Below are 121,784 nucleotides of genomic sequence, written 5' to 3' on the forward strand. Positions count from 1 at the left end.
GAGAGTCTTGGCCCCAAATCTTCATTATTTTAAAAGCAGCAGGGTCTTCATATCTTCTATCTTCATAACTGATAGAAATAGACAGAAATGCAGATAGATGATGCACTAACAACATACACCCGTTAAGAGAATAAACGGTTTGTCCACAAATAGAAACCAATCCCATTTCAGCAACGTCTCCGTGAAAGATCCCATGGAGTTGTGGATTCACTGAACAGTCCCAGAAACCATCACAGAACCACAATTCCCTTGGTTGTCCTGTGTTCCCTTGGGGAAAGTGTCTCAGACAAGACTGTTTTAGAATCCTGTGCTCAAAGGGCACATCAATTGTATCGACTGGGTTTTTTTTTAAAGCTCCTTTTCCGTTAGGAAAAATCAGACAAGTTTCCAAAGGAGGTAGATGAGAAGTTAGATGCCAGCTGCTTTGAGGCTTAATGAGGGCAGTCGGTCAGGCAGAGAGCACCACTGTGACTTCTTATTGGCTGTCTACTGGCAGCCTGACACAGTAAAGCACACTCAGTTGCTGGATAAAAAAGAGTAAATGGGAGACAGGTGACATGGGCTAGCTACAAAGGACAGGTGATTGGACAGCAGCAATTTGCAGGGAGGGTGTTGTTCACACAACAGCTTTTGAGCTGAGTCATCACAATCAGCAAGGGCAGTTTATACAAGCAATGAGTACTTGGTATTTCATCAGCAGGGCCACAACCATTCTTCATCCCAGATTTCACCACACAACTACTCGGATCAGTCCAGGGATATCTCATGCTTTCCTGTGCATTCTTATGCATGCTTGCTTACAGGTGAGCCCCACTGGAGGGGTGCGAAGGGGGCAGACCGCACTGAGTGACACACTCAGTGGTGACACCACTACTAGTCAAAATTGTGAAAATCTTGGTATTTTTGAATAATAGCATTATGATATATCATTCAATGGGTAATTTAATGCAGAACACAATGAAACAAGCCACATTGAAAGATCTGTATTCTATCAAAAGTTATAGTCAAATAACCAGAAAAGGAAAACACAACTGCCTTATGTCACAAAAAGTGGATTCCTTTAACTCAAAACTGACCAATGAGACTGATTGTTCCAAGAGTCAATGGGGTGTTATGATTATAATGTGTTATTATCAGGGAACCAATAAGATGTGGATCAATTATGGCACAGCAGGGAGCTCTCATATCAGAGCTAATCCTAGAACTCTGATTCAGTTGTGTGAGTGTCATCACACATTTTGTTGGTTACTGATTTGTTTGGGTGACCTGAGGTGCTTCAAACGTAGGTCAGGGAGAGAGAATCAGTGCAAGCTGAGCTGGTAAGGTGACTCAGCACCATTTCTGCTGGGGATGGAACAAGCTTCCATCCAGGAAATAGATTTCTATCACTGCAGAGTTAACTGACTTGGCCTTGCCAGGAGTCTGTTATCCCAGAATGTGAATTGTCATTGGATTTCACTTAGGTGCCCCGAAGCATCTAACCTGACCAGCTCTTCTGCAATTGACTTCACTGGTTTTGAGACACACTGGTTTTGTCTCTCCTTCTTTATATCCCGCTACCCACCCCCCGTGTGTGTGTGGGGGGGTACACCTTCCTACTGAGGTTTTCATTTCATGCATCTGATGAATTCAACTGCGGAAATAAATTGGTTAGTCTTTAAGATGCCATGGAAGTTGTTGTTTCGGATGCCAATTAAATCCTGGTTTCCTGCTCTCGCCCCTTCTAACCACTTCCCCGGTTACTGATGAATCCCCAAAGACTTTGGATCCACTTTTGAAATGGGCTGCCATTTTCCCAAATGTGCCCCCGGGATCCAGTGTGCTCTACGCCAAAAGAAACAGGGATGAAAATTAAAGGCTTGCATTAGTGAATTATTTAATGTGTGGTTGAGGTCTGGCACAAGCACCCAGGCCTAATGAGTGTCGCTGCGTTCGGAAGGCACTTAGAAACACCGGCCATAAAAACATCAATAAGTAATACCTTTGCCACCCACATTCTCCTCCCAGCAGAGGGGCTCACCAGCTCTGGTTGGGAAAAATTGGAGCAGAAGCAATCTCCAGGCACCCGGGAGAAAGAGACCAGAGGTGGGCGAGACCCCAGGGAGAGTTGGAAGGTGTGCTGTGGACACTAAAGCATTTGCTCCACTTGCTCCTATTTACGGAGGATAGTCCCAAATAAATCATATCCTCTGTCTCCATTTTGCACTTGTCGAGGACACCTTGTTCAAAGGCTGTCAATGTGAGTGGCTCATTATTGTTCTTCAGGGTTCTGCTCTCCCACCAGGCCTTGAAAAGTTAAAACTCTGGGGTGGGGGGGAATGTGCAAACACAGAGGCAGAACGCATGCACAACCAGCCATTTCACACATGGCTGTGGATCTGTTTTGACCCTTGACAGCAGGCTGTCAGACAGCGATAGCCCCGTGCAGGTGAGCGAACACAGGAGGGGGCAGTGGGATTAGACCTGACACACCATTCCAAGTCAAGCACACAAAAGTTCACCTCTGCCTTGCGCGGGCAAACACTGGCTGAGCAGTCCCCTGGCATGGACAGTGTGGGAGCAATTCCTGTCCCATATTTCATGAACATTGGGACAGGCTTGTTTGACTAGGGCTACTATTTTTGTAATATATGTTCATCCAACTGAACAAACAGCATCTGGGCTTTTCAGGAAGCAGAGGAGGGTGGGCTATTGAATCCTGAACATAGAAGGCAGAGCAACACCGTCAGTCCTGTGCAATGTTGTGGAGGGTGCTAGCATTATTTATTTATTTATTTATTGAAATCGTTTAAATAAATAAAGCTCTGCTCTGCCGTACACTGAACCCCGTGTTGCGCCTTCTGGCCCAACATGGGGACTCTAAACTCTGTGTCAGCAAAATAGCCAACGCAGACTTGAGTCTATTGTGAGGCCTGTACCCTTAAGTGGGGGAAGGAGACAAATGCCCCCTGCGTCCCAAGGAGATGTCCGTGGCCGTTTTCCCGCCGCCGCTCCTCTGGGTGCCGAGCAGCTCAGAATTGGGCTGCCAGAGGCCCAATTCTGAACTGAGCTCATACTTGATTGACATGGTCCAAGAGGGAAATACAAGAACTGAATGGGAGTCAGTGATCCTAGGCGGGGGGGGGGGGGGGGCTGCGTGTTGGATACTGTGTTGAAGAAGTCGGTCTTCAGACATCGAGGTGGACATAAGTAAGGGCTGAGGTGGAGCAAGGCTGACACCCCTTTCTTGGCCATCTTCAGCCCTTCCAAGGTGCCCAACGCAGCCTGAGGCTCTTCAATCAGCTTCAGAGTGAATCCACCAAATTGGCAGGGCCCCACACAGTACCCCCTCCTGCCCTGGCACCCAGAATGGACCGCCCCCCCCACAACCTGCTTGCTACTCCACTGAATCAAGTTTCTTTAAGGTCAACAGACGGCTCAAGTCTTTGGCTGCATTTTCTCTGGAAGCCGGACACTTGATGCTGGTCACCTGGCTGTCGGGGTGCCTTGCTCAAGATAGATGCTCCGTAGCCAGAGGACAATCAGTGTCATGGACAACCATCCTTTGTGGATGTCCTGGCTGTGCAGGGCTTTTCTCCAGCCCTGGTCAGCATAAAGGGCTGGCCCTGTGATGAAGCACCACAGCTGCTACGTCTTCACCTCTCCTTTTCGGTGCCTCTTTTGAACTTGGAAATCTCCTCAAATCAATTCCATAGCCGAGAATGTTTTTTGTTGGTTTTTGTCTTTGATCCAGAGCCAAAGAGTCTAAATCAATATATGGTACCAACGTATCCATCAGCTCTGTCATGGGTTTCGGGAAGCCAGCCCGCGCTCTCGGCTCTCACCAGTGGCTGCTGCCACAGCCTTGTCTGGTTGGTCTTGGGAGCAATTCTCTTCCTCCTCCTCTCGATAAAACTTTAAAAAGGCTTTCCAAGGACTGAGCTAATAAGTACGGATAGTCCTGAGCGCTTGGTCCACAGTACTCCTGAGAATCCAGCGGCAGTTCTTGGCATGGGGCCGAGGACAGAAATTGAATCCACAGGGTTTCCTGTAACAAATGGCTGGGGAGGGACAACCTTTTTTACCCTGGAGGGGGAAGCGGGAGATCCATTTCCAAAAGAGGGAGGCGGCACCTGATCCTACATGCTCAATGATGCAATGCAAATACAGTAGGTTTTTGGTACCCACGGGGGATAAGAACATAAGAACATAAGAACAGCCCCACTGGATCAGGCCATAGGCCCATCTAGTCCAGCTTCCTGTATCCCAGGCCCACCAAATGCCCCAGGGAGCACACCAGATAACAAGAAGACCTGCAAGGCCTCCTGGGAATTGTAGTTAAGAACATAAGAACAGCCCCACTGGATCAGGCCAGAGGCCCATCTAGTCCAGCTTCCTGTATCTCACAGCGGCCCACCAAATGCCCCAGGGAGCACACCAGATAACAAGAAGACCTGCAAGGCCTCCTGGGAATTGTAGTTAAGAACATAAGAACAGCCCCTCTGGATCAGGCCAGAGGCCCATCTAGTCCAGCTTCCTGTATCTCACAGCGGCCCACCAAATGCCCCAGGGAGCACACCAGATAATAAGAAGACCTGCAAGGCCTCCTGGGAATTGTAGTTAAGAACATAAGAACAGCCCCACTGGATCAGGCCATAGGCCCATCTAGTCCAGCTTCCTGTATCTCACAGCAGCCCACCAAATGCCCCAGGGAGCACACCAGGTAACAAGAGACCTGCAAGGCTTCCTGGGAATTGTAGTTAAGAACATAAGAACAGCCCCACTGGATCAGGCCATAGGCCCATCTAGTCCAGCTTCCTGTATCTCACAGCGGCCCACCAAATGCCCCAGGGACCACACCAGATAATAAGAAGACCTGCAAGGCCTCCTGGGAATTGTAGTTTAAGAACATCAGAACAGCCCCACTGGATCAGACCATAGGCCCATCTAGTCCAGCTTCCTGTATCTCACAGCGGCCCACCAAATGCCCCAGGGAGCACACCAGATAATAAGAAGACCTGCAAGGCCTCCTGGGAATTGTAGTTTAAGAACATCAGAACAGCCCCACTGGATCAGACCATAGGCCCATCTAGTCCAGCTTCCTGTATCTCACAGCAGCCCACCAAATGCCCCAGGGAGCACACCAGATCGCAAGAGACCTCATCCTGGTGCCCTCCCTTGCATCTGGCAATCCATTCCCTGCCCTCACCCAATGGTTACCAAAATCCGTGGATAATGAAATTTGTGGTTGAACCTCTGAACTTGACCAGAAGTGCCTTCTGGTCACATCTGGGAGGACCTCCAAGGTCCTCCAATGTGGGCTTGTGACCTGCGTTGAGTCAAATCCACGGATCGCAAACCCATGGATGACGAGGACCCTCCTGTAGTAAACACGATCACAGGTGGTTTGTTAAGTCCAGGTTGGAGTCTTGGGTGACTGCACCTAAATCCAGTTCTGGAGAGAACACACTCCAGATCAGTGTTGCCAAGATCAGTCACTACAGGTCCTGACATGCAGCAGCCTGAATTTACTCCTCCAGCAAAGGCAGAGGGCCAGGCTCCTGGCACTTATATGACTTCTGACCAATCCAGGAAGGAATCCCCCCACCCCCGCTGATAAGGAAAACGTATTGAACCCTATGGAAAGCGAAATTGAGGCACATGTGCATGTTTACTCATGAGTAGGCAGCCGTGCCTCATCTCTTATCAAAGGCCAGATAAGGGGGAATGCAAGGCCACCAGAATGGTTCCGATCGAAGGAACATGGACCACCAGGAAGCAGGGCCCCCCCCCCCCCCCCATTATAGTAAAAAGGATGAAAACAGGCTTGAGAGGCTGGCAAAGTGAAACACTTTTTTGAAAGGTTTGTAAAACTTGGTGGGCCCTGATAGAGCGTTGTTTAAAAAGTAGGTTCCAGTGCTAAATAGTTTGGGGACCGCTGGACTAATAGAACAAAGAAGCGTCTTGGTTTGGTCTTCCTGACGAAGGCCTGGTTAGAAGGACTCTGTAAGCTGCCCTGAGCTTGCAAATGGAAGAGAGGGACGTACAGGCAAGAAGACACTTGAAAAGGGATCCCTAAGCTTTGAGATTAAGTGGGAAATACATTCCAAGTGCCAAGAAGAACCGGGGCCCTCTTAAGAGGAGATCTGGCTCCGGTGGCCAACTTTACACAAGGGGAAAGTGCTGGGATGCAGACATTATGCGGCTGAGACTCCTCCCACGTGGAACTTGCCCTCCCCATGTCTCCACTACTTAAGCAATGGCACAAATTATGCCAAGGAAACCAGGATCAATATTTTCATATTTGCATTCATTAAGCTCATATTCCGAAATGCAGGCTGAAAGCAAAAACATTACGTCTTAATGATCCGCTTTGGAATGATTAAGCGGTTTCAAACGGCATTGTTTTCAATCTGTTCTCTACGACAGTCGTTTGCAGCCCTTTCCGTCTCAAAGCAGAGGGACAAGGTCCTAAAACGGTCACAGGCGCACCGTCAGTTGTTTGACCAATGACAAGGAACACAGCGCTGCTGCTGGGGGGGGGGGGCTCAGACACTAATAAAGTACCCTCCCCCAAAACTCTTGTGGCACATCTGTGGACATTTCACCAACATGCTACAGCACACTGAACCTTGACTGCTAATTCAGGTGCCGCAGAGGTGTTGGTAACATAATGGATTTGTTCAGGAGCACCTCAAGACTGCTCAGAGCTTGCAACAGCCAGCCAAATACTGCCCCCTTACCCAGCACAACAGTCAGTGCCACCTCACCAGCCACTGCCTCTCTGCCCCCTCCCTGAATTTGTAAAGGAAGAGGGGGATAGAGCAGAAGAGGGAAGTGGCGGGCTAGAATGACTCTGATGCTCTAGCCACTATTTTTTTCTCCTCTGCACTTCTGATCCATTTCCTGCTGCCTTTTCAAAGACAGAGAGGAGGAGGAGGAAGAGCGATGAAGGCACCCCCTGCCAATCCACCACCTGAGTCTACTGTCTAAGCTGACTTCATCACTGGTTGGCCTGGATTTATTAAACAAAGGTTAACAAAAGAACATAAGAAGAGCCCCACAGGATCAGGCCAAAGGCCCATCTAGTCCAGCTTCTTGTATCTCACAGTGGTCCACCAGATCTCTCAGGGAGCACACAAGACAACCTACATCCTGTTGTCGCTCCCTTGCACATGACATTCAGAGACAGGCTACCTCTAAAACCAGGAGGTTGCATACAGCCATCATGGCTCGCAACCTGTGTATGGACATTTTCCTCCATCCATCTGTCCAATCCCCTTTGAAAGTCATCTAGGCCAGACACCACCATCACATCCTGTGGCAAGGAGTTCCATAATGACACACCGGGTAAAGAAATATTTTCTTTTGTGTGTTCTAACTCTCCCGACTCTCAATTTTAGGGACTGTCCCCTGATTCTGGGGTTGTGGGAGAGGGAAAAGAACATCCCTTTATCCACCCCCTGCATAATTTTGTACGCCTCAATCATGTCCCTCTTCAGACACCCTTTTTTGAGACCAAAGAGCCCCGAATGTTGAACCCTTTCCTCATACGGGAGGTGCCACAGCCCAGGAATTATTTTGGTCACTCTCTTCTGCACCGTTTCTAGCCCTGATCTAGCAGCTGCAGTGGGGTTGCACTGGAGTTCAGTCTATACTCCTTCTCCTGCTTCCCTCCTCACACCGTGTGACATTCCCTGAGCCTTGGACATAAGTTGGGTTACACGTCCGGAACAAAGAAATGAAGCATTCAGCTCTGGCATCCTTCTGTGCTCCTCCAAATCCTTCTCCAGGAGCTAGAGGTAGAGGTAGGCTGCCTCTGATTGCCAGATGCAGGGGAGGGCACCAGGACGCAGGTTGTGTCTGTTGTCTGGTGTGTTCCCTGAAGCATCTGGTGGGCCACTGTGAGATCCAGGAAGCTGGACTAGATGGGCCTTTGGCCTGATCCAGCAGGGCTCTGCTTATGTTCTTCCGCGGTCTACGCTAGAGGTGGCGCCACAGCAGCCAGGCAGTTCATGCTAACGCAGGGTATTCCTTGGCCTGCTGCGCTGGGAGCGGAACGTTAATGAAAGTTCTTGACTGCACAGTTTTCCCGGTTTTTAAATGCTGCGCAAGCGAGAGTTTAGAGTGCTGATCACCCGTTAAAGCTACAATCGCCTCTCAGGGGGGAAATCCTATCACTTAATCGTTTTGTTGCCTCCCTCCCTTTCCTGCCCTCCTTTCACTTGGCTCGGCACAAATCTTTTTTTTCTTTGTTTGTTTTGTTGTTGTTGCTTTTTTAACTTGGGATAAAAAAAAATAAACCTCACTTTTGTTCTCACAATTGCAGCTAAAGGAATTAGCAGCTAAGTCTCTGAAAAACTGTATTTGTTCATCCTGCGCTCAAAAAACAAGAGCAAACAAATGACCCCTGGATAGTTTGAACACGAGGGAAGCCATCAGAGTTTTACAAGGGCAGATAATGTATCAACAGCATTAGTATTTATTTAGCTGCTTTATTCTCTCACCCATCCTCCAAGGAGCTCAGGGTGGAACAAGGGTCTTCCCTGACACTTACTCTTCACAACAGGCCAGCAAGGTAGGCTAAACTAAGAGTTGATTATTTATTATAATACAGGCATTTATATACCTCCTTTCTTTGGTCATCAGGTTTCTCCTCAGACTTTAATCCAAGGCGGTTTACATAGGCAGGCTGTTCTAAACCCCCGTAGGGATTTTTACAATTGAATGTTGTTGGCAACCTTCAGTCTCGAAAGACTATGGTATCGTGCTCTGGATGGTGGTTCTGGCACAGCGTCTAGTGTGGCTGAAAAGGCCAATTCGGGAGTGACAATCCCTTCCACACCGGGAGCAAGTGCAGTCTGTCCCTGGTCTGTCTCCCTGGCTGTGGGCCTTCCTTCTTTGCCTCTTTGCCTCAGCCTGTTGGCCAAGTGTCTCTTCAAACTGGGAAAGGCCATGCTGCACAGCCTGCCTCCAAGCGGGCCGCTCAGAGGCCAGGGTTTCCCACTTGTTGAGGTCCACTCCTAAGGCCTTCAGATCCCTCCTAAGGCCTTCAGATCTAAGGCCTTCGGAGCCTGCATTGGCTCGGTCATGTCGTGAGAATGGATGATGGCCGGATCCCAAAGGATCTCCTCTATGGAGAACTCGTGCAAGGAAAGCGCCCTACAGGTAGACCACAGCTGCGATACAAGGACATCTACAATTGAATAGTTCTCGTCTTTCATAGAACTCCTCCTTCCAGCTTAATTCCTTCCCGGTCTGGTCTCTCTCTGGCCCTTCGCCTCCCACGCTCCACTTGACAGCAACTCCTCTCTGCCACCGAGGGTCAGCTCATCAGTATATCAGCGTGTCCTCAGTTCTCGGGTACTTCCGGTTGTTTCGAACTGGCAGCCTCAGATTTTCAGGCATACAAGGCGGCAGCTCTACCAACTGAGCCAGACCTCCTGATTATGGGCCCAAGATGATTCGCTGAACATCATGACTGCACAGGGCACAAAGGCAGGCCTTTTTCCGATGCTCTAACCTCTACACTAGTGTTCTTCAACCTTTGGGTCCAGTGGTGTAGTGAAGCCTTCTTCTGGAGGGGTCACAGCCTGTGCAAGAGGGGGCTTGGATCCAATCCAGTCATGGTCCTGCCTTATCAAAACAGAGTTCTTGATATAATTCTGCACAGCCTCTTCTCGCTGTCTTGTCCTGCAGCTGTTAAGGCCAGCCCTGCTCACATTGCTGCCTCACAGGGTTGTGGTGATTGCACAAGAGGTAGGGGGAAATGAGTCAGGCTGAAGTGGTGGATTGGGTCCTAGGAGGGGGGGCCTGATCAATTAGTTATGTGTCACTAATCTGGGGTACCCAGTCTATTTATTTATTTATTTATTTATTGGGGCATAAAAAAGGTTGAAGACCACTACTCTCCACCATGTCGACTGTCCAAAATGGAAGAGTTTGTGATCATATCTGAAACTTGACCACCAGGACAGCCCCACCTAGTCAGCAGTACAGGAGATATCCAGGGCTGCCAGAATTTCAGGATTGACCTGGAGTGTCCAGGAATCAACACTGATCTCCAGCTGGTCCCGGAAACCAGTCCTGCAGATCTGAACCAGGCCCAGCGGTGTAGTTAGAGGGGGTGCAAAGCACTCACTTTTTCAGGGAGCCTCAGCGTAGCATGCAAGCAACCCCCTCCCCTTTGGAGCCATTCTGGGCGGTGGGAGCAAAACAGAGGCATCACATGGTTGAATGACCTGATGTCATGTTGGGGGGGGGGGAGGGAAGTCTCCAGGAATAGCTACAGTCAGAGTTGGCAACCCTACTCGAGAGCACACACACGCCAGTAATTCCACAGGGCCAGTTGGACAATTGGAGCATTGTTGGAATAATTGACCCTTTGTTGTTTTAACTTTACCAAGGGATTCCGTTCAGACGCACTGGACCGGCTTAGAGAGATTTCATGCAGAACAGCATCCGCCCCAGCACTCCTTTCAATCTGTAAGAAAAATAACTGACATCAGCCTGCTTTTACGGCTCCCTTCCCCGTACCGGTGTACCGTGACGGAAGGGAGCTGGAATTGAGGAACTGGGATCCTTCCCTGGCTCTTGTTTTGGTGGCTTTTACTAACAGGCATTAAAGTTCAGCAAGTCACTTTTGCACTATGAAAATGTAATGATTCCGGGCAATGAAAACCTTCCCTGGGTAGCGGACCATGGGGAGCAGCTTTTGGCCCGGAAACCCAGAGGGAGCCGCAGGAAAACTGCAAAGCAATTCTGTTGTGGAGCCATTTCAATAGCTTCTCTCAGGCCCAGCCACGCAGCTGCAACAGAGCTCCTTTGCCTCGCTGCCCCTTCCTCCTGCGGCAGTCCCCCCAACCTTTTGCAAGGAGACCCTCTGCCCCCCCCCCAGCAGGGCTTTGTCCAATCCCCACCCAGCAAAAAGAGTTTGGTTTTGTGCAATGAATTTGTGTGATGTCTGGAAAAGAGTTTCATTGCAATGAATAAAGCAGTGGTGTAGCTAGAAGGGGTACGAAGCACTAGGTTTTGCAGGGAGCCTCACTATGTTGTGCAAGCAGCCCCTCCCCTTTGGAGCCATTCCGGGGGGGGGGGAGTGAAACAGAGGCGAACACTCAGAACGCATCCACAAGGCGTACACCTCCGTTTTGCTCCCCCACCTGGAATAGCTCCAAAGAGGAGGGGGGCCACTTGCAAGCTGCATTGAAGCTCCCTGCAAAACTTAATGCTTTGCACCCCCTTCGGCTACGCCACTGGAGTGAAGCTTCCCAAAAGTGGTTTTACATATTGCTAACATTGGTCATTTGTGAATGAGGTAGAAAGGGGGAAATGGAAGTGGGGTCTGAAAATTCTTGGGTCACTGTTACAGCAGATGCCTGGAGCTCAATATCTGCAGGATCCTCAAGGCGGTGAATGCATCAACACACAAGTGGAGATTCCTATCACCTCACTTCAGCTCAGACAGAAAATGTGTCAACGGAAACAAGTCATGCTTTATTTATCATATTTTTTTGTCCTGCGTTGCAAATACAAAGATCATCTTCCAGCTCACAGCAACTAAAATTCAATCCCCCCATGCTGGTGGCAGACATTGTAAACATGATGGAGATGCCCAGGCCGTGCCCTTTAGTGTCAATGAAGGGCTTTGGTGCCCTCAAACAGCCAGGACTCAGGGAAAGAGTCTTCCAGGGGAAGAGGAAAGAGCAGACTTTGGCAGGATGGCAAGAGCTTAAGTCCAGCATTTCTCAATTATTGTCCCCTGCTCCGTTCCACTTTGCACAGTCCACCTATTGGAAGTACCACTGGAATTAACTGGTGACGATGTCATCACCAGTTACTTCCAGATTGGAAGGCCAGGCTCAATGTGACCAACACCAATAAGAGGCTCAGGGAGGAGGGCTTTCCTGAGCATGCAAAAAGCACATGCCGGAGCTCTGTCTGCTGAGCTGAGCCCCCTACTGCGACTCGCCACATCGCATTGCTAGTCTTGCTACCAGGCAGCAAGGGTCTGGGGATCCCGCGTGTATCCCACCCTTCCTCAGAGGAGTCCAGGTTGGCAAACATGGATTTTCAACCACATCACCCTGGAGGGAAAGAAAAAAAAATGATGGTACTTTTTGCAAACTGTACTTTCTGCCTGCTCCCGTTTGCCTTCCGAAACTCGTTATCGACTGCCTCCCCCTCTCCCCTGACCTTGGAGGCACCGATGCTGGCATCATCGAGGAGACCAGACTAGCAGGGCTGCTACACTGTCAGCAAGGAACCGTGGGGTGGAAACTCAACCGCCAAGCCCGGAGTGTCTGTTTCCTGCTTGCGCTCTCCTTTCTGACACGGTTCTTTTCGCTGAGCTCATCCCTCCAGAGGCTGGGAGGGAGGCAGGCTGGGGAAAGACATGGAATTGATCCTCACTGGCTCCTCATTGAGGCTGGTCTCTCAAACAGGGCCTGACCGAGATAGGCAAGGCAGCCGACACAAAGCCAGAACACGACGACACACAGACACGAGCCAGCGACAAAACTGCACCATGTTATTCAATTGCAAAGAAAGACTGAACCAGGAGGCTCAGTTGCTCTGGAGAAAGGGGCATTTCCGATATGCATGGCATGGCATACTCTGAGTAGTGTTGGTTTGGACACTCGCGGCCTCTAGTATTCCACAGGTGTGGATGGGGGCACTCACTTACTTCCAGGTCCCCTATTGCCATGTCAAGAAGCCTTCACAAAACAACCTTCTTCACTTTGGACCAACCTGTCCCTGAAACCAACTGAGGTGGTTATCTTTGGTGGCAGACCAGTGGGTGAAGCCCACCACCCTCTGTCCACCTCCATCGCTCCTCTTCCTCTTGCTCCGAATTCAAACGCAAAGAGGAAGTGGAGAGGAGAAGAGGAGAAAGGGGTGGGCTAGAGTGTCACCCAGGTCTTTTCTTCCTTTTTGAACCCAGGAATCAGGCAGTGCCTCAGTAGAGGCAGCAGCTGGGTACGAGAAAGAGCAGCATTTGGTGGGCCATCTCAGGAGGTGCTGGTCCAGTCGTGGGGGGAACTGGGATTTAAACCCAGCGCTCAGGCCTCTCCAGCCACTGTTGGAAGCTCTTTTGCCAGCGCTCCCCTATTCCTCCACATCCCAACTTTGCTAGAAATTTGCCTGGCAACAAACGTGGCAGTGTACACTTTTGTGGGCAAAAGACAGCCAGGCCTCTGCACTCAAGGAGCCTGCAATCTAAAAAGGACAGTGGGGGGGGGGGAAGGGAGGGAAGTGAGCCAGAGCTCTTAGATTTCTTTTTTCACTTAGGACCAAGAACAAATGTGTCAGTCTCCTGCACAATTACTTGAGGTCAGCACCACTAAACTTGGTGGGCAGTGTTGGGACTAGATCCTACAATGTGTTTTATTCCATGGCTTGAAGACTCGAGCAACATTTTTAGTTAGGCTTCAGACTCATCCAGCCACAAAAGCTTTAGTGTGCTCAGTGGCCAGCTTCTGCAAGAGGTGTTGAAGAAGCTGCATCCTGAGCTGGGACTCTGGTCAGAGGCGTCTCTAGGGCTTGCATCACTGGTACAAGAGCATCACCCCTTGGTAGATCTCTTCCCATACAAGACCCAACAGAATAAATGACAAGTTCATATGCGCAGTCTCAATGTAGTGGCATCACTGGGGTTGCTTTCATCCCCATTCACTTGACATATGTATGTATTTAAATATAGAACAGCAGCACATGAGGGATGTGGGTAGTGGGTAGCACATGAGGATCTCTGCCAAAGATCTCCAGCTGCCAAGATTTTGGACTGACGATCAGCCTGAAGAAAACACAGGTCATGGTTCAGGATGTGGACTCACCTCCCTGCATTACAATCTCTGCATATGAACTGGAGGTTGTCTATGACTTTGTGTACCTTGGCTCAACGATCTCCGACACTCTTTCTCTCGATACCGAGCTAAACAAACGCATCGGAAAAGCAGCTACCACGTTTTCCAGACTCACAAAGAGAGTCTGGTCCAACAAGAAGCTGACGGAACATACTAAGATCCAGGTCTACAGAGCTTGCATCCTGAGTACACTTCTGTACTGCAGCGAGTCATGGACTCTTCGCTCAAAACGGGAGAGGAAACTGAACGCTTTCCACATGCACTGCCTCCGACGCATCCTCGGCATCACCTGGCAGGACAAAGTTCCAAACAACACAGTCCTGGAACGAACTGGAATCCCTAGCATGTATGCACTGCTGAAACAGAGACGCCTGCGTTGGCTCGGTCATGTCATGAGAATGGATGATGGCCGGATCCCGAAGGATCTCCTCTATGGATAACTCGTGCAGGGAAAGAGCCCTACAGGTAGACCACAGCTGCGATACAAGGACATCTGCAAGAGGGATCTGAAGGCCTTAGGAGTGGACCTCAACAGGTGGGAAACCCTGGCCTCTGAGCGGCCCGCTTGGAGGCAGGCTGTGCAGCATGGTCTTTCCCAGTTTGAAGAGACACTTGGCCAACAGTCTGAGACAAAGAGGCAAAGAAGGAAGGCCCATAGCCAGGGAGACAGACCAGGGACAGACTGCACTTGCTCCCGGTGTGGAAGGGATTGTCACTCCCGAATTGGCCTTTTCAGCCACACTAGATGCTGTTCCAGAACTACCATTCAGAGCGTGATACTAGAGTCTTTCGAGACTGAAGGTTGCCAACAAATATAGAACAGTACTGGTCACCCAACAAATCAGGACAAAACAAAAAACCAGTGAGCAAATTGATGACACACCTGAATCAGTGTTCTAGTATGAACCCTGAGACATGGAAGTGAGTGCTGACTCCTACCAAAACCTTATCAGTTCCCTGGTGTGTCATCATAACACCTCATTGGCTCTTGGAAAAAACAGTCTCATTGGTTGGTTTTGCATTAAGAACATCCACTTTTGGTGACATAAGGCAGTTGTGTTTTCTTTTTCTGGTTATTTGGTGTTCTGCCAGATTCCAAGGCCAAGCTCTGCCTAGAGAATTATGCCCACTTTCAACTAATTAGCTCCCCTTCTTTCCCGAAAAATGACCCTAGTTCTGCCCTGCGGTACTGCTGGACCCCACCACCAGGTAACTCACCTGTACAAACCGCAGAAGTCTTTCTTCCTCCAGTGGGAGGTTGCTAGGGGTGCTGGCACAAAGATCTGCCCTCAGCCCCCAGGCCCCTTGCCTGCCACCTGGAGGCACACTGGATGCCGCCTCTGTCGCCAGTCCTGAGGGTTACAGGGCTGGTCTGGTAGGCACACACCCTTGGGCCAGCTCCCAACCCCTGAAACCACCACTGATGGTCCCCCTCTCCAGAGCTGAACCAAATGACTGCAGGGGAAAGATGGGTCTCAAGAGGAAGAGAGAGGGGTGGTGCCGCACAAAGGTTCAAGGAGGAGGGACTGTTTGGGAGGGCACCAGGAGTGGGCAGGTGGAGCTATGGCTGAGAGCAAGAGGACTTTGGGTGGCTGAGGACGGCTGCATTGGAAGAGCTCGGTCACGTCCCATTTTCTTGTCCCTCAAGAGCTGACAGTCAATAGAGAGATTGACGGGAGCCAGTGAACGGCTCCCGTGCCCTGCGGCCCTTCCTCCCATGGTATCACAATCCCAAATTTTCTGCTGAGCGGAGGCACGGCTCCTCTTTTTTGCAGATGTTAAATGTCCTAACCTTGAGTGCACCAGAACATCCTCCTGCTTCTCTTCCGTTAGGGAAGACAGGTTGGGGGTGAAGCCTGCTGAAACAAACCTTCCCCCTTGGCCACTCCCTCTGCCAGGATTCCCTGCTACAGGCAGGGGGTTGGACTAGATGACCTTGTGGTCCCCTTCCAACTCAATTTTGCTATGATTCTATTATCTTAGCATTTAAAAAGTCCCATTGATGATCCTTTCCTTCCCTCCTCAGTCCGGATGTGGTTTCTTGCAGCTGATGAAGATGCTCCGGTCTTTTTCGCACCCTTATTTTTATTTCTTTGTTGCTACGGGCCCAGGGCGCCCACCTTCATCACAGTCTGGGCCTTTTCCCTTGGAGGTTGCTGCAGGTTCACAGCTCCTGGTGCCTATTTTTAGCAGCTTTTATTTCCTTGAAACTTACATGCAGGTCGTATCGCTTACCTCTGTGCTATTCCCAGATTCACCTTTTCCTCTCTCATGTGGAAAGGGAAAAAAACAAAACAAACATGAACAAGATGAGGGAGGGAGGGAGGAAAGCCCTTTATTGTCTCTAGTTGCCAACTGACCAGAAGAAGGATGCAGGTTGACCAGTTTGCTTTGGGGCCAGTTGCTGCAAGAGAGAAGGCCACATCATTTCCCCCCAACCCAGCTCTCATTCTTTCTTCAACGGTGGAACTCAACACCAGCCATTTTCAGCCACTGTACCGTGGCAGCTTGGTGTGGCCGCAAATGGTCAGCAGGTGTGCTGTGGAAAATTGGGAGAGGATCATTTCTTAGTAGGGCCATTGGGAGATGTCAATTGCCCCAAAACTGATGGTGTGCCTTGACCATTTTTGAGCCTTTTCTGTGTGCTGCGAGATGAAAACAGGTGGAAATCACTGCTCAACAAGGTGCTCACGGCGTTCCTAGGTCACCCAACTGGGCACTGACTGCACCAAGTCTACTTCCCCTTGTCACGTGCCTCCAGCTTTGCTCTAGGTCCACTTCTGCAGTGTGCTCTGGCCCTGGATTCACCCTCCCCCCTGAAAATCCTGCTGGGTTCTGCCATTCCCTGGGTGCAGTTGGACATGTTGCCACGACTCCAGGAATGGGACCCTCTGGTTCAAGAGACCAGGTGGAAGAGACCCATTGGGGGGAGGTGAACTCCCTGGGCACAGGCCCCAGACACACAGGTCCACCCCAAGGGGAACCCCAAGAGACAGACCCAACAACACTGCCCCAGCCAGAAGATGTTGTTCTGCCCCAACTCAAGAGCCCTTGATGACCCTACAACACCCCCCCCCCAGCACAGTCAGAGTCAAAGCCTACACAATCAGACAAGGGTACTTGAAGATAAGAACATTTCCCCATCAGGATGGTGCTCCAGTGATCCAGAGCAATACCTGAACCTGCTTGGCTATCAGTGTCTGGCTGGAACACTCTCCACTTGGAGCTGTCCAACATCTGGACCTGCTACTAGGCTTCTCATCTCTGCTTCAGCGTGACCACTGACTCAGCCCACAGCCCTCACTGCAACTGGCCACGTTCTCAGAGCTCTCCCCCTTGACCAAGAGGGCACAATGCTTATTTCCATAGCTGGTGTTATACAGTCCCTTGGCCTATGTTGACTCTTGAGTCTTAAAATGTGGGATGCTGAACCCTCAAAGAGCGGGCCTAAGTAATCTCAGAAATGCATCTTAAATCACACTGGGCCACCTGAAGCGGGCCTGGCAAATTACTGGCAAAGAACAGCCTCTATAGGACAGTTTTGACTACCCTCTACCCAAGTTGTTCATCTCTAATTAGAGAGGTGATGAGGAACAAAGTCTGCCTGGAAAAATCTGACCTCTAATCCCTTTGGGTTTGTTGCTGTTTCCCAGTTTAATTTACCTCGCAGGTAAATTACAACAAGGCTTTTGACAAATGTGCTGTGATATTGCAGGATGCTCACAAACATTCAAACTTCTCAGAGGGCAGCTGTCAACAATAGGATGTGGATCACCTGTGCAACGTCTGTGAGATAAAGAGAGCTCCGACAGGATCTACTGTACAGAGAGGCAAGGGGACACTGGAAGGGGAGGGCCAGGAAACCAATGCGGGTAATAAGAAGCAGGAGAACTGGAGGTGTTGCTTTTATTGGCCTATTGATTTTATTGCAGATCTTTAATACTCGTTTAATTAGCTAAAGGGCAAAGCTTTGAGTCTAGTCTAGAGCAGCGATTATAGAAGTTTTACTTCTCGTGGCACACCGACCTCTACGGCAGTCGTTCCCAAACTGTTCTCAAACAAGGTCCATGGTAGGGGAGCTGCAGAATCCTTGCAAAGAACCTGCCACCCTATACAGCGTAATGGCCCAGTAGGTCAAGGGAACCACCAGTTGAAAAAGTTTGGGAACCACTACTCTACAGTCTTCTTTATGGTTTTCTTCAATGATGTCAATTCCAGCATCCAGGAAACTTTTCTCTCTTCTCCTCTACACTTCCTGTTCAGCTTCATCCCACTGTTCCTCTCTAAATCCAAGGAGGAGTATGGATAGAGGTGGATGTCCTGCTACCTGAGGCTGCCACATGGACATATAGAGTGTCTGTTTGAAGGAAGACCCTTTTAAAGCAGTAAATCAAAGTTGGGTGTCTCTACATTGCTAACAATGTGATTTTAATTCTTCCCCTCTCCCCCCATAAACTCTGAGAACTGGGAACAGAGCAGATGGTCACATGTCTCTAAGCAAGGCTTCTCAGCACCCTGACCAAATGGCACTCTTTGGGGAAGCCACAATGGTTAAACTGGTGTAAAACCAATACAAGATTATGACCTAGATCTGAGATCTTTCTTCAGGGTTTCCAGCCAAGAGTGGTGGCCAACACCCAGTGCTACCAGCAAGGAACGCTGCTCTAGAAGGGTCAATTCCCCTCCTGTGTCATCCGAGTACAGATGAAGCTACATTTTTAAAGCTTGTTTCTGGCAAGCTTGTAATTGCATAAGCTAATGTGTTTGTGTGCACAACCGATCAAGATTGGGACAATACAATGCAGCGGAGTCCAGAGCAGGGAGAAATGGACAAGGGGCTTGTACCCTCTAGTGGCCATAAGTGAGATCATCTTTGGGAAGGTTTTCGCACTTTCTGGGTTAAGTGGTTACTACAGCTGCACAGTAGGAACTATTTTGCTGTTTTCCCAAACACACAGATCTTACAGTTTAGGAGCGTTTGAAAATAGGTGATGGGCTTTGCACCTCTGAAGGGGAGAGGCCAGGACCACACCATACTGGCTCATTGTGTAGAATTCCTGCCTGATATCCTGGAGAGCCACTGGTAGCCAATGTGGATAATCCCAAATCAGACCACTGAACCATCTAACTCAGTATCGTTGAAAAGTTCTGACATAAACCTTTTTTACATTTAAGTGCCGCTTAAACATAAAACTGATTCCCGAGAATCAGCACTGTGCATACCATTTTTGCAAGCACTCCATAAACAGCTCCTGGTTCCTGGTTGGCAACCTTCAGTCTCGAAAGACTATGGTATAAGCCTACAGCACCCGGTATTCCCAGGCGGTCTCCCATCCAAGTACTAACCAGGCCTGACCCTGCTTAGCTTCCAAGATCAGATAAGATCCGACATCTGCAGGGTAACAGTTGCTGCTCCATAAACAGCTGCTATGTGGCTTTCTTGGCAGTTGTCCCCACCAGGAAGGAGGGGCATCTCCTGTTGCCAGTGGCATCACTAGGGCTTTCGTCAACCGGTGGGGGAGGCCAACATGTCACCCCTATCATGGACCTCCTCCCATGCAGTGGGTGGGACAATGCCCTGAGCAGTGGGTGTGGTGATGCACCATCTTCCCACTCCTGATGGGTTTTTGGCTATTAAAAAAAAGCTATCTTATTCATATGCAAGTTTATGCAAATATAATTCATCAAGACTCATATGATTAACAGCCTATCCATATCGACTCAGAAGTAAATGTGATTGTAGTCAATGGGTCTTATTCCCCAGGTAAGTGTGGACAGGATTGCAGCCTGACTTGACCAAGATTTCATTAATAAAACTTTCATTCATTCATATAAAGATATGATTTTTTTTTTTTTTTTAGGGAAGCAAACAGATGCATGTTTGCAGGACATCAGGTCATAGAATTTGAATTTTTCTAGGGCAGCCACAAGCATTTTACACAGTAGCCCAGAGTTCAAACTGTGTAGGTCATGTGTATGATGAGCATCAATCATGTGGGAGAAGTTATGATGCTTTAAACCTGTAGTTCTCAAACTTTTTAGCACCGGGGCCCACTTATTAAAAATAACACTCTATTGGGACCCACCTAGGTTTACCCAACTTTATAAAGGTTTTCCAGACTCACAAAGAAAACTCATGTTTTCCAGACTCACAAAGAGAGTCTGGTCTAACAAGAAGGTCCAACAAGTTTTCCAGACTCACAAAGAAAACTCACATTTTCCAGACTCACAAGGAGAGTCTGGTCCAACAAGAAGCTGACGGAACATACCAAGATCCAGGTCTACAGAGCTTGCGTCCTGAGTACACTTCTGTACTGCAGCGAGTCATGGACTCTTCGCTCACAACAGGAGAGGAAACTGAACGCTTTCCACATGCGCTGCCTCTGACACATTCTCGGCATCACCTGGCAGGACAAAGTTCCAAACAACACAGTCCTGGAACGAGCTGGAATCCCCAGCATGTATGCACTGCTGAAACAGAGACGCCTGCGTTGGCTCGGTCATGTCGTGAGAATGGATGATGGCCGGATCCCAAAGGATCTCCTCTATGGAGAACTTGTGCAAGGAAAGCGCCCTACAGATAGACCACAGCTGCGATACAAGGACATCTGAAAGAGGGATCTGAAGGCCTTAGGGATGGACCTCAACAAGTGGGAAACCCTGGCCTCTGAGCGGCCCGCTTGGAGGCAGGCTGTGCAGCATGGCCTTTCCCAGTTTGAAGAGACACTTGGCCAACAGTCTGAGGCTAAGAGGCAAAGAAGGAAGGCCCACAGCCAGGGAGACAGACCAGGGACAGACTGCACTTGCTCCCGGTGTGGAAGGGATTGTCACTCCCGAATTGGCCTTTTTAGCCACACTAGACGCTGTTCCAGAACCACCTTTCAGAGCGCAATACCATAGTCTTTCGAGACTGAAGGTTGCCAACATGAACAAATGATAAAAAAGGAGATCCAGAAAGAAATATTTTATTTATTTATAAGTAATAAACAGAAAAAAAGACCCTCAAACATTTATCATCCTATATTTACACAAGCTTGCAAACTGTAGGAGCTGACCTCTTTGCAGGGTAATTAATGGTTACAGTACAGGTGTATGCCCCTTAATGACATTCTGACCAGTGACAGGTCTCATGCAACGGCTGCCACAGGTCAGGAGGTTGCACCCCTTAAGCCTCTGAAGCTGAGGAGAACACCACTCCCCTCACCTCTTGAGGCTTTTCTGATGCTCCTAGGGGCAGTGTATGTCACGTCAGAGATGCTATTTCTGGTTTCCGTCAAGAAAAGCTTCCCCTCACCTTTAGAGGCTTCTCATAGCGTTAAGCCCTGTTTGAAGACAGGGATGCCCATCTGGCATTATTGTCATTAAGTGGCACATGGTTTTTGAACAATCTCAGGGCTTGAGGCAATTAGTTATCTGATCTTTCCCTTTAGCGACCCGCCAAAAGTCAGGTCATGACCCACCAGTTTGTAAACACCAAAATTACTGGCTCCTGGAAGCCCCCAAAGCACCCACCTGTTGCTCATGAGTCAGGTTTCTGGTCTTGCCTTCTTCCCATCTAACAACAGGAGGATGTTAGCCACAAGGCACTGCTGTGGACTCCCTGCAATCCGGAGGCATGCCCAGAACAGTGACTTATACAGGCACAGAGGCAGGTAGGCCTTGCTGTTCACATACCTTAAAAAGAAATTTTTTCAGGTGCAAGAGTGGACTGGTTTCAATTTGAACTTTAAAAAAAAAATCTAGCTTAGGTCTGGGAAACCTTGGAATACAGGCCACACTCCTTGAGAGCGCAAATTTTCCTTTCCATGGGATTGGGAAGTGTAAACTTAAGAAGAAATTCATTCCCTAGGCAGCCTTCAAAGCTATTTGCGTGCAGCAACTGAGCATCAAGCATACATTTTTCTGTGAAGTGGCTCCCCCTCTGAACCTGGCAGCTGCCCACACGGAAGATGCCAGCTAATACTGGAAAGAGCCCCACTTGCTTCCTCTGCTTCTTTCATGGTAGACCAGGAGACCAGGAGAAGGAAACTACTCACTGGCCTCCCACTGTGATTTTTGGGACGGAGAAATGAGCAGCGGCTGAAAAGTAACAGACTTTGTTTTGTAAGGTGAGACTATTTCATAGGTAAAGTTCTGACATTTTGGGAAACTGGCATTTAAAAACTGATATTCTGAAAATGCAAAATTTGGGGGGAGGGGAAGTTTGGGCTTTTTGCTAAAAAGTGCAACAGTCAGTCTCGTGCATTCACCAAGATGTACTCCCTAGGAAAGGAGTTTAGGATGAAGCAGTCAGCATGTATATATGGTTGGCAAGCTTCAGTCTTTAAAGACTATGGTATAAGCCTACAGCACCCGGTATTAATACCATTTAGTTCAGTGGTTCTCACACATTTAGCACCAGAACCTGCTTTTAAGAATGTGAATTTGTCAGGACCCACTGGAAGTTATGTCATGACCAGAAGTGACATCATCAAGCAGAAAATTTTTTAACAATGCTAGGCTGCAATCCTACCCAGGATTAAGTCCCATTCACTATCACTGTTAAAAGAATACACATAGTAGCTTGTTCAAAGTACAGGTCTGTAACATTTCCCCAGATGCAGTCACATACTAGGGTAGCATCAAGTCTACTACGATATATTAAAAATTAAATATTGAAATGAATGGGGACCCACCTAAAATTAGCTCGCGACCCACCCAGTGGGTCCCGACCCACAGTTTGAGAAACACTGGTCTAGTTGGTATTGCTCCTCAGGAAACACGCCCAAGATCAGCAACTGCAGATGCAATCCTTTTCCAAATGGCACAGAGTGTGGAGTAGTCTCTCAATGAGAAGCCAACATAACCTCACCCACTGTGGAACTGCAGCTCTGACACTCTAAAGAAGTTATTTTCAACTGGTGTTCTGCAAAAGGTCCGCAGGTGTGCTGTGGGAGTTTGGGAGACAGCTTTGAAAACCACTGAAAAACTCTTCTGGTTCCGGAAGTTCTGTAGTAACTGCAGTAACTCTGCCCCTCTGCCAGCAGAGGAAGGACAGACAATTCATTACTACTAGGCAAGGCATTCAGAAGGGAAGATGTACGGAGGGCACTATGGTGGAGGAATGTAGCTAAGACGGCTCACTAGATGCTGCCCCTCAGGTCCAGGACTGCAGCCTCGGTGGTTCACTGTGGCCTGTGCAGGCATTTTAGAGAACACAATTCATTATGCATCGTCGACGTGGAAACACAGAAGGTGCAATGGACCGTAAAGCAAGAGAACAAGTTGAGAATGAAGGTAACAGGAATTTGAAGTGGCTCGTTAGTAGTAGAACACCACTCATGGAGTGCCTTGGACAGTCAGTCCAAATAGTGTATCGACTGTTGAGCTGGAAGCAGCAAAACCCGAGTTCAAATCCTCACTCAGCCAGATCTCTCAATATGATCTGGGCCAAGCACTGTTTGTTCATGCCAATTCTATGGAGTGTCTTTCACCCAGTTATCTGAACTTTTGCAGTAGTGAAAGCAGAGCAAGGGTGGCCCACCTGCAATGTGGGTGCCGCACAGGGCCAGGCCAGGCCAGGCAGTGTCTGCAAGGTGCGGTCGAGCACGATGGGCCAGAGCGGTATTCCTCTGCCCCACCTGTCTCACCACCTGCCCCACCTGTCTCACCACCAGCACTGCCATTTGCCTCAGCAGGCAGACGAGCACTTGGCCAAGGCACAGACGGGCTGCCTAGTCCTGATGGTGCTGCCCTGCTGAACCCCCTGGGCTCAGACCACTTGCCTACAGACGATCCAAAGACTGAGGGACACCAGCCTGCAGGCTAATCTGAGTGTCACTGATGGTAGCATTGGGGCATCCTCAAAAGGCAGGTAACTGTCAGTATTTACCACTAATTTACTAAGATGCCATTTACGTCTTGACCTCAGGGACTGAACAGGGCCTCCCTTGAGCCAGTGGGTGCCATCATCAGACTTGCAAGAACAAAGGAGTGGTGCTGCTGGACCAGACCATCAAGTTGAGTCTCTGAGAAGCCCAACCAGGCTTGAAAGCAAGCCTTCTTCTGCTGTTGAACCTTTCCCTCTGCTCCCCTCCCCAGTAACAGGGATTCAGGGGTATACTGTCTCAAACTGGCAGTTCCACGTGACAGAGGACAGAGCTTTCCTCTTCCTCTGTAAAACCACCCAAGCTTGTGACTACCCCAGACCCCAAAGCAGCAAACTACCTGATACTTTCCCTTGGCTGCCCCCTGCATCAGCTGATGAGATGAGCAAAAGAAACACAAGCATTGCTCTCTCTTTAAAAAAAAAAAAAGAGAGAAAAAGTTTATTGCATTCCATGCAGTTTTAAACACATGCAGCGACTTAGAACAGTTAACTAATAACTCTTGTTTAAGTGTCCACATTTTATTTAAGTGTTTTCAAAATAATTCAGGGCTAATTTTAATGCCTTTAAAAAAACAGTTTAACACAGGAATGGCTCAGGGGATTTGTCCTGGAAGCTGCAAATACCAATACTTAGGCTTAAGAGATAAAAAAATAAAAAATAAAAATAAGAGGACCACCCTCTCTCTCTCTCTCTCACACACACACACACACACGCACGCACGCCCTGACTGAATCACAAAGGTTGGCGGGGGGGGGGGGAATGGGGGCGTTCCTCTAACATTAGCCAGGGATGATCCAGCAAGAAAATGCTGGGAGCCTGTTTACTGGGTTGGGAAGGGACAAAGAAAACATGTTGGGCTCCTGAAGAAATGAGGACATTTCAGAACCATCACAATGCTTGACAAAGACCTATAAAAAGTAGTCAGTGTATAGAATGGAATTGCTGAGCAATGCTGAATTTGCGGTTTCTTTTTTTTAAAAAGGGAAGAAAAATATTGCATCATCAGTTTGCAGGGTACTCCTTCCTCCCATCAAACCGAAGCAGTTCATATAATACATTTCAGATCTCAGCCCATGACGGCTTTGTGTCAGATGAAGATCTATATACACGTGTACCAGGAAAGGGAGGGGCGCAGGAGAGAGCTGAAGAGGGCCTCCAGACCAGGGCGGTGATGAATCCCGCCGGTGTAATTTCTGTCCCATCAGGAGACCTTCTAGTAGAGACAGGTCAGTCTCCGGTGACCTGTGGGGCCTGTCCGTCCGTTGTCTGGTTTGTGGACTGGATGAACATGGGCTGGGTGATGTCCTGACCGGCAGGCATGGTCACTTGCTGAATCTGGTACAGTTGCTGAAAGAGAACAAGCCAGGAGATCACTGAAGTCCCTCCACTTCTGGATCAACTCAAAGTACTGAACTGAACTCTTCAAAGCTGTTGGGCTGGCAAAAGTGAAAGCTCAATGCCTCATATATCAGTGATCTTCCCTTCTAATTTGCACTAACCAGTTAAGAGTAACTTGCAGTAATCACCAAGAAGGATGGGAATTCATCCCATATTCATCCCATCTCATCCCATAAGGATGCCTTCAAAGTGCAAAAAGAAGGTAGTTTTATCAGTCTAATTCCAAGTAAGAGGATGGAGCAGAAGGGCATCTTTCATATCACAACTTTCAAGCACCCTGAGCTCTTAATTTTCTTGCTGAAAAACAGAATGGCAGGGAGATGGACACCGGGACTTACCTGTCCATCCGTAAACTGGCTGAATTGCTGCTGCCCCTGCTGAACTTCCGTCTGTGCAATCTAAAAGAGAAAGTATTGATTTGGGGATGCATGAAAGGGGGTCAGAGCATGTGCAACAACATACACCCCAGAAGAGAAGGTGGAAGCCACCTTAAGGCTTTAAGGCCTACTTGTCCCTTCAGCCTGGCCTGCCTCCAGCGATGCCCTTTGCAGATGTTGACAAAACCTTCGCAGTGGCCTCATTTATCCATCTGCCTGTGAAATGAGGCCAAGAGGAACACAGAAACACACACACAAGTCTGGCTGGAGAGTATGTGGGACAAGGCCTTCTCTGTAGACAGAACTAGACCCTGAATCCCTTTGCCTGGCTGGTTTCTGCTGCCCCTTCTCTTCTATCAGTTAGTGAGGCATCAGGCTTGCAGAAAGGGATAAAGAGGTGGGGAAGGAAGAATATTTTCTCTGAGCCTAGAGTTTCTAGCTACAAGATCTTAACTAGCCCCTTTGTGGTATGGAATTGTGCTCTTCTTATACAGTTAATTTTGCTACTATTGTTTTGCAAGTCACTTTGGGGCTCAGGGAAAAAGTGGGATAAAATCTGGTGCTTGCACATTACCCCAGAACAAGTGTTTGCTTTACCTCCTCAATGCAGGCCATTCATACAGTTGAGCTGTGGAACTCCTTGCCACAGGATGTGGTGATGGCGTCTAGCCTAGACGCCTTTAAAAAGGGATTGGACAAGTTTCTGGAGGAAAAATCTATTACGGGGTACAAGCCACGATGTGTATGCGCAACCTCCTGATTTTAGAAATGGGTTATGTCAGAATGCCAGATGCAAGGGAGGGCACCAGGATGAGGTCTCTTGTTATCTGGTGTGCTCCCTGGAGCATTTGGTGGGGCCGCTGTGAGATACAGGAAGCTGGACTAGATGGGCCTATGGCCTGATCCAGTGGGGCTGTTCTTATGTTCTTATGAGCATTAATCACAGACTCTTTCAGATAAGGTACAGGATGTGTCTTGTACCACAAAAGTCTGCAGTTGGTGGAGTTGGGCTCTTACCCATTATGTGTGCTGGAACGTAAGGTGGGTGGTATCTCTTCAAGAGCAGGAGAAAGTGGTGGGGGAGAGGGGAGAAAAGTGATTGTGACTGGTCAAAGGTTACAATTGGGTCCCATGTCTGAAAAAGCTGAGGACCACTTTCACCCAAGATATAAAGGTAAAAAAGGAAGCTTTTAAATGAATGTCTCAGGAATGACGAAAATAGTTCTTGCAAAGCCGTGGAAATTGGATATAGTGCCTGAGCAGAAAGAACGGGCTGGGGAAAGTCTGGCAGGAAGCCAACATGGAAAGGCTGACCTATAAAAGACAAGACCCAAGAAAGAAACCAAATTCCGCTGAATTGGTCAAATATTGGACAAAACACTTGACCCAACAATGGCCATACTGCACATTCTGGTATAGACAACAGGGGCTGTATCTTGAATACACTGTGATTTTCTGATGCAAGATATCTCCTGTAATTTAATTGTAAAAATAATGTTCTGCTTATTGCTATGCACTTGAATCCTTCTATTCCAAGACAGAGTGGTAAGTAACCCATCAATAACTATGTTATACAAGCAAATTACATTATACAAGCACAACATAAAAATTCAAACACATCAACACCAGGAGTGAGGGGCCCACTGAAATCAGAGGACAGCAGTTGGTTGACTTCTGCAATGGTAACTCAGAGGTCAAAACTTCAAAACCTTGCTGGGAGGCAGGGTCAATGCCATCTCTGGGAAGAACCATATAGGACAGGGGTGTCAAATGTAAAGCCTGCAGGCCAGATGTGCCCCCCAGAATGCGTTTATTCACCCCCGTGATAACTGAGCTGTCCAGAACTGCCCCTTCAGCAGTGCCAGTTCTGCTGAGGTTCTGGGAAGCAGACATGGAAGGAGGCCTCAGAAGGCAAGGAACTCTGTGGGGGAAGGGATCAGAGAGGGAAGACACTGCCAAGGCGCTGGGAGAGCCAGATTATCACATGGACACCTTGGCAGAAGCAGCACTCTGAAAGGTCAGCCCAAGTGATCACTGGGGGCTTCCAAGTCTTGAAAATATGATCAAGATTTGCACATTTTATCTTCTGCCGTTTGCTGCTAATGAGTTTCTATATGAGAATAAAATGCTTATTTCTGGCCATTGTCTGCTTAATGACATCACTTCCTGCTTAATATCACTTCCAGTCCCCAGTAGGCACCATGAATGCTATTCGGCCCACTATATGAAATGATTTTGACGCCCCTGATATAGCAGGAGCAGCTGCAAGGGAGGGAAGAATCTCTGCCCCACTGCCAGGGCCAAGGCAATTGCAATTTTAACTCTATGAATTCAGGGTCAGCCCATCCATAGGGGCAGACTGATGGGGGGGGCACCTCCCTCTCCTTCTAACACTCCTGGGATTCAGAAAGGAAAAGGGAGACAGAGTAGAAGAGAAAATGTGGAGGAGAGGTGAGTGGTGAGCTGGAACACTGGAGAGGCTTTCCTTTCCCCCAACCTTCCTCTTCCACTCTGTACCCCTCTTCCTTCACAAATTCAGGGAGTGGGCTGCTGCTCGAGGGGAGGTGGCATGTGGTACACAACCTCAGGTCAGCCTTGCATGTTTAGAAAGCATCTCTTGCTATACAAACCTTTTGTTGAAAAGTAATATGTAAATATATGTTGAAAAGTACCATGTAACTGAAGTAATATGTAAATGAATACTGTAAGAACACAGACTAGAAACAGAGGTATTTTCAAAATACTATGAAAATTTCACGGTGTGGGGAAAATTGGAGAAGGCAGACAACAGAAATTCAAAATCATATCCACCTGTGCCCGCACCAGGGAAAATTAGCTTTCAACTAACCAGGGAAATTTTGAATGGTTGAGGTTTGGTCTTTAAGATTTGGTACTTACCTGCTGCGTGTTGGCTGCGAGCGTCTGGATCTGGCCTTGAACCACCTGGGTGCCAGACACAGGCTGGGCCAAGCGGATGTACTGCAGCTGCCCAGCGTTTAACTGAACCTAGAAAGAGAGGAAAGCAAGAAAAAGAGGAAGTTGACACAGGGCTGGTAACTTGAAACACACAAGCTTGCCTACTGGATGCCAAACAAGTCAGAGAGATTCCTCAGGTAAGGCTGAATGTAAGAGTTAAAATGGGAGCACAGTGCCTCTTGGTTAGTGGAAGCTGCGAGCACCCCACTCTTCATCCCTGCATCTTGGGAAACAACAAAACAGGTTGGGGGGACCTCCTGTTCAACTGAAACACAGTGCTTGGTCCTCACTCCCTTACTAATTTTGCTCCTCCTGGAGCAAAATTTTGCTCCTCCATACACACACTACTCAGGATAAAGTTACCCTCATAGAAAGGAACTGAAGGGAGATGGTTTTCACGCTTGATGCTGGGTAGGACATGGCAACTCCTAAGGGCATCAAAACAGCAGGTTGTGGGACCACCCACTGGAAGTCTCTCACTGCACTGGAGGGAAGACCTTCTGTTGCACCCAACCTTGCAGTGCCTGTGCTCTTAGCTGGAGGCTCTGCTGGTTGTGGGAAGGGGGAGAAAGACTCATGACTGCTAGGTAACTGTTAGCCATCTGTTTTCTCCACCCCTGCTCCTGCAAGGAGGATAGGCACTGATGCACAACCACAGCAATGCGGTCATAGGAAAGAACCTGCAGCTCAGTGCAAGAGCAGAATGCCAGGTGGCTGGTACATCTCCCTCGAGACAGGAGATGGTCTTCAGCCTGCCTTCCTGCACTGTGTGAGGAGAACACCAACATCTCCCATTAAGGGGATCTCAGGCTGGGAAAAGAATTTTCGTAACAATTCCTCTGATGGCTCAGGGGTCATGCATAAGCACAGGGCAACCTCATATGTTCTCCCCATGCTCTAGAAGGCAGGCTGAAGATAAGTCTCTGGTCTGGAGACAGATGGAGTAGACTTCTCTTGGGTCACCCCAAAATAACAGTGTCCCCTTGAAGGGCTTTTTCACTGCCACCAATCCTCTCCCTTAAATCATAACACTCTCTGGGATTTGTATAGCGCAGTGGTTCTCACACATTTAGCATTGGGCCCCACTTTTTCGAATGATAATCTGTCAGGACCCACCAGAAGTGATGTCATGACCGGAAGTGATATCATCAAGCAGGAAAATTTTTCACAATCCTAGGCTGAAATCCTAACCACACTTACCCAGGAGTAAGTCCCATTGACTATCATTGTTAAAAGAATATACATAGTAGCTTGTTGAAAGTACAGGTCTGTCATGTTTCCCCAAAAGCAGTCACCTACCATGATAGCATCAAGTCAAATATATTAGAAATAAAATATGGAAATGAATGGGGACCCACCTGAAATTGGCTCATGATCCACCTAGTGGGTCCCGACCCACAGTCTGAGAAACACAGGTATGGCGCTTTGAGTGTGCATACAGTTTCCTGTGTACTCTCTTGATGTCCTTACAATGACTCTGTAGGGGGAGTAAGTCTTACCCCCACACTGCTGCTGGGAAGCTGCGGCTGAGAGGGAGGGGCGTGCCTAAGACTGCCTAGTGGAAGTTCGTGGCAGAGGCAAGACCTAAAACAGGTCGGTCCAGTTTTGAGGCTCATTCTTGGCTGCTATGCTGTAACAGCAGCAAAACCTTCTTTCACAGCATGACCATTTCCCACAGTGCTTCAAATCAATGCTAGACACCCAGGAAAGGCATGCTGCAGACATATGGAAAGACACAAAGCCAAGAACCACAAGAAGCCTGTTTCTACGCTCCATATTTAACACAGCCAAGACAACTGTATGTAAACACTGAAAAGGAGCAGCAAGAAATCAAGAAGGGGGAATGATTATTGGCATCCACAACACACAGCAATTCATTAGAGCTCAACATAATAAAAGGAAAAAGGGACTTTTCCTATTGCTGTAAAACCGCTCCTTAAATATTCTAAAACACCACTTGTCCCCTTTAAAAACCTAGATGCTGGTATATTACATGCATGAAAGCCTTTTTCAAAGGAGTGGGAGGTGGGCACAGGAAAGACTTTTCCAGTACTATCCTAAACATGTTTAATAATATTCAGCTGAGCAAGTCACTCCCAGGCAAGCACACATTAATATGGAGCCTTGGCTAGATCAAGGGCTTCCCAAACTTTATCAGCAATGCCCCTCAAGTCCTATAAGAGACGTTCTGGAGCTTGAAGTTTGCCCCCAGCAGACTTCTCTGGCATCTAATATTTTCCTTTCCTAGCAATCACCCCCTGCAGGCCAAGAGCGGCCCTCCTGGAGTGGCTATATATTTTATGCAAGCGCAAGCTCTTCTGGGGCCCTCTTTCAGCACTGAAAGTTGCCTTCAGGGAAAAAGCCCTAAGCCAGAGGAAAGATTTGCAATAAGAAGCACCCAGTTAAAATCTAACTAGAATAACCGACCACATGGACAGAGCCAACTTTCAGAGGCTCAACTTACTGCTTGCTGAAGGCAACCTTTTGTCTCAGAGACAAGCTGAATTCCCTCTGACCCACCTCTCACCCCCAAGGCAGTTATGGGTCAGTTTCAAGAGTCACCTGCAAACCATTTTCTTAAGCTGGGCAGGGCCTATTTTGCAAACACTTTCTACTTCTTGTGCAGACATTCTGCATCACGCACACATGATTTATTAAGTCGCTATTTTTTGTCATTTTCAATGTTCCAGAACCTTCTCGTTTTAGAGGGCCAATTACTGCACACAAACTGCTTCGTTGGCACATTTTACCAGGCGTAAGTCACATCTGATTTTTACTACCTGAATGGCACTAACAGGACATGGCCGTGCTGGAACTGTTGACTTGGGCATTCATCCAGCCCTGGCACTGCCCTGAACCTTCCAGTTGCTTTCCTTGAACCAGTCTGCCATGAAAAAAGGTGGTGAGAGGGGGGCCTGCTGGCTGGACACTCCCATTTGTTTTTATTTAAAGATTTTATCCTTCTAAAATCTAAAAAGACAGTCACGCTCATAGCACTATGAGCAAGGTTAAAGACTCTCTCCGATGTTCCTGCCACCATATCTACAGGGACATTTGGTAAGCCCTGCTAACTGAGTAAGAGGCACTTTTTCAAGTGGGTGCTCCTCTTCTATTTAGTAGGGGGAGAGTAACTCACCCCAGCAGTGTCTTTTTCTAGTGGCTGCCTGCTGGTGTTCTTTTGCATCTTTTTAGATTGTGAGCCCTTTTGGGACAGGGAGCCATTCGTTATTTGATTTTTCTTTGTAAACTGCTTTGTGAACTTTTTGTTGAAAAGCAATATAATAATTATTATTATACTGCTTTTCAACAAAAAGTTCACAAAGCGGTTTACAAAGAAAAATCAAATAACGAATGGCTCCCTGACCTAATAGGGCTCACAATAGGGCGTGCAAGGAAAGCGTCCCACAGGTAGACCACAGCTGCGATACAAGGACATCTGCAAGAGGGATCTGAAGGCCTTAGGAGTGGACCTCAACAGGTGGGAAACCCTGGACTCTGAGCGGCCCACTTGGAGGCAGGCTGTGCAGCATGGCCTTTCCCAGTTTGAAGAGACACTTGGCCAACAGTCTGAGGCAAAGAGGCAAAGAAGGAAGGCCCATAGCCAGGGAGACAGACCAGGCACAGACTGCACTTGCTCCCGGTGTGGAAGGGATTGTCACTCCCGGATTGGCCTTTTCAGCCACACTAGACGCTGTTCCAGAACCACAATCCAGAGCGCGACACCAGTCTTTCGAGACTGAAGGTTGCCAACATAACAACAACAACAACAATAATAATAATAATAATAAGCAGCAGCAGCAGCAGCAGCAGCAGCAGCAGCCTGGGAAAATAGTGTGTTCCCCCAAAGCATGTGCCAGGCAGCAGCCTGTCACTCAGAAATACAACTCTTCCTCAGGCCACATGGAACGGGCCACTTTGGTGGCAAGACCCGCTCTGGGGAATACAACACCACCACCTCTCTGGCTGCTGATCTCTGAGGAAGACCAGCCGCCCTCATATCCTCCCTGTCTTGCTATCATTTCCATGGCTGGCACAGCAACTTGAGTGGAACACAGGGGGTCAGCCTGGGGTCCTTCCCAGCACTATCTTGAAGTGTTCCCAGAAACAGACCCCAGGACCTTCTGCATGTAAAGCAGAGGCTCTTACGCTGGGGTGGGCGTATATGAGGCTGATAGCCTTGACCTGGAGATAAAATCCTGGAGGCGACACAGAAAGCAACAGGAACAATGTATGTGTTTGAGAGCCAGAGAACCGGTTCAAACGCTGTGCAAAGGCACCCCCAAATGCAACCGGGGTGCGTTGGCAGGAAGTTTGCATGTCTGAGCTCTCCTAGAGAAAGCTGCCACGGCAGGGGAAAGAGCCCGCACTGAACCTTTTCCCCACCTTACTTTGTACACATAGGGAATATTTTGCAGGGGGACACACATCAAAAATCAACTGGCTAAACCTTTATGAGACCGTTCAGTCTTTTTCTGAAAGTGCAAACCAGAGGAACAGGAGAGGGGGAAGAGAATGGTTGCAGCTGGCCTGCCTGTGAGAGGAGGACTCGTTCAGGGAATAGCAGAGCAGAAGATGGGGACAGGAGCAGGGCGCCAAGGGAGGGTGCCAGGGTGCTTAAGGCAGGAGTGCGCACTCAAGAGACATCAGTGAAAGGAGGGAAGGGTGGGAAGAGGAGAAAAGGATATGCAAGGTTCTGGGGCAGGAGCAAGGGATCCCTTAACCTGAAAGGAGCAGAATTTTTGAAGAGCAGTATGTAGAGAGACGTCCCAGACAAGGCCGAGAACAGGGAGGTCTAAAGGTCACAGGATCTCACCGGGATTTGCTGGATCTCTCCTGTGTTGGTGATGATCTGCTGCATGACCTGCATGGTCTGCCCAGTCCCACCCTGCGCCGGCTGTGTCTGCCCTTGTGGTTGCGCTTGGACGATCTGCACTTGCTGGCCTTCGCCCACTTGCATGGTGACAGGAGTGGTCTAGAATGAGAAACAGAAAACCCAGGTTGATAAGAGCAGAACGGCTGCACTGAGAGATCGTCACAAATAAACAAGTGCTAATATTTGCTGAGAGTCCATTTCTTTTAACAGACTTGTTTTGAGGACTTTCTGCGCCTCAACACATGTGAAAGCCACACATGTGTGTATTGTCCCAACAGCTAAGCATTGTAAGACAGAGGAAGGGAACAAGAAAAGACGCTAAAGGCCTTGCTAAGTGAACCACGCTCTCCCCCAGTTCTCACTGCAGGGATTCCTCTCTTCCCAGCTCCAAACGTTCCTAGTATTGCACTGATTCTGTGCAACTCCCTGTCGAAGGGACATGCCACTCAGGTTTTCTATACGGACGGCAGAGACTTTTTATTCCAGTCAACTTTCTGGACTCAGGCCCCTTTTTAGACAAGGTTTTTGCTCCTACTTTAAGAGTCGGCAGTTGGGCTTATATTTTTCTTATGTGTATACAGGTCCAGCCTATTTATACATGGATTTTTTTTATACATATATTTGACCCAACAAGAATGGCCACTGCAAATGAGAAGGAATGCGCTGATCCATGGAGAAGGGAAAAAATGCACCCCTTCAAAATCAGTTTAAAAAACTGAACAGTCCTTTAACAATAGCCTCCTTAATGAGAGAGAGAGAGAGAGAGAGGGTGGCTGGCTGACAATCCATCAATCCTTCTCTCTCCAGCAGACCCCTCCCTTCCCCCTGAGCAAATGAAAGAAAGGTGATCACTTTGCTTTGGTGAAGGGAGGGGCTGAGTGAAGTGCCTTTTTAAGCCCTTGGAGGAGGACTGATTGATGAAAGTCTTCTTAATGACTCTTATCTTACATCACAAAGGTCAGCAAGGCTATTTTTAAATCACCTGAGCAAGGGAATTTGCTATAGTGCATTTTTTGCCGACCCATTTGCAAATAATGAGGCTCAACCTGTATATTTGAACTGGCTCTACAGTGGGGATTCACTACCAAAAACCACGGTCAGTGGCGTAGCTAGAGGGGTGTAAAGCGCTAAGTTTTGCAGGTGCCTGAATGAGCTGTGCAAGTGGCCCCCTCCCCTTTGGAGCCATTCTGGGTGGTGGGAGCAAAATGGAGGCATACGCTCAGGAGGCCTCCCTGGAACGCTCCCAGAAGACGTATGCCCGGAAGGACTCTGAAGGGGAGGGGCCGCCTACATGCCATGGGGAGGCTCCCTGCAAAATTCTGTGCTTTGCACCCCCTCTAGCTATGCCACTGACCGTTGTAGATGCAAGGCTGCAGTTCTTCAGTTCAAGGCAGCCAAGCCTGGCCCATTTGCATAACAACATTCACAGAGACTTTGTCTGAAGGAAAAAAAGGGGGGGAACCTAAGGATTGTACTGGAGTGCAAGGGCCCAGCAGAGCTGAGACCCAACACCTGATTAGCCCATGTGCACCTGAGTGAGTATCAGCACCTGCATGCGCCTACCTGCAACACCACCATGCTGCTTCATGGATCCATTCAGGACGACTTTCCTGAATGGATTCCATGGATCCAACTTTCTGCAGCAGCCTCAACGCCTGCTTTAGCCAAGAAGGCCTGGCACTGTAGGAAGCCAAGGACTGCCCTGCTCTCTTTGAGGAAGGCAGCCAGACACCTGGACCTACTTCCTCCCTTCCACAACTTGTGCCAATCAGAGCCAGTACTCCATTCAAAGACTGTGTCTTTTTACCCTTGCAACTGATAAGCAGACCCAAGACCCAATGTGTGTATCATCATCATCATCATCAAAGAGGGTGTCAACTGGTTAAGCAGCAGCAATCCAAGCCACGCTGCCTCTGGTACAAGCCTGCTAGGACCCTGGCATACCCACCTGCCCCTGCTGAGGCTGCGCGATGATGATCTGCCCAGGCTGGAGGGTAGTGGTGGATGTAGTGGTCTGCTGCCCCTGCTGCTGCCCCTGCACCTGCACGGCGGCTGGCTGCTGTGCCAGAGTGAAGTAGTACTGGACAGGCTCTGCTGGGGTCACAGCCTGGCGCACTTCCTCCTGTGTCATGGAAGAAGGGGAGAAAGCAAGGAGGCGTCAAACTCACCCACTGAAATCCTTTCGCTGGTACCCAGTGCAGTGGCTTCTGCCATGCAACAGACAGTTTAAACCTGCAGTCTCCTTCAGCAAACAGGTGTGGAGCCAAAGGCCTCCCCCAGCGCTGATGCAGCCATGCCAATGGGAGTGTGCTGTGTCCTGGGATGTGTGGGGGGGGGCAGTCATGGAGACCTCCTCAAGGTAAGGAAAAAATCTGCTCCCTGTACCTTGGGGCTGCATTTGGCGCTGGCTAGTTGGATAGAATTGGGCATTTAACGAAAGCGTTGGAATATTTCATCCCGCAAAAACCCAACCCTGGTTTCCTGCCTTTCTTGCGCTGCACAAGAGGATCTGGGGATGGAGCACCAGCCACGCAGACATCCAGCCACAATCCCACCTCCCCCAAGGGAGAGGCAAATCTTAATATACCATCCAAGTTCCCAAGAAGGCCAGTCCATGGCAGGAGGCGTAAACACCCTTCTCCCAGCCACCCCAAAGTCACAGCTGAGAGTGTAGGATGTTTACACATGCTGTTGCATGGGAATTCCTGGACCTGTGGAGGACGTGAAGAAGGCTGCTTGCAGGCTGACTTCTGTTGCCTTCCCCCTGATCCATTAAGGTGGAGAAAGATAATTCTGCACTAAAAGCAGAAGAGCATGTCAAGGTGGAGAACCAGATGATAAGAGATGATGGTTTACCATTTTTCGGTTGCCAACTGTGATTCCTGACCTGCACAGCTGTGGCCAAACACAACCCTGACCCCAGATCAACAAACCAAACTGAGCATCTGCAATTGGGTACACTCATAAGGCGATGAGCCTTGCAAAATCTCAAAGAGCCCTTGCTGCATCTGAGGAAAAGAGGCCAGCCCTCCGCTCACTCAGTCAGGGCCCACTCCAGTTTCCCCCACCACAACCCCAGGAGCAGATTTATCTCCAAACAGAAAAGATGCTGTGCAAAGCTCAGGGCTGGTTCAAGACACCTCCCCCCCCCCCCGTAAACGCTGGTCATGTGCCAGCTGCCAACACTCTTCCTCTCACTTCCTGGATGCAGAAAGGAAGAAGGGAACAGAACAGAACAGAAGAGGAAGTGCAGAGAGATGGGGCCAAAGCATCTTCAGCTGCAATCCCTCATCCTTTTCAAGAGAGTGTGAATAAGTGTGGCAGGGCTGGGCAGGCAAGAGGTGGGTGTTGCCTGAGGCCTTCATGAACAGGTCAGACACCTAGTATTCCAAACTGTGGATCCTGGGGCTATTCAGACAGCATTTACATCTTTGTAAATAAAGTTCCTTCCTAAATCACACAAGTTACAATGCAATTCCTCCAGCACATGCTTTAAAGGGGGAGGCAAATGTCAAATTTTTAACTGTAGGCGAAGTACTTTTCCAATAAACAGGTACTGGGTTTCAATGAATTACAGCTCCAAAACCAACTCTCACAAACAGTCAGCCATCAAACCCTTCTGCCAGCAGCTCTGTAGGTCAGTGCAGGCAAAGAGACAACCTTTGCCAAGAATGACTGGAATGGATTCCATCATCTCACAAGGTTCTCTTGTGCAGAGTCACTGGCTGGTCTTGGATCTACAGGGCGGGTCGAGAATCTTTACAGAGAGCTGAAGTCTGCTTGCAAGTAGCTTGAAGGTCTGTATATTTTTCCCCACCCTTGTCTCAGGCCGGGTTTTATCAACTTTCCACTGAAAGATGAGAGGCAGACATTCCTGGGTGCTCAGTAAGATAGCCAGGGCAGAACCTGACACTGTTATGTTACTATGGGCTGAAAAACAAGCAGCAGCAACCACCCCCAGCAGGATGTGGCCTGGTTCAACTCGTTCAGATGCAAAGCTGTTTCTGCCTGGAGCACTGCAAAATATTAACCAGGAGTGCAAGCTATTAAGATGCAGAGAATGACTCAATGCTGTTCAAAAGTACCCAAGAATCCAGAGTTTTATCATCCTTGGAACACCATCAGGAAAAAAGAGCTGCAGTCGTCCCTATGCATGGCCTCCCAGGGCAGAGGGAGAACAGATTTAAAAGGAGGACTAACTATGTTGGTAACAAAGATTACAAAGCCCAGCCAAGCAAGTTTTGAAATTCACACGTGAAGGACAGAATGTGGAGCAAAACAGCAGCAAACGCAAACACGCACACACTTCTTTGTTTCAAGAAGCAGACACTGCACCCTGTCCTCATAAGCGCTTGCTAGAATAAGACCCAGTGACTCAGCACAGCTCAGAGCAGCAGCAGAACAGGGTATAGGAACTATTCCTCAGTTTTGCCTGGAGTGGTCACTTCTTCCCGAACTTGGAAGTGATGTCAAGGCCCCAGGCCTCACAGCCCCCTGTATACCACTGGACAATACCTCACATACCACCGGCTGTACTCGTACCATCAGTTGAAAAATGCTGCTGCAGAAGGAAAAGCAAACACAGGGGACATTCTGCAACCAAGTGGAAATGAGGCTTCCTTTTGAACTTCCCTGTATATGAAACACAGTATTTCCCTTGTGCACTGAGAGACGGGAATGAAATTTGGCGTGCACAATTCACTTCTTCAAGTTCAAACAGTGGCTTGCACCAGTGCCCATTTTTGCAAGCGAAAGCAAAGATGCAAAATACATGGCATTCTAAACACAGGCCGCTTGGGCATCACAATGCACTGCTATGTCAGTCTTTCTGCAGACCTGGAAATGCCATCCCTGCTTCCTCACTGCGGGCTGGAGAGAACACCTGCTACATTCTGAAGTGCAGGAGGCTTTAAAGGAGCCGACTCCAGCACTGTGTTTGTTTTACAGTCGCTTCAAGCATTGCAGGCGTATACATTCTGTACCAGCAGGAATGGAATTTGGCCACAGCCGCTCCCTGTGGTGGTCGGATGACAAAAGAGGCTGCCTTATTGATGTGGGATCCAATTTCAAAGAGAACAGATGGTCCTTATGGTGATCATGAAGACCGGCTTCCTCAGAGCTGAGGAGGCAGGGCTATCTTAAGCTCCAAGATGACCTCAGACCTTCCGAGCAGCAGCCATGAACAAATGGAAGCCAACTGCGCCCAGAAATCTCTCATAAGAACATAAGACGAGCCCTGCTGGATCAGGCCCAGGGCCCATCTAGTCCAGCTTCCTGTAACTCACAGTGGCCCACCAGATGCCTCAAGGAGCACACAAGACCACATGAGAACTGCATCTCTCACTCTACCCAGGCCCAGCAAATTCAGAAGATAGGAGCATCTTGCCTTTTCGTACAATTTAGAGGAAAATCAATCAAAGATCTGATGAATTATCAGGAGGAAATGTTGGCATCCTTCTGTCTTGGAAGACCACGGTATCGTGCTCTGAATGGTGGTTCTGGAAAAGAGTGTCCTCTCCAGTGCGCGAAGCCTGGGTAAAGTAGGTATGGAGGATAGGCTGTTACCCATGCAGCAAATCCCCCCTCTCCACGTCGCTGGAATGGTCCAATGGAAAGACAGAAGCCAATACAGTTGTTTGGTTCCAGCGGAGTCGCAGGAGTTGCCAGAACGTGACTGTGTTCAGACATGAACTGCCTTTGGGACTCCGGCTCCGGATTTTGCCTCGAGGTTGACTCCTGAAGCCTTTTCCATAACTGGATGTAGCCACAAGGCAGTGGAGGTTTGGGATCAGAGTTTTCCTTCTCTCCAATGAGCTGCCTTCCCAGGCTAACGAGTCCCATCTACCCGGTGGGTGGCTGTTTAGTCGCCTCTTACGACAAGTACAGCTGAACTGAGGGCCTATTATCCCCCAGCCTCCCAGTACACAGCAAATATAGTAAGTTTGCTAACCTCTCATTTTCTTCCTACCTACCAGGCAAACTGGAACTACAACATTTCCATAGACATCCTACCCCAAGCCTGCAAAAGTCCCTTGTGTCGACTCCCAGTCGTTGTAAATGTTCCGTAAAACACATTTGTGATAACTTGGGAGTAGGATAGGCCAGTGCACGGACGTGCATGTTCCTTGTGGAGCCAGGCCTGTGCCCGTAGGTTGTAAGTTTGTGCTGACCTGGGCAGACTGGCACAGGGGCTGGGAGAGGGCGGCAGAAGAGAGGAACGGAGGCCAGGAGGGGTCATTCCTGGGCAGGCAGAAGGGTCGGCCGGGGAGAGCGGTGGGACTGCCTGCAGCAGTGCAGGCTGGATCCCAACCCCCATCCTGAGTAGCTTTACTCAGGCTGCTCAGATTTGTGCCCGCGAAATTGTGAGCACAGATCCGAGTAGTCCCATACGGCTGCCTGGGGTCTTTCTCGGGGTAAGGAGAAGGAAATCCCATTACTCCGAGTTGAGCCCCAGCCTGCACCAAACCTGTGCTGGATACAGGTGCAGGCCAGCCGGCCTTGCCTGGTCTAGGGCAGGTTAGTATTGTGCCTTCAGGATCACACCCCCAAAACCCTTTAAGAAGGGTTGCAGGTTTAAGACAACCAAGCCTAACAATGCCTAACTACATTTGCTCACATTCATTCCTCATTATTTTGGTCTTTCTTCTTCTGCCATCTCCCTTGTTATTAAGATGTAGATTGTAAAGTTCCAGGGGCAGAGACCAATCTGGTTTTCCTGACAGAACTTCATAAAGCACCAACAACACAGTTGGCCCCAAGCAAATGGCGACAACATGCAGGTGAGACAAGTTTAGTTGGACTTTTCTGAGGGGTTCATTTGAACACATTGATTTGGCCAAAAGACAATTGTCTGCCGAAGCGTTTTGCACCATGCCTCTCCCCTGCTGGAACTAAGCAGCAAATGTAACAGAAACTATTGCATGTGAGATACCTCTGTCCACCGTTGTCTCTGTTGTCTCCCTTATATCAATGTCTACAGGGCGGTCACAAAATCCCTGCACATGGGATTGTGTGGATTTGGGATTGAAGCCATTTAAGCCTGCATGGCAATGTGGTGTCCAACCTGCAGACTGTAAGCTACTTGAGGCAGGGTCTTGCAGTTTCAGTCTATGCATACTGTACTGTACTGATACATAAAGTGCATTACGTAGTGCGAGAGACACCGAACCTAAGATACGGGGCTATTTATGCACTAAAGAAGACTGGCGCAATTGTTGCCAACTCTCTCCAAGACTGATTTAAAGCTGCAGCTTCAGAGTTGATCCTGCCCACACTGCCTCTCCCCAGTCCACAGCAGCTCTTCAATACCAACCCATTTGGTCCCAGAAGTGGTGTGGCAGCCTGCTGCTGTAAACATCCGACTGAAAGCCCTTTCGAGCACCATACAGCTTCCAGTCAAGGATGTTTACAGGAGCACCGACTGCCCAGGAAGACGCAGGTCGAGGGCAACTGGAGAGTTCTTTTTTCTTGCTGTTGGGGAGACTTCTGTGCAATATCCAGGAGGGTTCTCTGGAGAGTCTCTCAGGAGATCTTGTAATTAGCATATCTGCTGTTCTAACAAATTCATGTTTTAAATGAGCTGGCCAATCTGTTTCTGATCTTACACCAGACCTAAGGGAAATTCCAGGTGGCTACAGAGAACGAGTCTCTGAAGAATAAAATCTTTCTGTGTTTATCATGCCTGATCTTCAGTGCCAAGAAGAGTAATTTTATGCAAACACTGAGCAACTCTGAACTCAGGCATTTGAGCGCCAAGCCCTTGACTCATCTGCTGGACCAGCACACACCTGGCACAAACCTACGTGGGCAGGTTATGCACTTATGCAACAGGCACCTGCTGTGCAGGTAATCAAGTGCCCCATTGTGGACTGTGCCAGCGGGGGGTGCTCAGCTCTCCAAAGCAATACACATGCTGCTTCTCACAACTTCTAAATCATTCAATTTCCCATCTCAAAAGGCAACAGCAATATTATTTATCACACTGACGTGACAGGGAAAAACTCAGGCTTTCAGAGAATAAGCCACGTTAAATACAGTTGGCAGGCTAACCACATTCTGGTTACAAAAAGCAGAGGTCAGCTCAAGCTGGGCAAATGACTGGCTCCTTCCGCAACAGGAAAGGATGTAAGCTCTTGTAGGCATTCAGGTTAGTGGAACTGCTATCTATAATCAACCATTTAAGGTCCAAGCTCTACCTCCCTATTCATGGTCTGTAACAAAACTGGGCCCTGTGACTTTCCAACCCATTAAAATCTGTGGACGTGCCTGTTTTCCTATAGCCCAAGGTGTGTCTCCTTCCCAGGTATTTGGCTGTGTCTGTGCAGGGTCTTTGCAGCCTCCGGCAAGGAGTCTGGCTGTGGTGCCACTCAGGGCAGAGAGAGGCACGACCAGCTCTGCTGAGTGGTTGTTGCACCGTCTGGGCAAACACAAAGGCGACTTCTCAGCCATACAGCCACTAGAATTAGGAGCAGGACAACTGTGTGTGCTTGCTGCAGGCCCCCTCCCCCCACGCAGGTGGTGTGTTTCTTTTACAGTTAGACCCTGACTTTTGAATGAATGGTCTCTGACAATGGTTACAATATGGTGAAGAGCTGTGCAGGGCCCTTGCTCCACTTAGCAACATAGAGTACCTTACCCCTGCTAATTGGGCAAGAGGCACTTTTTCAAGTGGGTGCTCCTCTTTTTAGCAGGGGGAGAGTAACTGGCCCACCTCACCCCAGCACTGTCTGTTCTAGTGGCTGTCTGCTGGTGTTCTTTTTGCATCTTTTTAGATTGTGAGCCCTTTTGGGACAGGGAGCCATTTAGTTATTTGATTTTTCTCTGTAAACCACTTTGTGAACTTTTAGCTGAAAAGCGGTATATAAATACTGTTAATAATAGTAATAATACCTCCTCACACAGCTGCAGCTCCACAGCATCTAGCAGTTGGGCCAGAGCTCTTAGGAGTTAAAGGAGCATGAAGCAGGGGGACATAAACTCCCTGCAGCTGCTACTCCTCTAGCTGGTGGCTAGAGAAAAGTCTGGTTTTCCTTATCTCATTGCCATCTGTCGTGTCCATAATGGGGTGCCGGGAGACCTGGAGCAGTAGGGGCTTACCACATCTTTTAGATACATACGCAGCCCTCTGGAAGGTTCTGCATAGCCGTTTATTCGTGTCAAAGTCTTCACATTCATTGAGACCTTGTTACTTCACAAGGGTTACATAGTTCACATTGAGTTCCTTCTGGTTCATGCCACAGTTCAGGGTGACAAACCCCAAGCCTTCTCTGAAGGCAGGCTGCCTGGCCCAAAGTTCCTCCATTCCAGGCACTGGTAGGACCTGTGGGGTCCTGGGTTGGCAGGGAGGGACTGCTGTGGGAGACCCTGGCTTGTCCTTGGGGGTTTACAGATTCAAGGTGCCCCAGGGCTGGGGGTTATTGTTCCTGCCCCAGGTGGAGAGGAGCCCATACCCCCAGAAGCCAGGGTTGGAGTTGTTGTCCTTGCCCCAGGCAGAGGGGGGTCCAGGCCCCCAAAGGTCAGGGCTAGGGTCCCCAAGTTTGGGGGCCTGCTTTGTCTTTCCCAGCCCCTTTCTGGCAAGGGACGGACAGATTAAGTGGCAGAGGAGGCTTCCACCTCCACGGGCTGTTCTCCCTAAGTCCAGCCAACTAGAGGAGAAGCAACCTTCAGCTGCCGGGTCCCTTATGAGCCCAGAAGCTGGTCTGGTCGGCCCTGCTCCTTCCAGTCATGTGATGGGCCTGAGAACCTGCGAGATCTCAGGCCATGCTCTCAAGGAGACCTTCTGCATGGGAGCCAGATCCTGGCAATACTTGCTCGGTTTCCCTGCTCCCAAGTAGACCCACGCTGCGAGGGCTGGGCCAAGGTGACATCATCTTTCTGGGAGAGAGGAGGTGGTTCTTGAAACAGTGCTAGTACAGCAAGTCCTCCTCTGGTTTGGTATGGAAATCGAAAGTGGTGCTTTTGGGGCCCTGGATATGTTCTCAAAGCACCATCCTTATCACAAAGCATGTTAGCTTTTTTTGATTTGTCCTGACCTGGGCTGCTTGGTGGAATCTTTCGCTCTGAACTAGGGCAGCTCTGTCTTCAGTACAATGAATCCCACCACACCACCTGCCTGAGAATTATCACAATGCTTTGCTTCCTGGACTGGTCACATGGCTGGTCTTTGCTGAGGAGGCAAATGAAACCTCTTCAGACAACGGTAGCCCTGTTCAGGAGTGAGTTTCCTTCCTTTTGCAGTGATCTTGGGACAGGGATATCTGCAAAGATGGGGGTAAGGCACCTTTCAAAACAGGGGAAAATCTTAGTGAATACCCCCCCTTTACTGGCTCATACTTCATAATCATACTTATAGTAAATTACAGGCATCAAACACATACGTACAAATTCTCTTTTGTTCTCACCTGGCGCTTTGGAGGTTTAAGTTCATCTCTTGGGACAATGTCAATAAGAAAGTCAAACTGGTCAAACTTGGTGATTGCCATGGCAATGTCGTTTCTCTGTAAGAAAGAGTAGAGGATAACACTTAGAGGACTTGCAGAAGCCAGTGCTTGTCTGTTTACAGTCAGAAGCCAGTGAGGTTCACAAACTGGTCTTGTTCAGACCTCAGAGGCCAGTAGACAATGAAGAACTATGTCCTGATCAGCCTGAAGCAATAAGAAGATCTGCAATTGAAAAGTTACCCTCAAATTTTTCAGCCCATCATTCATTCCCCACGCTACCAAGCCAATCAGTACAGGAGCCTTGTATTTTTCCCAGTTTTACCCAGTCTTCAGATGTATTGATCACTTGGGTTTAATTCCACCAAAGGTCAATGACCCAGCAACAAGTAGTTAAGACCACAAATGCTATAAATGGTACACAAGGGCGCAATATCATTAGCAAACTACCTTTTCACTAGAGCAATGAATTTGCACAGAGTCACCATGGACACTACATGCTAAGAATCCTCGTTTCCATATTTTCATATACCAAGTTGCTAGCCCTCACCATTCTGCAGACCTCTTCGAGAATAAATAGGCACTGCACAGTGAAGACTTAGAAAGTGGAAGAGGGGAGAATGAGGCTTTCGGCAGTCAGGGTTTTTGTGTTTCAAACAAGTTAGTTTGGTTCCTGGAGCTGTGTGCTCTTAATAAAGAACTTTTTTTTAGAGAACCAGGAGTGCACATATTCCAAGGCACTCCAAAGGACAACTGCAGAGGGAAAGGGTTAAAATCTACCCTGCTTCTTCTCTCCTCCAGATGGCCCCCTTCTGACGCCACTTCATAGCAAAGAAGCGGCATGCAAATATTTGGCACAGAAGTTGACTGGTAAGGCTAACAGTGCTGGCCTACTATCCCCCTCCACCCCCTCAAAGCAAACTTGAGGATTCTTGAAAAAGCAAAAAGATGGCACGGTGCTCAGAAACCAGTCTCCTGTTACCTGTAAGGTCCGACGCTTGTTGTCTTCTGTGTGTATCCAGGCCCGTAATGTCAGTTCTGTGATGAATATTTGGGCAGCCTTGGCAAACAAAACAGGTGCTTCTGCACTGATCATCTACGATGAAGAGAGGACTTTTTACTTTGACAATGGATAAAATCCCAGACTGCGGGGTGCATCTCCTGTCTGCCCTCCCCCACTCCCAGGGTTTTCTGCTCAGAGTTCCCACAGCAGATCTTCCTGTGCGCAGGCAAGACCACCATAAAAATCCCTTTTCTGAATGCACGACATTTAGATCCCTAGTGTGGCACACTGGGGGTGGGGTGGGTGGGAGAGTTATCCCATTTTACCCTCACAACAACTCTGCAAGGTATTTTTTATTTAGTATTTTCTCCAAGCCTGCACTATGTTCAGGGAAGGCACAAAAACGGAAGGCCTTGCTCCAGTGAGGAAGGAAAGCAATGGAGAAAAGCAGGTCAGACTGATCCTGGCATTGCAGTGCAGACAAACCGCAGACCAGTGCAGCTTGCCCTGCCTGTCAGCAACGAGGACTCCCGGCTTTCTCCCTGCTGTGGGCTTTCCTCCAAGCCGTGCAACAAAGACAGGCACCAAATATGCAACTGCTCATTTGCTGTGTTCGAGACTCCCTTGACATCTTAAAACACCAACTATACAGTGGAGCAAAACAAACAATGAGCCTGTGCCTGAGGAGACTCGGTCCTGTGAAGCCAACAGCTGACCCACACAGGGAACCACAGAAGACCTCTAGTATGGCAAGGGATCATCTACTTCCATTTCAATTATGAATGTTGGGCAGCCCAAGACCCACCCAAAGGGCAGGTTGCCTCATTTTCTATGGGACCTTTCATACCAGCATGAGCAGAACTTCTCATGCTGCATTTTAACTCTCAGGTAAGCTGAAGGCCACTTTCTTGCCAGCTTGATAACCCAGAAGCATTCTCAGCATCTTGCCAGGAAGCATTCTCAGCAATAAACCAAAAGAGCTCAGGACTCATTTGTTAGTTTTAGAAAGGGCTAAAACATTTTGCCACAAGTTTTACCTTCACGTCTTCATCAAGTTTCATGATCTTCTTAATGCGTGCCAGTGGAAGTTCCTGAACTCTGAAGTCTTTCTGCAGAGATGGACAAAAAACACCAGACTTGGTACCATCCTTGCTACACAAAAGTACAGCAATACCTTGAATTTCATCACTTTCATCAGCCATTTTCAATTATAACATTGCCATTTTTGTCCACGTGCTTTCCTCTTTCGTCCACTTTCATCCAACCTCCATGACATTCATTGACATTCTTATGTTTATTTTTCTTTTATTCCTGTTTATTTAGGTTTTGCATCCATACGCAAATCCTGTATAGTGATTTATGTTTCTCACTGGCCCAAATTAATTTTCAACCTAAACAAGCCTCTGCTTTGACAGCCATTCATTTTTGACTTTTGTCTCTGCTCTGGTCCCTTACCAGAGAAAAGCAAAAGGTATTGCGGTATGCAAAGACAAGGGATTCAGTTGCATCTGTTAAAAGTAATTTCCTGTAGGAGAACAATAAATGTTTAAGCCAATTTTTTTTTTTTAATTTCCCCATGATACAGTAAATGGGATAACGCCACCTCCAATCTATCCTCCTACCACATTTTTATTCCACCTGTCTTCTAAGCAGCACAAAGGGTGTATGTGTGCGTATCCCCCCCTTTCATTTTCTTCACAATAACATGTGAGTTTCATGTCTGAGTGGGGGTTTGAGCCCAGGTCTCCTTGATCTATACCCAAGGAACCTAACCACTATGCTCATTTTCTTTAATTAGCACTCCACTGCTACCATTACATGAGAGAGCCACAGATCTGACAAGCACAGCGTCATTGCTTTAATACAGCCAAGATTACCATGGATGAAAAGAAAACACACAATTAAATGCATTGCAATGACCGCCTTGAACGTCCAACTCACTGCGTGAATTAAACCAAAGTCCATTAGAATGCTTGCTGGACACCATCCAGCTAAACAAACTTGGGACAATGATTCCTTGGTGATCTTTTCCAAATTAGGTAAACAATACAGTCTTCAAGACAGTGAACTAACTGGAGCTGCAACAGGCCAAGGATGGACTGCACGTAACTGTAAGGGGTGCACCTGACTTATGAGAATCCAGAATACAAAAATAACCCCCTTACAGACATGAAATCAGTAGTAAATTTATATGCTCTAAAACAGCAGTTCTCAACCAGTGTGCCATAGCACACTGGTGTGCCGTGAATGCTCCGAAGGTGAGCCTTGGGAGTTTGGGGAGAGTCATTTATTAATAAGGCCATTGGAGGATGTGCGCCCCTGGCCAGCAGTGCTGTGTGCCTTGTCAATTGTCCAAAATGTGATGGTGTACCTTGAGCATTTTAGTGCCTTGACAGTGTGCCATGAAATGAAAAATGTGGGAAAATGCTGCTCTAAACATTAGTATTGCTGGAACAAATAATGCTTAGCTGTCCTTTCCTCAAGTTCCAAGGAAAGGCATTTTCAAAGCCGAAGGGGAAACATGCCCACCAGATCTGAGCCCTGTACCACCTCCCCAACTATTTTCACTTCCTCAGGTTCCCAGGCATGGCCTGATCAATGACTCTTAATAGGCAGGGGAATCCATATGGAAAGGGACATACTCAGATACAAGGAAGGCTTTGAAGGACACAAACACCCTGAGCTGAGCCCAGAAGCTAAAAAGACACTGCTGCCGTTACCACAGCACAGGCTGCAGATGTTCACATCTGTCTTCTCTGTGAACACCAGCTGAAACTTCCAAATCCTTTTTAGGGAAGCTGCACTTTAGAGCCATGCCTAGTCAGACCTCTAGGCTGCAATAGCACAAATGATGTCAGCAAATCCTTGCTCTCCAGAAAGAGGCGCTGAAGGCATCAGACATTTTATACAAGCTGCTCTCAGACACAGACACCACTTGACCCAGCAAGAAAACAAGGTTCAGAAGCACACTCACACTGCACACTCCTCTGCCATGAGAACTTGCACTCCAACAAAAACAGGCAAAAATCATTGTATAGGGAGGTGGGTCATTCACAAGGATTCTGTGGTTCCCTGGCTGGTCTCCACGGCTTAGTGGGGAGCCACAGCTTACAGTATGGGAACCACTGCCCATAGTTAATTGCATTTGCCATTTGACTGCCCATTTACCCCATCTGGACAGATCCTTCTGTAGCATATCACAATCTGCTTTAGTTTTCACCACCCTGCAAACTCGGCCACCACACTGTTTGACGCTAACTCCAGATTATTTATAAACAACTTGAAAATACAACTGTCCCAAGATAGATAATTGGCAGACCCCACTTCTTACTTCACGTCCATAGCGTCCATTTATACTTACTCCCGCTTTCTGTTCCTTAACCAGTTACCAATCCATGAAAGGACCTGGCCTCTTATTCTGTGACTGCTAAGTGATGCAAAAGCCTTTGGTGAGGGACTCTGTCAAAAGCCATGCACAATGAGATATGATCCCCCTTTCCCTGCCCTGACCTACCCTGACTGCTCTCAGACTTAGGCCAGCTGAATTGCTGGTATAGGTCCAAGGAGACCCGTTGGAGGCCAGGCAGCCTGCGGAGAGGTAGATAAAACCTTCACTGCTAACTGGGCAACAGTCACTTTTCTAAGTGGTGCTCCTCTTATATTTAGCAGGGGGAAAGTAACTGTCCCTTTTCACCCCAGCACAAGGTCTTTTCTAGTGGCTGTTTGTTGGTGTTCTTCTGCATCTTTTTAGTTTGTGAGCCCTTTTAGGACAGGGAGCTATTGAGTTATTTGATCTTTTTCTGTAAGCCAGAAACTTCTGTGAACTGTTTTTTGTTGCTGTTGTTGAAAAGCAGTGTATAAATACCATTAGTAATTTTTTTGAAATTACTGAAATTAGAGAGAGCCATGCAAGACTATTTCATTGGCGGGGGGGGAGGTGCAGGGGATACTCCCAGTGATTTGTGACCAGAGCCCATACGCAAGAACAGCGCAACAGCAGACACTGAGGACTTCAAACAGTAGAAACCCTGAATGCTTTCTACACTCACACAGGGTTGCCTGCGCCACACTAGGGAGTTCCATTTGCATAGGTAGATACACACGCAAAGCGTTCAGCAGATTGCCTATAGAAGACATAATTTCAGTACTGATTACAAGCAGGGTGGCTGCAGAGGTCTTTTTTCTTTGTAATTATCTTTCCTCCACAGTTCCTATTAAAATTTTCACTCGGGAAGAAGGGTTATGGCTTGACATTCAACGTTTTGTTTCACTCACCTTGCAATAAATTTATTCACATGACCAGGGTTCTCAAAAGTTAAAAAAACTGCTCCTTTCTTGGAAAGCTGCAGAATAAAACTCTTCACCATGCAGAGCTGAAATCTCAAACCTGCAGCTTTCACACGCCAGAACTCTATATGCTCGGGGATCAGAGTAATTAATTCTGGGTTTTATGCATCAGGGTTTCTCCATCTGCCTCCCCAAAGGCAGCTCTAAGTGTCACACTAAAAGGGGGGTGCTTATCTTGAGCATATGGATTCTGAGCTGCCCTCTTCATTTAGTAGGGCTCATTTTTTAACCTTACAGCCTTTTGTTGGGGGAAAATGTTCAATTAAATACAAAATTCTACAGTTCAGGACCAAGTGTTGAAACACAGTAGAGATGTGGGTCTCTCAAAAGGGTCTTGTTCTTGATGCTCCACAAAGAACAAAATTGGGTTTGTATTTTTTTTAACAGCAGCCCCAGGGCTGGACCATTCATGAGGCTAACTGAAGCTGTTGCCTCAGGCTTCATATTGGGTGGGAATCCATTTCTGGAGAGTGGAAGGAGCAGAGGTTAGCACATCATTAGGCATGGCGTGTACCTGGGGCAGTCTTAGACCAGCCCTGTGTAGCTTCTGTGAAACCAGGTTATACACTTCACACAAAATCAAGTGTGTACCTGCCAGGATGTGCAGCTGACCTCCACTATCTGGATTCCAGTTAGATACTCAACAGCATAGCTCTGATACAGGATTAGACGCACAGATGCCTATCCATTTTCCAGTGCTTGTGCAGCCATACCACTGGGGTGTGTGCTGCATCCTGTGGTAGGGAGGCATTCACAAAGGCCTCCTCGATGTAAAGGAATATTTGTTCCCTTATGTTAGGGCTGCATTACGGCTGCACCAGTGCTGGAAAGTTGGATAGTACTGGGCCCTGAGTTGGGTCAAGAGTACTGTCAGCAGTACACTGTCTGATTTCGCATCATTCCTTTTAAAAACAGGTGCATTCTGCTCACCAAGGGTGAGCTTGTTAGCTAAAAGGAGAACCTACTTTTAGCCTGCACTGCAATGAGATGACAGCATTAAATTATATCATTTTCCTAAGTGAAAAACCTGTAATAGAGTTTCGGGGGGGGGGGGGGAGGTCCCATTCAGTTCCATGGAAATTTAGGCCATGAAAAGAGATGGTGGGCAATGAACAACTGCAGGAAAGTCCAGATGACACCCATACCAACTATATTTACTAACCCTGCCACCCCAAATTCAAGTTCGTATTATTCCTTTTCCAACTGAACCTAGATATTTATCGCAAGTCTATTCACAGGCCTGTGCATCTCCGCATGTAGCGTTCAACAAGAAAGTGAGATAAACTAAGGTGAAACTGAACAAATTTTGGGTGGGGTAAATACCGTACACAGGCGCAGACACATAGAGTTCAAAGTACCTCTGATGTGACTACATTCAATAGCCTCTCTTACAATGAAATCCTATGCAAGTCTACTCAGTAGTAAGCCCCATTAAATTCAGTGGATTACTCCCTAGTAAGTGATATAGGATTGCAGCCTTCGTATCCTTTTTGGAATGCTTGTTTCTGCATATAAAGTGGCAGCAAAGCACAATCTTCTCTTGGAAAGAGGATGGGAAAGGAGTTTGTCTGGCTAGAGCTTTCACCAGCGCTGTACCAACGACCTGCGTGTGGAAAAACTGTGGGAGACAGGAAGCTTGCCACCTCCAGAAAATTCATACGTCTGATCCCCTTCACCTCCCACAGGTACTTGTAGAAGCAACTCAAAACAGATCGACAAGACCCTGCCACTGCACTCCGCAAACATGGCTCAAAAGTTCTGGAATGTTACACAAAACATCCTTTACCACTGTGAGGTTTCGAATCTCCTCCATGACCCGAGGCCAGAAAGACTGAAGGCACTGCTGGGCATCGCTGTTGCCTCCTGCGCCAAAGCCCCCATCTGTGGACATTGTGACACCTGCAAGTAAATCAGGAACAGGTCAGACCAGAAAGAGAGATCAGGTTGGAGCAGCTGCAGAATCCACAGAGGAAAAAGCCCTTCTAGACAACTGGTAAAAAAACAAATCAAAAACCCAACTTTCAACTTTACCCAAACGCCTGAAGAGTTTGTACCTCCCACCCCGCCCACCACCTTCAGGCATTATAATAGGTTTTATTCCTTCAGAGACTGAAGAGAGAAAAAGATTAAACTCATCTAGGGAATGTGTAAGCTCAAATTCCATTTCTACATATAGAATCTCTCTGAAGAAAGGCTGAGAATATATCTAAACAAACAAATTTTCCTATTCTCCTCTCCAGAACATCTCCAATTCAAAATGAGCTCTGCAAATAAATAAAATAAAAATTAAAAGAGCGACGTGGACAGGGAACACCATGTTAAAAAAAACACAGTGGAATGCAGTATGTGTGCATGCGCATATATATTATATATATAATTTTATTTTTACACAGAGTCAATAGCTTTGATGGTCGTTATAACAACAAATGGGCATAATGGCCCTCCACAGAGTGTCCATACCCCAACTAGGCCCTCAGATCAAAACCCACCCCCTGCTTTGCATGCAGAAGGTCTCAGGTTCAAGATGCCAGCCTGGAACCTTGGCGGGCTGCTGCAAGCCAGGGTTGACTGATCAGAGTTAGACAGACCACTGGCCTGATTCCGCATCAGAAACCTTCTGACATTCCAAAGAACTGTGTTTCCAAGGACTGCTTACTTCAGGGATGGCTGCTATGTGGGGGAACTGGGCAGTTCACCACAGTCACCCCTGCAGCAAAGGAGAGGCTTTGACAGTCTCTCATGTCCCTGGATCTCGCTCTTTCCTTCTTCAACCTGCAACTCTTTTGAAGAGCAAGGTCTGGGCTGTCCCAGCAACCTCCACTCGCAGTGAGGTCGGGCCAGGCAGAGCAGCGCTGCACAATCCCTGTGGCAGCAGATAAAATCTTCTCCAAGGCCATGTACCACCTGATGTACTGGCAGGTACCACCAGGGCACTCAGACCACTGACCAAAAAGACCACTGACCACTGCAGCAGGTCAGGTTAACTTCCTTTCTGATTGCTTGCTGAGACTATTTCTCCTCTTTGAGTTTTTACCAATTAACATTCCTTCCCAGTTTTGAAATGGTCCAATTGGTTTGAGCTTGCAAGTTCAAACCTACTCACAATCTGTATACTTAGAAACATCACTAACCTGGAAAGGAGCAACAGCACAGGAACTGGAAGATATACCCAGACAAAAGGGTAAAGATTCACAAGTAAGATTCACCCAGAAAAACACCTTTCACAAAGAGCTTCCCAAAGAGGCATCTTTGCCTTGTAGGAACCTGGTGGTAGCCATGGTTAAGTTTATGTAACACATTCAAAGCTTCTGGAGCACCAGTCTGCAAGAGAGGGCCCTCCAATTGCCTGGTCTAGACTGGTAAGCCCTTGCAGGTCTGGGAGTTGAACTGGGAGCATGGGGAACCTTCCTATGGGGAAACTGATCAGCTGGTCCTACCTAGATAGGAGATTACATCGAAGGACAAAGAATGCCCTCCTGCTTCCAGGGAGAACCCAAGATGCTCAAGCGGTGAGTAACTGTTCGCCTGTCACTCAAGGGGACAAAAGCCAGGGTTGGCCAGTGAATCCTTAAAGTCTGCTGAATATTCCTCTGGGAAATAATTCATAACCTGCTTTTTGATCCTGGGTATGTTAAATATATCTTTCTACATTTGTACAGAACAGAGAGAGAAAGACAGATTGCTTTATTTAAAAGTCTGAATACACAGTCTTTCTGCGTAGTGGGAAATGGCTTCAGGCCAAGAACAATCCTGACATGAGCGGGTACAATTCCCAGTGCCTGAAGAGCCATTGTGTGCAGCAAATTTTGGTCTTTTCTCAGGCAAAGAGAGGGAGGAGCAAGACATTTCTACTCCGCCTTCAAAAACAGGATGCCGTTGTTTAGAATGTAGCAGTCCAGAAGCAATGATTGTGGCCCATGCTGTGCAAAATAGCCACTTCCTGGAAAAACAAAATAATAAAAATCACAGGGCTGGATCATTCTATGGTGGAAAAATCACTGGCAGCTCAGTTTGCCAATAAAAACTACTTGAAAAGCAATTTTGCCAGTATGGAAAGGCAAAAGGTCAGAAGTCAACCAGAATATGAAGTCAGCTAGGATATGCTGAGCTAACAGGAGATGGTAAACTAAGTTGTGCACTTACAGACTATCCACCAAATGAACATTTCTATCCTGCCTTCTATCAAAGAGCTCAATGCAGCATTCATGGTTGAGAGAGGCTGACTGGTCCCAGGAGCTCACCCTGCAAGTGTCATGGCTGAAGAGGACCTGAAGCCAGGACTTCCTGGTTCTGGTCTGGTAGGCTGCAACCCATAATTTGGGAACAGCCGACATCTTTCAAATCTTCATCAACATGTGAGGTACTGCTACAAATGCCCAAGAATTCTTCAGTGGACAGGTTGATACTGGAAGGGCTACTTGAAAAGAAAAAAACTGAAAGCCACCAATTGAGGGATTTTCTCTCATCAGAGCGCAGGCGTCCGGCATAAAATCCACCAAGTGATTTAATCCCTTAACTGTGGCCCATTTTGTATTGTTTGCCTTCAGATGCTTAAAGACATTTGATAGCATTGGTGACTGAAACGTAGGTCTGCTTGCTTTCTCACACAAAAAGGAGATAAGTATGGATTTAAGGACACAAACTAATCCCAAAAATCTGCTCTGTCCTGGCAGGAATCACTTATGTAACTGATCTCTCAATATTAGCCACATAAGCATTAGAGCAGGGCTCCTTCCAAGCAGTGATGTCATTCACTCAAAAGGCAAGATACAATTTTCCCCCAAGGGTTTTTTCCCCTCTCAGAAGCACCCTAATCTGCTTAACCTCTGCACTCAGCTATGGGGGGGGGGGGAGGAGACGAGACAGTAAAACATTCTGGTGACTTGGAAATATTCATGTTAGGCAACACTTGCAACCAATCACCTCAATTGATAAGATGCAACTCACAGAATTTAAAAAGAATCAAACTATTTTTAAAAGACTAAACATGAAAAAAACAGACATAAATAGAAAACTAGAATGGCCATGGGAAAGACCAACAACCGCATCAGTAACTGAATCCAACAGTTCCAGTAACTATAAATCTGAGACATGAAGAAACAGAAATCAATGGAAATCTGTGAATCTGGAAAACCCAAAATACAAATCTAAATAACACATCTTTCTCTAAACTGATCTGGCACAGCTGGCAACACACACTTGCTTCTCTAGGTTACTGGCAGTACAGGGTCAAAGAAAATAGAAGGCATTTCAATCCTCTCCTACTAGGATGAGAGGAGGCTCTGGGTGGAACAGAAGGTGGCAGTCATAACCCTCAGTCAAAGAAGTCTCTGGCTGGTTCATGCAGCATACAGCAGGTAAAAGAGAGTTCAAGTGCTTCCTGTATACCACCTCTGCAATACTACAACATCCCCACGAAGGTGGAACACCACACCATGCACAACTTAGTGCTGTGGCCCAACATAGCAGCCTTGTATCTAACTCCTCTCCATAAAGCCTGGACACACTTCTCTGTCATCCCATTGTGTTTTGCCCCAGCCCACATCACTGGCCAGGCAGTTATGAAGTTATGGCATGGGTAAGTGTGCCTAAATGTTACGAGGGAAGTGAGTGAGAAGGGGAACACTCCTTACCTTTTCATTTCTATGGAAGTTAGAAATTGTTCTTGTTCTCATTCAGACACTAATAAATTTTAAAATTTATTTTAATCAGAGTTTTCTGCAATATGGAAATTGGCATTAGAAGGAAAACCAGTATGTCTGAGAAAACCTAGAAGGCCCAAGACCACCTGGTGACAGTGGCAGTGCATCAAACGCTACACCATGCAGCACCTGGCAGCAGGCCAGTCTCCACCTGCTCCTGGGATTCAAAAAGGCAGGAATAGACACCTAGCCCTCTGTTTGGAGAGGGCTGGGTGTCTTCCTGCGGCCTGAAAAAAGAGGAAGGAAGGAGGAGAGAAGAGTGCTGGGCTAGAGTGTCTGATACTCTAGAACACCTTCCCAAGCTGTTTCTATGTTTGGAAGTAGAGTTGGAACTCTGTATCCAGAGGAGATCCATTCCTGGATGCACCCCCCCCCCCCAGCAGATACCAAAAACCTGCAGATAAGTGAATCTGTGGGTCCGGTCCAATATGACCTCTGAATGTGACCTGAAATGTTCCTCATCGCATCCAGAGGTGGTCAGAAGCTGCATGTGGCCTCTCTGGGCCTCAGAAAAGCTTCTGGAGGTGCCAGGAAGGCACTGCAGGTTTCCATAAAAAACATGCACAGTCTCTGTGGGCCTCAGAAAGGTTTCCATATGTGACCAGAGAATACTTCCAGTTAAGTATTCTGGGAGTTCAGGTCCAGCCCTTCACTGCAGGTTTGGAACCCACAGTGAATTAAATCTGCGGGTTCAGAACCAGAGGATAAACAGAGTAGACCTACATACTGCACCAGAGGAACAAACTTGTAAAATAGTACAGAAATAGCTCCTGTCTGTACAAATTTTCACGTCCCTGAAGGTAACAACAAAAGTTGGGAAACATCAACTATTCTGTCTCCATAGGGTTCAATACATTTTCCTTGTCAGCTATCAGCTTGCCAACCAGAAATTCCCTCCAAAAATCAGGTCGTGATCCACTGGTGGGTCCCAACCCACAGTTGGGGAACCACTTATAACTTGAATAGATAGATGTGCTTAAGAGACATGCTTAATACTATATGCAACTTTCTTTCATAAAAAGGAGCTGTGTGCATGTGTCTCGAACCAGGGAAGTGTGAGAACACATGGGAGATCCTTAGTACAATGCAATAGTGGGGACAGGACCTTGCTCCTTAAGCACGTCACTTGCTGGACTTGCCTCTCTCATGTGCTCACAGTATCCCCTCTAAACAGGTACAGAAAGATTCCCACCACCAATATGGGAGGGAAATACAACAGAGACCAGTGCAAAAGAAGCTCATTTGCATGTTTCTTACTGTTATAGCTCACCTCGTTTCCCACTGTGGGACTCAAGGCAGGGCGCATGGGGTTCCTGAGCGGTCACTCATCCAGGTAACATACCAAACGTAGACCAGCTCAGTTCAGCAAGGTGGTGGCACTGTACAGACTCAGACCATGCCCTGAAACATATTTGAGAATGGAATGGAATGCTCTGGAATTAAATGGAGACAAGAGCCCCATCCAGTTCTGGGAATGCTGAGAAAGGACACAGACATTTTCAACGCATGTATTAGTTTTCCATATTGAACTGCGCTGTTCTATATTTATCCCTCCAGAACACTGAAGCGCATGCGGCATGTTCTCAGTAATGGCTGTTTCTAAAATATCGGTTCATTCTAAGTTTGCTTTTTTTGGACTAGTTTCCTTGCATCATTCCCAAGGTAATTAAATGAAAAAGAGAAAGAATAATAATAATTTGAGTATATAACAATGTATACCACAACTCAAAGAATCTGTTTGCCCCAAGGTACTGCCAGGTTCACATCATGCCACAGAACTCACAAACGACCTTTCTCTTTTTAGCAACTGATCTAACCAGTGAGAAACAGCAATGCAGAACACACTGGTGGTTTTTTTTTTTTAGATTGCAATATTCAACACCACTAACTGAATAAGGCATGTTTCAGAAAGGCACAGTCAAACTTTTAAAAATAAATGATAGATGCTGCAGAAGCAGGAAAAATGACTTGTCAAGAGATGCAGGAAGGGGAGATGTTGCCCACCAGAAGCTCCATTATAGCCCTGCTTTGCATCATGCAACACATCTGTATGCCCTACAGTTCTGAAAGGGACATTGTCCCGTCAGCAGGAAAGTCACACCCACACTGCAAGGTGCCCCAGGTGTTTCAAGGGTTACAGGCACAGCTAGGCTTATATGACTGAAAAAGACACTCTCTCCAGCCCTTCCCTCCCTCCAAACTGCAGGCATGTGTTGCTTAACAACCTTCTACTTAATGACAGATTGCATATACAGTGGTGATCAAAACACAACAAAGAGGGTCTTAATGAGGTAATTGGGTCTCCCATAGCCTGCGGCAGAGTACACCCCAAAGAGTCTCTTAATGCAAAGAATCGTCCATCAGCCTCCAATAGCCTGCACACCCAGCCAGAGTCGGGCAGGGAGTGTCTGTTTATACAACAAAGGCACCAGACTGGGCTGAATGTTCGCTTAAGCCATTTCTGCATATACGCAACAGGGACTAAAAGTGTACACCTGTGGGCTAGGCAAAAATGGGTTAATGACCTAATCGCATAACAATGGGGACTGGAGAATGTACTCCTATGGTTAAGTGACAACCACCTGTATAAACTGCCAGCAGTCAATCAGATGCTTTCCCAAGAGTGGCAGCAAACAGAAGTTCTTGAAACCAACAATGTTCCAAGATTCAGCAACAGTAGCAACAAAAAAGACAGAGGCAAGTAGGGCTGTTTTAATATTTCACACATCCAATGTTTAAGCAGAAAGGATAAACATCCATATCACTGGCCTTGGGCATGGAAGGCTCTGTGTTCAAATCCCACATCAGTCCCACAGCTTCACTGAGTGGCCTCAGGCAAAGAACACCCCTTTAAAGCTGTTTCACACACACATCGTCCTATATGTTCTTAGGGAAAAAAAAACAACTCATGCACAAAGTCATACATGAACATGATTTGGGATATATTGAAACATACTCTTCTTTTGAGAAACATTATTTCATTATGCTAAAAAACCAATCTTCTAAAACAGCACAACTGAAAAAAGTACTCAAGATATAGCTTCCGACATATTCAAAGCTCACTAGTGCGATGCACAGAAAGCAGGTAAACACTGAAACCAGCAGTTCCCCCTTCTCTCAGGGGCATGTTATTTTTTGCACAAATATGGGCATAAATGAGCAGATGCGAGCATCCAGGGCTGGAAATCTCATACACTGAACAGGGCTTATTTCTTAGGCAGAACCTGGCAATTAGAAACAGAATTATTTTTCCAGGCTGATTTGCAACTGTGAAGATATAAGGAAATGAAGGCAATTCCTGGCTGGAAATTGTGAACATGTGTGAGGCATCACTCCACCCTTAAAAGTTGCAGAAGGATACATAGGTCACTGTACTAGAAGATACAGTGAACCTGATGGCTTTAAGAAGGGACCAGGCGATTCATGGAGAAGAGGTCTAGTAACACGTTCTCACCAGCTAGCTAAATGGAAAGCAATATAGAGAGGCCACGTGCCTCTGAATATCAGGTGCTGGAGACAAAGAGCAGGAGGTGGCTGTGCTTTTATGCACACTGCCCAGAAGCACCTGGCAAGACGCTGCTGAAAACAAAATGCCAATTAGGTGTGTCCAGTCCAGGAGGGTTCTGTTTATGCGGCTGTGAAGCAGAGAGAACAGTGAGCCCTCAATTTAATGGATTTCGAAAATCAAGGACATTGTTTGCTTCTTTAAAGTAAAAATATCTGTTTTGTGCACATGCTGACAAGAGGTGTGTGTCCTGACATAAATGCATTTGGGTTTAACAAACACCTCATTCCCCCCTATTAATCCAATAAAATGAGGGTTTACTGTGTTCTACTCTACAGATGCAGTGAGCAGATCAGAATCTGACTACCCCACAAGGTCAATGTTGAAGAACAAAGTCTCTGGTTGTTATGGTGGCACAGAAAAGTTGGAAAATATGCCAGCAATGTGTCATGAATGGTCTGCACGTGTGTCGTGGGGGTTTGGGAGAGGGTCATTTATTAGTATAGGGCCACTGGGGTATGTGAGCACTCTTGCAGCGTGGTGTGCCTTGCCAACTGTGAAAAAACGGATGATGTGCCTTGACCATTTTAGCGCCTTGCCAGTGTGCTGTGAGATGAAAAGGGTTGAAAATCGCTGTGCTAGCCTTTAGTCACAACCAACAAAAGCGAGCTTTTATGGACAATAGTCTACTTTTTGCCAGATGCTTGAAACATCAGATCCTGAAAAGGCTTTTAAAAGACACAAAGACCCTCCCCCTGTGAATTTTAAAAGTCATAAGGTAGCACAAACACTCTGGCATCTTAGGACACAGGATGGAAAGGATAACTGTTTCCCCCTCCTTCTTTCTTCAGTGATGCAAAACTTCTGACTCGGCACCTGTGCTGGATCTACAAGCATCTTCTGTCAAAGACAGGCACAAGGGATGACATTCCCACACCTTTGCATATCAGAATACATGCCGCTTTTTTGCAACATCATCATTGTAACGTGCTTTGTAATCCATCCCACTAAGAGCAACTAAAAGCAATGGACTGTGACCCACAAAATTAAGCACAGTCCCACCACAGGTTACAAACTTGCTGCAGAAAAAATACATAATACCTCATCATTTCAATGCAGTTGTGTTCAGAATTTCTGGAAATCTAGCTTGGAAGATTTTTCAGTTTACAATCCAACAGAAAAGGCACACACCAAGACAGCAAAGTTCCAGCAGGAAGGCACTGAGCTGAGTGCCAGTCAAAAGAACTGACCTTTTCTGGGTACACCCCACCCCTGGCCCTACACAAGCAGGGCCCATTTGGAAACTGCTCCACTTGGTAATTTTAAAAAGTAATCTATTAAGAGCAAAGTTAAAAACTCTTTTGCGCTGCCATTTCCATCAGTTATTGTAGATGCTTTTAAAACAAGGAGTTCAAGGACATTTAAAAATGGTACTTTAAAAGTTAAACATTTACTGAGTGTGTTCTGCAAAAGGCACGTTACATTTAACTCCCCTTCACCCATTCAGGTTTCCCATTCAGGCATTTCCCTAGCATAGAACCACCACAGGAGAAAGACAACGTAAACTCACTGTGGTTTTATTCTAAGAAAGTCAGAAAGATCTAAAACGCAGGAGTAGAACGCGGCACAGCCTGTACTGAGTAGCATCACAGTATAACTCCTCCTTTAAGTGCTGAGATTCAAGTCCAACATCTCCTTGGGATGCTATCTAAACTGATGTGGTTCTGAGAAGTGACCAACCTCAAGTTCAGGACATAATGAGACCATTCCAGTCTGCACCTGCTCCTGCCCACAAAGGTTTCCAAGACATTAGAGAGACCAGTGGTGGAACCTCCTGTATTCCTTCCTACCACATCTTTTGGATAGTGCCTTTAGGAGCATCATCACTGTATTATTTCAGGAAACACAAGAGCTCAAATTTTGGAAGAATCCTAACCCCTTTTACTTCAGTGAACTACAGTTCCCAGGGCAACAGGATCAGAGCCAGAACAGAACAATTACTGCAGATGACCCTTGGCAAACAAATAGTTTTATGGGAGGGCACAATGACAGAGCCAGGATTCAGTTCCCAAAATGGACTGCTGCTCAGACCCACTATCAGACACAAGGATCTCTGCTTAGCATGATATGGGATGGGAAAGGGATGCTTCTTACGTTGCACCCCACTTTGAAGAAAGCAGAAACTGTGCAAGAGACTTCAAAACCCTGATGATGAGACACACACACACTCAACATTCTCTGGGCACACTCAGAAGACTTGGAGACAAAGAAGAGTCAGGGGTGACTGCCAATAATGGCATGCTGGTAAACCAAGTAACACCTATTATTACAGCAACAGAGGGGGGCTAGGATGAACTGAGGAAGCCAAAACTGGTCTCTGAGTCCTTGGGCAGCCCAAACCCAGCAGCTCCACTGGGTGCAGTAGTGTCAAAATGGCTACCACTGCATCCAGCTGCACTGCTGGGCTATCAGAGATCTCCTGGGGGGGGGAGGACTTTTGTCTCCTTGCCCCAGGCCCTGCAGTAGGGCCTGCAGAGCACATATTGTCTAGTAGTCCACCTAACTGCTGTCAAACCTTCAGGACGTTCTGACTGCAGAAGGTGCACAGCACACTCCCTCAATTCTCTGCCATTCTTGGGGACACCGTACACATCACACTTAACAGCAGTTGATATTCTTGATTTGGATACAATTATCCTACTGTTGTGGTGAAAAATACTCCAAGGACATATCCTGTGTGAGACAGATTTGCACAAATTCAACTTCATGTGGTTGGCAAACCAAAAACAAACAACAAAAACCCCAGCAGTTTAAATAGTGCAGGTGATTCCACCTGTGTCTCGGCATTCTTAAAGAGGCAGAATGTATTTTCAAGGTACTTTTGCATATACATGATTCTACTTTCATGCACTGACTCTGGAACAACAAGACCCTCACAGATGAAGAGCAACTATTTCTATTTGTTTATGTTTAACAGAATGAAATGACATCTAAGATAATTATGTGGAAAGGTGAGCCCAATTATTATTTTCTTTTCCCGACAGCCAAGATTTTGTTTACTTCAATCATATCCTGCTTGAAGTTGCAAAGCAAATAAATAAATAAATAAATTCTTCTATAAAACTATCAATGCTAGGCAGGAGCCAGGCAGTGAACACTGTAACCTGCAGCCAGACAAACTCAGTCTGGGGAGCAAAGGAAAAGCCCCTCCCCTTGGCGCCTTCTGGATCAAGTGACCCTTCCTGATGCCAAGAGGAGGAGCTTCCTGCAAGCAAAGACGGAGTCACCCTGGAACCACTGGAGAATGATGGCAAACCAGGGCATTAAGCATGCAGGTAGACATATTCCCCCATGCCACACTGTATGTGTTGTTTTGAGTTGTTTCACAGATTGAAAACCAGTCCACTGGCCCAAGGTTGTTTCTATTTCTAATTTTGTTGTTGCTGTTAAGTCTTACAATACAAAACATTTAAGATAAAAAAAAATCTTTGAATTGTGGTTGATTGAACAACGGCTGCTGCTTTGATCATGTGAATGGTCTTCAGACAAGGTTGACAAGAAGAGATTATTAAAATACACATGCACAGTGTTGTATCCAAAGAAGTTATTCACAACTAAGCACCAGAGAAATCAATGAGACCAGTTAGTAATGATCAACTTGAGTTCCACTAATCTGAATTCTAAGTTCATAGCATTTTGTTTTGCTTAAACCAAATTGTGAAACTTTCAATAATAGTGTCTCTTAAAAATAACATTGCTTAGAAGAAAAACACGACTTTACTAGAAATATAGTAAAGATATTCTGAGATCTACCTTCTGAGGATAAGCTTTGCAAATAAGAAGTCATGTGTTTATTACCATGGCCTTTCTACTTGATCCAGGGACTACTAAGCCACCACTGACCATCACAAGAATCCAAGAAATGTCATCCTATCTCTCTCTAGCATCATTCACTGGAATGCATACAGATGATTTTGTACCCGTTTTATATGACCTGATCAAACAGCGTGATTCAATTCCCAGTTCATGAAGAAACACTATTTTACTCAGTAACTCCTTGCCCTTGTTTCTAGAAAGGCCTGAACACTCACAATCCAACAATATCCATGTCTACTTGGAAATAAATGCACTTCGTTCAATGGAATTGGCTTACCAAAAGCATGCATCAGATTGCAGCCTTAAGTCACAAACTTATTATCTGGGAGTAAGTCCTGTTGAAATAATGGGACATCTCTGAGTAGCCACAGAATTTTGTCTTAAGGTTTCCTTCCACAGGATGAAGAAACCTTTGGGATAAACAATCCACAGGGTCCAATTCTTTCCAACTTTCCAGCACCAACGCAGCCAAAGCATAAGGGAACAAATGCTCCCTTACCTTGTGGAGATCTATTTGACAGACCACCAACTGCAGGATGCAGCAAACACCATGTTGGTACAGTTAGGTGGCACTGAAAGGTTACATAGGACTGGGCTTTTAGTCTTATAGCAGTGATCTAGCTTAGCATCCTCATACATGTACAGAGGGAACCAAAATAAATCTAGCTAGGGGCTCTAAGAGAACAACATGACCAAAGTCTTCAGATCATGTTCCTAGGTTGTACAGATTGATTTGTCTCAATCCGAATGGGGTGGGGGTGGGGGTGGGGGGTGGAAAACTGAAAGTCACACACACCTTTGCCTCCTTTGCCCTGTGCTGGCTTCTCACTTCCTTTCCAGGCAGCCCAAAACACTGCAAAAAGGCTCTGACTGGTTCAGGTAGGGAAATAGCCCTGGGACCATGGAAGAGGTTCCCCTTGCAAAGGAACAGTAACACTCTTGGAGCCTCTGAGCCAGCAAAGAGGTTGAAGAGGGGAAGGGGGGGCGGAAAATCTCTGTAGCCAGAGCAAATGCAGCAAGGTGGAGCTCTCTCTCTCTCTCACTCACACACAGGGGCAGGTGCGCTGGCAACAGAGGGGATTGCTTTAAAAAATCCAGGGAGTGTTTGCCGAATTCCAACTCCCCCACCCCCGAGATGGTACAGGCTCTCCGTGCTCCAGCCTACGGAAACAAGTCTTCCCAGCAAGCAAAGCATGAGATTTAGGCTACAATCCTCTCCACACTTTCCTGGGAGTAAGCCCCATTGACTACAATGGGGCTTACTTCTGAGTAGAAACGCATAGGACTGGACTCTTAAAAGCTCAGCATCCCACCTGTGAAAGAAGCTGGGCAGCTGGCAATGGGAGGGCTGAGTATGGAGGGGAGGGGATTGAGAACAGCTGCCTTAGTTTCCTTCCAGACCCAAGTGTCAGGCTGCAGCGTATTTGCTTAACTCTATGGAATTTAGCACAAAGAGTTTTTTCTTAACACGTTTTTTCTTAATCAAGCCGAGTCACAGAACGGAACTAACGTGGATAAATAGGCTCCACCTGTATCCAGACTCCATTTAATTACAAACCATTGTGCTTCAATTGATGTAAGTGACCAGGTGGCACACATGCTTGTTCTGGAAATACAAATTTCAAAATGGGGAAAGGTCTAATTATTTAAATAACGTTTCCAATTTTGAAATTCACTTCTCTTTCTTGGCAATTTAAAATCAATCCCCCCTGACTCTACAGAGCAAGGATATAGATATTCTATCCCACTTTAAAGTTCTCTGTGTGCGAGTAATCACATTTCATCAAAATCCCCAACACAGAGGTGTCACTGTACTTCCAGCTGGAGGCTTTAACAGAGAAAAATGAACAGTGCTTAACTGTACAGCAATTTAGTGGGCCCTCCTTATCCAGGGGCTCAGCATCCACAGATTTGACTCAGTGTGGATCCTGAACTCGTGCTGGAGGGTCACTGAACAACTTCTAGACACATCCGAGAGGTCTTCTGAGGTGTGGGGAGGTCACAAGCTGTCTTCTTATGTCTCAGAAGGTCTCCCAGAGGCCTCTGAAAGGCATTTCTGGTTTGCATCTGGGAGGCCTTCTGAGGTGTGTGGCATTGCACATGGCCTCCCTGAGCCTCAATAGACGTCCCATAGGGTTCTAAAAGGCATTTCTGATTGGCTGGCAATCCCCTCCCCAATGAATTTCAGAATCCACAAAATTTGTTAACCATGGGGGCAACAGATCCCCTGGAAAAGATCCCCTGCAGATACTGAGGGCCCACTATTCCTTGCACTTTGGTAACGATTAGCATGATTCCATTCGGTTAGCATGGATGAAAGTCAAAAATGGATGAATATCACAAAGATTGCAATTATTTAGCCTGCAAATTTATTTTGGCCGGTGAAAATCATAAATAACTATATAACACGTGCAAATGCTTGCAAAACCTAAATAGAAATAAAAGGAAAATAAACACAAGAACATCAACTAATGCCATGGAAGGTTGGATGAAATTAGATGACAGAGGAAAGCACATGGACAAAATCTGAAATGCAGTTGTAACTGAAAATGGCTGAAAGAGCAGAGCAAAGAAAGTCAAGGTATTGCAGTATCTGGTTTGCAGTGAAAAAGTGCTTATTTTCATTAAGAAGAAAACTTTTTCTTTGTTTATTCAGAGCTCCCAAAGCAGCCAGAAGAAAGTTTGGATTCACACCTGTATCACAACAAGTCCACATTAAGCTTCTTTAACTGCTAGGATGGAGAGCTACCATGGCAATACTAGCCACCTCCTTTATTGTCCTTAAAGAAGCATGGAAGAAAATGGGTGCAACTGTTTAGCTTACACAGTCCAACAATGAGCATCGGTTCGCACTGTGTGAATGAGACTTGCACTCACACACTCCATCCTCTCCTCCAATTCAGTGAGTTACTTCCTCCTTAACACAAACCATAGTTTGCAATTACATGGAGAAAATGGTGGCTTGCAATCAACTTCCAAACCAGGACTGCAAACCACAGTTTGAAGTTGGTTGCATTAAAATGCAAAAGGAAATTATAACTGCACTAAAGAGGAAATTACATATTGAGATAGGGCATGCCAGGAGGAGAGGGAGCGCACAAGACTCACTCCAACAGCATCAAACAATGGTTTGGCATTATATCTGAACCAAGTCGTTGCTTTCATTTCATCTTCCTGTCCAATACTGGACAATAACCTCTTTTTTTTGTTTGTTTAAGATGGATGAAATAGAGGAAAAAAACTGGACTATCTAAATTTGAATTTCCTGTTTGCTGAGCTATCAGCAAATCAAAAGTGGAAGCTGTCTCCAAGGTCAGCTCAGCCCAATCTGATAACAGCAGTATTTCCTTCTTTCAAACTCTCCACAAAGCTTTGCCAGACATCTCCTCCCACTGCCCAACCAAAAACACCCAACGAGAGCTGGTGAAACAAAGTTAACAAAAGGCACAAAACAAATTTTAACCAGTTTCATGTGTAAATAAAAAATACGTTTTCAGACGTTTTAGGAGGTGCCACATGTTCTCCTTTTGGGCTTTGAATGCAGCATCCAGGCTACAGGCAAGCATACATGCTTCATAACCACAAAGCCCTTGCAGCTAGATGATGCCAGTTTTGACCTGGAGCTTTGTAGAGCAGTACTGAAAGGAGGAGGGCAGGTGGTGCAGAGCCCCAATGGGAGATCTGGATCTGGCTCTCAGGCCTTCCATGACCTCTAACCTGTAACAGCTACTGGAAATCCCAACTAGACTTTTTTTGCTTCAATTTGAACAGATCATTCTTTTAAAAATTTATTCAGATTTTGCTGCGGTTTTCAAACTCTCCGGGAGTTTGAAACCCGCAGTAAGTCTTTGCAGGAGTGGGGGGGGAGGCAGCAGGGGCAGGGGGAAGGCAGAGATGCAAAAGCGGAAGCGGAGCACGATCGCCCCACTCTCCCTTTCCCTGACCTGGAAAGCCCTGCAGGCGCTCGTGCAGGGCTCCCCGCACACAGGGATGGCTGCTGCAGGGACTGGAGGGTGCACCCCAGTCCCTGCAGCCCTGTCAGAAGGGAAAGCGGAGCGATTGTGCTCCGCTTCTGGTTTTGCAGAGTGGGGCACAATCGCTCCGCTTTCATTTTTCCTGACCTGGGGAGCCCTGCTGAAGGTTGCGCAGGGCTCCCCGCACCCCCGGGAGGCTGCAGGAGGCTTGGGCAAGTGCGCCCAAGCCCCTGCAGCCCCCCTGAGTGGCGCAATCCGCAGAATCACACCGCTGCCTTCCCCCTGTCTCCTGGCTGCCCCGCCCCTCAAGCGGGCAGAGGCCAAGACCCACAGGCTGGGGTATTGCGACGCCCCAGTTTGAATACTACTGAGATATTGGAACAAAGAATTAGTACTGTGGTTTAACACCAGAACTGACAGACTATAGTTACAGCTATTGCTCCACCTCTGGAATCTGACACCACAGAAATGAGAGGACATTAAAAGCAACGAACCAACTCTAAATCCCAAATCTTACAGGCAAAGATGAATTATAAACTGTGGCTTGGGTCTAAAATTGTGTTAAGACAAGCAATTTTTTGGCATAATGCCTAAAGTGAACCTCTATGACCTTCTCAATGTTGTTCTCTCCCTTCTTTATGATGTTTACTGTTTAATATTTATATTAAATTTATCTTGGAAAACTAAACCATAAAAGTAACTTATGGAAATTAAGATTTTTACAAATATGAACTCCCCTCCTTCAAGCATAAAACATTAAACCACTTGATTCTCAAATTTTCAACTTCAGGTAATGTTTCCCACAATGACTTGCCTAGTAAGAAATGCTTACTTTTATACCATTGAACCCTACACTTGCTAAAGATTCTGGAGCATGGTCTAGAGCGGCCATTCTCAATGGGAGCCATATGGACCTGTGGGGAGCCCTGTGACATTTGAAGGGGGCCACAGACTGAAAATCAATAGTAAATGATTTTATGTTTATCAGTTTGTGTGGTATCCTTGTTTAACAGGAGGGCCCTGGAACCCGAGAAGAACTCCTAAGGGGTCATAGCCCGAAAAAAGATTGAGAATGGCTGGCCAAGAGCACATAGTCAGGTCACATACAGCATTGGCCAGACCAACTGGACTCACCTTTCCTCCTTGTAAACTGAACATATTTATGTCTAACCCATGGTAAACCTTTAAGGTATTTCATAACTATGTCTCCTGCCTCTTAAATATCCCGGGTCCTCTAGACTTCCCTCAAAAAATGAATCCTCTCTAGTGATTTACATCAGAGTAGTTAGAAATGAATGCAAAAGTTCAGCTAAGACCTGAACACACCTGGACAGAGCAATACTCTTACTATTGCCACAAAAAGGTTGGCCATTGTTTTGAGCAACATTACTACATTCCTTACACTTTAGATCATGTCCAATGACAATCTTTGACATACCAGTAGACTTACATTTTATGCATGACGCAGAACTGGGTTCTTGACAAAGCAAGGAATGGAGTGTAATCAGCGTAGGAATACTTTTTTGGCATATAACAGGCCAGTGCTGCTGTTTCCCAAAGCACACCTGGGACTCTGACAGTTTGTACCTGGAGATGGGCCTATTCATGACTGCTGGTGGTGATCAATATTCTGCAGCTCTGACCCTCAAGCAAGAACTACAGCTCCCATTCAGTTCAGCGGAGGTGCACAGGATATGTTTCCAGTAGACTGTGCCCAAAGTTCTTAAGTGGGGATGCACAGGTCTTTGCAGAACTTGGAAGAAAGTTACTTGGAAGCTCTCCTTCCATGGTGCAGCTGGCTGCCTGAAAGCTGGGCCTAAGGAAGATGGCAACCAGGTCATCCACAGACAGGAAACAGAGGAGAAACTAGTTTCCTACTTTCTCTTCAGCAACTTCAGGTCCCTGGGCCAATTTTTAGGTGCCAGTGTTCAAGGGCAGCTGGATTTTGGCCACCCTAATTTAGAAACAGCTGACATTTTAGGTGGCTGTACATTCACACTTGGAAGCCACCATGGTGAAATTTATTCACAGCAGGCAAATACAGACATTGAGACATTGCAAGATTTAAGTCACATCCTTGCTTGCCATACTGTTATGCTTTATGAGGAAAAAAAAAAAAGGATTGACCAACTGCTTAAGGCTGGTAGACAAAGATTATGCAGAAGATAAGGGCAGTAACCCTTCTGGACCTGTGACTGTTCATTCTTGATCCATTCTGGAGCTGTCTCACTCTATGTATTTCTGCTAATCTGAAATAATAGTCACCTGGACCTTTTTGGGGGGGAGGGGGGAACAGAAGAGAAAAAAAAGTCACCTGGTAGCTCTTTAATAAAATGGCTTCAGTTTTAGCCCTTTAATCTATTAGTGCCAGCCAGAATGTTCCCTTGTATTACAGATACCTCTTTTTCTTGCCCAAGTCTGATGCCTCTGGCTAACTAAGTGTAGCATAAACAAACTTTGTCCTTTCCTGGCTAAAACTCAAGAGGAGCAGTGCTTCAAGGTCACTCTTGCTAGCAGGGGAAGGCCTTCCTCCAGCAACTTTTACTGCAATACCATTCCAACTGGGGGGGAAGGAGATGTAAAAACCCCAAGGATCAATCTTTACTAAGGGCACACAGGTAAATCCTTGGCTCTGAAATGGGATCTCTGAGTGCATTTATGCCTGAACTTTCGTTTCAGAGTGACAGATCTCACTGGTAAAAGCATTCGGTGACCTTCAGCATTTACAAGCAATTTAAAAGGAGAGTAGAACAGACTTCTATTTCTCAGAGGGGAGAGCAAGCCTGGAAAAGAGATGCAAGACTTCCGGCACCAGCGACAAACTCACTCTTAGCAGCCTATGACTGAAAGAAAAGATCTTCTCATTTAACCTAGACCTGAGGCAGGAACTACAAGGGCATGAGACTTCACTTGCACCCCCTCCAAACAGCCAGTAACTTTCAGACTCCAAAGAAATGTGGTTGGTGCAAAGGTTTTAAGACACATGGAGACTGGCTTTATGGTGCTTGTAATGCACACAGTTAACACTGGCAATCTGTCAGAATGCAATAAAAAAAATAAAGTAACCCCTACTCATAGCAAAGGAGAGGGGAGAAAAGAAGATGACAGATTAAAATGCTGTTAACAAGACATAACCCTTACAAATACAGAGCGTAGCACATCAGCCCAGGGCCTTGGATACTAAAAGCCAAACAGTATGGTAGCGGGCAGGTTAATGTTAACCCCCCTCCCCCATTAAAAAAGCACAGTGTTACCACTGCTCTTTGTATCTCCCCAAAACAAGAGAACATTCGATGAACAAATCCCTTATGTTTTTCTCCTTTTATGAAAGCTTCTATGAACAAAGACAAATTATAAGGGAGGGGAGAGTTCCAGCTTTTCAACCCAGATCTTGCACAGAATTATGCATCTCGGTCTAAATTAATCTCTTTCCTCACATGTCTCCTTTTACAGCTACAAGACCGGTAGGGGAGAGAAAGAGACAGCTGAAGGGCATGCATAAGCCAGAGAGACAGAGAGAGAGCAAGGTAAGGTAGATGCTCTGCAAGGTATGTGAGGAATGCAAAGGAGCCAGTTTCTGAGACAGTTTCAACTTATCTGCACTCCTGGACTCTCGATCACCACTAGAATTGCTACATCAAAAACAAAACACTTTAAAGAAAAAAAACTTACCAGGATTGCATTAATTTTATATGCAGTTAATTATGCCAGCTCTGACAGAGCTAATTAAGTCATTCCTATCCTTGCTCCACAAAAAACCAAGGAGGAAACAGAGGTGGCAGGAGACGCAGGAAAAGGTCCCTGGAGTGTCCACTGCAGTACAAAACCACACAGCTGCCCTCCCAACAAACTATTCGCCATTTTTCTTTGTCTTTCAGCTGACCCCTGCCTCAGTGAAAAACTCCCGGAGACTCCAATGAAACACTGTGCAGCCTCCTTCCACTTTAACAGTCAAAGACATTCAATCTAGCATGCTATTTGACACCAAGCCTCGCCTCCGCCGGCATCTCATTGGCTGGGCCCTTTTATCTAGGAAGATGGCCGCATCAGGACTGGCTGCTCCTGTCATCACTAACCTCCTTTGTACACTTCCTGTTTTAAAGTTACCTTGAGATGCAGAACAGGGGTCAGCCATGGAGACTTCAAACTAGAAACAACTTACATAAAAGGAATATTTGGCAAAGACACACTTTTAACCACAACAATCATGAAGGAAGGAGATTGCTTTTTGGCCTGAACTCGGCTACCTTGGGTTACATTTCTGAAGCTTTCTTTAAGAGAAAACCCAGCATTGCCAATTCTCAGAATTTCTTTTTTTAAACTGGTGATCAAAGCTCCATTTGTTGAAAGGTATAATTTAGCAGCATGCCGACTGGCCCCACAGGCTGTCTGCAAAGCAGCAACGTAGTTTTGTTGGTAGTCAGACCCAAGGAAGCAACAAGCACCTCCTGAAGTGATCTGCATTTGGTCAGCCTTCTCTCCTTCCCCTACACACCCAGCAAATGGGGCAACAGGACTGGTCAGCATCCTATGTGCCAGGTGTGCAGTTGGGACCACTTGCAGTCTCCCCACCCACCCCATTTCCTTCTCAGTGTGATCCTCTGGCAGAACTAGCTGCTCACCAGGAGGGACTCCCTCCCAGCATGAGAAAGTCCACTCTTCCCATATTGACAGTTATGTGGAATGCCAGAAATGTAGTAGGTTGCCAAGCCTGTTATTGAGCAGACTGGTAGCTACAGGAAGACTCAAAAATGAAGATAAAAATAATTCAGAGAAAGGTGTCCTTGTCTCATGCACCCTTATCTGCAAAGTCTCACACAAACAGAGGCCTGCAGCCAGTCATTCTTCTAGTTCCCCTTCCTCCTAACACCTCATTTCTCTGAACCCATGCCCTCTACCAAGGCTCACCTCCCACTCACCCCCCCACCCCACTTCTCTTGGCCTGCTGCCTTCTCCAGCCTGTTTTCCTAGGTCTAAGCTTCTGCGCCCCTCTTCTCTTGGGACCGCCTGCTTGTCCTGCCTCTCTTGAGAGTCCAAATAGTTCAGACAACAGAAAGAAGGGTCTTCTTGCAAGCCTCTGCCCTTTCCATGACATTAAGGAAATTCAGCAAACACACCACACGAACCCCAACTACATTACAGCGGAAGCAATGGAGTATTTCCTATCAAGCAAGCAGACAGAGTTCAGACTCTCCAGGTATAAAAATGTTAAGCACACACAACACTAATTTGTGCTTAGTTTTCTTTTCTACTCTAGTGAAGGGGGTGACAACTCTCAGTTCTAGGGCCACATACAACCCATTTTCTTCGGCAAACCATGGGCAGAGAACCATGGTGGTTATACAATACTACAACAAATACAAGGACTTGGTCAGAATCATGTGCTGCGTAAGTTATCAAGACTCGCTTTTGGCCACTTGCCTGGGAACAGTAACAAGCTTTGCAAGTCCCGACCATGTGTGTCTACCCTGCAATACAAGGACGTTGTTTTGTGCCTCTCTGCAAGGCTGAGCATTCTGCTTCCACCATGCCTTTAAAAAAATAAGCAGGGAACAGAGGAGCAAAGAGCAGGGTCACGGGTGGCATCAGGGACTGACCAGGTTGGGCACTGCCAAGAGCCCAGCCCAGGACTCAACTTGGCCAAACTGACCTGCAATGACACCCAAAGCTCCACTAGGGACAGGAGGGATACAGGTTTTTGTTTCAGGGTCCCTTGCAACCAGTTGCCTCCAGGAAAGGGCAACTGGGCTTAGATAGCCCTAAGACACAAGGTCAGAAGAACAGGAAACTGTTTCACAGAAGTAATAGGACTGAAGGACACCAACTCCCAATCAACCAGACCACTGATATGGGTCCTAAAAGGACACCCATTTTAGTGACTTTCCCACAGAGATCTCCACACTTTTCAATGCAATCCCAAGGGCTAGAACAGAACTGTCCCTTAAAAAAAAAATTACATTCTAGAACTCTGATGCTAAACTTTCTGCAGACCAACAGACTGCTTACATGAACATCAATCCCACAAAAAGCAAGAAATACACAGCTCAGAGTATGAGCACAAGACATTTGCTCTATTTTGATATGCAGAATGACCCAAGACCAAGCACACCAGGAGGGGCATCTCTTCTCAATCCCCCTACTCACCACTCTCATTTTCAATTCAGTTCACCTCCTGACCTGCACAAATCAGAACAGCAGAGGTGGAAGGAACAGGTTCCGAAGCACAATTTCAAGAACACTTTTATGCAACTCCCCTTGCTCACTTCAGAGTTCAGAAGTCAGCCAAAACAAAGCTAAAACTCAACGGAAGGCTAGGAAGTACTCTCTGCTGTTCACAACAAAGGTAGCAAATGACTTTGATCACTGGATTTTCTCTTTGGTCAACCTACTTATACTAATAAAACTAACTGAGCTTATGAAGCCAAAATTTCAAAAACATGTGGCTTCTTAAGTTTTCAACCTGAAATGCAAAACTGTTGGGAAAAAAGGGCTACAACTAAAGCAGAGGCACAATCAGCTCAATTCATATCAGGAGAACTATCATCTTCACCTCAACCCAGGCAAAGGGGAAGGAAGCTACTTGGAAGTAGAGGCCCAGACTTAAAAAGGAGTTTGGACAGCGCAAAAGTGCAGAGTACATACAAAATCTAGTTAGAGGAAGCAACGCACAGAAGGAAGGTTATCCAAGAAAAATGAGGGGAAAATATCCCACCCATCAGCGCTCATCAGTGGCAGAGCCTCAGCTTACAAAGCCTTCACTTCCTGGCCGGATCTCACACACACAGGACAAAGTTCATGTCCTAACTTTGCAATTAAAAAATAAAAGAGAAAACATTAAATTATACTTTTAAAGAGTTTCAGCTATTTAACGATGAAAACTACCAATATGAAAAGCTTGACTGGCAACTTTACGATTTGAAGAGTCAATGCCTGTAACACTTAAAGCTCTTCTATAATTTATTTATTAAACTAAAACCTAATACAGCTTGTGCTGTATATGAGACAAAAGTGCAATTCTCACGCAACTTGAAATGATGAGGATTATGTCCCTCCACCCAAAAAGCAATGTATCAAATTTTCTTCTATAATAGTAAAAATATAAGATGTTTTATAAGCTAATAGCATGCCTCTCTGCAGTTGTACAAAGGTTTTAAATTGAGGTGTTTTGTTATTACAGCCACCTGTTAGGATGTACTTTTATTTGGGACATTGTTTTATTTACAATATAAATTGGCCGGGAGTGGCAGCGATGATTTAAATTAATTCACCCTACCCTTACACCTCAGACTTTTTGAATCTAGGGATTACAAAACTGATCTTCAAGCAGTATACAGTCAGGACCTTGGCATCCACGGATTCTACTATCCTGTGGAGTGGGCTGTGGACCTGGCCTCTGGAGGGGCCAGTGCTGCCCTAAGGTGAGTAACTGTAGCACTGCGTCAAGCCACCTGTGGATTCCAGTATCCACTGATTTCTGTATCTGCAGGGAATCCTGGAATAGATCCCCGCATATACTGAGGGTGCACTGTACATCTTGAGGATTTTATGTGTTTCCCTGGTGTGGGCTATATATAACATAACTACTGAGACTAAAGGTGGACTAAAAGTGGACAGAGAATCCTTTAGCAAAAGCATAAAAGCCTTAGGATACAACCAACCTAGTATCACTTTTATTATCACTATTAATGCAGATCCATCACTGTAAACATCTAAATCTACATCTGCAGATTCCATGCTAGAATGGAGAAGCCCACACAAGATAAAAAGAAGTGCAAACAGTTTATGTTCTACACATCATGAAACACCACAAATATTAAGGAGCACACAGCAGTGACACAGAGAGTCACTGTGATTTAACTACATATTTGATGGCTATCAAATCTTGGAAGGATGTATAAACTGTTCAATTGGTCAGTGTCTTAACTATTGTCAGTGAACCATGTGGGGCTGGCAAAAATATACAGGGCTAAAAATATCTTTGGTCTAGACCAGGGTTCTTAACCTTCTTACAAATACGGACCCTCAATGGATTGCCCAATATGTCCCCACACCCCCTTCACCAGACTGTCCAAATCATCATCACCACCAGTCCTATTAGGTACCAGTATGACTTCAAAAGATGCCAACAACTTGGTTTTACTTTACATCTGAATAGCTGGGAACAAAACACCACAATCTGTATTGATAATGGTGATAGTTAATCTAATCTAACAACAATTTTTTTTCAATTGTTCAGAATCAAGTCTCTTATCCCCATCATTTGGTTCTCATACCCCCAAAGGGTATGGATGCCCCCTATTATGACTTCCTGGTCTAGACAGTTCCTTGGATAGATGCAGACAGTTGAATCTTTTAAAAGCCATTGAACATTATAGACATTAGGCAATCACTTTAATGAGAGGAGTGTCTGCACAAAAGGTGAGACCTTCAGAGGAGGAACACATGAAAATTTCACAGATAGAAAAGTATAGTGGAACACGCTGTGGTTGCTTGCACAGATGGCTACTTGGCCCTATCACAACATTTACAGGTAAAAAAGTATTAAGTTGAATCCTCCTGTAACCCCCTTGTGCCTACGCAGTGTGCCACCAGAACACATGCTACATCCTGTGGGAGAGCAGTCCTGGAGTCTCCTCCAGATAAGCCCTTGCTACCCTACTGGGTCTGCTTGGAAACGTGCAAGTGATTTAGCTAGCACAAGTCCAAGTGGACTTGGAAAGGTGGATCAAGGCCGGGAAGGGGGGCAGGTTATTGGTGGCTCCACTGTTACCACTACCACCCCCCTCCCAGCCTTGATGTGCCATCTTCTCCATAGTTCCCCCCTCTATCTGCCCACCCCTACCTCCCTTCCACCCCTGCACTGACTTCCCAGCACCGGGGGTTGTGGACAGGCCACTTGAGGCCCAGTTGCACAAAATGTTGTACTGTCTTTTGTGACATCCATAAAGGACCTTGTGCTACCAGAATGTAAGTTCTGGCAGCACAGGGTGCCCACAGGATTGGGCGTTAAGGATTGGGAGGTAATTCACAAAATGCACTAAGATACTGTAATCTACAGCTGATAAGAGCTGCAATGGAAGGAAGTTAAATAAAATGCGTGCATGGAACCAAAACACAGACTAAGGGTGCAGTCCCGAGGAGCCCATGGGCCGGTGCAAGGGTCTCCTCCGGAAGAAGCCAGGCCGGCGCTCAGAGATGCACCAGCCTGCGGGGGCTGACATGAGCCTCCACGCTGGCTTCCTTGGTTTGGCTTGCGTTGGCCCAGCTGGGCCGACAGCTGGGCGGACAGGGTGAGCGGGAGGCGGAGATGGGAACCAGCACTGAATCCCAACACTTGCATGAAGCCGCTCTGCTCTCCTTGGACTTGTGCCACCCCAGGAGGCAAATAATGAATTGTACAACATGAAAACACTGATGGGGGAAATTCAAAGGCTCTCAAGGTTTTCTTACTTCCACAGAAGGAGCCTTTGGAAATCCTTCCCACCGGAGGAAGAAAACCTTAAGATCCAACCCTAAGATAGCAATTTGGAAGTGGTATTTTGGGTAACCAGGAGCAGCTTCCGTAGCACACAAGATAAGGAGGGCTTGGCAATCTACCTACTTTTCAAGATGCTGTGCGGGCATGCCAGGTGAGGGAGCATTTCACTTAGAATGAAAACACTCCTCATTGCTCCTAGGGTGCCACAGCAAACAAAGGCCTGACACATTATACAGTGTTTCTTCACTCCAAGTAACCAGTTCCCAATACACAGTACTTTGCCCTGACCCACAACTCCAACCATCTCCCTTTACAGCTGTCCCAATTTCAAATCACCAACATTCCTGAGTGCAAGTATCTTATAGGTCAAGAATGGCTCTGGGCCTCAGCTAGCTTAAGGCAGCACTATTGTTGCTTCTGCTGCTGCTGCTGCTGCAGCACAGGGGTCAGGAGATGGCTCCAAGGACAGGAGTGCAGTGCAAGGCCATAGAAATCAGACAGCAAAGTCACTGCAGGTCATATGCAGCACCTGGGCTCCTCGGTGAATGCAAGTTCACTAAAGCAAGCTAGCACTGGCCAACAAAACTGTCTGAAAACTTGCTTAGCAAAATATTTCTGAGTGTACATATCAACAATCTGAATACTATGAAAATCTCTGGCATCTCAAATTTAGTGCTTTTTTGCCTCCCACACAGTGCATGCCCTGCTTTCAGAAAGCAGTAATTCGGTCATAAATGTTTCTAGTGTAACTGCTGTAATTTATTAGCAAAAAGAGGCATTATTCAACCTACTCATGCACTTTTCAAGTACACTGGAAGAATATCCCTAAATGATATTACTAAATATGTTTTCCCATAAATGCCTTCCTTGTATAGAGCTTGATACTCTCTACAAACTTCAAGGGATGCTGTATATGTTTTAAAGGAAGACACAGAATTACACAGATCATCTCTGTTTCCAATGTATTGGCAACCTTCAGTCTCGAAAGACTATGGTATCGCGCTCTGTTTCCAATGGTGTACTACTAAGTATGAGAAAACCTGATACCAAGTACCCATTTCCTATACCAAATGCACAATTCATGTCCTCATGTCACTAACTAGTGCTGCTATTCAAAGCAACACACCAAAGTTGCTCAATATACTATGAATTATGATAAACATGGAAGCCTGCACCTGGACCTGTGAATTTCTGCCTTGATTGCTGCCCACTATATTCTAACCAGAGCCAGCCCATCCATAAGGCCAACTCCCACCTCTATCCTGGCTACCTGACTCCAGTACTGCTCCACCTACCACTCTCTGGGAAAGGGAAGAGGGGATAGAGAGGAAGAGGAAATGTGGAGGGGAAAAAGCAGTGGGCTAGAACCTTGGAAAGAGGGAGTAGCAGATACTGGCATATCAGGTGGGGGACGGACAGACAGCATTTGGCATGCTGTATTAGGAGGCCTTGGGCCAGCCCAAATTCTAGTCATGATTTCTTGAACTTTTTGGCTGCTTCTGGTTTCAGCCTGACAAGTTCCCACACCATACGACTCATTCGTATGAAGTAGTCAGCATGTATGTTGCTCCATACAGAATAAAAGGGAAGCTCCCTGCCATGAGGAGCTTATAAGAACAGCCCCACTGGATCAGGCCATAGGCCCATCTAGTCCAGCTTCCTGTATCTCACAGCGGCTCACCAAGCTTACAATTTAGCAGTGATTTTCAACCAGTGCATTGCAAATGGTCTGCAAGTGTGCTGCTGGAGTTTGGAACAGAGTCATTTATTAGTAGGGCCATCGGGAATGTGAGCCTCCCGCCAGCAGCACAGTGTGCCTTGTCAACTGTCAAAAACTGATGGTGTACCCTGAAAATTTAGCATCTTGTTAGTGAGCCATGAGTTGAAAATTGCTGATTTAGATTTAGAGAAAACAGAAAAAATGGAAGCCGGTGTTAACAAGGGAATCCTATGTGATCCTTTCAATTTCACTAAAACACAGATGCAACAGGAGATTCAGACTTAATGCCAACAGGTTTCATAGAAAAGATGGGTTTTAAGATAATATTTGAAGGAAGGGAGTGAGGAAGCATCCTACAGGTATACTGGGGGAAGTTCAGGGCATAAGAGGCAGAAAAGGAGAAAGGACAAAACCATCTGAGGGAACAGGAGACCTTCAAATGATTGAGGGTGTACACTCTGACAGAATGAAGGGCACAGGCAGGATGGCAATGGGATGTGAAGGCTCAAAAATCAGCCTTGGTATTACGGCTCTGGCAAGAGGCCAAGGAGGACTACCACTGTACAATCAACTCCCTTATTATTCCTAAACTTTAAGGCCTTCGGGTCAAGGGCCTATTCTTCTTCCCTTTATGCAACTCTTTAAAGTACCATGTACAGTTCTGGTATGAAGAATGCAGTATTTACACAACGCTTCAAAGCATCATACAGTGACAATCAAACAAATGGCTCTCTGTTCTGAAAAGGAGCACGATTGTACAATATAGTATTGTATTAATAGTGGCTTGTAACTAAATAAAATTAATCTTGATTAAGTACCATTTAAATTAAATGAAAAAAATAGTTAGCTGTGACGGGCAGCCTAATCCTGAGCTGCCTAGGCTCGGCAGCACCGAGAAGGGCTACCGCCAGATCCTGCACCTCCTGGGCTTCCAAGTAAGGTAAGCAGCCCCACAATGGGTAAAGGTGCTCGTGTAGGGCGCACAGCCCTGCACGAGTGCCTTGGATCCTGCTGAGCGGAGCTCTGCAGACCTACCTCCCATCCCTCCCCAGGCACGCCTCCAGCCCGCCCCCTCCCCACGTCACACTGCCCCGTCACGCCTCCTCCCCGCCCTCTCTGCACATCCCGCCGGCCTCCCCCCTCCCTGGAATGCCTCCTCCCCGCCCCTGCTTGTTGTGCCGCTGCTCGGTGGTCTGGGAGACCACAGAGCCATGGAAGCTGGGCGACTGCCCCACGCTAGCCCAGCACCGGACGGCACTGGGCTAGCACCGGCGGCAGCCTGGCGGTGAGGCTGGCAAACATGCCTTACGGCACGTTTGCGACAGTGCTCGGCAGTACAGAGCTTTGCCGCCAAGCACAGGATTGGGCTCTACATGGGCAGCCAGATCCTGAGCTCAGGCAGCGCTGTGTGCTCGTAGACTGCCTGGGAAACAGCTATTGCAAATGTATCATAAGGCACGTCATGGCAGCCACCAGATGAGCAGCACCTGCTGAGAGACTTGTGCCACTTGGCACTGGGCTTCCTCAGCAGTGGCAAGAGCAGCGAGAGCGGCGCATGGTAACCTTCCCCGCCAAGTGTATTCTACATTAAGTGGTTTTTCACCATATCACCAAATATGACAATGAAAGTAACCTACCCCAAACATTTAAAAAAACCAAACTACAAACCATAAAGTGGCAAATGTAAACAGTTTTGAGTTACTCAGGCAGTCATAACTAATGAAGCAAGAACAAATATGCCCCCACTACCATCTCAATAAATATAAGGGGAGAGTCACCAAAAGCACAACAGGACACTGGCGTCACTAGGGGGTGCGGAGGGTATGGGCCGCACCAGGTGACGCGCAGAGGTGACGTGTCCGGGGGAGGACACGCTAACATCGCGGTGTTAGGAGCTACCGCATCGTGCCATACACCGTTAGATGCGGAATAGCCAGCGGAGTGCAGTGCAAAAAACAGAATTGAAATCCCTCCTTTCATTCAAAAGTTATGGCCAAAAAACCGGAAGGAAAAAAGTATGGAGCCCTATGGAAAGTGAGCCGTATCACGCATTTACTTGCGAGTAGGCGTACTTGCCATAGTTCGTCGGAAAGGGCAGGCTGAGAGGAATCCAATGACAACAGAATAGTCCCGATCCAATGAATGCAGCCCCCCCAAAAAACCCAAAAAGCTCCCCCAGCTGCTAGTCTGAGCCCAAAACAAAGCCACATGGTCGTATTTACTCACGAGTAGGTTGACTTGCCTTAGTTGAGGCAGGCTGAGAGGCTCTAAGGACGTCAGAATGGTCCTCATCCAATGAGTGCAGCCCCAAAAACGCCGGAGAAGGAGATTTCTCCCTCCCAGCTGCCTCCCTCCCAGTCTATGGAGCCCTATGAAAAACAAAGCAGCCTGACAGTCGCGTTTACTCATGAGTAGGCAGACGTGCCATGGCTGGTGGTCAGGCCAGGGTTAGGGTTAGACCAGAACAGACCAGAAGGGCCCTGATCCGATTGAGTTGCTCCAGAAGGCAGCCCCCCCCCCAAAAAAAAAACACAAAAAAGAGGCTTGAATGGTAAGGGGAAAGTTTTCTATTTTGCACTTGTGAAGCCAGGAGGGTCTTTATTCTGATATGACTGAAATAGAAGAACTTTAAACTGGGCACTAGGAGGGCTGGAAATCTCACTGATTCTTTTTGGGGGTTGTTACTGTAGGCAGACTACAGAGTAAGCCCCACTGACCACTATGGGACTTTCTTCAGAGTAGACATGCATAGGATTGGGCTCACAGGCTGCAAACCTACCCACACTTTCCTGAGAGTAAGGCCCATTGACCACAATAGGACTTACTTCAGAGTAGATTCACTTGGTGGAACAGGACTGGCTCCCCCTTATTTAATTATTTTATTTTAATTTAATTATTTATAATTATTTATTTTAATTGTTTGATGATGTTACTTCTTACCATGACATCACTTCCAATGGGTCCTGGACAGATTGTCATTCTAAAACGTAGGTCCCAGTGCTAATAGTTTGAGAAATGCTGCAATAAGGTGTTAGTAAGTTGACACGGGGGTAGGGGGTGCGTGTGTGTGAGACTACAAATTTTCAAAATCACTAAAATCAGAATTTGGAGGAATAATCCCAACATGTTATATATCAATCAATGTGTAATTTCATGTAGAATGCAATGAAACAAACCACACTGAAATATCTGTATTCTAACAAAAGGTGCAGCCAAATAAACCAGTGGGGGTGGGGTGATGATACATCACCATGCCCACCTGGGGCTTGCCCCGCCCACTACATGGGGTGATGAGCAGGCCTCCCGTACCAGGTGATGCAAATCCTAGTGACGCCACTGCAACAGGACCAGATTTTGTACAGTACCTAAAATATTGAAAGGAGACATCAGACAGGTATCTCCAGGTGTGAGAGTGTGATCATATATTTATTTTGAGGACCATTGGTGTGGTGCAGTGTTTCTCAAACTGTGCGTTGGGACCCACTAGGTGGGTCGCGAGCCAATTTCAGTTGGGCCCCCATTCATTTCAGTATTTTATTTTTAATATATTAGACTTGATGCTACCATGGTATGTGACGGTATTTGAGGAAATGTTACAGACCTCTACTTTCAACAAACTACTATGTATATTCTTTTAACAATGACAGTCAACGGGACTTACTCCTGGGTAAGTGTGGATTGCACACTCCTGTAGGATTGCAGCCCTGGATTGTTAAAAATTTTCCTGTTTGATGATGTCATTTCCAGTCATGACATCACTTCCAATGGGTCCTGACAGATTCTCATTCTAAAAAGTGGGTCCCAGTGCTAAATGTATGAGAACCAGTGGTCTAGTGGGTTGCAACAGAGCAGTGGTTCCCAGGGGTACTTGCAACGACCTTTAAGAGTACTCAGAAAAGAACTGGATAATGGTGGAAGAAGGAAGGTCTGTATCAGAATGCCTTGTGGGGCTGGCAGCTAGCCTTCATCCACAGGCAGTAGCTGGGGATGCAGAGCTTCCCCATGTTGGGTGGGTGGGTGAAGAGGCAGAGCCTCCCCTGTGTGGTGGCTGGGGAGGCAGAGTCTCCCCATTTTGGGTGGGTCAGTAGGCAGAGGCTCCCCACAGGCAATGGCTGGAGAGGTAGGTGAGGTACAGCCTCCCCTGTGTGGTGGCTAGGGAGGCAGGTGAGACCTGCCCACCCACCCAGGGGAGGCTCTGCCTCACCTGCCTCCCCAGCAACTGCCTGTGGGGAGTCTTTGCCTACCCACCCACCATGGGGAGGCTCTGCCTCCCCAGCCACACTACCCTGGCAGAATCTGATGTCAATCACACCCCTGCTCTGAACCTCCCGCTTTCCCTCCTGAATCTTAGCCAGCCCCGCCCCTCTGGGCTCGCCCCGCGACTGGCCGCGCCCCCTTCAACCGCTGTTGGGATCCTGGAGACCAAAGGAGCGCGAAAGGTCGTTATTTCCGCCTCGCCCTGGCTTCACCGCGGTCCGCACCTGCCACTCACCCAATCGCCAGGCGAAAGCGTGGCCCGCCCTCCTCTTTCCCCGCCGGCCAATTAGGGCGGACGGCGCGCGGGCGCCGCAGCCAATCCGTAGAGAGGGCGCGTTGAATGGCGGTGACAGGAGGGGGGAGGGGAAAACAAGGTTCCAACCGCCACTCCTCTTCACGGGCCCCCCCGAGCCTCTCGCGTCCCCCCGGACTCACCTTCGCGGCCTCGCCCCGGGAGCGGGTGCGGGGGCGCCCACCCCAGCCCGCGCGAGCCCGGCCGAAACGAGGGGGGGGCGGGGATGCAGCGGACGGCGCGACGGCCAGCGGCGGCGAAACAAGATGGCGGCGGGGCTCGGAGTGAGGCGAAGGGTAAGCCCCGCCCCCTTTCGCCTTCTCTCCCGCGGGCAGAACCGCACTGCGCAGGCGTCGGGTTGACATGAGGTCTCGCGAGACCTCAGGGGAAGGACCGTGACTTCGAGAGCTCGATACAATGGCCGCCGCTGCAAGGAATCCTGGGAATCGTAGTTTCCGCTAGAGTATAGCTGTAGCCAGCCTTGCATGCTGAAGAAGGATTCCTGGGCAGGGAAAGGAGGTGGAGGAGCCAAGACTTGATTAGTGCAGCGCCTCATTCTGCTTCTGTTGGGGGGACATGTTTACATGGGAGTAATGCTATGGTCCTCAATGGAACTCACTTCTGAGTAAGCCCACCTGAGACTGCATGGCCTCGCATACATGTGCCAGACTCAGAAGTAAACCCATTGAGTGTCAGGAAGGTTAGAACAGACAAAAGGAACATATCCGGTCTTCAATTAACTTGTGGAACTCCTTGCCACTGGATGTGGTGATAGCACATCACCTGGCCTAGATGCCTTTAAAATGGGGTTTGGACAGACTTCCAGAGGAAAAGTCCATCACAGGTTGCAAGCCATGAGAAGTAGCTGTCTCTCCAAGAACCACGCTTTTACCCAGCGTGCAGTTAACCTGTGGAACTCCTTTCCACAGGATGTGGTGATGGCGCCTGGTGTAGATGCCTTTTTACGGGGGGATTGGACAGATTTTATGGAGGAAACGTCCATCACAGGTTACAAGCCATGAGAAGTAGCTTTGTCAGAATTGAGGTCTCCCAGAGCCACCCTTTTGCCCAGTGTGCAATTAACTTGTGGAACTCCTTATTACAGGATGTTGTGATGATGCCTGGCTTAGATGCCTTGAAAGAGGGATTGGACCAATTTCTGGAATGAAAGTTCATCATGTTACAAGCCATTATGAACATATGCAACCTCCTGGTTTTAAAAGTAGGCTACCCCAGAAGGCCAAGTGCAAGGGAGTGGCAACAGGATGCAAGTATCTTGCTGTCTTGTGTACTCTCTGAGGCATCTGGTGGGCAGCTCTGAGTTACATACATGTAACTGACTGGACTAGATGGGCCTTTGGACTGATTCAGCAGGGTTCTTCTAATGTTCTTATGATGGGGCTCTTTTCCTTCTCCCACAACACCAGAACCAGTGGACATTGCAGATTAGAAGCCTTGATGGGTATACCTCCTGGTTTTAGAAGTAGGCTACCTCAGAATGCCAGATACCAGCTCCCTCTCCTCTTGGCCCTGGCCCTTACAATTTCCAGTCTGACCCTCTCATAGGAGAAAAAATCTTGATCCAAAATCTAGTTGCTTCCATGAACTTCAAAGTGACTTTAGAAAGTTTCTATTCCAATGTCAAGTATGCCAATGGAAGTTCATGCTTCTTACCATAAGTGTTTATTTTTTATCATCTCTTTTAAGAGTGTTTTGCTGCAGTTATAAAAGTTATACATTTATCAGCCAGTATAAAGTGTATCTGAACCAGTTCAAAACTAGTTCAGAGTTGCTGAATTGGGTCCCAAACCAAGTCAGTGTCTAGACAAGAGAGTTAGAAAAGTATTAATGAATCTGAATTGCACCCAGATGTAGTGGCCTGGCTTTCAGTGGACTGTGCCCTTCATCTCTTTGGTAAAGCAAACTGTGCCAAGCTGCAATAAACCAGTTTGTCTCTTTTGTGTTGTTATTTGTTTGTTCTGTTTCAGCTTATCACAGTTAACCTGCTGGAACGTGTAGAACGAGAAGCTCCTGCTGAAGGGGTTACAAGAAGTGGTTAAAGCCTGAGAGCTGGATCAGAGGTGAGTTCAAATCCTTGCTCAGACATGAATCATATTGGGTGACTTTAGGCCAGTCAACATGCCTCAGCGTAAGTCTACCTCTTTGGGTTGTTGTGAGGATAAAGTAAGTGGAAGTAGCTATGTGTGCCATCTTGGGCTCCTTGATGAAAAGGGCAGTATACAAATGTGCAGTGTACATAATAAAAAAATGATCCAAGACATGAACTGCATCATGGCAGCACAGCACACAGCAACTGACAGATACACCCCATCTTCCCAACAAAAGCATAGCAACTATGTGAGGTTCTTTCCTAATCAAAGCTTTCACTTCTCTTATTGAAGCAGCCCAGTCACTAAAGGTCTATTGATGACCACTCCAGCTGCCCAGTTAGAGCACTTCGGGCGCAATCCAACTTTCTAGCTCTGACATAGCTGTGCCAATGGGGCGTGCACTACATCCTGCAGTGGGGAGGCAAGTAAAGGGGGTCTCCTCAAGGTAAGGTTATACTTGTTACCTTAACTTGGAGCTGCATTGTGGCTAGGTCAGTGCGGGAAGGTTGGTTAGGATTGCACCCTTAATGACATCACAGCAGCTCAGCCAATGGCTAGAGGGCTTGTGTGCAAGAAGGGACTAGTTTAGGATTATTATACCAGCTGCTAATCTGAATCTTTGAAACTCTTATTTTTTAATCCTTATTATTCTGAAAGTAATCTGCCTTCTTTACAAAAACAATATTTTTAAAGGAAAACCAAAGCTTTGGTGTCTAAGAAAAAGTTGGGTTTTTGTTGTCGTTTCAATGGACCAGAGTTTTCCAGAATAAGGAACTTCTGCATCAACAGACTTTGATCCAATAAACATTATGACCTTACCTACTTTCCAGTACCTTGTATTTCCTCTTTTCTGTGGCCAGCAACTATCTATCGTTAACTTAAATGATCAAGAGACATTCTGGTCTTCTTCCTGGTAAGCATTTCAGTTCTGAGTGAAGCTCCCTTGGGGGTCTTTGCTGGGTCGCACCGACGTGAAAAGGTGCTTACAACTGTTCAGTGATGCGCAACTCCCCCCACCCTTCGTACATCCAAACATCTGGTGGTTGCTGCTGAGTTTGCTCCCCAGCATCCTTCCAGACCCAACCAGTACTTCATTTCCAACTACCTAGTGCATCTGTAAGGTGCCATGACACTTCTGTCCATTCTCGGCTTTTTTTTTAATCTATCCAGTTCTCTGCCATTAGTCAAGCGATGCTTCATTTCCTACCCAAGAGCCTCCTCATCAGCAAACCAGGGCACCATTTGCTCAGAATGGCCAGCTTGCAGGACAAAAATCACCCCCTTTTGCAGACCCACGTTTCTGTGCACCAGGGTATCTAGCTGTCACTTGCAGAAGTGGAGTTTTCTGACATTCTGCTAACAGACACGTACAAAATTGCTCTTGGCCATGCCTTTTAGTTTCAGATGTGGCGTGATGATTCTGCTCTTTGCTTTATCAGCCACTTTCCAGAGTGCCTTTGCTGAAACAGGGAAGTCAAAAGTGAGTCTTTCAGAAGTGCAGAGTTGAACTCTGGCAATTGGACCACTTTCGGAGAGTTGTTAAGGTTTCTTTTCCACTTCTTTCTCGTCTGTTCCCAGCAACTACTGTGTGGCTACAGCGACCTGTTAAAATGTATGAAAGTTTACTACAAAAAAAAGATCATTGCAGATTTAAAAAAAAACAAATCTATGAGAGTTCCAAACATGGAAGTTCTTTCCCATGCCTCAGGGCAAATCAGAATGTTAATATTTAATTTCTACTGGAAATCATGACAGCAGTTTCTTTTTCACATAAATTGTAGCACGGATGCAGCAGTAATAAAGAAAAGCCAGTGTCTGGGTATGTGCAAAAGGCCATTTCTTTGTTACCAAATAATTGCAACAGGTTGAACCTACTTATCCGCAGATTTTACATCTGCAAATTTTGCTCAGCGTGGGTCAACCAAACCCAAATTGAGCCAGATTTGGTCCAACTGGAACCCCCCAAAGGTGACCGGAACTGCTCCAGTTGTCTCTGGAAGGTGATCTAAGAGCCAGGGAGGCTGTGCATAGAATGCCTTCTAAGGCCTCTGGGAGGCCTTCTTAGGACACTTCCAGTTTTGCATCAAAATTGGAAGTGGCGTTTAAAGGCCTTACAAGGCCTCTGGAGGGCTGGGGAAATCCTCCTCAGCCCTCCAAAGGCCTTGTACGGCCTTTAAACATCACTTCTGGTTTTGACCCCAAACCAGAAATGGCTTTCCATAAGAACATGAGAAGAGCCCTGCTGGATCAGGCCAAAGGCCCAATCTAGTCCAGCTTCCTGTATCTCACAGTGGCCCACCAAATGCCCCAGGGAGCACACAAGACAATAAGAGAACTGCATCCTGGCGCCCTCCCTTGCATCTGGCATTCTGACTTTCCATGGAACCCCTGCGGTTAATGAGGCACCACCTGTAACCCCAAACAGCAATAAACCATGATAAAGAAGTAAGTGACCAAAGTTGCGAACAAAAATATTTTCTCTGAACTTCAAAATACTGTATATTATTTCCTTGGCTTTTGTCATATTAATTTATAATCAGTTCTATCACTGCAGATCACGTTACAGGAGAGCTGATGTAGCATGTGGCTAACTGCACTCTTGTACGGGATTATACACATGGTTACTTGAGAGCAAGTTCCACTAAGTTCGATGGGGTATACTACTATGCACACTTATTTGGGCATAAGTCTCATTGAAATAAATGGGACTTCCTTTTGAGCAGACATGATTATGATTATGTTATAAGAGATTAATGGCCCAATCCAACCCAGGGCCAGCACCAGTCTTACTTGTACAGCCTGGCAGATGGCCATTGCAAAAGTACCATAAGGCTCTTCACGGTGGCCAGAAGGAAGGAAGCACCAGCACAGAGGCCAGCATGTGCGGGTACTGGGTCTCCATGATGGTTGGAGGAGCCCTGGTAGTCATCAGTGGTAAGTCTACTGCCAAGTGGCAGGGAAGGGATGAAACTGGGTGGGGAGGAAGGTGGTTCAAGCGTAGGAGGGGGGTGGGGACAGTGGGAGCTTGTGGCAGCCTGAATGCTTGAAAAAAACTAGATCAAGGTTAACAGGAAGCTGTTAACGTCCTGTTACCTTGATTTAGCCTTTTCAAGTGTTCAGGCTGCCAGCAGCCTGTGCATTGCTATAAGCTTATAGCAGCCTGTAAAGCAAGAACATTTTTGGTCCAGGAAGCATTTAAGTCTGCAATCCTATGCACACTTTCCTGGGAGTAAGCCTCATTGAACAGAATGTGACTTATTTCTGAGCAGATGTGCATAGGATTGCACTGCAGATAATGCTAATGGGTGCAGGGGGCACAGCGGCAGGGTTCCCTTTATCTGCGGTTTCCACAGCCACAGGAGGTCCCTGGAATGGATTCTCTGTGGATACCGGGCCATGCCTTTATATTACAGTATACATGGGAATTATAACCTAATACATTTGACAATATAAAGTGCATGCACATTTTCTTAAGACATTTTGAATTTCAATGTGCACCTTATTCCTCAGTGCATGTAAACCTGAAATTCTACAAGTCATGCTTCTGCAAAATAAGCACATTTTAGGATATCCGGGTCCACACACTTTGCACAGGGAATCAGCAATTTTGAGGTTTCCTGGTGCCGGGCACAAACACCCCTGATGTCATACTGTAGCTTCTGTTTGGGAAATGTTGAAAAACTAGGTCTGCTGTGAAGCTTCTTTCCTTTCCTCCAGGTGGAAGCAGAGAGCAGCCATTTATCTTCATATGTGTGGTTGTCTCCCAGTATGGTTGGCATCCTTCAGTCTTGGAAGACTATGGTATTGCGCTCTGAATAGTGGTTCTGGAACAGTTTCCCCTCCAGTGCACGAAGCGTGGGTAAAGTAGGTATGGAGTATAGGCTGTTACCCATGCAGCAAATCCCCCCTCTCCACATTGCTGGAATGGTCCAATGGAAAGACAGAAGCCAATACAGTTGTTTGGTTCCAGCGGTGTCGCAGGAGTTGCCAGAACGTGACTGTGTTCAGCCATGAACTGCCTCAGGGACTCCGGCTCCGGATTTTGCCTCGAGGTTGATCCTGAAGCCTTTTCCATAACTGGATGTACCCACAAGGCAGTGGAGGTTTGGGATCAGGGTTTTCCTTCTCTCAGATGAGCTGCCTTCCCAGGCTGACGAGTCCCATCTACCTGGTGGGTGGCTGTTTAGTCGCCTCTTACGACAAGTACAGCTGAACTGAGGGCCTATTATCCCCCAGCCTCCCAGTACACAGCAAATATAGTAAGTTTGTGTGTCCCTTCGTGATGCAAGCATGGAAGCGGTATCAGTTTATTAACTGGATCATACAAATTTAAATGTTGGGAGACTAGCAGAGCAGAAACAAAAACATAGCAGAAATTCAAAAACAAAAATACGCCTTTTGATTAAATTAATGACAATAATAAAACCAAGTCACACAGAACGTGGGTTGTGTGTATTCTCAATAAAAGTTCTATTGCTTACAAAGGCCACTTGTATCAGGAATTGGTTTTGTTTCAATAAATGTGAAAAATCAATAACCATTGCCAGTGGTGTAGCTGGAAGGGGGTGCAGAGCACTAAGTTTTTTAGGGAGCGTTGCTTCTGTTTTGTTCTTGGCCTGGAATGGTTTTGATGGGGATGGGCTGCTTTCACACCAGGGTGAGGCTTCCTCCAAAACTTAGTGCTTTGTACCTCCTCTAGCTACACCACTGACTTCTGCACATAATAGCCAAGGCAAGAGAAGTCAATTTTTGTCTTTGGTTGTTGGCAATCTAGATTACATTTTTCATTTGCCCTTTCTATAAATGCACAAAATGTTTCACAACAATTTTAGAGTAATTATAAGGGAACCGGAATTCAGGCAATTTGAGTTCTTCAAAGTCAGATTACATTAAACAGTCAGAACGTTCTGTTCATCCTAACATCACGACAGTTTGTCTGGTCAATATGATGTTAGGCCTGGAGGCTCTTAACTTGTGAGGGGTTCTACTCACATTTTTTTTTAGAAACATCCCATTTAAAATGACTGAATACAGCAGTTTTAAATGTTTGTTTGAATCAAGTGTGTTGTGCTGTTTGCAGCGGATTTTTGCTTCTGCAAAACATATTCCTCAAAATTTATTTAAACTTTATGGCAGTTTAGATTAGGTATGTCACAAATTCATCAGCATTTGTCCTTCCATTGGTGGAATTCCCTTGTGTGCCTTTGGAATACTGAGTTGTGACTGTTCTTGTTATAAATCACCCCTTTTAACCCATTTCTGCCTAGCCCACAGGTGTACACATTTGATTCCTGTTGCGTATATGCAACATGGGGTATTGGCAACCTTCAGTCTCGAAAGACTATGGTATCGCGCTCTGAAAGGTGGTTCTGGCACAGCGTCTAGTGTGGCTGAAAAGGCCAATCCGGGAGTGACAATCCCTTCCACACTGGGAGCAAGTGCAGTCTGTCCCTGGTCTGGCTCCCTGGCTATGGGCCTTCCTTCTTTGCCTCTTAGCCTCAGACTGTTGGCAAAGTGTCTCTTCAAACTGGGAAAGGCCATGCTGCACAGCCTGCCTCCAAGCGGGCCGCTCAGAGGCCAGGGTTTCCCACTTGTTGAGGTCCATCCCTAAGGCCTTCAGATCCCTCTTGCAGATGTCCTTGTATCACAGCTGTGGTCTACCTGTAGGGCGCTTTCCTTGCACGAGTTCTCCATAGAGGAGATCCTTTGGGATCCGGCCATCATCCATTCTCACGACATGACCAAGCCAACGCAGGCGTCTCTGTTTCAGCAGTGAATACATGCTAGGGATTCCAGCACGTTCCAGGACTGTGTTGTTTGGAACTTTGTCCTGCCAGGTGATGCCGAGGATGCGTCGGAGGCAGCGCATGTGGAAAGCGCTCAGTTTCCTCTCCTGTTGTGAGCGAAGAGTCCATGACTCGCTGCAGTACAGAAGTGTACTCAGGACGCAAGCTCTGTAGACCTGGATCTTGGTATGTTCCGTCAGCTTCTTGTTGGACCAGACTCTCTTTGTGAGTCTGGAAAACGTGGTAGCTGCTTTACCGATGCGCTTGTTTAGCTCGGTATCGAGAGAATGAGTGTCGGAGATCGTTGAGCCAAGGTACACAGAGTCATGGACAACCTCCAGTTCATGCTCAGAGATTGTAATGCAGGGAGGTGAGTCCACATCCTGAACCATGACCTGTGTTTTCTTCAGGCTGATTGTCAGTCCAAAATCTTGGCAGGCCTTGCTAAAACGATCCATGAGCTGCTGGAGATCTTTGGCAGAGTGGGTAGTGACAGCTGCATCGTCGGCAAAGAGGAAGTCACGCAGACATTTCAGCTGGACTTTGGATTTTGCTCTCAGTCTGGAGAGGTTGAAGAGCTTTCCGTCTGATCTGGTCCGGAGATAGATGCCTTCTGTTGCAGTTCCAAAGGCCTGCTTCAGCAGGACAGCGAAGAAAATCCCAAACAAGGTTGGTGCAAGAACACAGCCCTGCTTCACTCCGCTTCGGATGTCAAAAGGGTCTGATGTGGAGCCATCGAAGACAACAGTGCCCTTCATGTCCTTGTGGAAAGATCTGATGATGCTGAGGAGCCTGGGTGGACATCCAATCTTGGGGAGAATCTTGAAGAGGCCGTCTCTGCTGACCAGGTCAAAAGCCTTTGTGAGATCTATGAAGGCTATAAAGAGTGGCTGTCGTTGTTCCCTGCATTTCTCCTGCAGTTGTCTAAGGGAGAATACCATATCAGTGGTGGACCTGTTGGCTCGGAATCCACACTGCGATTCTGGATAGACGCTCTCTGCAAGTACCTGGAGCCTCTTTAGTACAACTCGGGCAAACAGCTTTCCTACAACGCTAAGGAGAGAGATGCCGCGGTAGTTGTTGCAGTCACCCCTGTCACCTTTGTTCTTGTACAGCGTGATGATGTTTGCATCCCTCATGTCTTGAGGTACTCCACCTTCTCTCCAGCAGAGACAGAGGATTTCATGCAGCTCAGTGACGATGATCTCTTTGCAGCATTTTAGGACTTCAGCAGGGATGCTGTCTTTTCCAGGTGCCTTGCCAAAGGCAAGGGAGTCCAGGGCCATGTGAAGTTCTTCTAGGGTTGGTTCACTGTCAAGCTCTTCCAGCACAGGCAGGCACTCAATGTTGTTCAGTGCTTCTTCGGTGACTACATTTTCTCTGGAATATAGCTCAGAGTAGTGCTGCACCCAGCGTTCCATCTGCTGCGCCCGATCCTGGATGACCTCGCCTGTGGCAGACTTCAGAGAGGCAATTTTCTTCTGTGTTGGACCTAGGGCCTGCTTGATACCATCATACATCTCCTTGATGTTGCCCGTGTCAGCTGCTATCTGTATCTCGGAACAGAGCTGGAGCCAGTAGTCGTTAGCACATCTCCTGGCAGTCTGTTGGACTTTGCTGCGAGCAGTTCGGAGGACCTGCAGGTTGCGCTCACTGGGACTGGCCTTGTATGCTGCTTGAGCTCTCCTCTTTTCCTCAATGACTGGTGTCAACTCCTCAGAGTGGGCTTCAAACCAGTCTGCCGCCTTGTTGGTCTTTTTGCCGAATATGGACAAGGCGGTGTTGTAAACGGTATTCTTGAAATGTTCCCATCTGTTGGATGCGTTTGCGTCGGCCGGGCCTGGAAGAGATTCCTCAAGCGCTTGTGCAAATTCCTCCACTTTTCTCTGATCCCGGGTCTTGCTGGTATCAATGCGAGGTCTTCCTTCCTTTTTCGTGTGATACAGTCGCTTTGTTTGCAGTTTCACTCTGCTGCACACCAGGGAGTGTTCAGTGTCGCAGGCAGCACCATGATAACTGCGTGTGATCTTGATGCTGGGAAGGCTGGAGCGTCTGGTGAGGATCAGGTCGAGCTGGTGCCAGTGCTTTGATCTTGGATGTCTCCAAGAGACTCTATGTTGGGGCTTTGTGTTGAAAAACGTGTTGCTGACACAGAGACCGTGATGACAGCAAAACTCTAGCAGGCGTTGGCCATTTTCGTTCATCCTCCCAGTGCCAAACTGACCTAAGCAAGTGGGCCATGAACTGTTATCAGCACCAACTCTAGCATTGAAATCGCCGAGGATGAACAATGGCTCTTTAACAGGGATTTTCTTGACAGTGGTGGCCAGGTCATCATAGAATTTGTCTTTGGCTTCTGCTGGAGACGACAGAGTCGGTGCATAAGCACTGATGAGAGTGATAGGTCCTGCTGATGACTGGAGCTGCAGGGACAAAATTCTTTCACTTCCCACAGTAGGTGGGATGATGGATTTCAGCAGGGTATTTCTGACCGCAAAGCCAACGCCATGTTCCCTGGTTTCGTTTGGTGGTTTTCCCTGCCAGAAAAATGAGAAATTTCTCTCCTTGACAGATCCGAAATCTGGCAGCCTAGTCTCTTGAAGGGCGACGATGTCCATCTGCAGTCTGCTCAGCTCCATGTCAATGACAGCTGTTTTGCGTGCGTCGTCTATTTCTTGCAGGTCATCAGAGAAACATGGGGTAGAAATGGCTTAACTAAGGGCACCCTTGAGTAACTCATGTCTGTTTAGTAGATTGAAGCTGCCCTGGTGAGACCAGCTTCCCTAAACAAAAATGACTGCCTCTGGCACAAGTAAGCATGTGTCTTTTTGATGAAGAGAAGGGATCATCTATAGCTGTGAGATTTGGGGCGCAATCCTAATCCCTAATGTCAGTGCTTTCCAGCACTGGCATAGCAGTGCCAATGGGACATGTGCTGCATCCTGCAGTTGGGTGTCACTCATAGAGGCCTCCTCAAAGTAAGGGAATGTTTGTTCCCTTACCTCGGAGCTGCATTGCCCTTATGTCAGTGCTGGAAAGCACTGACATAAGGCAGTGTTTCTCAAACTGTGGGTCGGGACCCACTAGGTGGGTCCCCATTCATGTCAATATTTTATTTTTAATATGTTAGACATGGTATGTGACTGCATTTGGAGAAGTGTTACAGACCTGTATATTGAACAAGCTACTATGTATATTCTTTGATCAATGATAGTCAGTGGGACTTACTCCTGGGTAAGTGTGGGCAGGATTGCAGCCTAGGATTGTTAAAAAATTTTCCTGCTTGATGATGCCACTTCTGGTCATGACATCACTTCCAGTGGGTCCTGACAGATTCTCATTCTAAAAAGTGGGTCCCGGTGCTAAATGTGTGAGAACCACTGACATAAGGGGTTAGGATTGCGCCCTTTGTGTGTTATTTAACTACACACTTGTGTGTGTTGTTGTTGTGTGGACTTGCATATGACATGTGGCTGCATGCGTATATATGTGCGTGTGAGACGTTCTGTGTTTTGGTACAAAATATGACCTGTGACATATGAGTTGAGCTGCATCATGCGCATGACATATTGCGGTGCATTTGCTTGTTGCTGCTCTGTTTGCAGGTGGGATGCTATCATCTGTTGTGGCACATTAGTATGTGAAGTCCCGTGACATGTGTGTCATGTTGTGGCACTGATTAGCAATGGAGCTTTATGTGAGTGGTACACGATCGTGTGTTGCGACTCCAAAACCTGCTGCACATTTGAGCGCATCTGAAGTCCAGGGGCTGTACCAATGGCTTTGTCGCTGTGACATCAAACTGGGAGACCAAGAAGTCCGTTTGCATGCCAGTCATGTAAGTCTCCCACTCTCAAAATGTGTAATCCACATGATACTATGAACCACTGAGGCATCCTCCTCCCATGTTCTCCTTACTAATGGTTTCCCACTCTAAAAACACCAGCTTCAGAGCCAGGGCAGCTGAAACTCCTTTTTCCCCAGGATGCTGTAATAGCTGGTGTGTAATCAAGCAGAACAGCTGCTGAGAAAAGGCTTGTTGGGTTCAAATATTCTCACTCCGAAGCACTCCGCATCTTGACATCCATTTTGATGCTCTTGGTATTGTGATATTTGCAGTGCTAGAAGCCTCTGAAGCCGCTCACCTGGAATGGAACCAGAACAGAATCCACTAGCAGTACATCCAAAGTCCAGGGTCTGTTCTAATGGCTTAGTCACTGTGATGTCAAACTGGGAGACCAAGCAGTCACAGTCCCACCTACTCCTTTGAAGCACAGTTATCCCAGTGTCCTCTTCCACCAGGCACACATGCATCGCTATTGCAGTGAAGGGCCCCACCAAGTGCCTTCTGTTGTTGAGCTACCAGTGAAACCCATTTGAGCTTGCAAGGCTTGTTTTCTAACCAGGCAGACTGCCTGGGCCATCCCCTGAATTGGCAGGAGGAATTGGCCACCCGCCTCTCCACGCCTATGCCACTTCTGCTCCCATTCCCTGAATCTGAAAAGGAATGCAGCAGAAAAGGGTGGGGGACTCTGCTCCCATCTGTCCCACTCCTTTCTGAATCCAGAGAGCAGGCGGAGAAGCAGTTGAGATTGGCACTCTTCTGGGTCAGAGGGGCAGCATTTGTCCTAGCAAGGCATCAAGTGAAGGCAAGGCAGCATTTGATGTGCTTCCTCCAGTGCTGGGAGGTCACAGGCCAACCTTGTTTGCAAAAGAGGAAGGGTGAGAATAAAGGAGAGGCAGCGTTGAGTGGTGGAGTTATATGAACACTTCTCCAGACAGTGAACCATTTCCCATCATGCCCAACTGTCGCTCATCTCAATTCCTTTGGTTAGGGCAGTGATTTTCAACTGGTGTGCCACAAAAGGTCCAAAGGTATTCTGCGGGAGTTTGCAGCACAGCAGTTGAAAATCATGGAAAAATTCCCATGGAATGGAATATGCACTTAAAGACGTCAAAACCATGTTGCAGGCTGCCAGCCCAGGTGGCAGCTTGCAGACCCTCCTCTTGGCACCTGCACTGCCAGGCCTCCCCACCCTCTTGCTCCCATCATAGACAGGCTCTGGAGTCTAATCAAGTCGGTCCCCTGTGAATCCTCTTAAGATAGCATCTCAAAAGACTAATCTGTTTAAAGCCATGCTGCTCCTGTTTGAAAGAGCAGAATACCCAGGAGAAAGTGGCAAAGGTTCAACTCTTTTTAGAGGCTGAGCAGCTTTGCATGCTTATCTGGGAGTGAGCCCCATCGAATACAGTGGGACTGAGTAAATGTGCATGGGTTTGTGCTGTTCAAGAATGCTTAGAATCCACTAATGGAAAGAGTTATGGAGATTTCAGATCTTTAGTGCTGCACAGTGTAGCTTGTGGATAATGTCAATGCAGGTTCATTTTGATTTATGACAGAAGGACTGGAAAGCATTGACAACAGATGACGTCCATTTGTGGAACCAGATGTGACGAAGAAGACAGGACTGTCACTGAGTAAGCTATCATCTGTTGAAATCCCCTTTGTAATGTGGAGCGGGATGCAATGGACATGTGCCTGTCTCCCCACCTCTGGTCCATGTCATGGCTGGAACTCAGTGCAGGGGACTGGCCAATGTGATACAATGGCATCCAAGCTCACATTTCTATCACTTTACATTTAAGACTAGAAAAGAGGTGCCTGAGGGGGGACATGATTGAGACATACAAAATTATGCAGGGGTGGACAGAGTGCATAGAGAGACGCTCTTTTCCCTCTCACATAACTCCAGAACCAGGGAACATCTGCTAAAATGGAGTGTTGGGAGATTTAGGACAGACAAAAGAAAATATTTCTTTACTCACCGTGTAGTTAGTCTGTGGAACTCCTTGCTACAGCATCTGGTGATGGCATTTGGCCTAGATGCCTTTGAAAGGGGGCTGAACTAACTTATGTTCCAGTGCAAGGTAGGATTGTGCTGCCCGTGGTATAGCTAAGGTGGGGCAGGAAGGTAATGCAGAGTGGTTTCTGCTGTCTCTGCCATTTATACAGACTGCCAATGGAAGAGTTAGCTCAGCTAAGACCATCCACCTGGACCTCAGAGCCACGATTCTGCTGTTCCTGCGTCGCTCCTGCAAAAGCCAATGGCACGCAAGGCTCTGCACCTGCAAGCAAAGGGTTAACACTCTCTCCTTCTGGTCCTCTCAGGAAGGGCAGAATAGTGTCTGACCGGAATTCAGGGATTTGCAGCTGGGCCGGCTGTGGGGAATTAATTAATTGATCTCCCCCCCCTTCCCGGTCACATTGTGGAGAGGAAGGTCTGTACAGAGCTGAACGATGGCTGGGTCTGGTCAAGGCTGGTTGCAACTTCAAGAAGGGGACTCAGCTCTTCCTCTTGAGAGTGACCTGGCCAGAAGCTGCTGCTCAGTTCTTAGTGCAACATCCTTCCAAACCTGCTCCTGGAAAGGAGACATCCCAGGTCTGGCACATCAGATCTTGACAGCGGGGGGGCCTGCGCCCCCTGTGCCACTGGCCAGCCATCTGTGAGACTAACTGGTGGCCACCCCAGACGGCAGATTGGCAGAAGGGGCCTCCCTCTCGGAGTTGTAACAAGGGCAGAGCCTGAGGGGCTCCTTAGACCCCATGCCAAGGGGGGTGCATGACTCCTTGTACTGCTTATGGTTCTCCCGGAGGAGGGGGCACATGCTGCAGTGGCTTCACACCCCTGTTCCTTCTGCTGAGTGCTGCCTCCTTCAAGGGGGAGTCTCCACAGGAAAAGGAACGGGGGGGGGGGTGCCGCAGTGAGCGTCTCCTCCTCCAAGAGAACCATAAGCAGTGCAAGGCAGTCACTTCCAGGTTCTCCCTGGAGCAGAAGGCTCTGGTGGCTTGCGTCCTCCCGTTCCTTCGCCTCTGGAGGTGCTCTTTTGAACGAGAAGGAATTGGGGGCATGAAGCTGCCGGCACCTCCTCCTCCAGGGAGAACTTGGCTGTCATGTGACATCGTGATGCCATTGCACCATGTGCCAGAGCTTCTAGTTATGCCTCTGCTTCCTCTGCCCATCTGCCTCCCTCCACCACTATTCCTCTTGCTGCCTGGGTTCAAAAGGGAAGGTGACAGAGGCATGACGGGGCTTGGGTTTGTTCCTCACTGAACTGGTCTCATCTGTTTCAGTTGCAAGTGGTGCTGGCAGTGGGCGCGGGGGGGGGGGGAAGCTGCAGCAGCTCCAAAATCACTTTCCTCTGCTTCTTTAGTGCTCCTGAAGGACCAAGTAGGCAAGGGAAGGGGATTTGGAGCACACCCCCTTCCTTTCCCACCTATCCCTTCCCTTGCAGCAAGTGCCACAGGCGGGCTCTGTGCTCCTCTGGCCTGACTCTTGGAAGGGCTCGAGAGCCACTGCCCAGTCACACTCATCTGGTGGCGCACTGGCTGAGCCGCCCTCACTTCCAGGCTGGGCCAGGGGGAGTCGTGCTTGTGGTCCCTGTGGGTCCAGGGCCACCTGCATCACTAGAACGGCCCTCCCCAGCTCCTTACAGCACCGGTGGCGAAGCACGACCTTTAAGTCAAGGGCATTTTACTTTCCATGTCTTTTGAACATGGAAAGTATTTTACAGCCTTTCAAAAAACTGTCCATGGTTGGGGAGTTCTGGCAAAACCACAGTAGAGGGTGGGGGTGGGGGTTACGCCTTTCTCCCTGCAGTTGTTCCAATTGGGATTGATGCTAGTGTGTGGGGGGGGGGGAACCAATGATGACCGTCAATTGGTTGTTAACAAATGAAAGGCAATGACTGGACCAAAACCTGCATTCCAAATCATGTGTGGTGTAATCCTTAGAGAGAGGGCAGGATTGTCTGGAGAAGGCATCTTTTGGGTACTTTGGACTGGAGTTGTTTACAGCAGCAGTTCTCAAACTTTTCAGTCTCTGGAGCCCTCTACTCTCCAAAAAGGAGTCTTGGGGAGCCCCACTGGCATGCAGTGGAGTCTTGGGGAGGCCCAGAGTGCTGGCACATGCAGTGCTGAGCCCAACGCAGAATGCAAGTGAAGAGCTGGAACAGGAGAGGAATGAGGAAGGAGAGACAGGAACAGGGTAGGTGGGAAGGATCGACAAGCACACCGGGAAGGGGTGTGCTTATGGTGTGCTTGTCTGGGGCCACTTATGGTGTGCTTGTCTGGGGGGTCTCAGGGAGCCCCAGCACTTGTAGGAGCACACTTTGAGAAATGCTGGTTTAGGGCAAACACAGCCCTTTCTCCCCACACCTATGGAAAACCAGACTGTGCTAGCAAGTGGTTCAGTTTGGATGCTGTTCTCCCTGGCAATCAGGCCAGTGTGTTTACACAGAGAAGAAATAAGTAGAGGAAGAGATGCGGGGGGGGGGGCACAGTTCCCTGCATGTGGGCATCTGCATGTGTGTGGGCAGAGTCTTCCTGGCTGGAGCAGCTGCAGCTGCCTCTGAGTGGCAGAGGCCAGAGCAAAACCTTCCCCAGCCAGGCTCCCCCCACCTCCGCCCCAGCTGCAACTGCCAGAAGGGGATGCTGTGCCACCACTGCTGACTGCTTCCTGAGAGGCGGCTAGCAGTACCCACCCATCTGCTCCAGGCTGGGTCCCAGAGAGCTTGGCAGCGTCTTTCTCTCCGCCAGCCAGCAAGGAAAGGCTGTCACAGACAGGTGGATGCATGCAGGAGGCAGTGGGGAGAAGCCCTTCGCCGGTGGAAGGAGGAGCAGCAGGCAGGGAGGTGAGTGATTCCCCAGCACTGCCAGGCAAAGGGTGGGTTTCTCCAGAAGCTGGACTGGGGTGGTTTGTTCCAAGGATGCTGTCTAGGAAGGAGAGGTTGTATCCCTGCAACGGAGTGCTCAGTTCTGCAAGGGGCCAGTGCATCACTTGCCTTCGCAGTGGAAAGACAGTGGACAAAAGGGTCTGGGTGGAAATTGCACATGTGCCCCTCTGTCTTTCGCAAACTCCGAGGAACTCCAGGGCGTCTGTTCAAGGGGGCTCTTTGGCATCTATTTTGTAGTATCCCTCCTTCTTCCTAAGGAAGGCATCTTTTCCTTTCCTGGAAGCACTGGGTTGCCACCTTTTTTTCTGACCCTGCTCTTGTGCCTTCCACACCCTGGCCCATTTTAAAACGCCTGCAAATGGCTGTTTTTAAAGCATGGAGGTAGCAGTGGGGGAAACTTTGCCTGTGTAATTTCTGCATCTCAAGTTGTTATCAAAGGTACTGGAGCAATGGCAGCTAAAGGTGTCCTTTACAGCACAAAAAGACACAATTGTGACGTTTATGTGTTTATCTAGAATGTTTTTGCCCAGCTTTCCTCATCAACTCCAAACGGCATAGAACAAATGACATTCCCCAAATCTTGGGCCGGTTCCGCAGTTGGGCTCCCTGGCTGATCAGGGATATGCTTCCTTAATCCAGTGTGGTTCATTGTCCGTGGCTTAGCCTTGCCACTAATGCCCAGTGGCATATGAGCGAGCGGCTGTGAACAGCGTAAGAGCTTCGGACCAGTCAAAAAGTGGCAGCCAACACCACACTCCTCGTCTTCCGTTACTGGAGTTGCAACCCAGCCCTCTGCTGGCTTGCTTGGAAGGAGACTTCCTAGAAGGTATTTGGGTTGCAGCCTTAGCTGGCTTGGCCATGATCCTGCTGTAGTCAACCCCTTTCATAGAGAACTGCCTTGTAGCCAGCCAGACCATTGCTTGGAATCTCCAGCACACAATGGCAGAGGTTCTCCAAGGATCTAGAAGGAATATTTGTTCTTCCTGAGGACCTCTGAGCTCAAACCTGAGACCTTCTGTTTGAAAGGCAGGTGCTTGGGCACTGAGCCGCAGCCTTCCTCAAATCCCAGCCATTTTCGTGGGAGTCATTGAGGCTGCAATCCCCTGCCTGCTTTCCTAGATGTTGGCCCCACTGAATACTGGGAGCATTCACATGTGTTGTATTTCACGTATAGGATTGTGCTTTTGAGCGGGGCTACCCGTTCATGAGACCAGGTGAGGCCAAGTGTCATGCAGCAAAGCAAGGCTGCTGGGAATGTTTGTCCAGGAGACAAACCCAGGACCGGGGCTTGCCGGGGCTCAGTTTAGAAGCTTTACCCAGCCTGATACCAGGTGCGTGGAGGTGGACTGTGGCAGCTCAGTAGCAAGAGGAAAGCATTTTTCATATGCTCAGGGATATGGCTGGCCGCGGTAATCCTGATGTTCTAAAGCTGAGGCTTGATACTGAAGGCAAGTTCCCGAACGGAGTCTAAGTGAGTGTGAACTCAGTATAAACCTTGCGCTTGCTATTCCTGTGGTACCATATTCATACAAATGCATGGTGCAGTGCACAGTGACTGTGGTCATCCTGTGGTCAGAGCTCAGGGGCCCAATTCGTTATGTAGCCAGTGCAGCGTGTAGACCTTTTTGATGTCCAGAGACATCTGGGAAATTAATCCCATGAGTCCAAATTTACACTGGTGTGGATTTGGCTGGGTCCACCCATCACTAAAATGGGGAGTGTTCCGAGGCAGAAGCAGGGGGCATGAATTGCTTTTAGGTGTACAATGTACCAGAAGTTGAACTGACCCCAAAGTCCCCTAGCTCTTGGAGTGGCATGCCAAGTACTCGTCCGCTTGTCCAGTCGTATGCCAACCACTGCCTCTGCCATTCCTCCTCCTGCCACTCCCTGAGTTTGCAAAAGAAGAGAGGAACGGAGTCGAAGAAGAACCAGTCTTGTCCTCCACACTTCCCTGTCCACTCCATTTCCTTATTCCTTTATGAATCCTGGGAATGGGAGGAGGAGGGGTGGAGATGGGCAAGTGGAGATGGGTAGCCGGTGCCCCCTGCCAATCTGCAGTGGCATAGCTAGAGGGGGCACCAAAGGGAGGGGAGCTCCAAGGGACCTCCAAAGGGAGGGGCCGCTTGCCCGCCTCACTGAGGCTCCCTGCCAGCCTGAATGCTCTGCCTCCCCTCCAGCTATGCCACTGCCAATCTGTGACCTGAGGCAACCACCTCAATCAGCCTCAGGGGTGGGCCAGCCTTTCCATAAACCTAAACCACCAAGGAGGTTTAAAAGCACAAATTCATGATTTTTAAAAGGGAGAGTCTGAAAAGTCCCGATTTTGTGTGTTGTTCATAATCTGAATATGCCCTGGGAATCTTTTCCGACTGCTAGACCAGGCCATTAACCGGCACAGGGGTCTCGAGAGGAAGAGGCTGAAATGCTTCTTCGTTTTTGCTCCTCAGACAAGCAGGCATTCCAAGCGCTTCTTCCAGGCTGCACTAAACAAGCAATTAGTTCAGTACAGTGTATTACATCAGCCAAGAGCGCCTTGTGGGTCCAGAGTGGTTGATTTCATTAGCTCTGCACACCAGGGCCTGTGTTGCCTACTTGCACTTCCCACTCCTTGACAGTGTTTTTAGGTTCATTTCCCCTCCATTTTGGAGTGAAAGCATCAAGAAGGTAATTAATATTAATAATAATGAGCAGGACCAAATCTTGTGGGACTTCAAAAATCCAGGCAGATTTTTAAAAAAATGGAGCACACCAGACAGAACTGTGGTTGAGAAGAAACAAGTAATGTTTATTGATGTGGCCACTCTGGGAGATGATCAAATAAAGGAGAAACAATTGGAAAACATCACAAAAGACCTGGAGACTGAAATACACCACCCTTAGGAAAGATCTGGACAACACAGACATTGACAAGATAACAACTGTGACAAGCAGCACTGCTAGGAACATCAAACATTATATGGCGATAGCTCCCCAGCCCTTAATAGTGAGCACCCAAAAATCCCAGTCCAAACATCTGGTGGGCTGTTGCACCACTGTATAATAATAATAAATGTTTTGGTGCCAGGTTGCTGGGTGCCCTGGGAAATATCCAGTGGTGGTTTCCCATGGCACCCCCACCCCCCCCATAAAGTGCCTTGGGTGGTGCCACTAAGGTCCAACAAGCCCTCTAATGGGTGTGACCATTCCTCAGCCTGGCTGCTCCCTGCCACCACCCCGATAATCATCAAAATAATGTCTCCAGCATCTGCACAAATAATGCGCTGGGCGAACATAAAATTACTCGCCAGCTTCTGTCCACAATCTTGCAATCTAAGGAGACGGACATGTCAGGAAGAGGAAAGCGGAGCAGGGGGAAGGAAAGCTAGGGAAAGAAATCTGGCCTCTGGTACTTTCCATAATTGTGTCAAGACTCCAGTTATTGGCTAAAAGACCAACATCTGGCTTTCCTCTCCTAAAAGAGATCCAAGGCGGCTAATAGAATCAGGCTAAAAAACAAAGAAAACCTCAATACGAAAAGTAATTAGAAAAAAAATCTCACCCCAAATAGGAAAGGGTAATCGAGCAGAAGAGGAAGTGTGGAGGAGAAGAGGGCTGCAGGCTAGAAAGCCCAGAGTGTGGGAGGAGGAGGTGTGGTGGAGGTTGATGGATTCCCCCCTGGAGGAGGGCACCCCCCTGGCAATCTGCCACCTGAGGCAGCTGCCTCAGTTGGCCTCATGGGTGTGCCAGCTTTTCTAGGCCAGGTGAACCGATGCAGCTGGCCCATGTTGTCATCCCCAGACCTTAGTCCAGGCTGCCGCCTGGGTTATTTCCAAAATGGGAGATCAGCCCAAGCATCAAATTCCTTGATCACATTTTTTAGACCAACAAGGAGCTCAGGGTGACATGCGTGGTTCTCTCCCTGTTCTTGAAGGCAATCCTGGTCCAGGGCCTCTCAGCAAGATTCACACAGCTGAGATGGGATTCGATCCTGAATATCCCCACTTCTAGCCTAATACTCTAGTCCAGTGGTTCCCAAACCTTTTAAAATGATGCTCTGTCGAGACCAACCGAGGTTTACCAGGCTTTCAAAAAGGGAGTTCTGTAAAGAAATATTTTTCAAACTTACTAAAGCTTTCATCCTTGGATGAATTTAAAAAATAATTTAAAATGTTGCTCGAGTCTTTAAAATTCAAGCAGGAGCCTGAAGTTAAACCACAACTGAAAGTGGAACGTTAGGACTAGAGCCTACAATGTGTTTTATTCCATGGCTTAAAGACTTGAGCTACATTTTAAATTATATTTTAAATAATATTTCATTTATTTATTAGTAATAACTAGAAAAAGACCCTCAAACATTTGTTTCCCTCTATTTACACATGCCTCAGGGCTTGGGGCAATTAGTTTCGACCCACCAGCGGGTTCCAACCCACAGCTCTAGCCACTACACAACACTGCCTGCCATGTAGTGTCCAGGTCTTGCTACTCTGTGTACCTTGGCAGTATCCACCTCCAGCAACTCTTTTCCTTTCACTAGGCAAGTCCTTTGCACTGGAATATTGATGCTTCCTTTCTGACCTCCATGTTTTGCTTCTAGACTTGCAGTGTTCCCCACACTGTGGATCAGGACCCACCAGTGGGACGCGAGCCAATTTTTGGTGGGTTTTTGAAACATGAAAAGTTTTTGAAACATGAAAAGAAAGAAACTTTGCAAGCACCCTTGCCCAGTTTGCAGAAGAAATTTGTTAGCTGGAATGCTAACATAAGGACATCATACCATCAAATTCAAATGATATATGATTTTTTTCTAGTACTTGGCATGTTGTAGATCAAGTATGAACCTGGTTTCAGTTTTTTGCCTTTCCTGAAAGTCCCAAAGTGCACATCTTGCTCTCCAGATCAGCCTTCTGGTTAACCTGGAATGACTGTCAAGTTTTGGGGGAACAGTCCTTGAATACCATTGCTAGGGGAGAGTGTAGCAAATGTCTATACATACATACTATATCTAAGGTCTCTAGCAGCTTCAGGAGTACAAAACCCTGATGCTTAGAGTTAGAACAGACAAAAGAAAATATTTCTATACTCAGCATGTGGTTGGTCTGTGGAACTCTTTGCCACAGGATGTGGTGATGGCGACTGGCCTGGATGCCTTTAAAAGGGGATTGGACAAGTTTCTGGAGGAAAAATCCATTACGGGTTACAAGACATGATGTGTATGCGCAACCTCCTGATTTTAGAAATAGTTTATGTCAGAATGCCAGATGCAAGGGAGGGCACTAGTTAGGTCTCTTGTTGTCTGGTGTGCTCCCTGCGGCATTTGGTGGGCCACTGTGAGATACAGGAAGCTGGACTAGATGGGCCTGTGGCCTGATCCAGTGGGGCTGTTCTTATGTTCTTAACTACAATTCCCAGGAAGCCTTGCAGGTCTCTTGTTATCTGGTGTGCTCCCTGGGGCATTTGGTGGGCCGCTGTGAGATACAGGAAGCTGGACTAGATGGGCCTGTGGCCTGATCCAGTGGGGCTGTTCTTATGTTCTTAACTACAATTCCCAGGAAGCCTTGCAGGTCTCTTGTTATCTGGTGTGCTCCCTGGGGCATTTGGTGGGCCGCTGTGAGATACAGGAAGCTGGACTAGATGGGCCTGTGGCCTGATCCAGTGGGGCTGTTCTTATGTTCTTAACTACAATTCCCAGGAAGCCTTGCAGGTCTCTTGTTATCTGGTGTGCTCCCTGGGGCATTTGGTGGGCCGCTGTGAGATACAGGAAGCTGGACTAGGTGGGCCTATGGCCTGATCCAGTGGGGCTGTTCTTAACTACAATTCCCAGGAGGCCTTGCAGGTCTCTTGGTATCTGGTGTGCTCCCTGGGGCATTTGGTGGGCCGCTGTGAGATACAGGAAGCTGGACTAGGTGGGCCTATGGCCTGATCCAGTGGGGCTGTTCTTATGTTCTTAGCTAGTTTTTTTTTTCTAGGTCTCTTTTTTTTTTTTTGGTCTTATGGATTACAATAGCTTGTTGTTTTAAAAAGTGAGTCCTGGTGCTAAAAGTTTGGGAACCACTAGTCTAGAGCATTTTGGGGCTCCCAGACATGTCTGTTGGTGCAAGGCTGCACCAGGGCCTGCACTGCCAGCCCCCAGCCAAGGGGAGAGACGTGCCTTCCAGTGGGATTGCCCCCCCCCCCCGAGAGCTGCTCTTGTTTGTGGCAAGCTCTCGCTCTCTCCTCCAGGGCTCGCAGCCAGCCTGTTGGAGTTCTCCCGAAGGGGAGATAAAGTTCTGCTGTTGTTGATGAGGCTGCCTTTGTCCTAATGAAGCACCAGCACTTTCCTTTTAGCGGCCCAGCCAGCGATGCTTTGTCAGCAAACAGCTCTACAGCAGGAGTCGGCCCCTGGATGCCTTTGGGCCAAATTGTGCCCCAGTTGCCAGCTCCCAGCAAAAGGGAGTGGGGGGGGGGAAGTTGTCATTGGAGGCAATACGACTTGCTAACCATATCACCATGGTTGTGGCATTGTGCTCCTTATGGCCACACTTGCCCTCCAGGAGCATCTATCCACTGTCCAAAGGTCCCCTCCTAGATGTTGGTAACAAGGCAGTGTACATCATTGCTTGAAGAAGTGATCTGTAACCCAGGGCGCTGTGTCCTGACTTTGGACATGTCCCTTTCTCTCAAGGTCCAAGGCAGGGCTGGCCACTCCTTGTGCCCAACTGAGGTGGTTGCCTCAGGCAGCAGATTTGGTGGGGGGGGGGGAGTTTGCCCACCTCTATTCCTCTTTCTTCCACTCCCAGGACTCGAAAAGGAAGAGGGGGTGGGGCAGAAGAGGAAGTGTGGAGGAGAGGGGCGTGGTGGGCTGGAGTGCAGAAGTGGAAGCAGGGGGTGACACTGAGGAAGGCACTCTCTGCCAGTCTGTTGCCCGAGGCAACATCTCACTTGCCCTCATGGAGGGACCAGCCTTGACCATGCATCTCCAGGTTAAGGAGCTAGGCGTTTGCAGGAATTAGTCATCTTGAGAGGCATTCTGCCAACCAGAAGGGCGTCCCTTTTTCACAGTAATCAGCTTCAGAGGGTGCCTCAGTGTTTACTGGGATCAGAGTGTGGGGAGGAGAAGGGTTAACCCTTTCTCCCCCCCCCCAGAGTTCCTGAAAATCACTCCACCCCCATACTGCTGTTTGCCCTGAGAGCAGCTCTTTGCTGCAAATGGGGACTTGGGGGACAAAAAGCAGCATTAAGGGTGGGGCAGGGCCAAGACCTCCTGGGCTCCTGATGTGCCACACCACCAGTCTCTGCTCCTGGCACTCCCTGGAGACACTCTAGCCCACCACTCTCCTCTCCTCCTCACTTCCTCTTCCACTCCATCTCCCTCTTCCCTTTCCAGTTTCTAGGAGGACAATGGAGGAGAGTGGGTGGACAGACGTGAGGGGACAGAGGTGGGTACTGCCTGCCAACCTGCTCCCTGAAGCGACCACTTCAGTTGGCCTCATGGATGGGCCGGCCCTGATCTTTGCTGGTGAAAGAGATCTAAGAGAAAGGCTCCACCCTTTCTCTGTTACACACCACAGTCCCAATCAGGACCCACCCAGAGGGTTTTTGTATGAGAAAAAGGAAGGGTTTCTACCTGAAGGAGAGACCGTGCCCCAAGTTGGACAGAAGCTGTTGGAAAGGGGGCTGCTCTCTCAGATTCAGGAGATCCTCCGCCATCTGAGAGTGGATGGTACTGACCCACGGTCAAAGTACCTGATCTATGAGGAAGTGCTAAACCATGTGGAGCATTTTTTTTTAGCGTGGGGGGAGACTAAGAGTGTAGTCCTAACTAAACCTTCCAGCGGTAGAATATGTGTTCTGCAAGCATAAATGCTGACCCAGCGACGTCAGGGACATACCTCTGGCATGCACAGCAAGGCTGTTAACATACATGGTTGGCAGCCACATGTGTGGGCCAGCAGAGAGGCCTCCCACCAGCAGTGCTGGTATGTTGGCAGTGTGGGCAGTGGTGTATCTAGGGTGTGGCAGGTGGGGACATCTGCCCGGAGTGCTACTTGAAAAGGGGGGCACCAGGCATGAACTTACAATGGTGCATTTTGCACCAGTTTCAGGGGACCTCCAAAAAGAGGTGAATGCCTGCAGAAAAAAATTCATGGTGTTTCTATATACTTGAAACCGAGGCAATGCAAATGTGCAACGCTGGGTGGAAAAGAGAATCATTTTCCATAGTACTGTCCAGGGTGCTGACATATAGATCCTTATCTAAATTATAGTCAGAAGCTGACCTCATCCAAGAAAATCTAAAAAAATGCCACCGTTTTACTGAGCACACAAATGCACTTGGTGGGACAGGGCTGGCTTCCCGCCCCATGATCTCCTCTTCTCTTTTTGGACAAGGGCAAAATTCAGTGCTTGCCATGGACCATTTTCCCTAGATACGTCACTGGGTGTAGGCAAGTGGTGGGAGGAACAGGGTGGGGAGGGGGAGGAATGGGGGAATGAGGGGTGAATCCTGGTGGCACCAGTGTGGCCAGGATCAAATCCCCATTCCCTCTGCTCTTCCTTCTCCCTTATTCTCCCCGGTTCTGCACCTGCACCTCCCAGGTGGAGGTCAGTTCTGGTACTTCTGTTGCCCACATGCAGGGGAAAAGTGGAGAGGAGGGGCAGAGAGAGCAGGACGCTCAGCTCATTGCCACAATCGCAGGGAGTGGCAGCAGTGAACCAAAGTGCAAGAGGCAGCAGCCAACCCCTTCCCCAGGGGGAACTGGGCTCTGAAATATTGATAGGATTTTCAGACACACACACACACACACACAAAGAGAGAGAGAGAGAGAGAGAGAGAGAGAGAGAGAGAGAGAGAGAGAGAAATCTCTAGGATTATAGGAGCTGCATTGCAGAACTCATGAGACCAATGGGTTGGGGGGGTGGAGAGTGAAGCTTGCCAGGCAGACTATAATGCTGGCATAACCTTCTTAGCACTTTATTCCCAAACCCACCATGCTAAGAAACTCCTGAGCATTGCCATTGCTGTCAATTGCTAACAATGTTCGGACCATGCAGCTGCTGCTCGTCACACAGCCAAAGCCAGGCCCTGACCCTGCTAAGACTATACAACTATGGTGACAACAACAGAATCCAATGCAAAGACGTTCGTTCAAGTGTTTTCTTCTTCCTCCCCCCTTATTTCGATTTTGAAACATATTTCATTTAAAGGCGTAGCTCTTTTCATCCCCAGTTCTTGTAGTTCAAAGCAAATGTATACATGCTGAAAGGTGGAATAAAAATATCCTCCCTCCCCACATATAAAAGGTGTAATCCTAGACATCAGTGTTCTTCAACCTTTGGGTCACAGCCCCAATGGGGTCGTGGTAACCTTTCAAAGTCTGTACAAAAGAGGGCCGGGATTCAATCCAATCATGGTCCTGCCTTATCAAAACTGTGTTCTTGATATAGTCCTGCACAGCCTCTTCTCGCTATCTTGTCCCGCAGGCAGGGGTGCGGAGGGGCAGGCAGGATTGATGGTGGGTCCTCAGCCTCATTATTCATTCAGTCATTCATTTGAGTCATGGCACAAAAAAGGCTGAATACCACTGCTATTCATATTTACTCAGAAGTCAGTGCCACACTTCTGGAGCACTGAATCCCCTCCCCCGGGGGGGGATGATCCTGGCTCCCTTCTCCTTTCCTTTTGTCCCTCCCCTTACCAATCTGCCCATCCATCTGATCCCCCTTCCCAACCCACCATCTATGTGCTCCTTCTCAGCTTAAGTCCTTTGAAAGGGGACTTCAAGGGCAGCACCTGAGAGCTCCTTCTGATGACATCACTGATGACGTCAGAGATGCCACTGTGGAAGCTGCCCTGGCCCTGCACTCCATCCTGACCACCCTTGTCGACAATCTTCCATGTTATGCTCCACACATAGGTAGACCTAGGATGGTCTCTACTTTGTGTATTTTGTCTCTGTGTACAGTGCAAGCCTACAGGTTTACTCAGAAGGAAACTGTCACTGGCTTCAACGGGAATCATAAGAACATAAGAACAGCCCCACTGGATCAGGCCATAGGCCCATCTAGTCCAGCTTCCTGTATCTCTCAGCGGCCCACCAAATGCCCCAAGGAGCACACCAGATACCAAGAGACCTGCAAGGCTTCCTGGGAATTGTAGTTAAGAACATAAGAACAGCCCCACTGGATCAGGCCATAGGCCCATCTAGTCCAGCTTCCTGTATCTCACAGCGGCCCACCAAATGCCCAGGGAGCACACCAGTAAGTGTGCTTAATCACTTCTAAGTAAGTGTGCAGAGCAGTCTAGTCTAAGTCTGAGTGAGGACCCAACATTATTCCACTTTCCAGCATGTTGTGTGAGAGGGAAAAGAACACCCTATATCCACTCTATCCACCACCTGCATAAATGACTGTTGTATTGGGAGGTCCCAAGACATCTCTTGTTCAGCTGCTGTCGGGACAGGTCAATAGCATGCTGTGCGCTTGGGGATAACTGACGCTGTTTGGAAGACTTGCACCATCAGCCAGGGCTACCTGCTTCCCTTTGCTCCAATATTCAGGCTTGGCCTGCACATTGATGGTGCAGAAATGGATACTATGCAAATTCTGAATGTCTCCAGGATTCTCCTGTCGAAAGACTGCTGCTTGGAATGTCCTCTTGCAGGGGGGAGTGGGGAGCGTTCAGAGATATGATAGGTGCGTGTTTGATCATTTGTACTCTATGACATGGACAGCTAGGCACCTGACACATCATAACAACAGCCCTGGGGGCCCCAGAGAGACTCCCCTGCGATGCAATCAATAAGCAACATGTTCTCCACCGGAGGTGTCTTTGCGGCCCTGATTACTTATTGATCCAGGTGGCAGCCTTCACGAAGCCCCTTTCCTCTGGTCTCCAGCCTCCTTTTATAACTCCGCAGGCCACAAGTGCCCTGGTGTGGTGACCTGGAGCGTTGGACCCACACTCGCCCACCGCACCCCTGTCCTCCACACTTCCTCCGCCATTCGGTCCCTCTCTTCCTTTTCCAATTCAGGGAGTGGGAGAGGAGGAAGAGGAGAAGGTGCAGTGAGAGTGAGCAGGCAGGTAGAGGTCAGGACATCCTCCCAGTCTACTACCTGAGGCAATTGACTCAGTTGTCGTCTTAGATGGGCCAGCCCGGCCAGCCTGGTATGAGACCTCTCTCTCTGCTCTGGAAGTGCCTGAAGAATGCAATCACCCATCCCACACACATCCATTCTTGGAATCTAACTGGAGCAGTGTAGGACGCAGTCGCAGGGAGGCGATGACAGCGCTGCCCTTGTGATGCGCGGGTGTCGTCCCTTGATGGAACCACGAGCCGATGTGATGGTTGGAGCGGAGCAGTCTGTGACATCCCCCCCCCCCCTTGAAAATTCAGGATTTGCATCCGATGCCTTCAGAACCTCCGTCATTTGCATGCCTCCCCCTGATTGGGCAGGCCGCGCTGCAAGGTACTCGAGGCGGCCCAGTGAGATTGCCACATGCAAATTGCAGCATCGGTCCTTGTTACCAAGTGAGAAGTTTGATCCGGGCATATCCGCAGCTCTCGTGCATCAAACATGCACCTCTGTGGCTTCTCGGAGCGGTGCTGTTCTGCTCCCTTGGATGTAAAGATGCACAAAGAAGGTTCAAAGTGGTCTCCGCTCACTTGGTTCAACCTTTGGCTCCACGGGATGCAGAATTCAGGCATCTCAGGCTCTGCTCTGTGGTTATGATCTAGAGATCAACAGAGTGTGCTCTTGTAAGTGCTTGCAGGATAGAATTTGGCTCTCTGGCCTGTTTCTTCTTCTCACAGCAGTCTGACAGAGCACTTGCTTTGCATGCAGAAGGTCTCAGATTCAATTTCAGGCATTTCTGGTTGAAAGGGGTAGCAGGTCCCGGGAAAGGCCTTGTGCCTGCCTGAGACCCTGGAAAGCTGGTACCACTTGGCAAAGACAACCCTGGACTTGACTGGGCGTGAGCACTGGTCTGAGTCACTTGGAGGCAGTTGATCATGTCCTTTTTGTTGTGAGCCAATCTCATTCTGCCACCCACTGTTACCCTGCACATGCCCGATCTTGTCTCATCTCAGAAGCTAAGCAGGGTCAGCCCTGGTTAGTACTTGGATGGGAGACCGCTTGGGAATACCGGGTGCTGTAGGCTGATACCATGATCTCGGAAGCTAAGCAGGGTCAGGCCTGGTTAGTACTTGGATGGGAGACCGCTTGGGAATACCGGGTGCTGTAGGCTTATACCATGATCTCGGAAGCTAAGCAGGGTCAGGCCTGGTTAGTACTTGGATGGGAGACCGCTTGGGAATACCCGGTGCTGTAGGCTGATACCATGATCTCGGAAGCTAAGCAGGGTCAGGCCTGGTTAGTACTTGGATGGGAGACCGCTTGGGAATACCGGGTGCTGTAGGCTGATACCATGATCTCGGAAGCTAAGCAGGGTCAGGCCTGGTTAGTACTTGGATGGGAGACCGCTTGGGAATACCCGGTGCTGTAGGCTGATACCATGATCTCGGAAGCTAAGCAGGGTCAGGCCTGGTTAGTACTTGGATGGGAGACCGCTTGGGAATACCGGGTGCTGTAGGCTTATACCATAGTCTTTCGAGACTGAAGGTTGCCAACTGTTAATCTCATTCTGCCATTTCCTTTGGGAAGATAGACAGGCTGCTATGTCTTCTGGAGGCATCAGGATGAGACGTCCATGTGAGAGAAATAGAGGGGAAAAAAACATTTTGGTTTGGCAGCAGAAGCCTGTATAGTCTTCTCAGGGAGCAGAACCGTCCTCGATCTAGGTGGTCCCACAGAAAAGGGGTGTATGTGACCAGTCGAATACACTGGATTTTCTCCCTTGCGTTGTTAGCCATCCATAGTGGCATTCTCAGAAGTTTGCTGCTCTCCTCACATATCCAACGGAGACAGAGATTGTCCCTTTGATCTCACTATAACACCGAATCTTGTCCCTGAAAACTTCATAGAAGCATGAGAAAAGGCACCTATGGTGAGCTCATCTGTGGCCCCTTCTATCACCTGCTGGAGCAAGAAAGTGCAACATGGGGGGTGCTATACAGTCATCAGTCCGTGCATGTGTGCGAGAAAGGGCAGCCCCCCCTACTTCAACTGGATAATTCAAGGGTAATATCCACTATCTGCAGGAAGAAGAGGGGAGGGGAAGAGGCAAGTGAAAGCATCAGGTGCCTGCTTCAGCTGAACTGGACATTTGTTGGCTGTTGATGGTGGAACAGATCCCAACCAGTGTCGCAGTGCTTCTCAACCAGTGGTACAAGTTCCACTGGTGGTACTTTTGGTGTCTGGTGGTATTTGTGGGACTCCTAGATCCACTCCACCTGGTAGTGAAACCAGTGAGGCAACGTGACAAGCAGCAGTAGGAGGCTCGGTTTGGTAGACAAGAGTTCCAGTGTGCACTTTTTGTGTGCTCAAGAAACAACTCTTGACCTCCTTGAGCCTCTGAACAGTGTTTGTCATGTTGCATCTGGCCTCCCAATCCAGAATTAACTGGCAAGGACATCATCACCAGTTACTTCCAGTGCTACTTCCAATAGGTGAACCATGCAAAGTGGTATAGCGGGGAACAAACATTGAGAAATTCTATTGCCTTTTTTCCCCTTCAATTTTGCAAGCAACTCTGTGGGCTCCATTTGAAAACCAGGAGAAACTTCTACAAAAATGTGATGAGAATCATATGCACATGTAAGAAACTCAACCCTTTTCTGCACTGTCCCTTTCCAAACCCAGGGAGTGGGAGGAAGGGAACAGCTGGGTGGAAGAAGACAGGCAGGGGACACTAACTGCCTGAGGCAATTGCCTCAGTCCGCCTCATGGGCAGGCTGGCCCTACTAGGTCTTCAGGGAATGACCAAAAGCAGTGTTTCTCAAACTGTGGGTTGGGACCCACGAGGTGAGCCCTGAGCCCGTTTCAGGTGGATCCTCATTCATTTCAATATTTCATTTTTAATATAGGGGACTTGATGCTACCATGGTATGTGACTGCATTTGGGGAAATGTTACAGCTCTAAGAACATAAGAACAGCCCCACTGGATCAGGCCATAGGCCCATCCAGTCCAGCTTCCTGTATCTCACAGCGGCCCACCAAATGCCCCAGGGAGCACACCAGATAACAGGAGACCTGCAAGGCCTCCTGGGAATTGTAGTTTAAGAACATAAGAACAGCCCCACTGGATCAGGCCATAGGCCCATCTAGTCCAGCTTCCTGTATCTCACAGCGGCCCACCAAATGGGCAGGAGGTCTGGGCAGGAGGTCTGGTCTAGAGGGTAGAGCCTCCATTTGCCTGAAGATTAACATCCACAAGGTTGCCAGTTCGAGGCCACCGGCACCGTGCGACCTTGAAGCAGCTGGCAAGCTGCAGCTGAGCTGTTCCATCTGCTCGGAGCGTGGGAGGATGGAGGCCAGAATGTTAAACCAGATCGGAGTGTAACATCTTGAATGTGGTGGTTCTTGAAAGAGAGAACCTTCTTTCAATTTGTAAAAATCCCTGCGTGGATTTAATAAGCCTGCCTGTGTAAACCGCCTTGAATAAAGTCTTGAATAAAGACCAAGAAAGGCGGTATATAAATACTGTATATTATTATTATTATTATTATTAAATGCCCAGGGAGCACACCAGATAACAGGAGACCTGCAAGGCTTCCTGGGAATTGTAGTTAAGAACATAAGAACAGCCCCACTGGCTCAGGCCATAGGCCCACCTAGTCCAGCTTCCTGTATCTCACAGCGGCCCACCAAATGCCCCAGGGAGCACACCAGATAACAAGAGACCTCATCCTTGTGCCCTCCCTTGCATCTGGCATTCTGACATAACCCATTTCTATAAGAACATATAGAACAAGAGTTCTATAAGAACTCTGTACTTTTAACAATGATAGTCAATGGGGGCTTACTCCTGGGTAAATGTGGATAGGATTGCAGCTTTTCGGATGCTTGGGGAATCTTTTTTAAACAGATCAGCAACTGCTTGGAAGGGTTACAAGGGTTCTTTATTTTGAATAGTTTTTAAAACTTATACTTACTTATACTTATACTAAGTATAACTTATACTAAGTAAACTTTTAATTTACTTAGGTCCCAATCCTATCCAATTTTCCAGCACCGGTGCAGCCACAATGCAGCCCCAAGGTAAGGGAACAAATGTTCCCATACCTTAAGGAGGGCTCTGTGACTGCTGCCCCACCACAAGATGCAGTGCATGCCCCATTGGCACGGCTGCACCGGCACTGGAAAATTGGGTAGGATTGGGCCCTTGCTTGCTTACTTTTTGTTGTATGAGGGGACGCTAAAAAATTGTCCTGCTTGATGATGACACTTCTGATGATGACATCCAGGTTGATGACAACACTTCCAGTGGGTCTCAACAGTCTGTCATTCTAAAAAGTGGGTCCCAGTGCTCAAAGTTTGAAAACTCCTGACCAAAAGGAAGCAGACTAGGGCAAAACTCCTATGGCCAGGAGTTCCAGCATTCTGGGTGCCACTACAGAGAAGACCTCCCCACACACCCCCACCCATTCCACCTCTGAGGGCAAAGGGTCATGCAGGAGGCCCTTGTCAGCTAAGGTAGGACTGTGTAGGCGGAAGCACATGGAGAGTAAAATAGGCTGGTTCCAGGCTGCTGATATTCGTCAGCCCTCTTCCTCTGTGTGGTTCCCAGGATGGTGGATGCATGTAGCCCTCTTTGTGGACACCCACTCTGCAAAGCTCAATCACAGCCTTGTCTTCTCTTGTGCATTGGATTAGAAAAGTTAATCAACCATTTCATAGAGGTCTCCACCCCCTCCCGCTATTGGGAATTAAAGAAATGACTGCCGGAGCTGTGTTGGCCACTTCTCCAACATGATCATTACTTATTGGCTGCCAAGATCTTCTTCCTTACCTTCTGGTTTTGTTGCAGCGGGGAAGAAAGGCTGCGGAAGAGATTTGCACTGTCGGTTGCCAGGGCTGTGCTCACTCAATGCCTGGGTAGCAGGACAGAGGTGGAATGGGGAGGGTAGTGATGGAGGTGGGTGGATTGGGCCTGGGAGGGGGATAGGATCATAGGCAGTTGCACAAGCCAAATCCTATCCCCCTTTCTGGGCCTGGTTCATCAACATAGGGCAACATGGACTTGCAACAGCTATAGAGTTTGTGCAGGTCCAAGTTGCCCCATTGTGGATACTGGGACTTACCCCAGGACAAGAGGACAAATGTCCCCTTACCCCACTGAGACCTCCAGCATGCAAAATTCCCACACAGGGTGCAGCATGCCCCGTGCTGGCACTGCTGCAATGCTGTGTGGGCATCTGCTCTGGATTGGACTGCTGGCCGACATTTGCGAAAAATGCAACAAACTTTAGGTGTCACATTTGAACCCGCACATTCTGTGGGATTTCGGCTCTGAATCTGAGTGCTTTTGGTTCATTTGTTGGACTCTCTTGATGGTGCTGATTTGGGCAGGTGTCAAAATGTGAAATCGTGTCAGCTGCCACCTCTCAAATACTAAATCTGATTAGAAATCGGCCCAGCACACACACCCAGGCGTAAATGTCACTTGCTATCTAATCGCTCAGCAAATCCCTGTTGACTCTCAGCTTGAATGCCAGTGCTCTCCTGCCTTTCCTGAATGCAACCAGAACTCTCCCCATCCAAATTTCTCCTCTGTTTTTGAGATTCTGAATCTTCTGACCTTATTTGCAGCACAACCGCGACCCAACGATCCACCTTTCTTCCATTTCTGATTGCTGGACTTTGTGGAAACCGTGAAGGGTGTGCAGTCCGCCAGAGCTTTCGATGTGCATCCTCTGTTTTCAAACCTTGCTGGTTATCTGGTTATCAGTGCAAGTGAGCACTGATTAGATAGTATTATAGTATTGGCAATCTTCAGTCTCGAAAGACTATGGTATCGCGCTCTGAAAGGTGGTTCTGGCACAGCGTCTAGTGTGGCTGAAAAGGCCAATCCGGGAGTGACAATCCCTTCCACACCGGGAGCAAGTGCAGTCTGTCCCTGGTCTGTCTCCCTGGCTATGGGCCTTCCTTCTTTGCCTCTTAGCCTCAGACTGTTGGCAAAGTGTCTCTTCAAACTGGGAAAGGCCATGCTGCACAGCCTGCCTCCAAGCAGGCCGCTCAGAGGCCAGGGTTTCCCACTTGTTGAGGTCCATCCCTAAGGCCTTCAGATCCCTCTTGCAGATGTCCTTGTATCGCAGTTGTGGTCTACCTGTAGGGCGCTTTCCTTGCACGAGTTCTCCATAGAGGAGATCCTTTGGGATCCGGCCATCATCCATTCTCACGACATGACCAAGCCAACGCAGGCGTCTCTGTTTCAGCAGTGAATACATGCTAGGGATTCCAGCACGTTCCAGGACTGTGTTGTTTGGAACTTTGTCCTGCCAGGTGATGCCGAGGATGCGTCGGAGGCAGCGCATGTGGAAAGCGCTCAGTTTCCTCTCCTGTTGTGAGCGAAGAGTCCATGACTCGCTGCAGTACAGAAGTGTACTCAGGACGCAAGCTCTGTAGACCTGGATCTTGGTATGTTCCGTCAGCTTCTTGTTGGACCAGACTCTCTTTGTGAGTCTGGAAAACGTGGTAGCTGCTTTACCGATGCGCTTGTTTAGCTCGGTATCGAGAGAAAGAGTGTCGGAGATCGTTGAGCCAAGGTACACAAAGTCATGGACAACCTCCAGTTCATGCTCAGAGATTGTAATGCAGGGAGGTGAGTCCACATCCTGAACCATGACCTGTGTTTTCTTCAGGCTGATTGTCAGTCCAAAATCTTGGCAGGCCTTGCTAAAACGATCCATGAGCTGCTGGAGATCTTTGGCAGAGTGGGTAGTGACAGCTGCATCGTCGGCAAAGAGGAAGTCACGCAGACATTTCAGCTGGACTTTGGATTTTGCTCTCAGTCTGGAGAGGTTGAAGAGCTTTCCGTCTGATCTGGTCCGGAGATAGATGCCTTCTGTTGCAGTTCCAAAGGCCTGCTTCAGCAGGACAGCGAAGAAAATCCCAAACAAGGTTGGTGCAAGAACACAGCCCTGCTTCACTCCGCTTCGGATGTCAAAAGGGTCTGATGTGGAGCTATCGAAGACAACAGTGCCCTTCATGTCCTTGTGGAAAGATCTGATGATGCTGAGGAGCCTGGGTGGACATCCAATCTTGGGGAGAATCTTGAAGAGGCCGTCTCTGCTGACCAGGTCGAAAGCCTTTGTGAGATCTATGAAGGCTATAAAGAGTGGCTGTCGTTGTTCCCTGCATTTCTCCTGCAGTTGTCTAAGGGAGAATACCATATCAGTGGTGGACCTGTTGGCTCGGAATCCACACTGCGATTCTGGATAGACGCTCTCTGCAAGTACCTGGAGCCTCTTTAGTACAACTCGGGCAAACAGCTTTCCTACAACGCTAAGGAGAGAGATGCCGCGGTAGTTGTTGCAGTCACCCCTGTCACCTTTGTTCAAAGGTGAAAGAATTTGTTCAAAGTGAATTTGTTCACTTTGTTCAAAGTGAAAGAATTTTGTCCCTGCAGCTCCAGTCATCAGCAGGACCTATCACTCTCATCAGTGCTTATGCACCGACTCTGTCGTCTCCAGCAGAAGCCAAAGACAAATTCTATGATGACCTGGCCACCACTGTCAAGAAAATCCCTGTAAAAGAGCCATTGTTCATCCTCGGCGATTTCAATGCTAGAGTTGGTGCTGATAACAGTTCATGGCCCACTTGCTTAGGTCAGTTTGGCACTGGGAGGATGAACGAAAATGGCCAACGCCTGCTAGAGTTTTGCTGTCATCACGGTCTCTGTGTCAGCAACACGTTCTTCAACACGAAGCCCCAACATAGAGTCTCTTGGAGACATCCAAGATCAAAGCACTGGCACCAGCTCGACCTGATCCTCACCAGACGCTCCAGCCTTCCCAGCATCAAGATCACACGCAGTTATCATGGTGCTGCCTGTGACACTGACCACTCCCTGGTGTGCAGCAGAGTGAAACTGCAAACAAAGCGACTGTATCACACGAAAAAGGAAGGAAGACCTCGCATTGATACCAGCAAGACCCAGGATCAGAGAAAAGTGGAGGAATTTGCACAAGCGCTTGAGGAATCTCTTCCAGGCCCGGCCGACGCAAACGCATCCAACAGATGGGAACATTTCAAGAATACCGTTTACAACACCGCCTTGTCCATATTCGGCAAGAAGACCAACAAGGCGGCAGACTGGTTTGAAGCCCACTCTGAGGAGTTGACACCAGTCATTGAGGAAAAGAGGAGAGCTCAAGCAGCATACAAGGCCTGTCCCAGTGAGCGCAACCTGCAGGTCCTCCGAACTGCTCGCAGCAAAGTCCAACAGACTGCCAGGAGATGTGCTAACGACTACTGGCTCCAGCTCTGTTCCGAGATACAGATAGCAGCTGACACGGGCAACATCAAGGGGATGTATGATGGTATCAAGCAGGCCCTAGGTCCAACACAGAAGAAAATTGCCCCTCTGAAGTCTGCCACAGGCGAGGTCATCCAGGATCGGGCGCAGCAGATGGAACGCTGGGTGCAGCACTACTCTGAGCTATATTCCAGAGAAAATGTAGTCACCGAAGAAGCACTGAACAACATTGAGTGCCTGCCTGTGCTGGAAGAGCTTGACAGTGAACCAACCCTAGAAGAACTTCACGTGGCCCTGGACTCCCTTGCCTTTGGCAAGGCACCTGGAAAAGACAGCATCCCTGCTGAAGTCCTAAAATGCTGCAAAGAGATCATCGTCACTGAGCTGCATGAAATCCTCTGTCTCTGCTGGAGAGAAGGTGGAGTACCTCAAGACATGAGGGATGCAAACATCATCACGCTGTACAAGAACTGATTAGAACACTCTGCAGAACAGAATCTTGTGGTGTTCACACCATCACATCTGAATTCCTTCCTTTGCTGTGATTTAATCAACACGCATGTACACAGAGCGAGAGAGCGAGAGAGGGGTGTGTGTGTGTGTGGAGAGAGAGAGATATCACAGTGCACAACAATATTGTGATTGCCTCAAGATGCATGTTCGTACGGCATTGTGTTCCTGTGCATTGGTAACCTGTAAGAAAAAGACATGAACAACCGGGTCCAACTTTCCATTCCCTGATGCCTAAATGAATTTTAGAAATTCTTCATGATAAGGATTGGGAGACATCTGCTCATTTCTGTGTTGGGGAGGGGGAGGAAATGGGTAGAAAAATTCAGCCTGTGTGTTTGATCCGTGGTGTCCGACTCGCACGTGCAAGTCCCCAACGGACACAGCATGAATAGGAGTGTACAAACCAACCCCTGACTGGGCAAATTCAGACGTAAAGGAGCACAATGGAAGCACTGGGGAGATACTGCCAGGCTAATGAGTGCTGATGGCTTAAACATGCGATTCAAGGCAGACAGGCAAGATGGTCAGCCGGTGTGCTCTGATGCACAGGGAACTTGCTCCATTAATGTTGCACCGCCAACCTGTCTGAGCAGATGACAGCATCAAGGCATGATACCGACTCAGGATCAGTAGCACGTGTGGGTGAGAGTGGAGCATATCACCCTCCCCATATGATCTCTCTGTCTGATCCTTCTTTGTGACATGAACATGTAGCATCCGTGTTTAATTGGGGGGGCAGGAGAGCATAGATCATATTTCATTGCTCCATTATTGGAGAGGGTCATCATAACTGCAAAGACAGCTTCTCATAGGCCTGCCACAATACTTTGAATTTCTTCTTCTCTCCCCCCCCCCATTTCTCCTCCCCTCTGCTTTTGGCTGTGAGGAGAATTGGGTCAGTGAGGTAACCATGGTAATGCTTAAGCAAAGAGACTACAATCCAGCCCCCCCCCTTCCATCGTCTCTCTGTTGCTCTCCGACTCTTCCTCCAGAAACCTTCTTCTCGCAGATGCAGCCGTGTCCAGCAATGAGATTTGGGGTCTGACTCCCCCCTTTTGAGGGCCAGATTATATGCACCTGTTTCTGGAGAGGAGGTGTGTGTGTGTTTTGGGCAGGCAGGCAAGAGGGTTGTGCAGCTGCCTCGATTCCATTTGCACTTGAATGCCAGAGGACCTGTCTCTAGGTAAGGAGCATCTTTCCCTCTCTTTGGAATGGCTGTTGATTTCTTAAGGGTGGCTGGGGTGAAGAAGGTGGCAAGGCTGGTTTCTCTTGTGATGATGCATCCCTTGGAGGGGACCATCCTAAACTGGAAGGTTTCAAAAATGCAACCCTTCCCTCCAGGTGTCTGGGTCTACCCAGCCACAGCCCATGGCAGAGAGACATTTGTGTGTCTGTGTTTGTATGCACCTCTCTGTGCAAAGCAAAAACAACCACCAAGCAACCATCAGCAGGCAAAGACAAACTCAAGGTCTGGCTTGTGTGGTCCGGGGCCAGCTTTTGCTTTCCAAGAGGAGCCATGGCAGGGAACGTGACATGGAGCTCATTTACTCAAGAACTTTTTTCCCCTTCCAGATGCATCATTTAAAAGAAATCTAAGAACAGTGTCTGCAGGATCAACTGTGAGCTTAGTGAAAGTCTGTCCTCTTGTGACGGGTTTCACCTTCTTTTTAATCTTTTCTCCCCCTTGAAACAAGCTATTTATGGTCTGGGGGGCAACTTGATGTCTTTGAATACAGGAAAGATTCAGTGGTTTGCAGAGTAAAGAGACAGAGAGATGGTTTCTGCAAGAGGCAAGGGGGGCAGAGAGAGAGAGTTGGGAACTGCGAGATTTTGCTATCTGGACTGAACTGATGGAAAAGCAGAGGTTGGTATGGGGGAGCTGATGGGGAAAGGAGGGACCCGGTTCTTGCTGTTGATGACTTCAACAGTGGCTGCTCTGCTCTCCAAAAAAATATGAAAACAACAGAAAGCAGAGGTTTGTGTTTTAATTCCAAGTTTCTCATTTTTTAATTAATTTTAAACACTTTAAAATGTACTAGGTAGGGGGATATAGGTGATATCGTGGCAGCAGATGCAGCCACAATGTTATTTCTAACTTGGAAAAGTAACCCATTTTAATTTCTGGAAAATACCTTAAAATACCCAAATGCGGTGTTTTGTGTGTTTATGCTGTTATCAACAAAAGCAAACACCTCTAGTTCTGCATCTTCAGTAGTGGCCCTGGCTACTTGGCTACCAACACGGACTCAGTGGCTTTCTTTCAGGAGTTTGTGTCTGCTCCAAGATATCAACAGACTGGGAGAGCCACAGAAAGTGACATTTCAAAGATGGGCGGAGACCAGATAAATGCAGCCTTCTTGGATCCCAAAGAGGGGCCCTTTTGTCTCTCTGGCCTGCCTGCTTTGCCCTTGGCCTTGGCTTCTCCTTCACATGTTGTGTTGCCAGGGATCTTATTAGCCTTGTGTTACAGTGATCTCATTTCTAGATGGTGTGTTGCATCTCAGGGGTGGCGGATAAAGAGTAAGGCAAAGGCAACTGGTGGGAATATGTGTGGTTCTGCATGACCCCCACCAATTAAAAACAAAATCCTATCTGCCAACAACTGATTCTAATGGGGGGGGGGACTGTTCACCTTTCACCTGCTGCCCAGGGTGTGTGTGTGTGTGTGTGTGTGTGTGTTCTAATACCCTGGTTAGTTCCCAAATTTTGTAGCCTGCCCTGACATCCCAAGGCTTATGTTACTTGCAGTCCAATCCTATTCCCCACATCTTCCACCACACAGTTATGCTGATGAAGTGCATGTTGTACATGTTATGTTGGGGGGAGGGCTATCAGCTGGCCAGTGAGAGATAAGTAAAAGTCTTACCTCCCAGAAGGCCACTTGATCTCCTGTGGGTCTCCTTGGACCCACACCAGCTATTTTGTTGGCATAAATCCAAGGAGAGGAAGGGGTGGGTTTAAAAATCAGGGATAGGATTTGGCATGTGCCTTTGCCCCCTCTCCAACCTGGCCCCCACCCCCTGACCTCCCCCTCCCTGAAACTTCCCCTCCCCACCACCTTACCTGGGTTAGCAGAACGTCCAAGCACTGGGCATTTAAACCAGTGGCTCCATCATGCACAATGGGGGTGTGGCTTTTGTGCCGCCACAAACAGGGCCAATGGCAATGGATCACAAGTTCTGCTACCAGAACTGCTCTTGGATCACAAGCTCAATGAATCACAATTTCTGCTCTTGAAGCATCAGGCTGTTAGTTGTATCAATGAGGGGGTGGGGTGGCATTAAGCCGAATGTTTCATGTATTTAATTCAGTGATTTTCAGTCTCTGTGGTCTGGCACATTGGTGTGCAGTGAATGGTCTGCAGATGTGCCATAGGAGTT

General features: G+C 47.8%; 1 protein-coding gene across 2 annotated transcripts; it reads right to left on the bottom strand.

The window, feature by feature from the left end:
- Window positions 1-24,123: 24,123 nt before the first annotated feature.
- NFYC (nuclear transcription factor Y subunit gamma) lies at window positions 24,124-82,198 on the bottom strand. Of its 2 annotated transcripts, none has more exons than XM_066638660.1 (10): window positions 82,071-82,198; window positions 50,910-51,022; window positions 45,814-45,885; window positions 44,756-44,869; window positions 43,738-43,833; window positions 35,286-35,459; window positions 33,278-33,436; window positions 28,387-28,494; window positions 25,450-25,509; window positions 24,124-25,060 (listed from the first exon to the last, which is right to left on the bottom strand). In XM_066638660.1, exons 2-10 carry the CDS (start codon window positions 51,012-51,014, stop codon window positions 24,941-24,943), a joined length of 1,008 nt encoding a protein of 335 aa, XP_066494757.1. In that variant the 5' UTR covers window positions 51,015-51,022; window positions 82,071-82,198; the 3' UTR covers window positions 24,124-24,940. The 2 variants fall into 2 exon arrangements, with proteins under 2 accessions (XP_066494757.1, XP_066494755.1); XM_066638658.1 differs by lacking the exon at window positions 82,071-82,198 and adding an exon at window positions 69,853-70,119.
- Between the last annotated feature and the right edge of the window lie 39,586 nt (window positions 82,199-121,784).

This window comes from Tiliqua scincoides, chromosome 10, assembly GCF_035046505.1.
Source record: "Tiliqua scincoides isolate rTilSci1 chromosome 10, rTilSci1.hap2, whole genome shotgun sequence".
NCBI classification, from domain to species: domain Eukaryota; kingdom Metazoa; phylum Chordata; class Lepidosauria; order Squamata; family Scincidae; genus Tiliqua; species Tiliqua scincoides.

Excerpts from the sequence above, each read along its gene's own strand:
- NFYC (XM_066638660.1), bottom strand. The coding sequence starts at position 51,014 with ATGTCCACAGATGGGGGCTTTGGCGCAGGAGGCAACAGCGATGCCCAG. Across the intron at positions 44,870-45,813 it reads AACTTGATGAAGACGTGAAG|ATGATCAGTGCAGAAGCACC; the intron begins GTAAAACTTGTG and ends TCTTCATCGTAG. Across the intron at positions 25,510-28,386 it reads TCGCAGCCAACACGCAGCAG|ATTGCACAGACGGAAGTTCA; the intron begins GTAAGTACCAAA and ends TTTCTCTTTTAG.